At 39.3% G+C, this 140,571-nt stretch overlaps 2 protein-coding genes, 1 long non-coding RNA gene and 1 other non-coding gene across 6 annotated transcripts; 1 reads left to right on the top strand and 3 right to left on the bottom strand.

Annotated features, from left to right (window-relative positions):
* Positions 1 to 10,830: 10,830 nt before the first annotated feature.
* On the bottom strand, positions 10,831 to 10,937 carry LOC116268806. The gene has a single exon (XR_004175956.1). It is a non-coding gene; the product is annotated as a U6 spliceosomal RNA (small nuclear RNA).
* Positions 10,938 to 12,692: 1,755 nt separating this feature from the next.
* CTHRC1 (collagen triple helix repeat containing 1) lies at positions 12,693 to 25,249 on the bottom strand. Its single transcript, XM_003903050.3, has 4 exons — positions 24,949 to 25,249; positions 20,602 to 20,823; positions 18,293 to 18,509; positions 12,693 to 13,203 (listed from the first exon to the last, which is right to left on the bottom strand). The coding sequence occupies exons 1-4, from the start codon at positions 25,096 to 25,098 to the stop codon at positions 13,061 to 13,063; spliced, it is 732 nt and encodes a 243-aa protein (XP_003903099.1). The 5' UTR covers positions 25,099 to 25,249; the 3' UTR covers positions 12,693 to 13,060.
* Positions 25,250 to 69,515: 44,266 nt separating this feature from the next.
* Positions 69,516 to 103,324, bottom strand: FZD6 (frizzled class receptor 6). Of its 2 annotated transcripts, none has more exons than XM_003918824.2 (7): positions 103,167 to 103,324; positions 101,892 to 102,213; positions 83,635 to 83,831; positions 76,929 to 77,946; positions 74,016 to 74,164; positions 72,401 to 72,811; positions 69,516 to 71,057 (listed from the first exon to the last, which is right to left on the bottom strand). In XM_003918824.2, exons 2-7 carry the CDS (start codon positions 102,066 to 102,068, stop codon positions 70,889 to 70,891), a joined length of 2,121 nt encoding a protein of 706 aa, XP_003918873.1. In that variant the 5' UTR covers positions 102,069 to 102,213; positions 103,167 to 103,324; the 3' UTR covers positions 69,516 to 70,888. The 2 variants fall into 2 exon arrangements, with proteins under 2 accessions (XP_003918873.1, XP_017810110.1); XM_017954621.2 differs by having other exon boundaries at positions 69,565 to 71,057; positions 103,233 to 103,320.
* Position 103,325: 1 nt separating this feature from the next.
* LOC103881229 lies at positions 103,326 to 136,107 on the top strand. 2 transcript variants are annotated; one of them, XR_001898948.3, is made up of 3 exons: positions 103,326 to 103,808; positions 123,043 to 123,104; positions 134,413 to 136,107. It is a non-coding gene; the product is annotated as an uncharacterized LOC103881229 (long non-coding RNA). The 2 variants fall into 2 exon arrangements; XR_001898947.3 differs by having other exon boundaries at positions 134,410 to 136,107.
* The last annotated feature ends 4,464 nt before the right edge of the window (positions 136,108 to 140,571 follow it).

Genomic DNA, 140,571 nt, shown 5'->3' with positions numbered 1-140,571 from the left:
ACTCTTAAAGTCATTTTCACCCTGATTATAGTGACATAAATTCTCTCTTTGCTGTTTCATGAATCCTCATTAGGGGTGACAGAGGAACCTCCTCATTCATGAAACAGCAAAGAGAGAATTTATGTCACTATACTCAAGGTGAAAGAACTTAGAGCTAATTTTTAGAGCTTCTCAAAGCCAATTTAGAATCATAGCTTAAACAGAGTGAGTTTGTCCAAAATGGAGTCAGCACCAAGGAAGTAACAATAAGAAATTGAAAGAAATGAACTAGGTACTTTGTTGTGTTACATGGGATTCTGCATCAACCCTTACACCTAGCAGCATGTACTTCTGGAGTTTTCAGTGGGTGACCCAGTAGATTTCCTGGGTTTTTTCGTTTGTTTGTTTTTGAGATGGAGTATCGCTCTGTCACCCAGGTAGGAGTGCAGTGGTGTGATGTTGGCTCACCCCAACCTCAGCCTCCCAGGTTCAAGCGATTCTCCTGTCTCAGCCTCCCAAGTAGCTGGGACTATAGGCGTGTGCCAGCACACCTTGCTAGTTATTATATTTTTAATAAAAACAGGGTTTCACCATGTTGGCCAGGCTGGTCTCGAACTCCTGACCTCAAGTGATCCGCCCACCTCGGCCTCCCAAAGTGCTAGGATTACAGGTGTGGGTCACCGTGCCCGGCCGACTTCCTGTATTTTTAAAGCTAGTCTCGGTTTGGTTTTTCTATCACTTGCTGCAACTGAAAACTTCCCAGATGGCACAGAATCTGTGATACCCTGAATTCTGTATGTCACTTCCTCATCAGCTGTTTTGTTCTAGGTGGACTCTTGTTTTTGTGGAAATTGAAGTCAACTTTATGAAAATTGAGCACTTTGGGACCATTGTGTGATCACGTAGTTTCTTTAAAATGTGTTCAGTTTTACAGGAAAACATCGTTTGATATTTATATAAGTTAAAGATATTATTCAACTCATGAAAAGCACAAAGGTAGAAGATTGATAGACTTAGAAAAATAAAATATGCTTATGGTGGAAGATCCAACTGTACAAAAGTTGAATGATTTGTAAGTTCTCCCTGGTGGATTTTCTGAGATCTAATATTCCAGAATTGTGTTTAGTATTAAATTTCAATATTATGATATTAGACTTGTACCACTGTAAAGGCTAGGAAATTATAAAACCTGTTCACACTGAACATGTCAAAAGGAAAAGCAGCAAGCTGTTTTTGTTAAGTGATTCACATTAATCTCTTTCCCATCTAAGTTCCAAGCCAATCCAGACATAGACAGAGGTAGAGGGAGCATGGGATATTGCCTTTATTAATGATAAAGCTAAAATTAGAGAATGAGGCTTATATAGATATAAAAGTAGGTTTCCTTATACCAAGCCCCAGAATCATATAGCCATCTAAACCGCAGACAACATTGAACTAAGACTATTTTATGGCCTGCTCTTGTGAAAGTTACAGCAAGGAGAAGTGGGGCAGAATGCATTTTCTCTGTAAGCAGCTTATTTCCAAAGAGAGAGGAGGGAAAGAAAGTGCCACTCGTGCTCACTTCCCTATCCCAAACTTAACAATCAAATCAATTACATCTGTCAGTCTAGGTTCAACCAGGAGACAGAACACACCGTAATTTAAATATGCTAAGTTTAAAGAATTATTATGCTATGGTAGAACAATATAAATATGTTTAGAAAATCTAAACTATTCTAGGGCCGAGGCTGAGTAGCCAAAGAAGGACAAAGTTGGAAGAGAGTCCCCCTCTGGTGTTCAGACTTTATTGGAGAAGTTGTGGCTGCAGACCACTGGATGATGTGGAAGTTTGCTGGAGTGCCTCGGGCCAGAGGTGGTTTAGAATTGTCTTGATGAACAGGAAACGGTTCTCTGGGACACGGGCAAGCCAAGGCTAGTGAGCAGACTGCAGAAAGAGTTAGGACATTTCTGCAGGTGTGAAACTGGGGCAGAACTTATACACATTGGAAGGACCTCAGAAGCCAACCTTTAGGAGAAAGGAAAGCTGAGATTGATGGGTGGGCATACAGAGAGAGTCAGGGCACTGCTACAGGTACCTGGCCAGGAGCATGTGGGGTGCATCTCAAGAGGGCTGCAGCAAGGTGGTCACCAAGCTTCCTAGGCTGGGACTGCAAGGTAGACTGTATATTCTGTGTGCAACCGGAGCAAAACACCACCAGATGCATACACCACTGACCTTGCAGTGGGAGCAAAAAAGAAAAAAAAAATGAGCACGCTGACACTAGGATGAGAAATTCCTTTCCTCCTGCAGTGCCCCTCCAATGTCCTCTACTTATTCTCATTGTAAAGGAGAAATGCTTATTGTTCAATCTGTTGTCACAGAGTAAATACTGAAGGATGAATTTGGAGCTGAGAAGTGATAAATTGACAAGGGGGCCCTTTGGACTGCTCAGCTTCTATACGCACCTTTCTACACATATTTGAACTCCTGCACAACAACAGAGCAACTAACTATATTTTGGCCTAGCAAGATAGTTATCCTTCTGATAAGTGAGGCTCTTACTGTTCCCCAGAATAAGACGCAAAGTCTCAACAGTCATTGGATTCATTGCTGCATATATTAATTACTCCTCAATTCAGTCATCATCCTACCTAATTTTCTGTTAAGACTGAATTGTAAAGTTGACCTTCAGCAACCTGTATAATAAAAAATAGGGAGAATGGGAAAGTAGAAAATAAAAATAAACACATGCATACAAACAAAGAGAATATATGCAGAGCTACAGTTCTTGTTTCTGTGATTGGTCACAAAGTTATGGTTGATATCTATAGCTTCCACCTCCAACTACCTCTATATTTCCCTTTTCCACAGTCAGAATCAGCTGCTGTGGGTTCTTTGCCTAGTAGAGGGCTTCAAGCCTTCCTTTTTGAAAGGTCTGAATCCTCAATCATCCTGCCCTTTTCTGATTGTTGTGATTTTCCATTTAACCTTTACAGTTGGACCTGGAAGTATTAAGAGGCATCTTAGAACATCTCCTGGGTTCCAGAAAGTCCTCCTTGCTTCCATTTGCAGAAGCAAACCAATTTACCTTGGAAATTGAGATCAATCACTGCAGCCAATAAATTAACCCCCTCTTTTTCATCCGTTGGTTAAGTGTTATATGAAGTGCAAAAAAATGACCAGGTGGCAGTCTGATAAGCAGAATTCTAAAATGAATGCCATAACTTTTCCTCTCTTGTACACACCCTGTGTAATCTCCCCTTGAGGATGGTTGAGACCTATAAACATAATTGGATAGCACCTCCATGATTATGCTATATGGCAAAGGGTTCCTAATCAGTTGACTGTAATCCAAAGGGAGATTATCCTGTGTAGGTATGATCTAATCAGGCAACTTGTTTAAAAGCAGAAGAGTTATCCTGCTGGTCTAGAAGAAAAACAGCCTGTTGTGAAAGTAGGGACCATAGGGACCTGAGGGTGACCTCTAGGAGCTGAGAGCAGTCCTCAGCTAACAGTAAAAAAAACGAGAACTTTAATCACAACTGCAAGGAACTGGATTGTGCTAACAACCACATGAGCTAGGAATAGGATCCTAAGTCTCAGATGAGATCACAGCCCCAGCCAATGCTTTAATTTCAGCCTGGTAACACTGAGCAGAGGATTCGGCTAACCTGTATCCAGACCCTTGACCCACAGAAACCATGAGATAAATAAATTTGTGTTGTTTCAAGTTACTAAATTTGTAGTAATTTGTTATGCAGCCAATAGGAAACTGATAACCTGTCTCATCCTACAACTCAGTGGAACCACTATTTTGTTCCCCTGGTGGGTACTAAGCTTTCCAAACCAGCAAACTCAAGAGTTGCCAGGTGCAGGGGCCTTTGAAAACAGTATGCTGAGAATAGATAGGGCTCAAGGACAGTATCTCCAACTGAACTTTTAATGAACTCCCGTAGGCGCCAAGAAGGCGGGTAGATAAGTAAGAATATAGAAACAAGGTACTGAGTAGAAGGTTACATGTGGGAAAAGAAAGTTTGTTTTGCATTGCATTCTTTCTGCTGATGTGAGGTTTATGGAGTATAAATAAAGTGAGGCGGAGGCTCTGAGTGCGGCTGCCATGTTCTCTGTGTGTCTTTGTCTTTGTGTGTGTTCTTTCATTCTCCACCACCCCCGGTGCGGCCCCCAACAGCCGGGACAGGAAGCAAAAAGTCTGTAAGCTGGTTATTAGGTGTAATAATGAGATACGTCTGTGATAGTTTATTTTAGATGTCAACATGACTAAGCTAGGGGTTACTCAGCTAGCTGTTAAGGCGTTATTTCTAGCTATATCTATGAGTGTGTTTCCAGAAGAGATCGGCATTTAAATCAGTGGACTGAGGAAGGAAGATCTGCCCTTAGTGAGGGTGGGTGCAGTCCAATCAGCTGAGGGCCGCATTCAAACAAAAAGGCAGGGAGGAAAGGTGAATGTGATCTTTATTCTGGAGAAGGGATACCTTTCTTTGACTGCCCTTGGACATCAGAACTCCAGATTCTCCAGCTTTCGGAGTTGGACTTACACCAGCACACCTCCTGCCCCGAGCTCCCAGGGTTCGGCCTCAAACTGAAAATTACACCATGGGCCTCCCTGGTTCTCCAGTTTGCAAATGGCTTGTTGTGAGACTTCTCAGCCTCCGTAATTGGGTGAGCCAATTCCCCTAATAAATTTCCTCTCATTTATTAAGAGATTTATAAGTATATAGGCATACCTTTGAGATCTCTGAGATATTTTTATAGTTCAGTTCCAGACCACTGCAACCAAGTGAATATCACAATGAGTCATGTGAATTTTTTGATTTCCCAGTGTATATAAAAATTATGTTGATATTATACTGTAGCCTATTAAGTGTATAATAGCATTATGTCTAGAAATACCTTGTACATAGCTTAATTTTAAAATACTTTATTGCTAAAAAAATTCTGACAATCATCTCAGCCTTCAGTGAGTTGTAATCTTTTTGCTGGTGGAGGATCTTGCCTCATGATGGCTGCTGATTGATCAGGTTGGTGGTTGCTGAGGTTGGGGTGGCTGTGGCAATTTCTTAAAATAAGATAATGGAGTTTACCACATCGATTGACTCTTGCTTTAATAGAAGATTTCTCTGTAGCTTGTGGTGGTGTTTGATAGCGTTTTACTCACAGTAGAACTTTGTTTGAAATTGTAGTTGATTTTTTCCATTCCTGCTGCTGCTTTATCAAGTAAGTTTATGTAATATACCAAATCCTTTGTTGTCATTTCACAATATTGACAGCATCTTCACCAGGAGTAGATTCCATCTCAAGGAACCACTTTTCTGAAATGTTAATTTTTATGGGTACATAGTAGATATATATTTATGGGGTACATGAGACATTTTGATTCAGGCGGCATACGCCATGTAATAATCGCATTAGGGTAAATGGGGCATCCGTCACCTCAAGCATGTATCGTTTCTTTGCGTCACGAACATTCCAATTATACTCTTTTAGTTATTTTTAAATGTACTATAAATTATTCTTAATTGTAGTAACCCTGTTGTGCTATCAAATACTAGATTTTATTCATTCTTTCTATTTTTTGTGCCCATTAACTATCCCCACTCTCCCCCGACTCCCCACTACCCATCCCAGCCTCTGGTAGCTAACATTCTACTGCCTATCTCCATGAGTTCAATTGTTTAATTTTCAGCTGCTACAAATGAGTGACAACATGTGAAGTTTGTCTCTCTGTGCTTGGCTTATTTCACTTAACGTAATGTGCTCCAGTTCTATTGATGTGTTGCACATGACAGGATCCTTTGTGTATAAGTACCACATTTTCTTTATCTATTTGTCTGTTGTTGGACAGGTAGGTTGATTCCAAATCTTTGCTGTTATGAATTGTGCTGCAATAAATATGGGAGTGCAGATATCTCTTCAATATACCAATTTCCTTTCTTTTGGTTATATGTCTGGCAGTGGGATTGCTGGATCATATGATAGTTCTTAGTTTTTTTCAGAAACCGCCAAACCATTCTCCATAGTGACTCTAATAATTTACATTTCCACCAACAGTGTATGACGGTTCCCTTTTCTCTACATCCTCACCAGCATTCATTAATTGCCTGTCTTTTGGATAAAAGCCATTTTAACTGGGGTGAGGTGATATCACATTGTAGTTTTGATTTGCATTTCTCTGATGATTAGTAATATTGAGCACATTTTCATATGCCTGTTAACCATTTGTATGTCTTCTTTCAAGAAATGTCTATTCAAATCTTTTGCCCATTTTTAAATTGAATTATTAGATTTTTTATATAAAGTTGTTTGAGCTTCTTATATGTTCTGGTTGTTAATCCCTTGTCAGATGGATAATTTGCAAATATTTTCTCCCATTCTGTGGGTTGTCTCTTCAGTTTGTCGATTGTATCCTTTGCTGTGCAGAAGCTTTTTAACTTGATGTGATACCATTTGTCCATTTTTGCTGTGGTTGTCTGTGCTTTTAGGTTATTACACAAGAAATAACTTTGGGAGGCCAAGGCAGATGGATCACCTGAGGTCAGGAATTTGAGACAAGCCTGACCAACATGGTGAAACCAGGTCTCTACTAAAAATACAAAAATTAGCCAGGTTTGGTGGCTCACACTGGTAATCCCAGCTACTGGAAAGGCTGGAGTAGGAAAATCCCTTGAACCCAGGAGGCAGAGTTGTGTTCTTTAGAGTGGCAACTTTTGACATTTCTCAAATCTATTCTCTCTTTTATTCCTATGGTCATCACCAAAGCCCATACCATTCCAGTAAACTTTTTTTATTGTAGATAATATATCTAACATAAATTTGCCATTTTAGCCACTTTAAAGTGCACAATTCATTGGAATTTAGTATATTCACAGTGTTGTACAACCATCATCACTCTGTAGTTTCAGAATATTTATATTATTCCAAAAGGAAACCATATACCTATTAAGCAATCATTCTCCATTATTCCCTCCTCTAACCCCTAGCAATCACTAATCTGCTTTCTGTCTCTATGGATTTGCCTTTTCTGGGCATTTCATATAAATAGAATCATACCACATGTTGCCTTCTGTGTCTGTCTGTGTAATATTTTTGAGGTTCATCCATGTTATAAGAATGTATTGACACTTAATTCCTTTTTATGACTGAATAATATTACATTGTATTCATACACCACATTTTGGCTATCAATTTTTTTTCAGTTGATGGACATTTGGATTGTGTTGATGTTTTGGCTATCGTGAAGAGCGCTGCTATGACCATTCATGTTCAAGATTATGTTTGTACCACTGTTTTCAGTTCTTCTGGGTATAATGGCTGTACCATTTTGTATTCCCACTAGCAATGTATCAGAACTTCATTTTCTCCATATCGTTGCCAACACTTATTTTCCATTTTTTTATTATAACTATCCTGGTCGATGTAAAGTGGTATCTCAATATAGTTTTAACTTGCACTATCCTAATGACTAATGATGTTAAGCATGTTTTCATGTGTCTGTGGGCTCTTCATCTATCTTCTTTGGGGAAATGCCTATTCATTTCTTTTGCAAATCTTTTGACTGAGTACTTTTTCTTTTTGTTGTCTTAACAGCCTCTTAAGCTGGCCTTCCTCTACTCTTCGTACCTCTAACTTTTGTTTTTTAACTCAGCTGTTGGAATGAGTTTTTCTTATATAATGTTCTTCTACACCAAACTGTCAATAGCTCTCCACAGCTCTACAGATAACTCTGGCATTCATGGCCTCCACAGTATTTTCTCAGCCTCCTTTACCAGCTTTGACTCTTTTTTTTTTTTTGCCCTGATGTACATTTATTTTTCTTTTATATATATAAATATATATAATATATAAATATAAATAAATATATAAATGTATATTTATTTATACATTTATTTTTATGTACATTTATTTTTCTTTTCTATATAAAAATATATAAAATATATATTTATATCTTTATAGTATAAATATATATAATATATATTATAAATATATATAGAAGAAAAAATTATATATATAATTACACTTCAAGTTCTGGGGTACATGTGCAGAACATGCAGGTTTGTTACATAGTTATACACATGCCATGGTGGTTTGCTGCACCCATCAATCTGCCACCTATATTAGGTATTTCTCCTAATATTATTCCTCCCCTAGCTCCCCCACCTACCGACAGGCCCTGCTGTGTGATGTTTCCCTATGTCCATGTGTTTTCATTGTTCAACTCCCACTTATGAGTGAGAACATGCAGTGCTTGGTTTTCTGTTCTTGTGATAGTTTGCTTAGAATGATGGTTTCCAGCTTCATCCATCTCCCTGCAAAGGACATGGACTCATCCTTTTTTATGGCTCCATAGTATTCCATGGTGTATATGTGCCACATTTTCTTTATCCAATCTATCATTGATGGGCATTTGGGATGGTTCCAAGTATTTGCTATTGTGAATAGTGCTGCAATAAACATATGTGTTCATGTGTCTTTATAGCAGCATGATTTATAATCCTTTGGGTATATACCCAGTAATGGGATGGCTGAGTCAAATGGCATTTCTAGTTCTAGATCCTTGATGAATCACCACACTGTCTTCCACAATGGTTGAACTAATTTACACTCCCATTAACAGTGTAAAAGCGTTCCTATTTCTCCACATCCTTTCCAACATCTGTTGTTTCCTTTTTTTTTTTTTTTTTTTGAGACAGTGTCTCCCTCTGCCACCAGGATGCAGTGCAGTGGCGTAATCTCGGCTCACTGCAACCTCCTCCTCCCAGGTTCAAGTGATTCCCCTGCCTCAGCCTCCAAAGTGACTGGGACCACAGGCATGCACCAGAACACCTGGCTAATTTTTTGTATTTTAGTAGAGATGGGGTTTCACCATGTTGGCCAGGATGGTCTCGATCTCCTGACCTCATGATCCCCCTGCCTCGGCCTCCCAAAATGCTGAGATTACAGGCATGAGTCATTGTGCCCAGCCTGTTTCCTGACTTTTTAATGATCGCCATTCTAACCGGGGTGACTTGGTATCTCATTGTGATTTTGATTTGCGTTTCTCTAATGACCAGTGATGATGAGCATTTTTTCATATGTCTGTTGGCTGCATAAATATCTTTTTCTGAGAAGCGTCTGTTCATATCCTTTGCCCACTTTTTGATAGGGTTTTTTTTTCTTGTAAATTTGTTTAAGTTCTTTGTAGATTCTGGACATTCGCCCTTTGGTCAGAGGGATAGATTGCAAAAATTTTCTCCCATTCTGTTGGTTGCCTGTTCACTCTGATGATAGTTCCTTTTGCTGTGAAGAAGCTCTTTAGTTTAATTAGATCCCACTTGCCAATTTTGGTTTTTGTTGCCATTGCTTTTTGTGTTTTAGACATGAAGTCTTTGCCTATGCCTATGTCCTGAATGGTATTGCCCAGGTTTTCTTCTAGGATTTTTATGGTCCTAAGTCTCTGTTTAAGTCTTTGATCCATCTTGAGTTGATTTTTGTATAAGGTGTAAGGAAGGGGTCCAGTTTCAGTTTTCTGCGTATAGCTAGCCAGTTTTCCCAACACCAGTGATTAAATAGGTAATCCTTTCCCCATTTGCTTGTTTGTGTCAGGTTTGTCAAAAATAAGATGGTTGGAGATGTGTGGTGGTATTTCTGAGGCCTCTGTTCTGTTCCATTGGTCTGTATATCTGTTTTGGTACCAGTACCATGCTGTTTTGGTTACTATAGCCTTGTGTTATAGTTTGAAGTCAGGTAGCATGATGCCTCCAGCTTTGTTCTTCTTGCCTAGGATTGTCTTGGCTATGCAGGCTCTTTTTTGGTTCCATATGAAGTTTAAAGTAGTTTTTTCCAATTCTATGAAGAAAGTCAGTGGTAGCTTAATGTGGATCTCATTGAATCTATAAATTACTTTGGGCACTATGGCCATTTTCACGATGTTGATTCTTCCTATCCATAAGCATGGAATGATTTTCCACTGGTTTGTGTCCTCTCTTATTTCCTGGAGCAGTAATTTGTAGTTCTCCTTGAAGAGGTCCTTCACATCCCTTGTAAGTTGTATTCCTATATATTTTATTCTCTTAGTAGCAGTTGTGAATGGGAGTTCACTCCTGATTTGGCTTTCTGTTTGTTAGTTATTGGTGTATAGGAATGCTTGTGATTTTTCCACATTGATTTTGTATCCTGAGACTTTACTGAAGTTGCTTATCAGCCTAAGGGAACTTTTGGCTGAGACGATGGAGTTTTCTAAATATACAATCATGTCATGTGCAGAGACAATTTGACTTCCTCTCTTCCTGTTTGAATACCCTTTATTTCTTTCTCTTGCCTGATTGCCCTGACCAGAACTTCCAATACCATGTTGAATAGGAGTGGTGAGAGAGGGCATCCTTGTCTTGTGCCAGTTTTCAAAGGGAATGCTTCCCGTTTTTGCCCATTCAATATGATATTAGCTGTGGGTTTGTCAAAAATAGCTCTTATTTTGAGATACATTCCATCAATACCCAATTTACTGAGAGTTTTCAGCATGAAGGGGTGTTGAATTTTGTTGAAGGCCTTTTTGGCATCTATTGAGATAATCGTGGTTTTTATCATTGGTTTTGTTTATGTGATGGATTACATTTATTGATTTGTGTATAGGGATGAAGCCAACCTGATCATAGTGGATAAGCTTTTTAATGTGCTGCTGGATTTGGTTTGCCAGTATTTTATTGAGGATTTTTGCATTGATGTTCATCAGAGATACTGGCTTGAAATTTTCTTTTTTTGTTATGTTTCTGCCAGGTTTTGGTATCAGGATGATGCTGGCCTCATGCAATGAGTTAGGGAAGTTTCCCTCTTTGTCTATTGTTTGGAATAGTTTCAGAAAGAATGGTACCAGCAAAAATATGGAACGCTTCATGAATTAGCATGTCATCCTTGCACAGGGGCCATGCTAATCTTCTATGTATCATTCCAATTTTAGTATATGTGCTGCCGAAATGAGCACACCACCTTTGTCTCTTACTGTTTCTACACACATTACTTAAGCTCAACCCACCTAAAAACATAATTTCTGTTTTATTAATACCCCAGTGTTTTCACTAATGTTCTTGCCTCTACCAAAACTATTCTTAACAACTTTCCCCACTTGTCAAAATTTTTACCCATCTTGGTTAACATTTCCCTATCTGCAATATTATTTCATCTAGAAATAATATCTCCTTCTACTTCCCATTTCTAGATTATTCTGAAGCAAACTCAAGATGTCACATCACTTTACCTTAAATATTTCAGTATCTCTAAAAGATAAAAGTACTATTTAAAAAGAACCACAATACTATTACCAGGCATAAGTAATAATTATTTAATATCATCAACTATGTCATTCAAGTTTCCCACAGTCTGGATTTTGCTGATTATATCCCTGTGGTGTCAATGAACATGCTCTTCTATCCCCTGTATTTCCCACAAATTAATGGTTAGAACTAGAGGCTAAATCAGATCCTGGCTTGCTTGTGTCTTGGATAACTACTTCCTAAGTGCTGTTATATACTTTCATTAGAGGGACATAGCTGGTCTATCTCTTTTGAGAATGTTATCAGTCATTGATGTTCATTACTAGGTCCCTTCATGAGGGGTTTAAAAAAAGATAGTATTGGAATTTTATCATTCTTTCTTCATTTACAAACTATACCACCAACATGTGATGTTACTATAAGACATATAATATTGTGTGTATGTATGTATACTTTTAGAAAGAGAAATTTCCCTTCATCAACTATTTGGTTACTCAGAGATACAGTACATACAGAGAAAGCAGAAGAAATGTTTGGTTCTATTTACCAATTTTCAAAGTAACAAGTTGGTTTGCTGGCATACTGTAAGTTGACCAATAATTTTTATTTTAATATATTATGAACTCATGTATTTAAACATATTTGATGTTTTAAACCATTGCAGTTATTCTCTTTATTGATGCTTAAATTGTATCATCTTTAACAGTGAGAACCAATTGGAGTTGGCTCTTGGATCTTTTTGAGTTGTTTTTCATAGCTGCCTTGTTTTCCAGTATGACAAAATGTTCCACGGTCATATTGTACATTTCCTGCCCCATAGGTGAAATCTCCCATTTCTTCAATGATTTTTAGTTCCTTTTAATAGGAAATGGGAGTGTAGAGATCACATTCTGGGCATTACTGGATAGGTAATTGTTTCTGGGCCTTTTCAGTAAACAAAGCTAGATTTTGTTATTGTTTTGTAGCTTTTTTAAGATAAAGTACTTTATGAGTTCATACAGCTACTTCCAATTCAAGCCCAGAATTTACTTAACTTCACCAATCTTATATGTATACTGCCTTCATGGATTTTTTTCTGATCACCTCAGCCAGAAATGATCACTCTTCCTTTGAACCACATCACCCACTTCAACACTTTTATAGTAATCAACATATTAACCTTTAATTTATTGTCATTTCTATATATGTCTGATTTTCTCTACCAAATGGTAAGGAATTTGAGGATAGAATCCATCCTTTGTTACTCTTTGTTAAATAAAGATAAAATTCCTAAAGTGCTGATATATTTCCTGACACATAAATACCACTTTCTCTTTGTATTCCTTTAAAAATGGAACCGTATTATACATGTACTAAAAATTATATAAATGAGAGTTAAATGAATAAATACAAATTGGATTTATGTTAAGCTTTTCAGATATAGCGTACTAGAAACTCCAATTTTAGTGGCAATTAATTTAAAGATATTAAGGTTGTTGGAAATAATTTTTATTTAACTGATATAAAAACTTCTTAACATTTACAAATTGTACAAAGATTGGTAGCTTAGATATTTTTTAAAAAATGCTATACTAAGAGAAAAAACTAAAGACCACGACAATATTCCACATTATAGGTTGAGATAATGTGACTATGAAGTATTCTAATCAACTAAAAAAAATATTGAAACCACTTTTGATTGAAGTAAAATGAATAATGCTAGATTTAAAGACAGTGTGAAGTCACACTTTGGTCTGTAACCATGTTTATTACATAAACTTATTTAAAATGTCACTTAAATGAACCATTCCAAGGTATAATAAAAAAAAGAGGTAGCAAATGAAAATTAAAGCATTTATTTTGGTAGTTCTTCAATAATGATGCGAGAAACTGAATTCCATCCAGTAGAAGCATCTCCTTTTGGGTAATCTGAACAAGTGCCAACCCAGATAGCAACATCTACTAATCCAGCACCAATTCCTTCACAAAGTCCTTCCACTGCAAGACAAAGATGAAAGTTACATCTTTCTTTTGAACAAAGAGCAAAATCCTTTAGTTACATTTTATAACTTTAGAAAGCTAGTTTGTAATTCTGTTTAATGTAATGCTACTTAAACATTCTAATACTTGATAAGGTTTTCATAATAAAGTCCTCTTTTTCTAAATTGATACATAAATATTTTTAAAAGATGTATACATATCCATTCTATGATACAAGTTTAACAGTCAGTGTTCTTATAGGTTTCAATCTTAAAACCAGAATTTGTATAGTTACAGAGATAACTTAAAACAGCAATTTATTTGAGTAAACAAAGAAGGGCTATATATACTTTTAGAAGCCAAGACTTTCATTTGATATGCAAGTCTTTTTTAAAAAAGAAAACGCTTTCCAACACTTATCTGCTGATAAGTGATGCTAGACAAGTAGACGAAATAACTTTTTTTTTTTGAGATGGAGTCTCACTCTGTCGCCCAGGCTGGAGTGCACTGGCGCGATCTCAGCGAACTGCAACCTCCGCCTCCCAGGTTCGAGCAATTCTCCTGTCTCAGCCTCCTGAGTAGCTGGGACTACAGGCACGTGCCTCCACACCTGGCTAATTTTTTGTATTTTTAGTAGAGATGAGGTTTCACCGTGTTAGCTAGGATGGTCTTGATCTCCTGATCTCATGATCTGCCCACTTCGGCCTCCCAAAGTGCTGGGATTACAGGCGTGAGCCACTGTGCCCACCAGAAGAAATAACTTTTATAACATTAAAAGAAATTCTACATAATCATTACACCAGTCCTTCAATCTAGGAATCCCATTTTACACAGAATTTCCTCATAGTGAAAAAACATAAACCCAAAAAAAAAAAAAAAAAAAAACCTGCTTTTCCTCTGTGTTTTTATGCATTATAATTATGTACCTTTTCACATGTCCTCTGGACTTTCAACTACTAACAATACAAGTTGCATTCCATCTTACCAAAGTCTTCTCTTAAATTAAAAAAAAAAAATCCCTTAGTGACCATTTTAGCAGGCAAAAAGACATGGTACCTTTAATGTATGTGTAAAGCTGGAGAAGAAACTGTAGGTTGGCAGATTCTTTAAGAAAATGAATCCTGGTTTTCTGTCCTTGTGATAGTTTGCTCACTCGTAGGTGGGAATTGAACAATGAGAACACCTGGACACAGGGCAGGGAACATCACACCCCGGGCCTGTCGTGGGGTTGGGGGCAGGGGGAGGGATAGCATTAGGAGAAATACCTAATGTAAATGATGAGTTAATGGGTGCAGCAAACCAACATGGCACATGTAGACCTATGTAACAAACCTGCATGTTGTGTACATGTACCCTAGAACTCAAAGTATAATAATAATTTAAAAAAAGAAAGAAAATGAATCCTGATATATAAGTGCTGTAGTGGATGACTTCATGTGACTGGTTAGGCTTCCTATTTGATTGAGGTTAGTGCATTCCTGCTGAGACCCAGGGATGTAGGTCTGAAGCAATCTACTTACCTAAACTATCACAGGAGTAAATCCAAGGCAAGTCTCTCAGAATCCAGGGACCTGTCTCTGGTTCAGGCCTCTTCCCAAGTTGGGGGAACTAAATAGTAGGCCCACAATCCCATTTAATCTGGTACTCTTAGTACCATGACAAGTGGAAATGCCTAGAAATGCTCATGTTTTCCCAAGGTCTTGACAGCCATGGCCTAGAAACTTGTTCACTTCCCCCTATGGCCTAAGGACATCACACAAGCTTGGATCTTGCATCAGCCTCATCTAAGGAGAGTCAAATGGTCACTTCATGGTCTTTAGCAGATGAAATAATGTTGAATGAATATTTTTGCTGTGATAATGTAGTATGATAGCTTGTTAAGTGAAAACGATATGTTGGATTGGGAGTTCTCAACCTGTTTTCCTCTTAGACCCATGTAACAGATGACAACCATTTGTCAAACTCCCATGGGCATATCAAGGCTTTAAGCCATACTCTGATATGCTAACTGTAAGTGCACCCCTTTCCTTTCCCTTAAGAGAGACTATCAGTATGTCAGAGAAAGTGATTCTATTACAGAGATAACTTTTAACCCACAATAATACAAAACTGTTCATAACAAATTACTTGTGACACTCCACCCAACTGATCACACCAAATGAGTTTGCACACAATGGTTGGGAAATGCTATGTTAAATTATTTATAAAGTATATGCATGTATAGGTCACAGTTCCTGGGCCTAAGGGCTTACATTAGCAAAATATTAACACATACCTTAAAGATAACAGAATAGAATGTAAGTTGCTTATATCAACTACTGTCTAAACATATCACTTCCTAATCAAATTTTATTTTTAATATCTAGATTCTTATTTTAAAGACTGTTTCTTAGATGGGAAGCATGTATCTAAGGACTTAGTGAAGAAGGTTTTTAATCTGATTACAAAGAGAACTGGAAGCCAAGAGAACAGGGAGTCAGTTTCTGCTCTCCTGAACACTGATTCTACTTTCCTGTGTAAGATGCTGTATTTCCCTGGGTTTCTCAATATGCAAAGAGAGGGGGTTAAAATCTCTTCTTTATGTTTTAAGGATATTGTGAGGATCTGAGGGAAAATGTGGAGGGCATGCCCTTGATTGCTTAGGAATAAATTGGTTTTGGGGTTCAGTATCTGACTTGGAGCCCCAAATCATGCTGAAATGTTATTTCTGAGGGAAGGGAAGAGTGAGATTATCTCCTCCCTCCCCTCAACCATTTTTAAGTATAAGATTAGTGAAAAATCTCTCCAAGAAATTAAGGGAATGATGCTAACCATATGTACAGTTTCTTATTTTTCTTATGTGAAAAGGCATATGAATATAACAGTATGAATATAACTTGCTGATGCTACCAGGCTGTGCCATCATGGTGTGCCATCCACCACAACTCAAGAAACCAAAATGGCCGACAACCAAATATTGATAGTGGTGTCTCTAGAGGATGAGATTAATAGTTTTTGTTTTGTTTTGTTTTTTGTTTTTTTAACTCTTCTACTTCTGGTATTTTCTAAACTTTCTTTAATGAATCTTAAAATAGAACAAATAGGCTGGGCATGGTGGCTCATGCCTGTAATCACAGCACTTCGGGAAGCTGAGCAGCAGGATCACTTGAGGTCAAGTGTTCAAAGTTGCAGTGAGCTATGATCCTGCCACTGTACTCCAGGCTGAGCAACAGAGTAAGACCCTGTCTCTAAAATAAATAAATAAATAAACAAACAAATACATAAGTACATAAAACAACCCAATGATATTTTTCTGACAGTTTAAGTGACCACTGAATGTCTTTTTTCTCATACTAGGTAGAAACAGAGAATACAGAAACAGTATAAAAATTTTCTCTTTTACAGATTCAGCAGACAGTATCCACCCTTTTAAAGGATAAGGCAGAAAAATCAGTTAGTCTGAGCCAGTGGTTCTCAATTTTGGCTGAACATTAGAATAACCAGGAGATTTTTTTTTTTTTTTTTTTTTTTTTTTTTTTGAGACTGGGACTCACTGTCATCACTCAGGATGGAGTGCAGTGGGGCAGCCTCAGCTCACTGCAACCTCCACCTCCTGGGCTGAAGCCATCCTCCCACCTCAGCCTCCCTAGCAGTTGGGACTAATTGTTTTGTTTTGTTTTTTTGTTTGTTTGTTTGTTTGTTTGTTTGTAGAGATGGGGTTTCACTATGTTGCCCAGGTTTGTCTCAAACTGCTAGGCTCAAGTGATTGCCCGCATCAGCCTCTGAAAGTGCTAGGATTTCAGGTGTGAGCCACCATGCCCGGCCAACCAAGAAATATTTAGAAAGTCCCATTGCCAAGTCTGCACCCAGACCTATTAAATCTAACTCTCTGGAAGGGTGGGATGGGCATTTCTTTTTAAAGTTTCCACAGTTCCTAAAGTGAGCCCAACATGCAGCCAAAGTTGAAAGATCACTGCTCTATAGCATTACTGGCTATTTTTCCATGTCATTTAACTCATTGATTTTCAAGCCTGGGGCACATCAGAATCACCAGGGGATCTCAAAAGAAGATATTCATACAGCCAACAGACACATGAAAAAATGCTCGTCATCACTGGCCATCAGAGAAACGCAAATCAAAACCACAATGAGATACCATCTCACACCAGTCAGAATGGCAATCATTAATAAGTCAGGAAACAACAGGTGCTGGAGAGGATGTGGAGAAATAGGAACACTTTTACACTGTTGGTGGGATTGTAAACTAGTTCAACCATTGTGGAAAACAGTATGGCGATTCCTCAAGGATCTAGAACTAGAAATGCCATATGACCCAGCCATCGCATTACTGGGTATATACCCAAAGGATTATAAATCATGCTGCTATAAAGACACATGCACATGTATGTTTATTGTGGCACTATTCACAATAGCAAAGACTTGGAATCAAGCCATACATGTCCATCAGTCTTGATCGGAGCTATGATTAAGAAAATGTGGCACATATACACCATGGAATACTATGCAGCCATAAAAAGGATGAGTTCGTGTCCTTTGTAGGGACATGGATGCAGCTGGAAACCATCATTCTCAGCAAACTATCACAAGAACAGAAAACCAAACACCGCATGTTCTCACTTGTAGGTGGGAATTGAACAATGAGATCACTTGGACACAGGAAGGGGAACATCACACACCAGGGCCTATTGTGGGGAGTAGGGAGGGGGAGGGATAACATTAGGAGATATACCTAATGTAAATGACGAGTTAATGGGTGCAGCACACCAACATGGCACATGTATACATATGTAACAAACCTGCGCATTGTGCACATGTACCCTAGAACTTAAAGTATAATATTAAAAAACAAACAAACAAACAAAACACAGAAGCTATGGTCTTACGGCTAGAGATTCTGAGTCAGTTCATCAGAGATAAGGCCCAGACATCTATATATTTTTAAAAGATCGAGAGGTAATGCAGAAGTACAACCCAGGGTGAAGAACCATGCATTGAAAACTTGTAGAGGTACCTTTACAGTAGGCTAGTGAACCAACATGATAGTGGGACTCAAAACTAATCTTACTTAGATCTGAGGCACATCTTACAATGTCACAATTTTACATACCAGAAGAAGTGCGATGAATATTAATTGTTGAATTCATTTCAGGGCTTCCTTGGTCCAAATAAATGATAGCTTCAATGGGAAGAGGTCCTGAACATTCAGCTCCATTGAATGTGAAATACCAACGCTGACAGCATGCATTTCTGCATTTTAGCCGAAGTGAGCCACTGAACAAAACTCTTAGAGCACTGTTTGAACGCATCTTTGTAAATGTACACTCCTGTCACAAACATAGAAATAGGATTTAATGAACATTTTCTATTCTAATTAAAAAGAGCTTTTGAGATTGGTGAATTTTACTTAACTATCCTTTTCCCCAAAATGTATTTAAAAAGTTTAACTCGGCCGGGCACGGTGGCTCATGCCTGTAAACCCAGTACTTTGGGAGGCCGAGGGGGACAGATTACTTGAGGCCAGGGGTCCGAGACAAGCCTGGCCAACATGGCGAAACCCAACTCTACTAAAAATACAAAAAATTAGCTGGGTGTGGTGCAGCGCATGCCTGTAATCCCAGTTACTTGGGAGGCTGAGATGTGAGAATCACTTGAACCTGGGAAGTGGAGGTTGCAGTAAGTCGAAATTGTGCCACTGCACTTTAGCCTGGGCAAGAGAGTAAGACTGTCTCAAAAAAATTAAAAAAAAAAAAAAAAAAAGAAAGCTTAACTTTTATGGAGGGAGAGAGATTTTCTGCAAGCTAGATAAGAGATTTTGATATAGAAACTCTAAGAAAATCAAATTGCAGCTTTCTTAGAACTTTTCACCCCATTGAGGGTATCTTTCAGATTTACCAAAAAAGGCTAACCTTTAGTACTCTTGATAAACTCAATTTATATATTTCCTCTTTTTTTGTATTCAAAAAATACTTACTGAGCCCCAGCTATGTGCTAGATGGTACAGATAGAGCAGTTAACAAACCAGAATCCCTACCCTCATGGAACTTACATTCTAGACTAGTGCTGTCCATTTGTATTCACTCTTGATCTGTTTCTTTTCGAGCAACAGCATACAGTATAAGGGAGTAAAGGATAGGCAGAGTTTTTAGTCTTTATCTATATGACACAATGATAAGGCCCAGGTTTCTTGTTTGCTTATTTTCTCATTGGTCGTTGCAAATTTGACTGTCTATTGGCTCATGGACCTATTATCATTTACTTGTAGAAGGTTCCCATACCCATCCTGACCATTGCTAAAAGGAACTTGAAAATATATTAATAATTCAGAACCCACAAGGATAGCTTTTAGAAAGAACTCGGTAACTTTTGATGAACAACTATAAACAACCAGTCTATCAATGTCAGATGTTTAAATAACTAGGGAATATTTTAACAAAAATGCTTTCTAGAAACACACATGAACACAGAAAAGGTCAGAGTCATCATAACTATGGAAGCTACATAGAAATTCTATCACAAAACAGTTAAATCAAGACAGTCTCAAACTCTTATAGATAATACAGCAGAAAAAGCTGAGATAAGGAACAGGGATTATACAGAGTGCATCTTAAAATCTTAGAGTTTTATGAAATGAAAATTTCTTGTAATTGCTTGATGGTAGCAGCAAAATCATGAAGTAATATGCTGTGAATATGGAACCATGTACAGAGTTGATCAACAAGAGAAAAGAGGCTTATAAATAGCATCAACTTCTTCAACTTTCTTCCATGCCAGTGGACTTGCCAATTACTTTTGAAGCAAACACTAATCAAAGTGACTGAAACATTAGTCAAAATACATTACCAGACAGGCTATTTTGAGTAATTCCCCACCTCTCAGCCTTAATGTTGCAGAATAACTTAAAATAATTGCTGTAGTACCTCACATCTAACCCATTTCACTTCTCTTAGGCTTAGCAGTTTTAAGCTGGGCATGCTACCTGAATAAAGACAAACACCAATGGACTTCTGCTTCCAGATCAATGTGGTAATTTCTTGGAAATTGTTTCCCACCTTTATGTCTGAAGCCAGGGCAAAATTTCTTAGACTAAATTTAAATTTACTTTAGGATAAGACTGGAAAGTTGCTTACTGTCCAACATAGACACATATGCTCTCTTTTGTTTGCATTTTTAAAAAGTATTTTAGATACTATGGTTAAAATCATATGCATTTGTCTTAGAAATATCTGTATGAAATTAATTCTGAAATGTTATAAAGTTTTTCATTAGTTTTAGATTAAAAGTCACATGCTACATACTTCTCTTCTTTAAGTCTTTTTAGTTAAAAAATAATAATAATATGTCACCTAAAAATTAACACTAAAATATGAAAACCCTTAAATTTTGCTTCAATTTTAAAATAATTCAAACTTTACTTACCGCAATTTTCCCAAGATCTATGCCATAATTCAGTGAACTCCATGAACACTGCTTGTAGTTGGGTGTCCAGGACTCCTCAAAGCTTTCCCTCAAACATTCCCCCTTTTCTCCTTTGAATCCATCCCGACCTGGAATCCCAGGGGTACCCGGAATGCCATTGGCCCCAGGGCTCCCATCTCGACCAGGCACTCCTGCTGGCCCTTGTAAGCACATTCCATTATACTATAATGAAAAAGAAAAGGCAAAGAAAACTCTCACTACTTAAGAGTCAAAGACTCAGTATGATTAGAATTGCATTTATTTTGAGCACTTGGAGTCAAGAATCCCTTCATATCACATGCCCATGTTCTAGATGAGTTATTATAGAGAATTCATTTTCAAATTATTTCTAAAATATTGTGATTTCTTTCATATTTTTTAGTGCACAAACTTTACACACACACAGGTACACACACACACATCAGAGGAGGACAAAATTATTTCATTTACCTGCTCCCTTCTACTGCTTATTATAAGCATATACAATTTTAAATAGCTGTATTCCAAGGTGGAAATAATTTGATATTCTGCTTTTTTCTTCTAACTCTGTATCTTGCAAAGAGACCTGGACTTTTACAGTTTTATGCAAACATTGCACTATTTTTGGATACATAGTTTATTTCTACTTTTTTCTTATGAATATTATTTGTATCCATATAGCCTTTTTCTTCTTTTGAATTATTTCCCTAAGATAAATTCCTAGGGAACATAATTATAAAATAAAATCTTAAGAGTTAATAATTATCTTGTACTGGCAGTATCTCCAACTTGGATATGGAAATCCCTGCTTCTTCCGGTTTTTTTTTTTTTTTTTTTTTTTTTTTTTTAGTAGAGACGGGGTTTCACCGTGTTAGCCAGGATGGTCTCGATCTCCTGACCTCGTGATCCGCCCGCCTCGGCCTCCCGAAGTGCTGGGATTACAGGGGTGAGCCACCACGCCCGGCCGCTTCTCCCTGTTTTTAAGTGGGGGAAGCAGTGCTTAACATTTCTGGCCTCTCATCCCACCCCTCCTCCCCAAGGAGAAGCAGTAAGTGCCCTAGTTTCAGGTTAGTTCCCAACAGGGGACTATTCACAATCTGTCAGTCTGTCTGTAAGGACTAGGATTCTGTATGTTAGTTTTGGGGAAGGATATCTTGTAGCATCTAATGCATGAATTCTAGAGCCAGTTTCTTTGGATTTTATCCCGGCGCCACCTTACATTAGCTCTGTGAGACAGGGCAAGTTACTCAACATTTTGGTGCCTGTTTCCTTATCTGTAAAATGTGGATGATAATAAAGAGTCTTACTTTATAGGGTTTGTATGAGATTTAAGTGAATAATATATAAAATGTGCTTAGAACAATGCCTGGAACACAGTAAACACTGCGTGTGTCAGCCATTATTATTTCTATGATTCCCCCAAGACCACTGCAAGGCAGCGACTCTGGGTAAGTGTGTCCACTGCCCTGGGTGGACCTTTCAGGGTCTAGACCTGGGGAAGAGAGCATTAGCAAACCCACCAGCCTAGCACACATAAGCCATACATGCCAATGCTGTATGATCAGTGGTAAAGGTGATATCTTGTGCTCCACCTGTCTAATTCCTGTGTCTACACCTGAATTGGTTCAGCTAGGAACAAAGGTGCCATTATTAGACACTCCAAAACCCAAGGCAATCCATTTAAATTTTTACTCTAACATTTCCTCTAATTGTGTAAGTTGCCTAGTATTATCATTCTGTATAACTATACTTTCCAATGAAAACAAAAACCAAAGTTTCTTAGATATTAAAGTAACTTCAAAGCTTATCTTTTGACAACAGTATCTGGGATTGGATGATAAAATCCAATAGTTATCTGGGAAAAATCCGATATAATTAGACTGATGTTTGCTAATCAATTTGCTTCTCCATCGCCAGTTTGAGTTTTGGTTTGATAAATGATTTTTTTAGTCTTTGACATTGCCATTTTCCTGACTGTAAGAAGAAAAAGACACTACTACTCATTTACTGTCAGAGAAATAGTAAAAAAAAAAAAAAAAAAAAAAAAGAAAGAAAAGAAAAAGCATTTAACAATTACAAAAGTATTCAAAGATACACAAAATAAAGTATTTTAAAAGTGCAAAATATTTCAAAAGTTTGGTGTGTTTTAGACTTTATTTTTATTTTAGTAATTTAATTCACTTTCACAAGCAGATATATACAATGTTTAGACATACATTTCAAATGGGAATAAGACTGCTTCTGATATTCTTTGATTTTTTTCACCATTATTCCCCTCAGGGCAAGATGCTACACGACTAAATTTTATTTTCTTATATATCAGTGGATCTCAACTGGCGACAATTTTGTCCTCCAGGGGTCACTTGGCTATGTCTAGAGACATTTTTGGTTGTCACAACTTGGCAGGGGGGATTGCTACTGGCATCTAGTCTGTACAAACGAGGGATGCTGCCAAATATGCTACAATGCACAGGACACTCCCCACAAGAATTATCTGGCCCAACATGTCCATCGTGCCATATTGAGAATTTTTATTCACCTTTTCATCTAAAAGATACATTTCAGAGACTATATAACTTTACTTGACTCGATTCCACAGGTGTTACATCAGTCTTCTACTTTAAAATGCTAACCCAACACATGCTTAGTACTCTCAGTAAATGTCTGTGGAATGAAAAAAAAAAAATGTTGAAGGGAAGCGCACTTATATACGCCCCTGTTTCTTTCGTTGGCCACCAGGGGGCAGACCTTGGTGGAAGCTTGAAAGGAAAGCTTTGAAAGATCCTATACAAAGAAGTTGCTTTATAGAATCTGTTGAAACCTTAATGACTGTGGACTTTTTCTGTCAGCAAAACCAAATTCAACCTACAGGATGCACCTGAGCCTGACTGCAAAATGTTTTCCAAGTCTGGCTAGAGTTGTGGGAAACCACAGGTACTGTAAATCCTTGAAGGGGGAAAAATAGCAAGCTTCACAGGAAAAATGGGCATTTTGTGTATCATAACTATAAATTCATAAAATGCAAACTACACATGAACCACACTCATTTGGTACAGTTTTAATAATTTGGACACTTAAAATAGAACTGTTGCCTGAACACATAGTTCCCTTTTGTGGAGCAAAATTACACAGCCTGTCACCAAAAAGTGCTGTAGTGAAATGGGGGGATTTTTTTTTTCCAGCACTTTTGAATCCAATATAGAACTAGCTGCCAGGGAACTTGGTATATTAGCTCAGTTTAAAATGGCAGCTTAACAAATTCAAAACTTTCTTTTAATTAAGAAAAAAAAAATGCCCCAACTTACGTCTTGCAATGCCTGTAAGTCATGTTTGTCTTTAAGTGAGACTGAAGTTTATGATATGCCAAGGAGTATGGTAGCTGTGAAAGGCTCCCTCGTATCACAGGGCAGAGAACCTCTCCGCCCTCCACTGGGTTTGTTGATTTTCAGAGGGAAGGATTTTAAGCAAACATACCTTCCCACAGATGAGCCCCTGGAAAGCACCACGGCCGTTCATTTCCAGTTTCCTGGAAACTGTTTTTTCCCCAGCTTGACTGTGATGCTCCTACCGGGCGTCCACATCCGAAGACCCAGGGTGTGTGTAAGGACTGACTGCCCATTTGGTTTAAACAGAAGACGCAAAACAGGTCCTTAGGGGGTTAGCGCCGGGCCCCTTCATTTCCCCTTCCGGCCTTAAACCCTCTGAACCATTCCTAGTCCCAGCTGTGGTTGTCCAACAAAGTAAATTGCAGCCCATACTCCCTAGGAAGATGACCCAACGTGACTCATAGTCTTCAAGTTACAAAGAGTTGGACGGATGCTTTGTGGGGGTTGTTATTCTCTCTCGCAGGCAGACGTGGCCACCAGCCCCAACAAAGGACACGTTGCACCGCCCTGGCCCAGGTCCAAGTCCATGGGATCAGCGAGGCCAGGGTTTTTCCCAGGTCCACTTCGGACCTACCCAAGCTCCTCATCCTACCCTCACTGCCGCCCTATCCCTCCCACCCTTCCCAAAGGGTCCCCCTGGGGCCAGAAATTATTGGGAGACTCCCTGTACTTCAGGGAGTCCCACTGGGCCCATATCGCATGCCCGCTCCACGATGGCCTCCCATTTTGGTCTCGCCTCTGAGTTCCAAGACTCACTGCACGCATAACCAAGGTCCTTCTTTACCTGTAAATAAAAAGCAGGACACCCAGGCGCAGCAAGACACACGACACACAGCTGTACAGACAGACACCCCCAACACCCAGACTGACGCCCTGCCCGTGCGGCACGCGGCCAGGTCCCCTCCACCAGAGCGGCGGTCCGGCTCGGCTCCCCCGGACTCACCAGGTCCACCACCTCCCTCTGCCGGAGCTGCGCCTTTTGCTTCCCCTTGGGGATCTCAGAGGCGCTCGACGGCGCCGGCAGCTGCAGCAGCAGGAGCAGCAGGAGGCCTCGGAGCCGCTGCGGGGAGGCGGCGGGGCCCTGGGGTCGCATGGCTCCCGGCTGCCCGGCAGCGCGGAGCTGGAGGCGGAGGAGGAGACCGAGGAGCTGAACGTGGTCAGTTTCTGGCCCCGCCGCGCTCGGAGGCCGCCGCAGGCTGCATCAATGCGCCTTTCACCCGCGCGCCTCTCTCCCTCCCTCAATACCTCCCGCCCCCGCGACACCCGGAGCTTCCATCCCGTAATAGGCCCCGAGCCCCCACCCCGAGCCGGGCGTGGGGCGGACCGAGAGCCGGGCCCGCCCCCTCCCACTGCAGTCTCACTGCCTGCCAGGACCCCCGCGGGGCTGCGCAGACCCCAGTGGAGAGCCCGCCTGCAGGGTCGGGGCAGGATGGCCGTGGTCAGGAGCCGCAGGTTGGGGATTCCAGCAGGGAAGACAGCGCCGCCTAAATGAACATTGTAGAGACACGTGGCTTAATCTGGGTCCAGGAGCCACCTTCAAGGGTCGTCAATCTATGGCATGGGTCGGCAAGCCTTTTTATTTGTTTTTTTGGCGATGACATTTTTGGAGGCTGGAAGGTGGAGGCGGGGCGGGGGCTGGAAGGAACCATAGGTTTCATCAGGTTTTCCAAGAGTCCCACGATCCAAATGATGTGTAGACGCTGTTTTCAAAAGTGCTAACACACTAAGCTCTTGGCACAGTGCAAAACCTTGCACGCGTACTCTGTCCTCGCAGCAATCCTGGCGGGTTGGGAGGGTTAATGCCTCCTGGGCTACTCTCATAAACGAATGAGGAAACTGAGGCTCGGGGAAGTTAATCAACATCCAGTGGAAATGGTAGTTCACTTTTGAGTACTCTTTGCCTCTGATGGATATTATCTTTTTGTAACCCCCCTGTCCTCCTTTGGTCTGTCCATTCTAGAAGAAATCATTCTCAGGGCCCAGGATACCCATCAGGTAGGGCCCGGTTGGAGCAGGAGATCCTTTATATATAACTGGCTGGAATCAGGCATAACAGAAGTCTTGCCACACCCGTAATGACACAAGGCTGTGACGGATGGCAATACTGTGAAGTCAAATTCAGCTCAGCAGGGGTCTCCTTATAGACCCATACAGGTTTTCAGGCGTTGGGGAGTCCAGCTGATGGATATTAAAGAGAGGAGGCAGTCTAGCAGGGAAGCAGGTCAGGGCAGTTCTGAGAATGCCTACTCCTGGTTTGGTAGCTAATTACAGGTAAATCTCACTTGTTTTTCTAGAAGCAGCAAAAATCCAAATGAACTGTAAAGCCAGGGCTGGTTATATAATTTGCCCCGCCCAGTGCAAAATGAAAATGCAGGGGATTTTGTTAAAAAATTATTCAGAATTGCAAAATGGTGTCAACAGAGCAATAAATCGTGTGTGGAGTCCTTCTAAGTGCCTGGCCCTGTGTGACAGCACAGGTCAAATGCCCATGAAACTGGCCCTGTATGGGGTTGCAATCATAGTCTCTGATAAAACAGACTTTAAACCAACAAAGATCAAAAAAGACAAAGAAGGACGTTATATAATAGTAAAGGGATCAATGCAACAAGAAGAGCTAACTATCCTAAATATATACGCACCCAATACAGGAGCACCCAGGTTCATAAAGCAAGTTCTCAGAAACCTACGAAGAGACTTAGACTCCCACACAATAATATTGGGAGACGTTAACACTGCACTGTCAATATTAGACAGATCAACAAGACAGAAAGTTAACAAGGATATTCGGACTTGAACTCAGCTCTGGACTAAGCAGACCTAATAGACGTTGACAGAACTCTCCACCCCAAATCAACAGAATATACATTCTTCTCAGCACCACATCGCACTTATTCTAAAATTGACCACATAATTGGAAGTAAAACACTCCTCAGCAAATGCAAAAGAATGAAAATCATAACAAACAGTCTCTCAGACTACAGTGCAATCAAATTAGAACTCAGGATTAAGAAGCTTACTCAAAACCACACAACTACATGGAAACTGAACAACCTGCTCCTGAATGACTACTGGGTAAATAACGAAATTAAGGCATAAATAAATAAATTCTTTGAAACCAATGAGAACAAATACGCAACATACCAGAATCTCTGGGACACAGCTAAAGCAGTGTTTAGAGGGAAATTTATAGCCCACAGGAGAAAGTGGGAAAGATATAAAATTGACACCCTAACATCACAATAAAAAGAACTAGAGAAGCAAGAGCAAACACATTCAAAAGCTAGCAGAAGACAAGATATAACTAAGATTAGAGCAGAACTGAAGGAGATAGAGACATGAAAAACCCTTCAAAAAATCAATGAACCCAGGAGCTGGTTTTTTGAAAAGATTAATAAAAAGACCACTAGTCAGACTAATAAAGTAGAAAAAAGAAAAGAATCAAATAGATACAATAAAAAATGATAAAGGGGATATCACCGCTGATCCCACAGAAATATAAACTACCATCAGAGAATACTATAAACACCTCTACACAAATAAACTAGAAAATCTAGAAAAATAGATAAATTCTTGGACACATACACACTCCCAAGACTAAACTAGGAAGAAGTCTAGACCAATAAAAAGTTCTGAAATTGAAGCAGTAATTAATAGCCTATCAACCAAAAAAAGCCCAGGACTAGAGGGATTCACATCCAAATTCTACCAGAAGTACAAAGAGGAGCTGCTACCATTCCTTCTGAAACTATTCCAAACAATAGAAAAAGAGAGATTCCTCCCCAACTCATTTTATGAGGCCAGCATCATCCTGATACCAAAACCAAAACAAAAAAACGAAAAAGAAAATTTCAAGCCGATATCCCTAACGAACACCAGTGAGAAAATCCTCAATAAAATACTGGCAAACTGAATCCAGCAGCACATCAAAAAACTTATTCACCACGATCAAGTCGGCTTCATCCCTATGATGTAAGGCTGGTTCAACATATGCAAATCAATCAATGTAATCCATCACATAAACAGAACCAAAAACAAAAACCACATGATTATCTCAATAGATGCAGAAAAAGCCTTTGACAAAATTCAACAGCCCTTCATGATAAAAAATCTCAATAAACTAGGTATTGATGGACTTATCTCAAAATAATAAGAGCTATTTATGACAAACCCATAGCCAATATCATATTGAAGGGTCAAAAACAGGAAACATTCCCTTTGACAACCTGCACAAGACAAGGATGCCCCCTCTCACCACTCCTATCCAACATAGTATTGGAAGTTCTGGCCAGGGCAATCAGACAAGAGAAAGAAATAAGGGTATTCATATAGGAAGAGAGGAAGTCAAATTGTCTCTGTTTGCACATGACATGATTGTATATTTAGAAAACCCCATCTTCTCAGCCTAAAATCTCCTTAAGCTGATAAGCAACTTTAGCAAGTCTCAGGAAACAAAATCAATGTGCAAAAATCGCAAGCATTCCTATACACCAAAAACAGACCAACAGAGAGCCAAATCATGAGTCAACTCGCATCCACAATTGCTACAAAGAGAATAAAATACCTAGGAATCCAACTTACACGGGATATGAAGGACCTTTTCAAGGAGAACTACAAACCACTGCTCAAGGAAATAAGAGAGGACACAAACAAATGGAAAAACATTCCATGCTCATGGATAGGAATAATCAATATTGTGAAAATGGCCATACTGCTCAAACTAATTTATAGATTCAATGCTATTCCCATCAAGCTACCATTGACTTTCTTCACAGAATTAGAAAAAAACTACTTTAAACTTCATATGGAACCAAAAAGAAGCCCGTATATAGCCAAGACAATCCTGGCCAAAAAGAACAAAGCTGGAGGCATCACACTACCTGACTTCAAACTATGCTACAAGGCTACAGTAACCAAAACAGCATGGTACTGGTACCAAAACAGAGATATAGACCAATGGAACAGAACAGAGGCCTCAGAAGTAATACCACACATCTCCAACCATCTTATCTTTGACAAACCTCACACAAACAAGCAATGGGGAAAGGATTCCCTATTTAATAAATGGTATTGGGAAAACTGGCTAGCCATAAGCAGAAAACTAAAACTGGGCCCCTTCCTTACACCTTATACAAAAATTAACTCAAGTTGGATTAAAGAATTAAACATTAAACCTAAAACCATAAAAAAACCATAGAAGAAAACCTAGGCAATACCATTCAGGTCATAGGCATGGGCAAAAACTTCATGACTAAAATGCTAAAAGCAACGGGAACAAAAGTCAAAATTGACAAATGGGATATAATTAAACTAAAGCGCTTCTGCACAGCAAAAGAAACTATCATCAGAGTGAACAGGCAACCTACAGAATGGGAGAAAATTTTCAATCTATCCATCTGACAAAGGGCTAATATCCAGAATCTACAAGGCACTCAAACAAATTTACAAGAAAAAAACAAATGACTCATCATAAAATGGGCAAAGGATATGAACAGACCTTATCAAAAGAAGACATTTATGTGGCCAACAATCATATGGAAAAAATCTCATCATCACTAGTCATTAGAGAAATGCAAATCAAAACCACAATGAGATACCATTTCACACCACTTAGAATGACAGTCATTAAAAAGTCAGGAAACAACAGATGCTGGAGAGGATGTGGAGATTTAGGAACGCTTTTACACTGTTAGTGGGAGTGTAAATTACTTCAACCATTGTGGGAGACAGTGTGGTGATTCCTCAAGGATCTAGAACCAGAAATACCATTTGACCCAGCAATCCCATTACTGGGTATATACCCAAAGAATTATAAATCATTCTACTGTAAAGGCACATGAACATGTATGTTTATGTATGTTTATTGCAGCACTATTCACAGTACCAAAGACTTGGAACCAACCCAAATGCCCATCAATAATAGACTGGATAAAAAACTGTAGCATATATACATCATGGAATACTATGCAGCCATATAAAAGGATAAGTTTATGTCCTTTGCAGGGAGATGGATGAAGCTGGAAACCATCATTCTCAGTAAACTAACAGGAACAGAAAACCGTACACCACATATTCTCACTCATAAGTGGGAGTTGAACAATGAGAATACATGGACACAGGGAGGGGAACATCACACACCAGGGCCTGTTGGGAGGGGGAGTTAGGGGAGGGATAACATTAGGAAAAATACCTAATGTAGGTGACAGGTTGATGGGTGCAGCAGACCACCATGGCACGTGTATACCTATGTAACAAACCTGCACGTTCTGCACATGTACACTTTAAGCACGTTCTGTACATGATACTTTAAGTTCCCGGAACTAAAAAATAAAAAAAAAAAAAAAAAAAAAAGGAAAAGAAAAGAAAAAGAAAAAGAAAAGAAACTGGCCCTGTATAAAACTGAACAAAGTCCCAGCTGTTGCCTTTTAGCAGCCAAACCACTGTGATGGCAGCAGTCTCCGGGCTGGAAAGGAGAGCAGGGAACCACCAAAGAGTCTGTCTTTTAGCCAATTCCAGTTCCAGTGCCTGCTGTTGCTGTTGCTGCAACTATCACCCACTGACATCAGATGGTCGCTCTGTGTAAATGTAGGGTCCAGATTGGGTTTCAGCAAAACGCTAGCCCTGCATTAACATCCAGGCATTTTTAAACTATACATTCTCAGAATTGACCAAATTACAATGTAAAGTAAGCCAGATATCTTGAATTTAAAGATAATATATAATAACGTATAAATGCTTTACAGCATAAAGAGGATTTTCACATATCCTGTCTCCGAGGTCCTAAAATTAGCACAAAAGTATACCACTATGGTTTTATTAACTACACTGTCTCTATGCTTACTTTTTTTTTTTTTTTTTTAAATTTATTTATTATTATTATACTTTAAGTTGTAGGGTACATGTGCATAACATATTTGTTACATATGTATAATACTTGTGCTGATGTTAGTTCAAGCTGCACCTATCAACTCTGTCATTTATACTGTGTATAACTCCTTAATGCAATCCCTCTCCCTCCCCTCCCCATGCATGATAGGTCTCTGGTGTGATGTTCCCTTCCTGAGTCCAAGGATCTCGTTGTCTTCAGTTCCCACTCCATGAGGAGAGAACATGCGGTGTTTGGTTTTCTGTTCTTGTGATAGTTTGCTAAGAATGATGGTATGCTCTAGCTGCATCCATGTCCCTGCCAAAGGACAAACTCATCCTTTTTATGGCTGCATAGTATCTTACGTGTATATGTGCTACATTTTCTTTTAATCAAATCTCTGTCATTGATGGACATTTGGGTTGATCTCCAAGTCTTTGCTATTAGAATAGTGCTGCAATAAACATATCGCGGTGCATGTGTCTTTATAGCAGCATAATTTATAACTTTTGGGTGGCATCCTCAGTAATGGGATGGCTGGGTCATATGGCAGGCACACTTCAGTTCTAGATCCTGAGGAATCGCCATACTGTTTTCCATAATGGTTGAACTAGTTTACAATCCCACCAACAGTGTAAAAGTGTTCCTATTTCTCCACATCCTCTCCAGCACCTGTTGTTTCCGACCTTTAATGATCAGCCATTCTACCCCGGTGCAGATGGTATCTCATTGTGGTTTTGATTTGCATTTCTCTGATGGCCAGTGATGGCCATACTTTTCATGCTGCCCTGCTACGTATGAATGTCTTCTTTGAGAAATGTCTGTTCATATCCTTTGCCCACCTTTTTGATGAAGTTGCTTGTTTTTTTTCTTTGTAAATTTGTTTGAGTTCTTTGTAGGTTCTCCATACAAATTCCTTTAATGATGAGAGTAGATTTCAAAAAATTTTCTCCCATTCTGTAGGCTGCCTGTTCACTCTGATGGTAGTTTCTTTTGCTGTGCAGGCTCTTCTTAGCTAGTTTAATTAGATCCCATTTGTCAATTTTAGCTTTTGCTGCCGTTGTGCTTTTTGGTAAGCTTTAGTAGACATGAAGTCTTTGCCCATGCCTATGTCCTGATAATGGTACTCATCTAGGTTTTCTCCTCTAGGATTTTATGGTATTAGGTCTAACATTTAAGTCTCTAATCCATCTTGAATTAATTTTCGTATAAGGAGTAAAGAAAGGGGATCCAGTTTCAGCTTATCACTTATGGCTAGCCAATTTTCCCAGCACTATTATTAAATAGAAATCCTTTCCCCATTTCTTGTTTTTCCTTGTAGGTTTGTCAGTAAAAGATCAGATGGCTATAGGTGTGTGGTATTATTTCTGGAGGACTCCTGTTCTGTTCCATTGGTCTATATCTCTGTTTTGGTACCAGTACCATGCTGTTTTGGTTACTGCAGCCTTGCAGCATATAGTTTCTGAAGTCAGGTAGCTGATGCCTCCAGCTTTGTTCTTTGACTTTAGGACTGGTTCTGGTGATGCGGGCTCTTTTTGGCTCCATATGAATCTTTTAAAGCAGTTTTTTCCACCTCCTGTGAAGAAACCGTAGCTTGATGGGGATGGCATTGAATCTATAAATTACCTTGGGCAGTATGGCCATTTTCAATGATATTGATTCTTCCTGGTATCCATGAGCATGGTATGTTCTTCCATTTGTTTGTGTCTCTTTTATTTCACTGGAGCAGTGGTTTGTAGTTCTCCTTGAAGAGGTCCTTCCTACATCCCTTTGTAAGTTGACTCCTATATTTGATTCTCTTTGAAGCAATTGCCAGGAATGGAAGTTCATGATTTGCCTCTGTGTTTGTCTGTTATTGGTATATAAGAATGCTTGTGATTTTTGCACACATTAATTTTGTATCCTGAGACTTTGCTGAAGTTGCTTTATCAGCTTAAGGAGATTTTGGGCTGAGACAATGGGGGTTTTCTAAATATACAATCATGTCATCTGCAAACAGGGACAATTTGACTTTTTCCTAACTGAATACCCCTGATTTCTTTCTTTACCTAATTGCCCTTGGTAAAGGCCAGAACTTCCAACACTAGCAAGTGTTGAATAGAGTGAGAGGCATCCCCTGTCTTGTGCCAGTTTTCAAAGCGGGAATTTTTCCAGTTTTTTGCCCGGCCCGCATGATATTGGCTGTGGGCCTGTTACAAATAGCTCTTATTATTCTTGAGGTAATGTCTCCATCAATACCGAATTTATTGAGTTGCTTTTAGCGCTATGCTGAATTATTTTGCCTTTCACCTGGACAGATAATCATGTGGTTCTGTCTTTGGTTCTTCTGTTTATATGCTGGATTATGTTTATTGATTTGCAATGTTGAACTTCAGCCTTGCATCCCAGGATGAAGCCCACTCTTGATCATGGTGGATGCTTTCTTTTGATGTGTTGTTGAACTGGAGCCTGCCAGTACTATTGAGGATTTTGCATCGATGTTCATCAGGATATTGGTTCAAAATTCTCTTTTTGTTGTGTCTCTGCCAGGCTTTGGTATCAGGATGATGTTGGCCCTTTCATAAAATGAGTTAGGGAGGATTCCCCTTTTCTATTGATTGAATAAATAGTTTGTGAAGGAAATGGTACCAACTCTCCTTATATACCTCTGCTAGAATTCAGCTGTGAATCCATCTGGTCCTGGACTTTTTATTACAGGCTATTAATTATTGCCTCAATTTCAGAGCCTACTATTGGTCTATTCAGGGATTCAACTTCTCCTGGTTTAGTCTTGGAAGAGTGTAAGTGTCCAGGAAATCATCCATTCCTTCTAGGTTTTCCAGCTTTTCTATTTGCGTAGAGGTGTTTCATAGTATTCTCTTTCTTGGATGGTAGTTTGTATTTCTGTAGGTCGTGAGATATCCTTTATTATTTTTAATTGCGGCCGATTTGATTCTTTCTTTGATATTCTGCGTCTGTTAATGCATTTAAAACCAACTCTTTGATCGGCGATTTTGAGGGAGCGGTTCTATCTCTGTTCTTAATTGATCTGGCATTTTCTTTGCCGCGGCGGACGCCAGTTCGCCGCACCACCGCCGTCAAAGTGTCCCAGAGATTCTGTATGTTGTAGTCTTTTGTTCTCATTGAATTTCTCTAAAAAGAATGTCTTATTTCCTGTCACAAGGCTCTTCATTTCGCTAATACGCACTCCAGTAGCCACAGAGCAGGTTGTTCAGTTTCCAGTATGTGCTGAGCGGCTTTGATTGAGCTTTCTAGTCCTGAGTTCTAGTTTGATTGCACTTCGTGGTCTTCATATATATTTGTTATAATTTCTGTTCTTGTACATTTGCTGAGGAGCGCTTTACTCCAATTATATATGGTCAATTTTGGAGTAAGTACGATGTGGGTGCTGAGAAGAATGTATATTCTGTCGATTTGGGGTGGAGAGTTCTATAGATGTCTATTAGGGTCTGCTTGCTGCAGAGATGAGTTCAATTCCTGGACATCCTTGTTAACTTTCTGTCTCGACCTGGTTCCACAGTGTGGAGTGCTGGAAGCCCCCATTATTATTGTATGGGAGTCTAAGTCTCTTTGTAAGTCTCTCATGACGTGGTTTCTTTATGAATCTGGGTGCTCCTGTATTGGGTATATATATTTAGTAGATAGTTAGCTCTTCCCTGTTGAATTGATCCTTGACCATTATGTAATGGCCTTCTTTGCCCTCTTCTGGATCTTTGATGGTTTAAAGTCTGTTTTATTTGCACTGTATCGCAACCCCTGGCTTTTTGTTCTCCATTTGTTAAAATCTTCCTCCATCCCTTTATTTTGAGCCTATGTATGTCTCTTCAGTGTGTGAGATGGCTCGAATACAGCAGAGACTGGATGGACTCTGACTTTATCCAGTTTGCTGTCTGTGTCTTTTCATTGGAGATGAACCATTTACATTTGCTAAGTTAAGATTGTTATGTGGAAACTTGATCCTGCCACAAGGATATTAACTGCTATTTTGCTCGTTAGTTGATGCAGTTTCCTTCCTAGCCTCGATGGTCTTTACATTTTGGCATGTTTTTGCAATGGCTGGTATACTGGTTGTTCCTTTCCATGTTGAGTGCTTCCTTCAGGGTCCCTTTGCAGTAAGGCAGGCCTAGTGGTGATTAAAACCCTGCTATTGCCATCTGTAAAGGATTTTATTTCTCCTCACTTGTGAAACCAGCCTGGATGGGATGCATGAAACTGGCTGAAAATTCTTTTCTTTAAGAATGTTGAATATTGGCCCCACTCTCTTCTGGTTTAGAGTTTCTGCCGAGATCTGCTAGCCCGATGGGCCTTTGTAGTAACCTGATCTTTCTCTGGTTGCCCTAAGATTTTTTCCTTCATTTCCAACTTCTTTGGTGGACCCAGCAATTATGTGGTTCGAGCGTTTCCGGGAGGAGTACCTTTGTAGCGTTCTCTGTATTTCCTGGATTTAATCGTTATCTTCGCCCTATCAGGTTAGGTGCTCTCCCGGAGCGATATCCCCTGGAAGAGTGTTTTCCAACTTTGTTCCATTTTCCCTCTCTGTTCTCAGGCACCCCAATCAGACGTAGATTTGTCTTTTACATAATCCCATACTTTGCAGGCTTTGTTCATTTTTCTTTTGGTTTCTTTTCCTCGCTTCCCACTTCATTCCACTTTGATCCTCAACGCTGATACTTTTTCTTCCAGTTGATCGAAGTCGGTTACTGGCTTTTATGCATTTCGTTTATTTCGCTCGGTTTTCTATCTCTTTCATTCCTTGTTTATGACCTTCTCTTGCATTAATTATTCTATTGCCAATTCTTTCCACTTTTTTTTTCAAGATTTTTAGTTTCTTTTGTATACTAAGTACGCAATTCCTCCTTAGCTCTGAGAAATTTGATGGATCAGCCTTCTTCTCTCATCTCTGTCAGTGTTGGCTCCTCCTCATTCAGCTTATCCTGCTGCTGGCCATGAGAGCTATGCCTCCTTTGTTGGGGAGAGGTGCCTTGGCTCTTGAATTTCCAGCTTTTTCTGCCCTGCTTTTTCCCCATCTTTTGTGGCTCTATCTGCCTCAATCTTTGATGCATGTACTGATGTTTAGGGGAACCTCCTGCTGATAGCTCTTCTAACAGTCAGGACCCTCAGCTGTAGGTTCTGCTGGAGATTGCCGAGGTCCACTCCAGACCCTGCCACTGTATCAGGCAGCAGAGCTGCAGAAGATAGAATACTTGAACAGCGAGTGTACCTGTCTGATTCTTGCTTTGGGAAGCTTCCTCCTCGAAGGCCTGCCCCCAGAGGTGTGGGGTGTCAGACTGCCCCTGTGATGCCTCCCAGCAGTTACCGTGGGCCAGTGGACCTTGAGCAGGCAGCTCCGTCCGTTCTCAGATCTCAGCCCGTGCTGGAGACCCACCGCCTTCAGCCGCCGTGACAGAGCGCCGCTGCCGCAGCTTTCTGCTGCTTTCTGCCAGCAGCAGCTGCTGCTGCATGTGCCCGCCCCTGCAGAGGTGGGAGTCTACAGAGACAGGCAGGTTTCCTTGAGCTGCTGTGAGCTCCACTCCAGTTGAGCTTCCCAGCAGCTTGTTTACCTACTTCTGCCTGCTAGGCCATGGGCCTCCCCCAGCCTCAAGTGGTAGATCACAGGATCGTTGTAGCAATGAGGGGAGGGGCCTCGCGTAACTTCCCAGTGGGGACATGATCTCCTGGTGTGCCTGTTTCAAAGCTAACACAAAGTGGGAGCACTCCGGATTTTCCAGGTGTTGTGTGTCCTCCCAGTTCCCCTGGCTAGGGTGGTTCCCTCCCCTTTGCGCTTTCCCAGGTGAGGGCGATGCTCACCGCCTCAGCCTCTGGCTGCAGTAGCTGACCAGCACCGGACCCGGCACTTCTGCATGAACCCAGCACCAGCTGAAAATGCAGAAACGCCTGCCCTCGTGTTTTGCCGGGGAGCTGGAGACTGAGCTGTTCCTATCTCGCCATCTTGCTCTGCCCTCTATGTTTACTTTTATGTTTCTAGCTGGCTGCAAAGGCATTTATCTTTCCATCCCTGGAATATACTCTCTCAGTCCAGCTGAGTTTTCTTGGTCTAAAACTTGAGCTCATTCTACCATTATAGATTTTAGTTCTGTTTAGAGATTTTGGGTTATTTTTGTGTCATGAAGGCTATTTCCAGAGTGACCCTTTCTGAACCACAAATTAACAAACAGCCTTTTGTAGATTCTAATTTTGAAGCCTAATTTTAGGAATAAGTCTTTTAACAATTATGATGACATGTTTTAGTTAAACATTAACATTCTAATGTTATTGAAACATTTGAGACATTTAAGAACATGTAACACATTAGATTTCTGATATTAATTTGAAATGAATAACAAAATTTAATCAAGCTTGTAAAGGTTTTAAATGTTTGATAAAACTTTACTACTACATTTATAAGCTTGATTATTAGATTTAAAAGAAAAGCTTGGGTGTTTTAAATTATTCTTCGTACTAGATTTTTTAAAAATTATTTTTTAGTTTTTGAGGCAGGGTCTCACTATGTTGTCCAGGCTGGTCTAGAACTCCTGGTCAACAATCCTCCCACCTTACCCTCCAGAGTAGCTGGACTAACTACAGCACCATCGTGCCAGGCTTTCTCATTAGATTTTAAAGTTTGCCCTGATAGGCATTTGGCATTTGAGAAAATTAGATATATTAAATTTGTAAGTGCCATTTAAAATGTGTAAAATAATTTAACTCAGTTTTTAAATATAGCTACATTTTAGGTAAATTGAATCTTTTAAATAAGTGAGTCAGTTGAACCTGAATCTTCCATGTTGAGCTTAAAAACTTAAGAAAAACTTGATTTTTAAATTTAAATACTTAAGTAGTTAATAATTATAAGTAGCTTCAAGTAGTATTTTTCATGTACATATAATGCCCATTCCAAACCAAAAAACAAACAAACAACAACAAAAAAAACTCTCCATTGAAAGGAATTGAAAAGGGAAATGAATGGTTTAATTAATACTGTTGGGTGTAGTTTATCACGACTTAGTTCATGTGATGCAAGTTCTAATTCTTTGGTAGAGTAGAATCATAGGCTTTGAGAGTTCGCAAGAGTTTTAGAGATAATCTAATTCAATCCATTTATTTTACGATTGATGCACATAATTAAAGGCAACTCAGAGAGCTCAAAGAACTTTCTAAAGGTCAAAGCGTCAAAGCAGGGTTGTATTAAGGTTGGAGAATTCTTAGTTCATGTACAGTATTTAATAATATTCCTTTTGAATATTGTAGCCTTCCACAGTGTGACTACTGGAGATTGAGGAAAGAATTGTGTACACTTGAGCCAAAGGTTGAAAGGCTTAAAGGCGAAGCAAACCAGACATGGTGGCTTATGCCTGTAATCCCAGCACTTTGGGAGGCTGAGGTAGGAGGATCATTTGAGGTCAGGAGTTCAAGATCAACCTGGGCAGCATAGTGAACTCCTCAACTCTACAAAAAATAAAAAGATTAGCTGGACATGGTGTTGTGTGCCGATACTCCCAGCTACTTGGGAGGCTGAGGAAGGAGCATTGCTTGAACCTAGGAGTTGGAGGCTGCAGTGAGCTATGATCACACCACTGCGCTCCAGCCTGGGTGACAGAATGAGACCCTGTCTCTAAAAAACAAAAACAAGAAACAAAGGCAAAAAAGTGGCTTTGGACTCAGCTGTCATATGAACAAAAAGGGATTAAAGTGAAAGGACCCCAAGGGAATGGTAAAACTAGAGTTAGCAGCGAGCTGCACTCTGGAGAATGTGGGTTGGGATTAGCTGAAGAAAGTGTTCCCTTAAGAAGCTGCATGTAGTTTTGATCCATATGCCCTGGTTTTGCTTTCTAAAACTATGCATAGCAAGTCCATTCACTTGTGCCCTTAATAACCTTTCTTCTGTTTGAAAGCAGCACACCATCAAGGGGGGCAGTTGTGAAATTTGAAGTCAGTAGATCCAAGTTTTGAATCTTGAATCCATCACTACTGCTGGATTCATTCATTCATTCATTGAACAAATGTTTATCAAAGTCCTACTATGTTCTCAGCCCTGTTCAAGGCTACAGGAATTTATCAATAAATAATAACAATAAACGTCCCAGCCTTCAAAGGGCTTACAAGTTAGTTTGTCATGACAGGCAGTAAACAATAGATATAATAAATGCATTATATAAGTATTTTCGGTGATAAATTCTATGGAATATAATAGAAGATGGAAGAGGAACTAAAAGTGTTAGTGGCAGTATAGAGGAAGCCAATTGTAATTTTGCATAGAGTGGTCAGGCTTGGTCTCATAAGTAGGTGGCATTTGAGCGAAGGCTTGAAGGTAGGGAAGTAAGTAAGCTGTGCAGGTATCTTTGAGAAGACCATTCCAGGCAGTGGGTATCCCAACGCAAAGCCCCTGAGGCAAGAGAATGCCCACGTCTTTCCATCATTCTGTTCTGTCATCTTCAGTGGGTCAGTTTTACCCTCTGGCTTTCTCCACTCCTGATAATCAGATGGTCTTAGACACCACATTCAGGCACAGAATATCCAGAAAAGATGAGCTATAGTTTCCTCTCTCTGTCATTGTTAGGGACAAGGAATCTCCTCCAAAGTCATGTTACAGAACTTGGTCATGTCTTCAGCCAGGATCAGACCACACGTCAGTTTCCTAACCAATTATTATCCAGGGGAATGAGTGTAGTTTGACTTAGTTCAATCATTTGAAGTGGAATAGATGCTGGAAATTTTGCTATCATAGGCTATTTTCAACTTATAAAAAACACTGCATTGAATATCATTCTACAAAATCATTTAGCACACATGTCATTATATCCTATGGATAGAATACTAGAAGTGAAATTACTAAATCAAAGAGGATGAACTTTTTAAAGACTCTTGATATGCAATATAAAATTATATTTTATAAAAATTATACCACTTGATACACCCATTGCAGTGATGAGGGCACACATCTCTTACACCCTCAACTTTAAATATTATTGTATTTGAAATTTTTGCCACTTTAAAATTGACCATATTTATTGATAATTTCCAAGTTTATTGGCTATTTCCAAGTCTTCCAACATTTCTGTTCAAGTTCTTCACTTTTTTTTCTATTGGGCTATTAATGCATTTTTATTGGACATAAAAATTCTTTAAATACTGATGTATTTAAAACACTTAATCTTTCCTCATAGGGACATAATATGTCTCCCCATTTTTCTAAATTCCCTTTGATTGATCTGTGAAGTTTTATAATTTTTAAAATTTAGCTTATGCATTTCTCTTTTTTTTTTTTTTTGGCAGACTCTTACTCTGTTGCCCAGGCTGGAATGCAGTGGCATGATCATGGCTCACTGCAAACTTAGCCTCCCAAGCTCAAGCAGTCCTTTCACCTCAGCCTCCTGAATATCTGGTACTACAGGCAGACACTACCACACTTGGCTTGTATTTTTTTGTAGAGATGTGGTCTCATCGTGTTGCACAGGCTGGTCTTGAACCTGCCCACCTTGGCCTCCCAAAGTGCTGAGATTACAGGTATGAGCCACTGTGCCCTTTTCTTATTGTGACTATTATAAATTTTGCTGCTATTGCAAAAGGAATTCCCACCCCCCTATATATTATATTACATTTCTATTACTTGTAACAAGTTGCCTCAAATGTAGTGGCTTAACATAACATAAATTTACTATCTCACCATTTTTGTGAGTCAGGAGTTCAGCATGGCTACCTAGGTCCTCTGCTCAGTATTATCCTAGGCTGAAGTCAAGGTGTTCACCAGGTGCATCCTCATCTGGAAACTCAACCAGGGGAAAGAAAAAAAAAGTCCCCTCCAAGCTTCTTCAGAATGTTGGAAGGATTTATTTCCTTATGGCTGTATGACTGATGTTCCCATTCTTTTGCTCTCTGTGGGTTAGGGATCATTCTCAGGTACCAGAAATTGGTTTCAGATTCCTGCCATGTGGCCCCCTTTAAAGGAGCTCTAGCTCATGTCTTAAATGTCTGACTTCAGGAAGGATTTAGTCCCTTTTGAGGGCTCACACAATTAAGTCAGTCTCACCAAGGATAATCTCCCTTTTAAGTTAAAGACAACTGATTGGGGACCTTAATTATACCTGGAAAATCCTTCTGCTGTATAATATAATATAATATAATATAATATAATATAATATAATATAACATAATATAATATAATCATGACAGTGACATAGATCATAGTCACAGGTTCACTCACACCCAAGGGAGGGGATTATACAGGACTTGTCTACAAGAAGACAGGAATTTTGGGGGTCATCTTAGAACTCTTCCTACTGTATGAGGTGATTAGCTATGGTTAGAAGTTTTTCATTTTCATCACTTGTCTCCTTAAGGCACAAAATTGTATCGGGCTTGTTCAAGAAGATGAAGATGGTTAATAAAAATGTTCTAATTATGCTAGTGGCCATAGGTGGCCACTAAAGTTTTTATATTTCCTTTGCAGGAAAGCAAATACAAGCAGTTCTCAACTTTTAAAATGTTAAGTGGTCACATGATTCTCAGTCATCCTTGTACCAAGTGTATCTTTCATGTATCAGCCAATGATAAACATTTCAAAGTATCATGTGATTACTGCCTGCCAGTCAAAAGTTAGGTTCCAACAGCACGTCTATCCTTATATAGTGGTATTCGTGCAATTGTTCGACTATTTTGTACATTCCTATTTTATAAAAAGAAAATAATTAAAAAGTAGTGATATTAATTATAAGAGCTCAAACTTTGTATAGCTGAAATAGAGATATAAATGGGCTGCAAGTGCCAATTTTTTAGCATCAATGGGACAGTCACTGGAACGAAGATAAGAAGAACCTGTTTAGTCAGAGTAGCATAAATCATGCTAGATATTTCAACCAGAGTAGACACAATACAGGAAATTGATTACCTAGCTGTTGGAAAACCAGGATGCTGAGGTAAGCCAGATGGGTACTGATGGAAGTGGCCACCATCTGCAGGGCTGGAGAAACAAAAGGGAGGAAGTGTCTGTGAGGAGGTCCTAGAAGCTTGAACTTAAAAGAAGGTCCACCCCTACTCTGGCTCAGTTCTTAGACTTCTCCCTGGAGCAGCAAGTGCACAGGGATTGAACCATCAACGGGGGCAAAGCACAGCTGGCACTGGAAGCGGTGAGAGAAGCTGGACTAGGCTTTGCTGTCATTGTGGAGCTAGCAGAAATCTGTAACAGGAAGTGAGTTACTTTTTCTCTCCTTGTGCCTTGTTATGTCTTTCTAGTGCCTCCAATTGTCCAATCATTAGACTGTAACAGGAAGCCAGCTGGTAAGAACATCTGGGAGATGTAGTTTTTAGCCTCTAGACCTAGCATTTCAGAGCAGGGTATAGAGGGAGGGCTTTGAGTTGAAAACAATAGAAAATAACCCACCAAGAGTGGGAAATGTCTAGGGAATTCATCATATTTCTGAGGTTGGGAAGGAATGTGAACTCTCCTCTGTTCAACAGCCTTTGCCTTTGTGTTTTTAAAACCACTTCTTTGATTTCTTCTGGTGACAGAATTCTTCTTTAGAGTAAGGAACCCATTCTCATTCTCTGTAGGTCAAGTAGGGCTTTGCTTTGACCCACCACCACTGAGAGGGGGCGTGTTATCCAGGCCCCAACAACTTCAGGGCCCCATTCACTTAGCCACAGTAATTGGTTCAGAGATGAGCAGATGACCTTAACCAGACTAATCAGGGCTCTCCCTGGGATTTTTTATTTTTAAAGCCATTTGCAGCAAATGCTGGCTCTTTCTGCTGGCCTTCCTAAGCTGGCAGAGTATGGGTTTGGGCTGCCAGTTGCTGTTTTGTCTGCTACTGGAGAGAGCTCTTCCAAGAGACAGAGAGAAAGAAAGACATAAAGACCCAAAACATCGTTTGGGCCCTGTCTTGAAGTGAGCTGGTACTTTTCAGTTATATGATTCCATAAGTTCTTTTATTTTCTGTAATGTGAGTTTGTTTTAATTGTAAGATACTTGACTTTTATCCACTTTTTAAATTTTTTTGAGACAAGATCTTTCTCTGTTGCCCAAGCTAGAGTGCCGTGCGTGATCATAGCTTACTGCAGCCTCAAACTCCTGGGCTCTAGCAATCCTATCCCAGCCTCCCAAGTAGCTAGGATGACAGGTACGTACCACCATACCTGGCTAATTTTTTATTTTTTATTTTTGTAGAGACAAGGTCTGGCTATGTTGCCCAGGCTGGTCTCAAACTCCTGGCCTTAAGTGATTCTCCTGCCTTGACCTCCCAAAGTGCTGGGATTATAGGTGTGAGCCACCATACACAGCCTAGCTACATTTTTTATAAGTACAATATGTTCAAAGACAACATAATACAGTGATTAAAAGTGAGAACACTGGACCTTGGTTATAAAAACGATGATTACATTCTGACTCAGCCACTTAATGAGCATGATCTTGGACAAGTTACCTAAAATCTAACTGAATTTCAAGTTCCTCAAATGAGGTTAGTGTTAGTAGCTTCTTCATACAATTATTATGTGAAGACCAACTTGGAGGCCAGGCGTGGTGGCTCATGCCTATAATCCCAGCACTTTGGGAGGCCGAGATGGGTGGATCACGAGGTCAGGAGTTCGAAACTAGCCTGGCCAACATGGCAAAACCCTGTCTCTACTAAAAATACAAAAATTAGCCAGATGTAGTGGTGCGCACCTGTAATCCCAGTTACTCAGGAGGTTGAGGCAGGAGAATTGCTTGAACCCGGGAGGCGGAGGTTGCAGTGAGCCGAGATCACACTACCGCACTCCAGCCTGGACAACAGATCAAGACTCAGTTTCCAAAAAAAAAAAAAATGTGCTCGAGACATATTAGCTATTGTTACTTTAGTTAGTTAATTAGAGGATTCCATCTAGATTAAAGGAAGTCATGATTCAGTGGAAAACACCTAACCTATACATCAGTTTTATCATTCAGGGTCCATCTGGGAAACAGAAACAACTCTGATTATTTTTAAAGAGTAAATTTAATGTGAGAAATGGATCATCCACACAGACTACAAGCTAAACAGAGCATGGTTAGGCACCTCCACCCCAGATTGGCGGTAGCTTGTAAACTGCTACCACCCCTAAGATGGAGAGACTTAAGGTGTCCAATCAAAGTTGGAATAATGTTGGGCTTGTCCATTGGAAGCTGGAGCCATGAAAAAGAAGCCACTGCCAGAAGAGCCACCTGTAGCAGAGAAGTCAGATGAGGAATATTTTGGCTTCTCTCTTATTTCTATCCTCCAATCTTTGATTGGCTATGCCCAACTGAAGGCCTATGAAGCAGGAGCCTGGGAAACAGCCTGCAGAGGTTGGAGCAGAGCCAGGGAAGCTCAAAGAATAGATCTGAAGGCAAACAGCACCAATCAGTTCCAGAAGGAGGTTACTGAATTTCTTCCTCCACTGGTTCATGTTCACATGCACACGAATAGCCATAAAATCCAATGTGGGTGGCATCTTCACCCACATTCCTAAACACCTAGATTACCAGGCTGTTTGTATTGGTATTAAATGGTTAACCTACCCACACTCTGTACTGATAGACATTAAATATACGCCATCCTTACCAGTTTATGAGTGATTGGAATTTTTGTAGTTCTAAGAGAATACAAGTTGATGGAAAATCATACACCCTAAATTATTGGTGAAAGATGACCGAAAGTCCCTGGCCTGCATTTATGGATAAGTACATTTTACCTGCATCCTTTTTTATTTCTGCATATTTATACAACTGCAAGCTAACACCAGTGCTTGGGGGGAAGCTCTGGTTTCTTGGGCCTGGAAGAATTATATTTCATTTATTCTGAATCATAGCATACTATATGCTTTCAACGTGGGTAGTCTTTCATTTCCGGTCAAATTTTCTCCCTTTTTATTAAGTTACCTGAAGCCATGCACTTTCTTCCCCTCTTCATTATGCTGTGTGTACAGAGGTTTTTAAAATCAGCATCCTCCGAACAGACTCTGCTTTGTAAGAATTCCTCAGAAAACTGTTCACTGTGGAGATCGGTGTTTGAAAATGGTCAAGATTAAAGACATTTCTCGGCAGTTCAGATGACTCTTTGCAGCCTGTTTGTCTCTTTCAAAGTACAATGAACCACCTGTTTTTGATAAAAGGAAGCCAAAGTAAGCAGAAGTTTTAAAACTGCATCTCAAAACACTTATGTTTAAAAAATATGTCCACTTCTCCAGTCTCCTTCCACAAATCTCCAACTCCATCAGCTGCACTATGATTTCTTGTTATTCTTCTCCAGCTCCTCTGTTAGAGATGCAATTGCATTGTTGGTATAAAGTCATGTTATTGTAGTGGAAATTGAAATAAGCCAATAATTTTAATCTTCTCCCTCACTTCACAGGGCTTTTAGTAAATGACAAAGCAAGCTGAATACAGTTTCACCTCTCCCTAAACTATCCAATAAAGAATGCTAAAAAGTGAAAACATGCAACCGATGGGTGACAGGAGAGAGAAACATTAAGAGGTTTGGATACTGATATGGCTTGGCTTTGTGCCCCCTCCCAAACCTCATGTTGAACTGTTAACCGCCAATTCTGGAGGAGGGTCCTGGTGGGGGGTGATTGGATCATGGGGGCGGATTGTCCTGTTGCTGTTCTGGTGATAGTGAGTGAGTTCTCAAGAGATCTGGTTGTTTAATACAAGTGTGTAGCTTTTCCTCCTTTACTCTTTTCCTCCTGCTCTGGCCATGTAGGACACGCCTGCTTCCCCTTCCACCATGATTGTAAGTTTCCTGAGGCCAACCCAGCCATGCTTCCTGTATAGCCTGTGGAACCATGAGCCAATTAAGCCTTTTTTCTTTATAAATTACCCAGTTTCAGGTATTTCCAGCAGTGTGAGAATGGACTAATTCACATACAAAACAAGAAATTGGTAACTATTCTAAGTACAAAACAAGAGATAATGGAATAATTCATTGTCAATATGGCAAAGAGATTACTGGTTCTTAAGACTTGCTAACCACTGTGTAGAAAATTAAAATTAAGTCTAGGCCGGGCGGATCACGAGGTCAGGAGATCGAGACCATCCTGGCTAACCCAGTGAAACCCCGTCTCTACTAAAAAATACAAAAAACTAGCCGGGCGAGGTGGCGGGCGCCTGTAGTCCCAGCTACTCGGGAGGCTGAGGCAGGAGAATGGCGTAAACCCGGGAGGCGGAGCTTGCAGTGAGCTGAGATCCGGCCACTGCACTCCAGCCTGGGCGACAGAGCGAGACTCCGTCTCAAAAAAAAAAAAAAAAAAAAATTAAGTCTAGGCAAACTGCCTTCCCATGTTCTTTACTGTGATTTGAAAATAATCAGTTGGCAATATTATCAGATGCTATGGTAGTATTATCAGAGTTATCAGAAACATCCTCCTATCACCTTTCCTTCTAATTCTTGGCTAGTTAATGATTCCTACTTTTTTTTTTTTTTTTTTTTTTTTTGAGATAGGGTCTCACTCTGTTGCCCAGGCTGGACTGCAGAGGTGCAATCACAACTCACTGCAATCTTCTCCCCCTGGGCTCAAGCAATCCTCCCACCTCAGCCACCCAAGTACCTGGGACCACAGGCACATACCACCATGCTGGTTAAATTTTGTAATTATTTTTGGGTAGACATGGGGTTTCATAGTGTTACCCAGGCTGGTCTTGAACTCCTGGGCTCAAGTGATCTGCCTGCCTCAGTCTCCCAAAGTGCTGAGATTACAGATGAGAGCCATGGCACATGGCCAGTGATTCCTATTTTTGTGGACACTGCTGACCCCTTGATTTATGGACTGTATAGAAAAGCATGCTTCAAAATTTATAGATGACCCAAAGCTAGAAGAGATAGCTAATATAATGCTCTAGCTGCATGCTCCAAAGCAAGAAAAATATCAGCTGAATAGATGAGGGTATAATGGGGAGGGGGAAGCATGCAGATATTGAATTACTCACTAGCTAAGTGAAAACCAATGAATTCTCATACAGAAGAAAATCACCGGAAATTGAAAAATGAGAGATAACAAAAATTCTCGTGTATCTGTTAAGCAGATATACACTTCTACTAATCCCAGCTATATATGAATTTTCTTTTGGGGTTTAAATGCACCAGGTTAGATGCTACTGTCAGTTGTGTGTGACTCTCATGCTAGGGATAAGAAGGGATGACCTGGGGCTCTACCCCTTCATGGTTTCACTGTAAAATTTTTTCATCAGATAACTGGAGTGCTTGGCATGGGCCTTAATTGTTAAGGTGATTGCTCCCTTGGGTATCACAGGAAATTTGTACCCTTACCTTACTCCTTTCTACCTTTTCTTTTAGGTAGAATTCTTCTAAGAGCCAGGCTATATCCTCAGCATCTGCTCAATATGGAACCTCTGCATCTTGGTAACCCTGTATTAAGCATCTGACAAGATTTCAAGGTTATGGCTGGAATATAACATTCCTGGGCTACCTACCAGTCACCCTGCCTTGCCACCCCATATTCATGCACATAGACAAATACAAAATCGTGCATTTCCATTTCTATTCTAATTATCTTTTTTTTTTTTTTTTGAGATGGAGTCTCAGTCTGTTGCCCAGGCTGGAGTATAGTAGCATAATCTCAGCTCACTACAACCTCTGCCTCCTGGTTCAAGCGATTCTCGTGCCTCAGCCTCCTGAATAGCTGGGACTACAGGTGCACACCAACATGCCCAGCTAATTTTTGTATTTTTTAAGTAGAGACAGGGTTTCACCGTGTTAGCCAGGCTGGTCTCAAACTCCTGACCTCAGGTGATCTGCCGGCCTTGGGCTCCCAAAGTACTGGGATTACAGGTGTGTGCCACCGCGCCTGGCTTAATTATCATTATATTGCTCCATATTTTACAATTATCAAGGATGGGCTGATATGGCTACTGAAAACCAAGGCCATTTTAGTGGCATTATAACCACTATAAGAAATAAGTGCACTGACAGATGTCAACTGTTGTGCGTGCTTAAGAACACCTCTCCAGTACTGGGTTCTACTCCAGACAACACAGTTTAAGAGCAACATTTTGTGAATACAGCAGAGGAATGCTCCTAAGTAAAGTGAGCATGATTGTGAAGGGGTTTAGAAACCACCTCAAAAGAAGGAATTGTTGAAAAAATGGAGAAGCCTAGCTAAGGGAACAAAATGCAAAAACCTGAAGGCCTGTCACAGAAGGGAGAGGAAAGCCTTGGTCTATTGTGCTCAAGGGGATGGTGTAACCTTCCTGAGATGATCTGCTGCGTTCCAGGGAGTGCCAAGAGTGGAAACGAGCCTTTTGGGCTGATGTTTGCATTGTGATAATAGTCCAGTTGCCCTGGTGGTGAGTAGGCAGGAATACAGGTACTGTCTAAATGTGCAGTGGTACCCCTGTGAGGCCCCTATTTGAGGGTAGTTTGCATATGGCAATTGTGGTTGATCTTGGTAGACAAAGATTGTATTCTAGAAATAGGATATGAGACGGCAATGTTTAACTCCCGGAAATTGAGCTTGGTAGGTAGTACATGTCTCAGAGACTGAGATTGGATGCCTAGTCTCAAAACAGTCTTGAATCACAGACAGTTTAAGAGTGGCAAGGCTGTGGGGGACAGACCCCATACTTTAAAAAGCAGAGATTAGACACTCCACTTTTTTCTCAACTTTATCGCAGGACTTTGCATTGTGAGGACATCCCACACCCCTCCCCCCGCCCCCAGCCCTGCCTCACCTGACAACGGTGTAAATCACCTCTTGCACTTTGGACTGCCTCTAATATATGGTGCCCTGTTAACTCTGTCACATGAGGTTTCTCCGTTATTCCTGGAAGTCATTCATTCATTCACTCAGCTAACATTTATGGAGCACCTGCTATGAATTAGGTTCCTGCTAGACACTGAGGAAAGATGATAAGAAAAAGACATAATCTCTGTCCTCAAAGAACTCTGTGCTTAGAAAGAAAGATTTCTAACGTGGTGAGCGCAGAACAGGGTGATTGGTGCCCTGGTAAAAGTGAGTACAGGTTGCCAGAGGTGGGGAGATTGAAGAGAGGAAGAGGCCATGGAAGGCTTCCTAGAGGAGGTAATACCTGGCCATTATAAAGAGCAGTTTGGAGTTAGCCAGGCAAAGGGCAGATACTGGGATTTGGGGAAATCAACATGAAGAGTAATGAAAGGAAGAGCATCTGGTTAAGGTGGCAGTATGAGGACTGGCAGGGAACAGCTCCACATTTAAGAAGCTGTACAGCTGGGGTTGTCAGAGCTTATGGTGCAAGGCAGAGCGTGTCCAGAAATGAGGCTGGAGGGGGCTAGCGGGGGTCAGTGCATGGTGAGCTCTGTGTTCCCTGGGAAGGTGACTGGTTTTGTCCTGGAGTCTGTGGGAAACTTTGGGTGGTTGTTAACTAGGACTGGCCGGGTCATGTTTGTTTAGGCAGAAACTTTTGGCTGCATGGAGAGGCAGGACTTGAGGGAGCCACAGTGCTGTGTCTGATCAGTCTGAGGATGGTCTCTGGTTCCTACAGGGCCTGGAAGCTGTCCAGGATCTGAAGCCTGTTTCATCAGTGCTGCATGTTGATGGCCATAGAGCGTCCTGCACACGTCTGTTGTGATGATACATGAATATTTGTTTCTTGGGAGAAAAGAGATTGGGGCCCACTGGTAGAGGTTAGAGATGGCAAGGAACTGAGCTGGGTGGTGAGAAAAATCTAGGGAATGCAACCAGAGTGAGAAGACCACAGTGATTCTTCTCCCCTCTCTGGATTTCTAGCTTAGGGGACAATCCATGGATTGTGATCATAAACTGGGATATAAAGTATAGCAAAAGGAACAATTTTCAGGGCGTAAATAAACAAATGCAATCTTGGACCTTTGCGGTTGAATGTGCCTGAGTGACATCTGAGAGAGCTGTCCTACGGGCAGTTGGAAAGACAGTTCTGAAGCTTGGTGGAGGACTCATCAACATAGAGATGACCACCAAGCCAAGGTAGCTGAGGAAGACAGGGCCGGAAGGTACACTGAGGCTAAGTAGCCTGACTTATTTCTTATGTCTCATCCTAGAGGGCGGATACCCAAATATGGAAGTGTGGCATTTTAGTATGGATGCAAACCAATGTGCAAATTATGCTATAGTTCTGGGATGAGGGAAGTTTAGTAAATGTGTTTACAGATGCAATGGCAATGAGTAATGGATGTTGAAAACCTTTGGGCTTCGGCCAGGCACAGTGGCTCATGTCTGTAATCCCAGCACTTTGGGTGGCCCAGGCGGGCAGATCACGTGACGTCAGGAGTTCGAGACCAGCCTGACCAATATGGAGAAACCTCATCTCTCCTAAAAATACAAAATTAGCCAGGCATGGTGGTGCATGCCTGAAATCCCAGCTACTTTGGGGGCTGAGGCAGGAGAATCGCTTGAACCTGGGAACCTGAGTCGAGATCGTGCCATTGCACTCCAGTCTAAGCAACAAGAGCAAAACTCCATCTCAAACAACAACAACAACAACAACAACAAAAACCTTTGGGCTTCAAAGCCTAGTCTTGTCTGGAAATGCACATGTTGTGTAATGTTCAACTCTATGCTAGAACTGTGGTGCATGGAGACATGCAGGGCCTGGTTCAAGCATCTTTTGTGGAGAAAGGAGTTGGAGGTGCAAGAAAGGAACTCTAGTAGTCTGTCCATGGAGAAGGACTGCAATGAAGTGGCAGAGCAGATGGTGAAGATTTGGGCCTAATTATTGGGCTCCTGTCACCATCATTTCCAGCGGGTTTGGCCAGTTATCTGACATATTGAGGCTGGGTTTGCAGCAATGTTTGGGAGCAGCAGGTGCTTCAGGAGGCTGGCTTTTGTCCAAGCTGCATTCTATAAGCCTGCTTTACCATTAATAAACTGACATTTTCTTCCCATCAGTTTTAGAATCTGGGAGCAGGGTGATTACTTGACCCTGCCAATGATAGTAGGGGCCATCACTGCACATAACACTCACTTTCCCCTCAATCTCTCCTTCTGAAGGCCTATTGTAACCATTCATTATGTGCCTGTTCTCACTCTCCTTCCCCTTCCGCAGAAACAATAAAAAAATCCAAGCCAACTGCCCTTCACTGCTCCCCTTTCTCTTGCTGCACAATGATCTAAGCAATGAGCCCAAATAGACCCATAGAGGTTTTCCCACCTTCCCCCAGGGATCCCCTCCATAGCATCTGCGTCTCTCCACCCATCTCCAAATTGCTATCATGGATTACTGACTTCGTTGTACTTTACAGCTCATATCAGGCCTGAATTTCTAGTTCCTTAGACCTAATCTCAGTCAGAGAGAAGGCAACATGATTATATGGGGAAAGCAGTTGGTGTTTCAGTGAATGCTTCCTAGGAATATTTGAATTTTAACATGGCAAACAGTAAACCTAAGCACTCTGTGACTAGACAGGAGAGCAATTTCTGAGCAGGATGTTTCTGAAGCCTCAGTTTCTAGAGCCTACCAGCTTTCTTGGATGCTCCCCCACCAATAGCGTAAATGAAGTTATTGACAGTTAGATGCTGTTATGGGCTTAATTGTGTCTCCTCAAAAGTGGATATGTTAAAGCTCTAACCCCCAGAACCTCAGAGCATGATTGTATTTGGAGACGGGGCCTTTAAAGCGATGATTCAGTTAGAATGAGGTCATTAGGGTGGGCCTAGTCCAATATGACTGGTGTTCTAGTAAGAAGAGGAAATTTGGACACACAGAGAAACACCAGAGATGCACCCGCACAGAGATAAAACCACGTGATGCTCCAGGGAGAAGGCAGTCGCCTGCAAGCCAACGAGAGAGGCTTCAGGGAACACCAAACCTGCTGACACCTTCATCTCAGAGTCTGAGCATCCAGAACTGTAAGAAAAGAAATTTCTGTTGTTTAAGCCACCCAGTCTGAGGTATTTTGTTATGACAGCCCTAGTATCCTAACACAGGTGCATAACCCATGTGGGAGCCACGGCCTCTTGGGCACTTGTGTTCAGAAGACTCAGGAATGTGTTTCTGCTCACCTTGGAGAAATGTCGGGGGACTGGTGTATGACAGCAGAGTTTCTTAAACTTCCATGTGCATGAGCGTCCCCCAGAGGGCTTGTGAAACAGGAGTGCTGGGCCCCACCTCCAGGGCTTCTGAGTTAATAGCTCTGGGAAGGGGCCCAAGAATCTGCATTTCCTTATTTTTTTTATTTTAAGAAACAAGGTCTATTTATGTTGCCCAGGCTGGAGTGCGATGGCTATTCACAGTTGCAATCATAGCAGACTACAGCCACAAACTCTGGGGCTTCAGTGATGCTCTTGCCTCAGCTTCCCCAATTGCTGGGACTGCAGGTGCATGTCACTGCACCTGGCTCAAGATGCTGCATTTCTAATAAGCTCTGATGGTGCTAGTCAAGGAACCATACATTAGAATTTGAAACAGAGAAATTTAAAAATTCTTTTTTTAGTTCATTTTAAGACAGCAGTAATTAACCCATTATATTTTAGAATAAATAACAAGTTTTAATTTAAAAAGCTATATTCTCAAAACAGAAAAAAGTCCCATCATATCTCTTGGAAATTCCACTATTGGATATGTAAGAGGAGGAGAGTGAAAATAGAAAATAACACCTTGGTATTATTATGAAAATAGTTTTAATTGTCACATTCTCCCTGAAAGTGCCCAAGGGACCCCCAAGGGTTCCTGGACCATATTTTGAGAACAGATGACTATGAGATGGGCAGAAGAAGGAAAGAGCTCCATTGAAGAGGCCAGAGAAGTAGGACAAAAACCGGGAGAAGGCCCTGTGATAGGAGCAGAACCTTAGTCTGTGCTGTGACCAAGATCCACCCACGTGGGAGTAACTCAGATTCTCTTTTACCTCACACACACGGCTGAGCCCACACACACCTGTGCAAAGGAGTTAAACTGCACAACAGAGAACAAATATCCTTGGTATGAGATCAGAAGTAAGTGTCACCCTGTGAAGCACCCGTTTGTCTTCCCAGATTCTAGGACTATTGATTCTGTTCCTCAGCCTGAGACTTTGGCACTGCATCGTCTCCTGAATCTTTGGTGATCTCTTGGGCTTTGGAGCTCGTTGATTTTCTTGGCACCCTGGTGCTGTTCTTCTCGCGCTCGTCTCCTTGCCGTTAGCCTTTGTCCACAGCATGCATCTCCTCCTTCCTGACCTTCCCACACATGAAAAGATCCTTTGTGTGTTCCCTTTCAAAAGCGGGAAAATTCTTCCCAGAGTCCTTCCTGCAGGCTTCCCTCCTGTCTCATTGGCCAGGATTGTCTCACATGCCTGTTTCCTAAAACAAGTCACTTGGCAAGGGATATTAACCCCATGAGGCTAGAAAGAGACAGTGTATCCCCTGAAGGACACGGCCACCTGGGAGATAATGAACAACATTTGGGTTCTATAGCAAAAAAGAAGAGTGAGTGGTGGTGTGGTGATTAACTGCTGAGCACACAACATAAGAATGTCTGCCACAGAACACAGTCTTACTTAGCAGTGACCCTCTTACCATTTTCCCCTTCCTGTCAACCACAGCAAAGTCTTTGGCTTGTTTACCCAACCTCCTACCAGTTATTTCAGTTCTAGTTATCTTTTGGAAATGAGAGATCTCCAGGAGTTGGGCTTAGGATAAAGTACCAGGGGAAATAAGTACCCAAGTTCGAAGGATGTATCATCAAGAGCCATTCATAGATGTTAACCCATGATACCCACCCTCTTGTACCAGTAGTTTTTCTAGCACACAAAAGCTAATCACAGAACCCAGCTCTGTTTTTAGGTAAGTAGCCTCAGCTTATTTGTAGTTGCAATGGATGTTCCAGAGAAGATTTTTATAAATGTTTTATGCAAAATCCAAGAAACTTTGCAAACTTCCCCACTTACTCAGTGGATTGTCCATATTATGCTTGCTTCCTGTCTCCCAGGATTCCACAATAGTCTTGATGGAATGTGCTTTTTTTCCTCTTTGGAGGATCATGTGTGGGGCCCCTCTTACTAAAGAAGCCTTGTGTATGTCTGGAAAATGTCACTGACACACTGGATTTTCTGGTTAGTCATTTCCACAAGCAGTTTGTTATCTCTTGCTAATTCCTCAGATGAAACTTAGTCTCAGATTCTCACAACGCTCAGATTCTTTTCCTAGACTCAGTATGTCTTTAAGTTCCTGGAGTATTGGTTCTTTAGCAGAAACTCAATTATTAGGCATTTATTTCAAATTGCTCTTCATGATTGCTACCATACCTCTATAATAATCATCATTATTGCACTTTGGTTCACTACTTGTTTCCACACTAGTCTTTATTTCCAGTGGTGTGTTGTTTCTGCACCAAAAAAGAAAGTCTCAATTCTTGTGATAAATCTTCACTTACAGAGTCCTCCACCAGTTTATCTGTTTGAAAGAGGTGTAAGGTGATTGTTCCATTCCCTCTTCTATTCTGCCTGCTCTAGTGACATCAGTAAAAATGAAATGCATATGCAGTTTATAAGCTTATAAAGAAGACATAAAAACTACTTGGTCCCATACTATAATGGTGGATATATGTCATTATACATTTGTCAAATACATGAAGAGTAAACCCTCATGTAAACTATGGGTTTTGGATGATAATGATGCATCAATATAGGCTCATCACTTGCTACACATGCCCCACTCTGGTGACGGATGTTGACAGTAGGGGGAAGGGAGGATTTGGGAATTCTCTGCATCTTCTGCTCAATTTTGCTGTGAACCTAAAATTGCTCTAAAAAAATAAAGTCCATTTTAAATCAATAGGGATGATTGGGTAGAATAGTACAGTGTTGATTAAGGTCCACATGAAACCATGGCTCTGGGTAATCTTTTGAACAAAGGCTTACTGGAATTGCCATCACCTTCATTGTAAAAATTGCTTTGGCTGTGGCAATATGCAAAGCAGATCTGTATGGATCTATCTAAGTACCGAAGATTTATCTAAGTACCGAAGAGTAGAGGAACTCAGGGTGTAACAGAAAGCTTCCAACCTTTTGTTCTAGAGGCTCAGCATCTGTTTGATTAGTCTTAACCAGCCTTCAGATTTAGAAAAACTTGCAGCTTGTCACTTATTCTGCCTTGCCATCATTCACTCATGTTTATAGCAGAATTTTCAAGGATTTCATACTGAAGGTTGAAGTTCCTGTAGTTGTAAATCACATTTCCCCAGCCAGATGGTTACTGTTGCTTTCCCTGCTACATCCATCTATCCATCCATCTATCTATCTATCTATCTATCTATCTATCTATCTATCTATCTATCTATATCTATCTATCTATCTATCTATCTAATCTATCTGTCTATCTATCTGTCTATCTATCTATCTATCTATCCATCTATCTATCTATCTATCATCTATCTATCTATCTATCTATCTATCTATCTATCTATCTAGAGACAGAGTCTCTCTCTGTCGCCCAGGCTGGAGTGGAATGGCGTGATCATAGCTCAGTGCAGCCTCAAACTCCTGGGCTCACGCTATCTTCCTCCTTTTGCCTCCTGAGTAGCTGATACTACTGGCATGAGCCACTGTGCCTAGCTCTCTGATATGCTTGACCATCAGTGATTCCCAGATGGCCTCACTCCACATAAATCCTACATGTCCTCTTACTTTTCTACTCATTTTGCAGTATAAATAAGCTCAAATTCAGACTTATTTGGATGGAATGATGTGTCTGTAGTTATCAAAGTGTCTGATGTGTGCCTGTTTTTTTTGGTTTTTTTTGTTTTTGGTAGATTCTCACTCTGTCACCCAGGCTGGAGTGCACTTGAGCTATCTCAGCTCACTGCAACCTCTCTCTCCCAGGTTCAAGCAATTCTTCTGCCTCAGCCTCCCAAGTAGCTGGGATTACAGGTTTGCACTGCCATGCCTGGCTAATTTTTACATTTTTAGTGGAGAAGAGGTTGACTAGGCTGGTCTTGAGCACCTGACCTCAAGTGATCTGCCTGCCTCGGCCTCCCAAAGTGCTGGGATTACAAGCATGAGCCACCATGCCAAGCCGTATACATTTCTTATAATATTTCAGCAAACATTGACTGTCTTTTATGTGATAGACACTATATTGGGAAATATGCATCACCCCCCAAAAAGTTGATTGTTAAATCAGTTAAGGTGCTATCAGCAGCGTGTAATATCAACTCCAACTCAGTATGACTTAAACAAGAAGGAAATTTATTTTCTATTTTAATAAGAAGTTCAGAAGGAGGGCTGCTCCAGATTGAATTAATTCAGAGTTCAACCACATCATCAAAGATTCAAGTTTTTTTTCCATCTTTAGGTTCTGCATTTTAAGATTCTGGCTTTGTCCTCACACCATCATCCTCCCTGGGAGACAGCTGACTCAGGTGTCCCTGATAGATGCAACAATGCCTAGAGGAAGAAGAGGACCATCTCTTGCATTATTTCTTTCTTGAGGAAGAGAATCTTTCTCAGGAGCCCCCCTGCTCTATACACATCTCATTGGCCAGAAGGAGGCCACATACTCAACCCTAAAATAATCCTTAATCCCGCGAATGAGATAACCATAATAGACTTAGGCAAATCAAGAAGAAACTCCTGGGACTAATTTCCCCATGTAGAATAGAATTGCTACTTAAGTAAATTGGAGTTTTGCAATGAAAAAGAATGGGGGAAATGGATATTGAGTTGGCAATTGGCAGCTTTTGGTTGAGGACCCAGATATGTTAAAGATGACTGTTCCTTTTTCCTCAGAACTTTGGATGAAGCCCACATAGATGACATAGGCCCACACATTTTATGGAGAGATGATAGACATGCCTATACAACCGTATGACCCTTCCCAGGCTAACCTGTCTCTCGCCCACTTCTGGACGATGTGCTTTTTGTGTGCGCATTGTGTCTGGTTTCCTTTGCTCAGTGTAATGTTTTTGAGATTCATCCATTGTTGCGTGTATTAGTTGTTTTTTCTTTTTCTCACTCAGCAAAATTCTACAGTTTTTTTCCCATGTATCTGGGAAGATTTACACCCCAACAGCATTTACAGTTTGAGGTAAGCAAGCGCATCGCTCCTTTCCAGAGCGTAGTTTGTCCCTGGAGGCCCAGAGCTCTGGAGTGTTCCCTTTGCAGAGCTGTGACTCCCAAGGTCAGGAGCACGCAGAAAGAGAAGGTGACAGATTGCCAGCAGACACCCGTCTGCTGCTTCCCCTGCTGGAGGAGGCGCAGATACAAGTTGCATTGTCCTGAGCACTCCTGGGGATCCCCTAAGATGGCGAGGAAGTACAACTTTCTTTCTTCTTACAACTTATCACCTACAGCTTTCTTTCTCATTACAACTTGTCACCAGAACTACTTTTGTTCTGAGATTTTTGGACTTTGCATCTGAAGCAATAATCCAAGTCACACCACGGCCTGCTGCAAAGATATTTTCCCCCTCTTGCCTGACAGAGTCCTGGAAAACAGAAGGCAGAAGGAGGCAGGGAGGTTCCCCTCCTGTCTGAGTCCTACAGGGTACATTATTAGCAAACTCTTGGCCTTGAAGTTGGGAGTTGAGTCCAGTATCTAATCCAATCACTATTTTCTGTTGGAGTTATAGTAATCCCAGACCTCAGGACACCCAGAACTATGAGCTAAACACTTAATTCCTCAGTATATTTAACTCATGTGGTTATGAGTCATTGTTAATACATTCAACAGATATGCTGGTTTCCAAGCTGCCTATCCAAAGTAAGGGTTTTAATTATTTTTCTTAGTGATTTGCTCATGTCTGCATACCAGCAGTCAGGCTTGGCTGACCAAAGTCATCTTGAAATATTTAACTTAGAATTCTGTATAGGACTAAAACACATCAAATATTTCTAAAACGTCTATCCAGAGACACAGGACACTCATCAAAGTTAAGTTCTAAACCAAGTTACAGTAGAAGGTAAAAACCAACTTTGCATTTTATACATTAATATCATATATAGAATCAATGAAATTTTACAGGTTGTGTTCCAGAAACAAGCATATTTTATCTTTTACAAAATTGAAAAAAAAATGTTTATTTGGTAATAATTTGGAAACTTCTAGAATAGTGTTTAAGATAATTAAATTCATCAAGTTGCTTATTTTCACTTATATCTTGATATGTAGCTTGAACTGCAATATGCCTCAATTTACCTGAAGCGTCAAATTAGTTAAACAAGTAATAGAAGTTTGCAAAACAGGCTGTTCTTTCTTACCACTTTGAGCTACCACTCTCTTCCTCCACCCCTATTTTGGAGGTAGGTGGGGAATAGCATGTACTTATTTTGAAATCAAACAATGTAGAAGTGCACAGTGCAGACAGTAAAAGTTTTCCCCGCTATTGACCCCCACCATAATCTCACTCCTCTAAAATAACCATTGTCTGTAGTTTGGTACATATATTTCTAGTCATTATACATATACAACTGCATTAGAATATAAACCAAACAGGATTATCATACACATATTATGCTATAACCTGCTTTTTTCACCAACAGTGAATCCTGGGCATCTTTCCCTCTGAACACTTACCATTCTTCCTTGTCTTTTAATTAATTTAGTATTTTCACAGTATTCCATGGAATGGAATAAAGTATATAACCAGTTGCATATTTGTAGACACTTCAGCTTCTGTTATAAATGATGTTTTGGTTAACATCATTGAGTAATATTCCAGTATTTAATACCTTCCCTATATGAATTGACCTTGTTTGTTTATTCAATAACTTGCTTATTTTCTGATACCTCCTGGAATGTAAGTTTCATGAGAGCAAGGACCTTTAGTGTTTTCCATTAGATCCTTATCCGTGAGATGGTGCCTGACAGATACCATAATTTGTGGTTATTTCTGGGAGCACTTGGCTATTTCTAGAGTCCATCAATGAAGCAGGGAGTCAAGGGGCACTCTGGAGAGGTGGCTGCCTCTGGCCCTTTCCCTGCCTCATCCCACATTCAGCCCTTAGAGCTCCTTCCTGCCCAAGCAGTTCTCTTTTTGGATAGTCTGATGCCTTGGGATCTTTCCAGTCTGAAAGCCAGAATCCAGTTTAGGTCTCAGGAATCCCACACCCACCCTGGCACCTTTCCTCTTTGCAACCGATCTGGCTGTATGGGGCCAGGACACATTTAGTCACTCACATCCCCTGACCCCTGTGCTCTTGGCTGTATCTGATGTTCTCCTGAGGGGGTGAATGCCCTTCATTGATCCAATGTGTTGGGAGCTGCACAGCAAGAATTATTTGATATAAAAATACTTCAAGCTGGGTGTGGTGGCTCATGCCTGTAATCCCAGCATTTGGGAGGCTGAGGCAGGAGGATCACTTGAGACCAGGAGTTCGAGACCATCCTGGTCAACATGGCAAACCCTCATCTCTACTAAAAATACAAAAATTAGCCAGGCGTGGTGGCCTGTGCCTGTAATCTCAGCTTCTTGGGAGTCTGAGGCAGGATAGTCGCTTGAATCCCGGAGATGGAAGCTGCAGTGAGCCAAGATCGCACCACTGAACTGCAGCCTGGGCAACAGAGAGAGACTCAAAAACCAAAGTAAAACAAAAAAACTTTAAAATATTTATTTTTTCTTTTGGATAAAAGAAGTAACAAAATCCTTTAAATATCACCATGATTACTGTAGGGTAATACTTATGCTCCTGAAATAAAACTTAAATCAGCAACAAACCAATGCTTTCATCTAGGTAGTGTCAGAAAGGGGGGAAGTTCTGAGGCCTAAGCTCATATCCTATAGCTGCCTCTTCCCTCACCCACCCCATGTTTCCCTCTTCGTCCACCAGCCTTTCATTTGGTTGGAGGCTTTTTTCCAAGTGAAGACCCAAACTGTCATTTCTAAATGATTAGGGCCTTGGTGGCCCTGTATTTGCTGAGTTGCCACAGTTTTCCAAGGAGTGCAGTGGTGCGATCTCAGCTCACTGCAACCTCCGCCTCCCAGGTTCAAGTGATTCTCCTGCCTCAGCCTCCCGAGCAGCTGGGACTACAGGCATGCACCACCATGCCCGGCTGATTTTTGTATTTTTAGTAGAGATGGAGTTTTGCCATGCTGGCCAGGTATCAAACTCCTGGCCTCAAGTGATCCACCTGCCTGGGCCTCCCAAAGTGCAGGATTACAGGCACGAGCCACCATGCCTGGCCTCTTCTTAGATATTATATGTTCTGTTATTTTAGTTATCTTCTTTGGGGTCACTAGTTATAGAAATACTAATTTCCTTTGTCTTCTATAACTACCATGTTCTCTTTCAATGTCTTTAACTCTTAGTCATTTTTATTTATTTTACTATTTTCGGTCCTCTTCTCTATGTCCATTACCATGTTATAGGAAATGCTTGTTATCCTCTGTGCTGCTTCCAATTCTTTTCTATTTCTTTACTGAGTTTTGGCAGTAATTCATGTTTTGCCTCCTTGTATCTTTTCCCCATGTCATCTTCGAGCTCTTATGTTGTTTATTTCTTTTACAGTGTTGATTGTTTCACTGATTTCTAAAACTTGTAAAAATGATATGTTTTGTCAAACATTTTATCTGCCCTATAGCAATATTTTCTGGGAGGTGTTCTGTGTCTGCCATTTGTTTGTCTTGTTTCTTTTCTTTTTCTTGTAGCTTTATTGCATAGGTCCTCAGTCCCACTTTAAAATTGCTATTCATTTTTCGATGAGTTGAATTGTTTCTGGACCAACCATTGTGTAAGAGTTCATATAAGTGAGAAACCAGAGTATCGTTCCATGGTAACAGGAATTCTTATTTTGACACAGGATTGTGCATACGACCTCTTTCAATTTTTTCCCTAACTAATTAGCAACACAGGGTTGAGAAGAAAGCAGAGCCTCTTCTTTTTCACTTTATTTACAAATAGATTTACCAAATACCTCTGTAGTTTATCTGAGTGAGTGCTCATTTAGTTATACCTCCCCCTGATTTTTGAGAATGTATGTTGATGTTAAACCTGCCACTGGAGAATGTGGCTTATTGTGAGAATCAAATGGGCTTGCTTGTGTTCCTAGCCTCCCGATCCTCCCAAGATTAGATCTTAGAACACATCACTCAAGGCAAAATTTGGTCTTCAGAGCAGACCCATTTACCTGAGTGTGTGTGACGGAGGCTTGACGTGGGGTTTTCTTAGGAGTTCTTAAGTGGTGTTCCAAAAGCTTCACACACACACACACACACACACAGACATGCACTTGATATTTATAAATTTTAAAACCTAGGATGCCAATTACACCCTTTAGTTTGCCTTAGTAAACAGGGCTTTATAACCAATAAATGGTCCTGTTTCCAGATCCAGAGAGATATGGAAGAAGGGTCTTAGTAAAATATTTTAAAAACCATAAGGTTCTATTATTCCCATGGGTCTCTGTTCTATGTATGAGATATAATCTTAACTCCTTGGTATATCTCGAGTTCTGTGCCATGAGGACCTGGTCTAGAGCTTGAAGTACAGATGACAGTAGACTTTATCACCTCCTCCCACTTCCAGACAATGAGGAGGAGGAACTGTAACATGCATCCCAGTCTGAATACCAGCCTCTAGTTCTGCAAAAAACCATAAAATCAACCCAAACCCTGATGTGATCACTATATATGTATTGAAATGTTGTTGTGTATCCCACAAATATGTACAATTATTATGTGTCAATTAAAAAATTAAAAAAAACTTTTGGCTGGGCGCAGTGGCTCATGTCTGTAATCCCAGCACTTTGGGAGGCCGAGGCGGGCAGACCACAGGGTCAAGAGATCAAGACCATCCTGGCCAACCAACACGGTGAAACCCTGTCTCTACTAAAAATACAAAAATTAGCTGGGTGTAGTGGTGCATGCCTTTAGTCCCGGCTACTTGGGAGGCTGAGGCAGGAGAATCGCTTGAAACCAGGAGGCGGAGGTTGCAGTGAGATGAGATCACACCACTGCACTCCAGCCTGGGTGACAGAGCAAGACTCCATCTCAAAACAAAACAAAACAAAACAAAAATTTTAAAGACAGAAAAAAACTCTTGAGAGTCACTGAGTTCAGGGTCTATAGTGTGTATGTTATCTTGTCAAAATATAATATGCTCTTTCTTCTTGGCTATATTCTAGAGGTTGATTGGCAGATCCAGCAGTGATAGAAGAATATCTTTGGGAGGCTCTAGTGGTCTCCCAGGCCACAACCGGGGTTTATCTTTCACTGATGTATTAAGTATTCTTATTGGAACATTTTGTCCTCTTGCTTAAAAATAATGACTCTTTGGTTTAAGTGTCAGATGGTTAGGAAAGTTATTTTTGCTATTGGCAAACATGTTAAGAGGAAAAGTTGACTCATCTGACCTAGAGGGAAGGGACTAGGTTAAATTCTAAAATCAAAACCTAATCTCTTAGCAGCTTAGGCAGTAGGCAAGTACAGACAAGAAACTTAGGCCCTTCGCAGTTCAGCCTATGTAGGAACTATCCAGCAAGCTGGGAACTGCTGATCAAAATTCGGTGGTCCCCATGAACACCTAGCCATGGCTACTAGGACAAAGCGAGCCGTAAACAGCCAACTTTTTCAGCTCCATGGGTTCCTGTTCCTCTGTCCAGAACTCAAGGGCCTAGGTCAACTGCATGGCTCTAAGGGACATGGGTGAATATATTGCTGGAGTTTCCAGAGAAGAACAGGGGTTTATCTTCTGCAGAAAGCCACGAATGCCTTAGATTCTCCCTAACCTCAGATCGCACTTTTGAGCAGTTTCGCAACTTGAGGTTGAGGCACATAGAAGAAAAATTGTGGTGATGAGTTGCCTGCTGCTGGCAGCACTTGAGGTACTGGTGGTGTGTGCACTAGGGTGTGGACAGGAGGAATCGGTCCTAGTGGGTGTTCCACTGAACGCAGCCTACCTCAGCTTTGTCTCCTTTGCCTTGTCCCTGATGTCTCACCCTGGGGGGCTCCTCCATCTTCCCGGTGGGGGAACAAATTACCAGGTCTGTGCTTTATTTGTGGGGGTGGGAGTCATATCTGGGGAAGGCACTGAAGAGAAAGAAGCAGCACAGAGGTTCCCAATAAACATGTGGTGATTGCCAACTAAAGAGAATGTGGTTCCAGAGAAAGGAGAAGCACAGGATCGAGGAGCCAAGAGGAGTTTAAACTGGATGCACCGGTGGCTTTTCCTGACCTCAGCGGTGTGGGCTGCCCCTCCCTGGCCTGCAGGTGTGTGGCCCACATCCACAGAAACAATGGCTGCATCAGGCCCAGACTCAGGCAGTTGTGACTGAACCCACGAATTAGCTAGATCTGTGCTTAGTGGATTTTCTTTTTAAAAATGCAGATTCTTGGCTGCGTGCGGTGGCTCACGCCTGTAATCCCAGCACTTTGAGAGGCCAAGGCAGGCGGATCATTTGAGGTCAGGAATTCAAGACCAGCCTGGCCAACATGGTGAAACCTTGTCTCTATTAAAAATACAAAAATTAGCTGGACGTGGTGGCAGGCACCTGTAATCCCAGCTACTCGGTAGGCTGAGGCAGGAGAATCAGTTGAACCCAGGAGGCGGAGGTTGCAGTGAGCAAAGGTTGCACCACTGCACTCCAGCCTAGGTAACAAAGCAAGACTCTGTTTCAAAATAAATAAGTAAATAAATAAATAAGGAGATTCTTAATGATTACATATGATACGTTAATAGAGTCCCCTTACATTACAGATCAGGCTAAAGTCTGCTTTGATCATCACTTACAATACTGACCCTCTCCACAGAGATAACCCATGTTTCTATATTTTCCTCAACTTCCCATATGCATTTATTTACATGTAACCATAGAAAGCATATAGTATTGTTCTATGGGGTGAAGGTTGTTAACACACATGGTATCATTATGCATGTAGATACCTGTGTAAGTAATAATAGAAAATATTAGTGTGGTTTTGTGGGGTGGAGGTTGTTTACATACATGGTATTATTGTGTAAGTATAATTTTGCAAGTTTTTTTGTGCTTGAAAATATTTTGGGAATTCAAATCTCACCTTGAATTGTAATAATCCCTTCATGTCATGGGAGGGACACAGTGGGAGGTAACTGAATCATGGGGGCAGGTTTTTCTTGTTATGGTGAATAAGTCTCACGAGATCTGATGCTGAGAGTTACCCCGCACATGCGCCCTTGCCTGCTGCCGCGTAAGATATGTTTTGCTTCCCCCTCGCCTTCTGCCATGATTGTGAGGCCTCCCCAGCCACGTGGAACTGTGAGTCAATTAAACTTCTTTTCTTTATAAGTTTCCCAATCTTGGGTATGTCTTTATGAGCAGTGTGAGAACAGACTAATACAAGAATCTTCCATGTCCATGCAGGTAGATTTCATATGGATTACCTGCTAGTTCTTTAGATGTTCGTCCCCCTTGCAAGGGTGAATGCAGTCTCCCCTGTCACTCTGTACTCTTACTGAGTTGAGGCTGTGTTTTTATATTGTGTTTGGTCTCTTCAGAGTGTCCAGGTAGCCAGACTCTGCCTTGTCTACAGTGCCCCGAGGCACCCTCCCCCCACTTTGGGTTGTGTTGTATGCCACGTTCATGGTCTTTGCTTTCATAAAAGAACACCTCTGGACTGCTCAGTGTCCATGTGGTAAGCCTGCAAAGGCCTCCCCAGAGCCTGAGGATGCGTGACAAGGAGGCAGTGATGCCTGTCAGTCGAGGAAACACAGCCCTCCTGTTTTGTTTTACAGTACCTTTTATTTGCCCACAGCCTGCCAACAAGGTCAGCTCCAGAAACACAGCATGTCATTCTTTTTCACATGGAGCCTGCACTAATAGAGGTGGCGGTTAAGAGGCTGGAAATGCCAGTTAGGGTTTTGCCAGTGGTCAGCTTTGTTTACAAGTCTGAAGGTTTCTGTTTTATGAGAATTCTCATGAGGGGACACTGGGCTGACAGTTGGGAAGGACTAAAACCATGAGGGAAGCTCTTACCTTGCTGGTCAGTTTCTCTAGATAATGTGTAGTATGTATATTCAGACTTATGTATTTCCTGACAGTGAAACTAATTAGATCCTGGAATAGGTCCCTAAGGAAATAAACCCACAAACTAGACAGTTTTACTCTAGTTAGCACTTGGGAAAAAAGATATTCAGATATTTCATTTTCGTGCAACTTTAGAAAAATTTTTTTCTTAATCTCTATTGATTTTGTGCCTCTCTTTGCAACATATTCTACATGTATTATGATCATTATAATTATTATAATTAATAGTATATAAACATAGGTATTAAATGTAAGCTTTAATAGATTCTACACTAGGTATGTTTGTTAAAACCTAATCTAAGTGAAATAGTAGAAAATACTTAAAGTGTGTTCAGTATTAATGAAGATGAACTATGGCATGTGTTTAGAAAATAATTTATTTGAAAACTTTCTCTAAGATGTTTCTATCAAGACTTAAGTAGGTTCATCCTCCTTCATGTCTTTTTTTCTTATTGTGGCGGAAAATTAGAAAACCTTTTTTCTTCAACGTTTTCTCTGGCTCTTTTTTTCTTCTAGGGATAGAAAATACAAACCTCAGAACTGGCTGCTAAATTGACTCACCTTAGCAATAATTTTCCATCTGTTTTTATTTCTAATTAGTATTTACTGCCACAAGTCTTTTCTCCTTTTCATTTCATTGTATTTCTTTCCATACTGCTTCCATTTGGCTACCATCCTGCAGTAATATTCATAATGAACTTTACTATGCTGCTCTCCACTACCGCCTGGCTCTGGATCCCAATGTCTTTGATCATTTTGGATTAAACTTTTAATTTTTTCTCGCTCTTTGTGGACACATTTTCACTGTGAGTTAATGAAAGTTTTGATTCTTCTGCACATGACAGATCACAGGGGCCATGGTTAAAACTTGGAATTTAAGTATCTGACTTGTGCAGTGCGCAGTGAGGTATTAAATATCATGCTTTCCATGCAGAAAAGCAACTGCAGGACTTCTTGTGGTTATTACAAATCATATCTTTCATTTCCTGAGAGTAACTGCCTGCTTGGCAAGGTTAAAACTTTCCAGCAGTAGGAACTGGAAACACCTACCTGTGGTACGTTTCTGAGAAGATGAAAGAGTAAGAAAGCACTAAAACTGTGATTTTGATGATGGCTGGCAATTATGATCTGTTTTCAGTCTAGTTTGATTAAGAGAGTGTAGGGAAGATTTCTTCAGAACCATGAACAGCATAGCAGTGGTGGATCCCAGTGTGTGTTCTGAGTCTTTTTGAAACATGGTATTTCATGAAATTTTGTTGAAGGTTTGTAGCAGACTTTCAAAGTGAGGGTTTCTAGCAGACTTTGCTGCTGTTGGGTTTAGCTGCACAGTGCTCGTGCCAATTTTGTTACTGTAAATGTAAATGCATTATGTAATTTAAGTTAACTTTCTTGGCTGAAAACTGCTATGTAATTCTTATAAAAATTAACTTCACCTTTTTTTCCGAGACAGCAGACTTTTTTTTTTTTTTTTTGAGATGGAGTCTCGCTCTGTCACCCAGGCTGGAGTGCAATGGCGCAATCTTGGCTCACTGCAATCTCCGCCTTCTGGGTTCAGGCAATTCTCCTGAAGAGGCCTCAGCCTCTTGAGTAGCTAGGACAGGCGCCCGCCACCATGCCCAGCTAATTTTTGTATTTTTAGTAGAGACAAGGTTTCACCATGTTTGTCAGGCTGGTCGACAGCAGGCTTTATTTTTTTTGGGGGGGGCCTCAAAGACTCTGGTGACATGAAAAAGAAAAACTGCTTTTTAAAAAAATTAAATAATGCTTTTGAATTTTGCTATTAAAAATAAATACTTTTAAAATTCAAGTTTACTTATTACAAATATTGTAACATTGCCTGGGGCTGGTAAATCATTTATAATACAGGTAGATATAGATGCACATTTAAAAACTCCTAAATAAATCACTAACAAATCAAATCCAGAAGTATTAAATGATAAGCCATGATCAAGCAGGGTTATTCAAGGAATGAAAGGATGGCATTATGTTAGGAAATTTATTTAACACATCACGTTAGACTGACATGCTGGCCAATGGCTCAGTAAATCTGTTTCTCCTCCCTGTCAGGAAGACATCTAGATTTATGCTGAGTTCTGGTAAATGAAATGCAGCTGGAAATGTTGCATGTCACTTTCAACTCTAGCTCATGAAACATTTTTCTGTGCAATCATTTACTCTCTCTCTTTCTCACTCAGTGAGAGAGATGGCAGAGCCATAAGATGGAAGTGGTGGTTGCTTGAATTTGGAAGGCTACCTCAAGAACATTCACACCTGTCACATGAATAAGTTTCTAAAGCTACTACGATTTTGAGGATTGTTACAGAAGTTAGCCTCATACTGACTAATCCTGGTAGCAAAAGGACATTTGATAAAATTCGGTACATATTGCTCATTAAAAAAAAATTGTAAGATGGAATAGGATTCTTTTAACTCGTTAAGAAATACCTATCTTATGTTGAATGCCAACATTGTTCTTCATGATGAAGTACTATAGGCATTTTCTTTAAAATAAAGAAACAAGGATGTCTACTGCTATTACTATTAATGTTAACTGGCTAGAAGTTCCAGCTTATATCTGAGAAATAAAATTACCATTATTTGAGAGGAAAATATCATCCACCTAGAAAATCCAGGAAAAATCAACTGCAAAATTATTAGAGGGACTGAGGGACTTTAATAAAGTCACCTGCTACAAAATAAATATTACAAATTAATGTTTCCCACATGACCTTTAAGAAGTAAATTGTGTATCTTGAAATACAGCATATATAAAATAATCATAAAACAGAAAGGTACTATGAAAAAGAACACAATTTTTAAAATGCTATGAAATTAAAAAATTATAGCCAAAAAAACTTAAAAATTTAAAAATACATTTAATAAAGTTTCAAAGAAAAAATCCAAAGAGATGGACAAAAGAAGAGGAAAGATGAGAAAATTAAAGGATTCATCAAGGAGTTCAATATCTGACTAAAAGGTGGAAAAAGCAAGCAGAAGGAAGAAAATTATCACACACAATTAAAGAACATTTAGCTGACTTGGATGACTAAGCTTTATTCAAATTTCCTTAGGTTTTATCTAATGTGCTTTTTTCTTTTCCAAGATACCACATTACATTTAGTTGTCATGTCTCCTTCAGCTCCTCTTGGCTGTGACAGTTTCCCAAACTTTCCTTGTTCTTGAGGATTTTAACTCCTTTTGAGGAGGACTGGTCAGCTATCTTGTAAAATGTCCATCTGCTGAGATTCATCTCATATTTCACAACTAGAATGAGATTATAGGTTTTGGGAAGATCAGAGGTAAACTGCAATTTTCATCACATCATATGAAAGGTAACACTCTCAACATGACTTACCACTCTTGACTTTGTTCGCCTTCTGAGTAGTGAGGTACCTCTCGCTGAGAGTTTGTCAGGTTTCTCCACTGCAAATGCTACTCTCCCTGTACCACCTGTACTTGGATTCTTTGGAAGGAAGTCACTATGTGCTGCCCATTCTTATATGTGTGTAGTATCTTATTGTTTTCCTTGCTTGTACTTTTAATTTACATAATGTATGTCTAGTAATACATCAGCAGTACCTGGGGATCTTCTTCTCTTGCTTGTGCCAATTCTTGTTCACGTTTTAATGAACAAAAAGAGTCTTTTTGGCATACCTGATTGTTTGATTGTATGATGAGCACTGTGGTACTTTTAGAGTATATAAAATAACATTTTCTTCCTCCAGAGAAGGTTTTTTTTTTTTTTTGAGACGGAGTCTCGCTCCGTAGCCCAGGCTGGAGTGCAGTGGCCGGATCTCAGCTCACTGCAAGCTCCGCCTCCCGGGTTTACGCCATTCTCCTGCCTCAGCTTTCCCGAGTAGCTGGGACTACAAGCGCCCGCCACCGCGCCCGGCTAGTTTTTTGTATTTTTAGTAGAGACGGGGTTTCACCGTGTTCGCCAGGATGGTCTCGATCTCCTGACCTCGTGATCCGCCCGTCTCGGCCTCCCAAAGTGCTGGGATTACAGGCTTGAGCCACCGCGCCCGGCCTCCCTGGTGCTTAAGGGTATTACTAATCCAGAGCTACCTTAATCTAATGTCAGGGTTTGAGCTTTTTCTATCTACCCAGACAACTTGAAGCAGGGCTGCTTTATGTACAACTCACATGTACTTTTAGGATCCAGCCCTTTGAGGTCAAAATTCTAAGTGTAGGGTGGTTGCAGACCCCTTGTCTTCCAGCCCTTTGAGGCTGTCAGTAGCACTGTTCCACTTCTCAGCCACCCTTTCCAAGTAATCAAATGCTCCCGGGCAAAAGCAGCTCCAAATGTTGGGCTTCATAGTGAGAATTTCTCTCTTCTCCCAGATCTTAACCCGGCAATTCCTCACTATCTTATTAGTTTTTTAATGTTTGGGGGTAATATTATTTTATTTCTTTTTTTCCCCCATCACAGAAATCTGCCTACTGTTTTATTTCATCCACATATTTTAGCCTTCTTTTTTGGGAGGTTTGTCTGTATCATCTAATCACTGTTAGGAGGTAAACAGGGTCCTGGGGTTCCTTTTGCTTCACCCCCCACACCCCAGATCTTTCCTACTGGCTTTAAAAAGTTACACTTAATATAGCTGTATTATTTATATTTTTGGAGAGAAATCGTGACAAAAAACAAGAGTCTTGACTGTATTCTCCTTCAAAGTTAAAAAGAAGCTTCTGACTTATCAGTCATGGAGTCACTAATCTAAAAAATTACACTACTTCCTTGGCCAGAACTACTATATCTAACCACAGAATACTCCATAATTCTTATACAAAGATAATTTTATTAATGAAAAGATCACACAAAACAAAGTTTTTGTATTCAAAGTTATCTGTTTAAAATGTGGAAAAGGTAATATTTACAACATTTTCCATACAGTACATAGTTTTTATGCCTTAACAGAATGCTAAATAGAGAAAAAAACTGAGAGCAAATGCTAAATGGAGAGAAAACCAAAAGCATCAGAAAACCTTGTTCAGAGAGTAATACGTAATAGGAAACAAAATCAAGAAAACTCCTTAATATTTTTAAGTATGTTGTATAAAAACATTGTGTCTTGTTTATTGGGACTACCTTTTTTCTATTTGATTGGCACTAATATCGCTATCACACTTTTTAATGTTCAGCAAAATCCTAGTGAGCTGCCGAAATGAATTCTACAAAATGTCTGAGAAGGATACAAATTTTACATTTGTGTGATACAAAATTTAATATTCTAAATGTTAAAAAACAAAAGTTAAAACAAAGAAAAAGTATAAGCAACTGTAAGTGGTTATAATACAATCAATAGGTGGTCATGAAACATTAAAAAAAGGAAATCAATTGCACTTGGCCTAATATACAAAAGACTAACATTTTATCTACTAACCCTTTAGGACATTTTATTTGAAATATGCAGAAGGATCAGTGAGCAGCATAACACAATCAATAGTGGACACTCTGAGTAAGCACCTTATTTCAGTTACATAATTTAGATCCGTGAAATTCCTCAAACAATGAGACTATAAAATTCACACATTTTAGATGGTAAGGTATCAATAAATGGGTTTTTAAAGTTAAATTCCTATTAAAAGACTTTTTGGTATATCTTTTTTTATAGTATAAAATAGTACTATTTTACAATTTTCTTAGAAATTCAGTGTAAAAGCTACCAAAGTGCTAAAATATCACAATAGCATGATAACAATACTTGAATAGGAGTTCAAAAAAGTTCAAATACATATAAGCTTATTTCTAAATATGTATAAAAAGATACAAGGATAAGTTTTAAATACCTCAGCAAAGAAATATCTTGATTTTATATCAAAAAAGTAAAATAGCATAGTATATCTTAAAATACTCTTAACAAGAGTAGAATCTTCATAAATAGAAAAGGAAGATTCCTCTAACTCTGTCCTCCCACACCATTAAAAAAATATTATTAACCTGCACATTTCTGTTTTCAGGTATACTGTTGTCATTAACCTTTGTGTGAAATGAGTCATATTATTCTTGAACTCTATTTTTTCCAGTATAACAGTAGGCAATGCAGCTTGAAGTGCAAAAGAAGAATGTAACAGTGGTTCTTACAAAACAGTGCATAGGTCACTTCCAGTGTAACACAAATTTGCTTCTGAGTAATGAGAGAAAATGTTCTTCAAGTATCTGAATGACAACCACCTCCCTGCTCTTTTCTCACTCCTGAAACCGGGTGAACAAGTAGAGATGTGGAACCTTTGAGGCTGCTTGGTTCTGAAGAACTGGGGACCTGCAAACTGTTGCTCTGTGCCAGGCCAGTGTCAGTAATATCACTCTTTGGACTAATCCTAGATAAAAGAAAAAACGTTGACACACACACATCCACAAGCACAAATATGATGCCATTTTTCATGAGTTTAATCCCTAACCAGTGTCCACCTTTATCAGAGAATAAGTAGTTAAAAGTCTTTAGGTGTACTTTAACACTTCAAAATACAAATAATTTTTGTTTTTATTTATTTTTTTTTTGAGACGGAGTCTCACTCTGTTGCCCAGGCTGGACTGCAGTAGTGCGATCTTGGCTCACTGCAACCTCCGCCTCCTGGTTTCAAGAGATTCTCCTGCCTCAGCCTCCCAAGTAGCTGGGACTATAGGTGGGTGCCACCATACCCGGCTAAATTTTTTGTATTTTTAGTAGAGATGGGGTTTCACCGTGTTAGCCAGAGTGGTCTCAATCTCCTGACCTTGTGATCTGCCCACCTTGGCCCCCCAAAGTGCTGGGATTACAGGTGTGAGCCACCATGCCTGGCCAAATAATTTTTTAAAATATAATATTCACTGACTTCAGAAGCTTCATCAAGCACTACCCATATATAGGCTGAACATGGAGTCTCGTGGGGAATAGAATTAATAAGGCAGGATTCCTGTCCTCAGTTTAACAAATGTTTTATTGATTTTCCACCATGGATCAGTACTGTATAAGAAATTGGGAACATAAAGATGAGTAAGACTTCAGCTTTCCCTTTGAGAAAGGGAAAGAGAAGTTTCAAATCTACTAGATTTGAAAGTAGATTTGAGAAGGTTACAAATCTACTAGAAGATAAAGCATGTATCTAATTCCAATCCAAATATATGAAAGCTGCCATAGGAACACAGAGAAGGTGCATTTAGCCTAGTCTGAGAGGGTTAGGTAAGATAACTTTGAGATCTTAATGCAATTAGCTGTTTGCATTCTGGCTTACCTGTGTTTTGGTCACCTACGGCCATTGAGAAAACTCATTAAAGATAATGTCAGTATCTTTTCGTGTTCAGAAAATAAAATAATTTTAGATAAAATGACACATTATAATTTTGTATAGGGTGACACCTTTTAGACAGAATTAAAATGCAGTATTAATTAAAACTTAGCCTATATTTCAGGTAAATTGCATTTACTTAAGTGTACAAGGAACTCTTAACAATAACCACAGAAATGAACATTCCTACTTGAACAACATATATTAAAACTGTTCTCACAGCTAAGAATTAAACTACTAAATAGCATTATTTATAGACTGAACCCAAACTTCCTTCGGGTAAAAGTACAGACATAATATATCACAAAATGCTTTCCAGATGTGTTATGCTTTAATAAAAAATGTGTAATGCAGTATTTAAAATAGTGATGATTTTACATAAAATCAGATCTCACCTTCCTTCGCTCCGTGCACCTTCAGATACACTGCCTGCCTGGCCCTTCTTGTTGACCTGTTCCCCAGAGAGTCTGGAGCTGGATGCTGCTGGCGAGGCAGGTTCACCACAGTCCTGTTCTCTTAACCTGGGGGTGCTAGCTCCGTCCGCTCTCACCTCTCTCATTGATGTTTCTGGTGAGGTTTGGATTTCTGTCAAAGTTTCTTGTCCTAGGTAATCATGGCTAGTAATTGCTACTGCAGAAGTGCCATGATTTGCTGTAGCTCCTGTGCTGGTTCCCATGGATTTGGAAATGACCTTCAGCTTGTGTGAACTTGGTTTATAGTGCTTCTTTTTGTGTTTAACTTTAGAATTGTGCTTTAAGAAAAACTCACATGATTCCTGTAGTACTCTTCGACTTTCACTGATTGGACTGTAAGAAAATTGAAGGAGAGGATTTACTCAAATTACAAGTGTTACAGTAGAGGCTATAAAGGATATCACGTATCTTTTGCCAAAAATCCTTAGCCACTAAGGTTGAAAATTCTATGGTTTATATTATTATAAAATCTGAGATTATAAATACTAGGACATAAATTGATTTTATAAAATCTTTTGGGTATACACTCTAAGTTGCTTTTGTCAGTATAAATAGTAAACTGGCAAGAAATTAAAAAGGCAAGAATCAAAGGATGAGGGCAAGGAGACTCAAAACAGCATAAATGTACTATACATACTGTATTTGTACTGTACATAAATATGTAATATAAAAGTAAACCAGAAGAAAAGGATAGAGAATACAATTAATGGTCTTCATTTAAATATAACTCTTTCCTTTCTAACATTAAAAATTAGCAAGTTACACTGAAATTAGTGTGAGTACATAAATATGAGATAGACATATAATAATAGTGCAAAAAAATTCCAGTTAAATATTCAGACTTCAAAAACTTATTTGTGAAATGATCTACAGTTCTGAAATAAGTTAATCAAACCAGTGGGGAACAATTTTTAAAAAGCTATAGTACATTGTATATAGTGTGTGTGTACACATGTGTATATATATTATATATAACTAAGATGAATTACTCATAAACATAAATCAATATTGTTACAGAATATTCCACAAGTTTGAATTTTTAACATCTTAAGCAAGACAAATAAGTGAAAATAGGTCATAGCTGTGTGTAATAAGATTTAAAAGTAGTAAATAATGGCCATAACACATCACTTATATTTGAATCATACTTTATAGGTTTCTTGATATATACTTAGTCTTATTTAATCTTTTATCATTGATAAAAAGGATAAAATTATTTAAAATGCTGTACCCAAAATAATGAATCCAATGGCAGTAGTAATAATATTGGATATACTATAAATCATGAAAAGAAAATATGCCTTTCATAAATCTTTCATTCATATTTCAAATAGAATAGTATATATCAAAGACTAGTATAACAAATGCAAAAATAAAGCATGTCTCTTTCATGAAAAAAATTTCCAAACTTCACTTGGCTAATCAAATTGAAATAACAGTTGATATAATGAAACTCTAGTACATTGATTTGAACAGTTCCCTGGTATTTTGATCTGCTTATTTAAAAATAGTGTCAGACAATTCAATAGTTTCTTACTCTCTCTTGCGATTTCGTTTAAAAAACCCAGCCCATTCTGTGCATGTCTTTTTGCTTCCAACCCAGAAGACAGCAGAGATGCCAACAATTAATGTCATCAGGTATTTTATCATAAATAAAGCCAATTCTGGTCGAGCTTTTGCTTTTGCCTACAAAAAATAGTGAATAATAATATTTTCAGTGATGCACTTAAAGTGGAAAGAAGTCTATATTATCAATATAAAACAAACAAAAATTATAAATCTTCAACTGTTTTACTAAAAAGGTTTGAAATGATATAATGAAGCATGCTCTAAGTGCAATACATTTTTTATCTAAATGCTGAACAAAGAAGTTTATGAACGAAATCTCTAGAAAGGGGAAAATACTGAAATATATTTAAGAATAATCTCCTAAATCTTGGCATGATTTCCTCACATTTTTTTTCTTGATAGATACAGTAGCCTCTTATAATTGCCAGAATATTTGCCTCTAAATATTTACCTATTTTCCCCCACCAGATCTCCCACAAAAATTCATTTAAACTCATCATAACAACAAATATTTTACAGCTTTTATAAATTATTAATATTTATATTATAAAAACTTGGTTAAAGTAAATTAAGTAAAATGTGAAAATTTCCTAAGAATTGAAATTATACTTTTCTTTTAGGCATAAACTTTGAAATTCTAACCTTAAACATTGCACAAGGGTCAAGATATTACATACTCTGCATTTCTTGCCTTTTTCACTTACTAATATTTCTTGGAGACCATTCAGTATCAGTACAAATAGAGCTCTTTATTTTATTTTATATTTTTATTTTTATTTTTTGAGACGGGAGTCTCACTCTGTCACCCAGGCTGGAGTGCAGTGGCGTGATCTCGGCTCACTGCAACCTCCGCCTCCCGGTTCAAGCAATTCTCCCACCTCAGCCTCCTGAGTAGCTGGGACTACAAGTGCACACAGCCACGCCCAGCTAATTTGTTATATTTTAGTAGAGACGGGGTTTTAACCGTGTTGCCCAGGCTAGTTTTGAACTCTTGAGCTCAGGCAATCCGCCCTCCTCAGCCTCCCCAAATGCTAGGATTACAGGCGTGAGCCACCGCACCCGGCCAGAGCTCTTTATTCTTTGTAAAGGCTGTTCCATTGTGTGAGTGAACCATAACTTATTCTACTATCCCTATTAATAGGTATTTACTTCCAATCTATTGTCATTTGCAAATAATGTTGTAGTGACTATCTTGGTATTATTTAATTTCTCATATTTGTAAGCAAATCTGTCTATAAATTCCCAGAAGGGCAGGATCAGTGTGCACACATTAAAAATCTATACATACTGTGAAATTGCTTCAACAGAAGGTTGAACTAACTCTTAATAGCAAAGTCTGAAAATATGTATTTTGCTACTGTCTCACCACACAGTGGTTAGGACACGTTTAGATGTTTGCCATATCATACATGGAAATATAATTTAATTTAAGTTTACATTTATTTTACTATAACTTTTTTCACGTGTTTAAGAATAGTTTTTTCATTTTTATTTTCTGTGAATCTTTTTCCTACTCTATTCTCATTTTTATATCAGATGGATGGTTTTTTTCTTATTGATCTGTAGCAACTCTTTATAAATTAGAGAAATTAGCTCTTCAACTATGATGTCATATGCAAATAAACTTTCCCAGTTGGTCTTTTGACATTGATTATGGATTGGTGGTTGTTTTTGTTTTGTCACACAGAATTTTTAAAAAAATTTTTTTACTTAGTCAAATTTAGCAATCTTGTAATTTCTGTAACTACCAGAATATTATATCCTTCTCCACTTGAAGATTATAATTTTCAAATTATATCCTATATTTTATAATTTCTTACATAAAACATAATATAAGAAACATAGATCTTAAACTTAAAAACCATAGATCTTAAACTTTTTAGCAGTATGTAATAGTTTTCTCTCCCCGACCTTGCCAAAAAGACTGAGCAATCTAGGAGTCATTATTAATATAGCAGGATCACATTAAGACACAGCCCTCTTACTAAGTATATAGTAAAAACAAACTATGGGTAACAGATTGTGGACAAGGTATAAGGCAAGTAAAACTAGTATCCCCACATACCAACATAAAAAATAGGTTCCACAATGTTATAAAGGAGTAACTTTCTGAAATATAAGCTATTATATGAAATAGTTTGACCTTTCCATTGCATAATTTGATACACTGTGATGGCAGTGCTCTTGTTCAGTGCACTTAATATCACACAGAGGCAGGAATAATGTCTAAAATCTATTAAAACAAAACCAAATTTATATTTACAAAACTTCAACTAAAAAGCTTTAAGAAATTTTATATTTTCAGAAATTTAGTTTTATTAATTTTAAAAACACCGCCCTTATACTAATCATAAGAATCAGAAATAGATAAAACATTTTGTTACAACTGTTTTTTTCAATTGAGAAATGACAGATGAGTCAGGCAAAAAGCAAATTCTGTTTTTGTAAGTATATACTATGTAGAAAGCTATAAGATAATATGATCAAATTAAATATATCCAAATAAGATATTTTACTACTAACTAAAAAATTAAAAACAATTGCCAACGTGGCAAAAAGTAACTTCTGTTTTCCTCCCAATGTCAAGGTCTGTTCTTTTGACTCTGCTCTTTATTGCCATTAATCTGCCTTTGCAGCTTAATTTAATTTTTCAGAAAATAAAGGAAGTACTTTACTACACAACTGAAGCTAAAGCTTGAGGAAGGAAGTCATGAAACATTCACCCCAGTTTCAGTTGATGTGTAGGAAATCCTTACCTATGGCTCTTGTATTTTCTCACCTGAAATCAACTTTTACATCCATGACTAATACAAGAATATTTTCATGAAACATTTTCTACATTAAATATAAACATAGACATAATCCAAGTGATAGCTTTTACCTGATAAGGACATGGGATATGGTACTGACGACAATGATCAGAGACCCAAGTTATCTCCCAGGTAATCCTGTTCACTTGCTCATAGACGTAACATCCGAGAAGTGTCACTAATGGCACAAGATACAAGCCGCTGAAGACTCCAATTCGAATCATAAATTTCTTTAGTTTTTCTTGGTTCCGGCCATCATGTTGTATGACTTGTCGAACATGATTTAAGGAAATAATGCCAGCTAAAAGAAGAGAGAGCCCAACAAACACACAAAGGCACAGTGGCAAGAGTACAAAGTAGCGAGAAGCATCCAGGTCATAAAGGCCAACAAAGCAAACTCCACTAATGTTGTCTCCTTCAACTTTGTTCATAGCAAGAAGCATAACAGTCAGGAAACCTGGTGTTCCCCATGCAACAGCATGAAACCACACTGCTTTTTGTTCGATGGCTTCACAACTCCATTTTCTTCCTGCAGCTAAGAACCAAGTAATGGTAAGAATCACCCACCACACAGTGCCAGCCATTGTGAAAAAATACAAAAGCATGAACAAAATGGTGCAAGCCTTATTTTGAGACCCTAGGACAACAGTGTCACCAAGTTCTAGCTTCTCATCTGCCTTATTGCAGGCTGTGCTATCGCCTAGCAAAAATCCAATGAAGTACATAAGAGATACAATGCTGTAACAGACAGAGTAATATATAATTGGTCTCTCTGGGTATCTGAATCTTCTAACATCAATTAAAAAAGTAAGGAATGTGAACAGAGTTGCACAAAGACAAAATATTGAAACTATTCCAATAAAACTTTTTGCAAACTCTAGCTCATCGCTTTGAAAATACATGTTGGGGCATGGAGGCGCACATTGGTCAATTCCCAGAAACTTATATCCTTGTCCCCCAGAAGTCTTAAGATGCCTTGGACACCAAAATCCAATGTCTCTTTGGACTTGTTCTGTTTTCTTCTGAGGACCAAGAAATTCTGTGTGTGGATCAAAAGTTACAGGAACAGTCTCATCACAGTATTGTAATCTGTAAAGATTATAAAAATTAAATATATGAAATCAACATTTTTATTGATTCACTATTTTAAGCTATGCTTTCCAACTACAAAATATTACCTTATGTATTCATGATTGATGGGAAGAGATACAAACCTAAATGGATTACAGATAAGAGTTGAGTAGAAATTTTTGAAGTTGACTAAAAACTTGTGGCTGTTAATGGGGCCTCAACACAATAATTTATATTAAATACAAAGCAGGTGAACATGAAAAGGCACTTCCTTGGAAAAAATTAGCCAGTTAACAGTTTTAAAATAATTTCGGTTTTTAAGGCTAAATATTTAAGAATTTATCTTAATTGGTAGCTTCCAGAGAAGTACTGGCTTGTCTCTTTATAGCATATGAAGTATGTCTTTATATCATATGAACTGTCTTGTCTATTCACTTTTATTTTCTCATGCCCATAAGAAAAGTGAAGCAACCATATAACTAAGGCGATGATAACTAAAATGACTGAAACGAGATCCTTCTCTGGATTGACAGGATAGAGTTCAAGTTTTTAAAGAAAGGCAAGTATACCAGCAAGAGGTAGGCTGAGGACCAGCTTAATGAAGATCACCATTTTGTTCAGGTCGGGCTCTTTGCCTCCCTTGTTTATGGACAGTCCTGAGTGATAGATGGAGATATTTCCATCTCGTACAGAACTTTATCACTAAGTTGGGTTTGTATACACCAGTATTATTTTGGGGGATCTATAATGGTTTAAAAAGTATTGGAGGTTTTGGCCAGGCGCGGTGGCTCACGCCTGTAAACCCAGCACTTTGCGAGGCTGAGGCAGGTGGATCACTTGAGGTCAGGAGTTCAAGACCAGCCTGGCCAACATGGTGAAACCCTGTCTCTACTAAAAATACGAAAATTAGCCGGGCGTGGTGACAGGTGCCAGTAATCCCAGCGACTTGGGAAGCTGAGGCAGGAGAATCACTTGAACCTGGGAGGCGGAGGTTGCAGTGAGCCAAGACCGAGCCACTGCACTCCAGCCTGGGAGACAGAGGGAGACTCTGTCTCGAGGAAAAAAAAAAAGTATTGGAGGTTTTAAATGAGAAAGCATTTTAAATATACCTTAGAAAGAATAGACTAAAACATATGCCCATAAAATGAAATACAAAAAAACCATCTACCAGCTTTATTAAAACTTAATGTCAATTTTGCTTTATACATTTTAAAATAAAGTAATATAACATTATAGATACAGTGGGGACCCCTTTCTGGTCTTATTTCCTTCTCTCTCTCCTCAGAAGTATTCATTACCACAAATTCAGTTTTTACTCTCAAGCATTTAAAAAAATATTTTTATTACATTATTTACTAACCATAACCTTATAAAGTATTGTTTTTCAAGTTTTGAACTTTATATAAATGACATCATGCTGTATATAGCATGCTATAACTTACGTTTTAAAATTTAACACTATATTTTCTAGATTTATCCATGTTGACAGATGTGGGTCAACTTTATTCATTTTATCAACTGTATGGTAGTATTCCAGTGTCTAAGTATATCACAATTTACTAATCATTCTTCTATGATGGACTTTTAGATTTTTTCCCATTAAAATAATTAGGAAGAATCTACAATCAATATTCTTGTGCACAACTCTCTGTGTAAGAGTTTCTATGGGAGAGGATTTCCTAGGATGCAGGGTTAAGCATCTGCCATTTTACTATATATTACTAAGTTGTTCCTGAAAATGATTATGTATCTACCAGAAGTGTGTAAGTTCCACATAGGTTCTACAGTTTCTTCAGTCTAAAAATAAAACAAAAAGCTAACAAGTTTCTTTCCCCAGTTTATTATATGAGGTCTCACTGTATCAGTAGAATAAATTACCAGCCTCCACTGTCTAGAGAACAGGAAAAAAAATAATTAATCAAGACTAGTGTGGAAAAGGTCAGTGAATGGATACATTCATTCATAAGTTAATTGTGCTTAAAATCTTATTTTCTCCACATGAACTCTAATTGCAAACGATCAAGTCCGTCAGTATTCATCATGTTTATTCACTATCACAGAAAAGTCCAGATAGAATATTTGTCTTAAATATATGCCTGTATATGCCTGAGATTTTTTTTTTTTTTTTTTTAATGGAGACTGGGTCTCGCTGTGTTACCCAGGCTGGTCTTGATTTCCTGGACTCAAGCAATCCTCTTAAATAGCTGAGAATACAGCTGTGCAACACCATTCCTGGCTTATGCTAAGAGTTTTATATCCAAAAAAGACGATTCACCTTGCCAAAATATTACATTAACACTGGTCTGAAGGTATATGGAACAAGTACAGTCAGCATTTTGATCTTAACGCAGTAGAATATTTCATGTTATAAAAACATCTGTTAAGCATGTTTGTAACGTTTTCACTTTGAAATGCACTTATTAATTATTAAATCTGTCATAGCATAGTGGCTGAGGTATGGAAAGGCCTCTGATAAATCATATTAGGAAAGTGTGTTTTCATGAAAGCAAGTCAGCTATACCTTTGAGGAGAAAAAGTTTGACTATCATAATAAAGACAGGAAAATGAGTGTAAGGAAACAAGTATAACAGAAAATAAGATTCCACAGACTCTCAGGTGGTATGGTGGACATGCACTGCTGTGAGGAAAGAGGGAGAAATGAAGAGAAGGAGCACTATGGGTCAAATGAGTGGAATTCATCTATTGGCAAGCTACCCGAGGATGGCTGGAGCTGGAAGTGAAAACAAAGTTCAGTTTACAAAACTCTTCACATAGAAAAGAATGTGCCTGTGCTCTGATGAGCTGAGGAAACTACAGACCTCAAAGAACGAATGCACCTTTTTCTTCCAAGGCAAAGGCATTCTCCTGGGGAACCAAGAGCCTAATGCATGTCATAACCACACAGTTCTGCTGTTTCTCAAATAATAGATGTGGCCTTCATGTTTTTACCACAGTTATGTTAAATCTTTCATTATGCTAGAAATCTTTCAATGAGCTAGATTTTATGTTTTAATCAGAGGTTCCCCTCTTTCTTTGTGTGTGTTTTCAAAGTAAATAAGATGCCACAAAAGCCTGAAGGTCTTATTTATAGAAATGAAAAAATATTCTCCAGTATAGGCCATACTAGAATTATTTTTATGTGCAACTGACCCAAGTAACATTGTATAAAAGGATGTTTATGGGTTTGCTTTATATTAATGGGATATGGTTTAATGTAGGGCTTAAACAATTTTTAAAAATGAATTCTACTTCCCAATTCAATGTATCAAGCATTCTCAAACATGAATAAATTTGATTTAGTTTAATTATTTAAAAACTATCTGTTTCTCAAAAAATCAAGTTACAAAGACCAAAACTCCAACAGAGTTAGAAACTAAGCATAGATGCCAGCGTAAATTTTTTCAAGTTATAACCTCCCTTGCTTTGAAACTGAGTAGGCAATCTCATCATGAAAGAGCAAGTATCTTCTCCATAGGCCTCGCCATCTTCTCATATAAATATAACTTACTTACTGAATCTTCTCCTTCCCTCCACTAAAATGTAAGGTTCATGATGGCAGAAATTTTTGCCTGTTATAACTCTAGTGCCTAGAACAGTCCTGGCACACAGTAAGAGTGCAAGAAATATGAGTTAAATGAATCATCAGTTTTCTCTCCTTTGCTTTTGCTGTCATCATTCTTGGTGACTTGACCAAGAACAAGCCATCCACACTCTGGCTTCTCAGCTATTTAGCCTTCTCATCTCCAATGACTATCCCTAACCCACAGTGGCCACCCGTAATCAAAGTCACACAGGGAACCCTGCCACAACCTGCAAGTACATACTATCTCCAAAAATCAACTCAAGCATCCTGCCCTTCATCTGCAAGTTCCTATCCTTGCAATTCATTTTTTAAAAAAATTCTCATTATGCCTTAAAAAAAAAAAAACAAACCTCATTGGGATAGATCTCCTCCAGCTTGTCTCCATACATTAGTTCTTTTCTCTCTTCATTTCGCTCCCCATCCATTTAGACTTTCATAGGCTATTGTTTCAGTAACACCCTTCTCATTATCCTTCATTTTTTAGTGCACCTTTATCTTTGCACTGAATCCATCTGACAAAACCCTAACCACAACTATTTGCCTTCTCTGTGCTTAGTCCCAAGCATCCCACCACAGCTGGAGAAGTTCTCAATAGGCCAGATGAGTTCCACAAATTCAGGATCGCCTGATTTACCTGAAATGTTACAAAGCCTCTCTAGTTGACTCATTCTCCTATGCTCCATAATGACCACTTCTCTTGAATACATATCCTTCTTTTCCAGACTCACAACAGAGGACCTCCTTGACTCTTATTATGTCACAATGGAAATAGAAACCATCAGAAAGAAATTCTTGCAACAACTCTTACAAAACATACAAACCTACCTATATCCACAGCCGTCCTATCCTTTCCTACTGTTAAAACAGATGTTCCTCCACGGTCAAAATGTCATCTATGCTTGGGATCCTACCTCCTTCTTAGAAAACTACTATTGAAGACCTCTTCTACCCCATATATGCTTGCCTCTTCCTTTTTCCTAGTAATTCTTAAAATAGTTCTTTCCCATTAAACTCATAAACTTTCCTCTTTTATAGCCAACTTCCCTAAGAACTCTGTTTCTGGCTTCACTTTCTCCTCACTCCTTCACCTACTGTGATCTGTCCTTTGCCCCAATCACTCTAGTGAAATAGCATAGTGTAATATTCTTTTTGACTGGCAGCACCTGACATGTCCTCTGCCTTGAATACTTTTTTCCTTCGGGACACACATTTACTATTTGTTTCAGTTATAACCACATGACTGACATCTTGCCAACAGGAATGCATGTGGAAAAGGTGTAACACTTCCCATCTGAGGCACTCAAGAAAAGGTGTGGGTTCTCTACCTTCTCTCTCCCATCCACCTGGCTGACAGAGTTGTAGGATAGAAGTGTCCTGGATTCCTAACAGAAACTGCCACAGAGTGCTGCCCAACCCTCAGGAGACTGACACAGGTGCCATGCTCTATACAGAAGCTCACAGGATCGTGCTACCCATTCCTATCTTAAAATATTGAAGACCTCATTGCTTTCAGCATAAAAATATGCAAGATGGGCCCTGGATGGTCTGACTGCTGCTTCTCTCTCCTTCCTTATCTTGCATCATATTCTTACTCTCATCACTCCAGCTATACTAGTTTTTTAATTCCCTGTATATGCCATGCTCCCTCACTCCCTGTTCAGGCTCTGCAGGGTCTCTGAGTAAGCTATTCCCACTGCCCAAAATGCTCTTCCCTCCTCTCATTGCCTGGTTACCTCTGTCTTACCCTTACCCTTCATACTTTAGCTCAACAGTCATTTCCTTCGCTTTTCCCCAGTTTAGGTCAAAGCTATCATTATATATTCTCATAGAACTGTCTACCTTTCCTTTGTTGTATCTATCACAGTCATAATTTTGCACTTATTTGCATAAGTGATTACTGCCTGTCCCTCTCACCTCACTGTAAGTTCCCTGAGAACAAGAACCAAGTCTGTTTTTTGCTCACCTTTGTGTCCACAACACTTAGCACTATAGTGCCTGGCATATATTAAGTGTGTAATAAACATTTATGGAATTAAATAAGGAAAGCCTGTCACTAACATCCCAGAGAGCTAGTACCAGTAGTAAAATACCATTAGTAGCTTTCCATGAAAAACATAATTTACCTGTCACATTCAAGCTCCTCAGGCCATCGGATCCCAAAAGTGTCAATTAATTTTTTGCAATCAGAATATACTTTCTCACAAAGTTTACGACAAGGTGGAACCACATGAATTTGCTCTGTGCAGGTTGGTACAAATGCCTTGCAGAGGAAAGTTTCAATGTTTGGTGAACATTCCAGATTTGCAAGAGGAAGAAAATGCTATTAAAGACATCAAGATACAGTTAGAAAACATTGTAATAATAGATGAATAAAATTAATATATTTACTGTTTAAAGTATATACTTTTTCACTTATACTCCAAAAGAATCTTTAAATCTCCCTCTACCAGACTTATGAACTCTTCAGACACAATAGAATACTACTATTTTATTCAATCATATATTTTTCAAGAAGACATGGATTATTCCAGGGAAATCACTTGTCAGAGTCACCAAGAAACTCCACGTTGTCAAATCTGATGGTAAATTCTGAATGTTCGTTCTACTCAACTCTTAACAGCAATCAACACAGTAGCTCCTAGCTTCCTCTTGAGGCCCCTTTTGCACTTGTCTTCTAGGACACAAATTCTCTTGGACTTCTAGCTGTCTCATTGGCTGTTCCTTTTCTGGTCCTCTTCCATTTCCCAATTATGATCACTGAAATGCTCCAGAGCTCAGTCCCCAAGACCTCTTCTCTATCTCTACTGACTCTCAGGGGAAACTCATCCAGCCTCCATCTCTACCGTGAACCATAGACTTGAATGAGCATCTGCTCTGGGACAACCCCATTTGGCTGTTAATGGGCATCTTGAACCCAAAGTATGCAAAATACAACTCAATCTCACCATATCTCTGCCTCCCAAACACTCCCTTAGTATTCTCCATCTCAGTAAATAATGCCACCATTCACCAAGTTGCTCAGGCCAAGAATCTTACAACTCACTCTTTTTTCTTTTCTTTTCTTTCTTTCTTTTTTTTTTTTTTTGAGATGGAGTATTGCTCTGTTGCCCAGGCTGGAGTGCAGTGGCATAATCTCGGCTCACCACAACCTCTGCCTCCCAGGTTCAAGCAATTCTCCTGCCTCAGCCTCCCAAGCAGCTAGGACTATAGGCGCATACCACCACGCCCAGCTAATTTTTGTATTTTTAGTACAGACGAGGTTTCACCATGTTGGCCAGGCTGGTCTTACAACTCGTTCTTTACTCCTCTCTTCTTTCATCCCATCTCCAACCCATCAGCAAATCCTGTTGACTCTCCCTTTAAAGTATATTCCAAATCTGACCATTTCTCACTATTACCACCCAATCTAAGCCACTATTGTCTTTCACCTCAACTACTAAACTGGCCTCCTAACAGGTCTCACTACTTCCCACACTTGCTAATCTTACAGTCAATTTCCCAACCAATGTGATTCTTTAAAATGTAAGTGTATCCTTGTTCAAAGACTCCAATAAAATAAATTCCAAAGTCTTTTCCAATTCCCAGGAGCCCTTAAATTTCCGGGTTTCCCGCTATGTCTCCAGTTTCATTTCTGGCCACTTTGTCTCTTATTTACTCCACTGCCACTAAACTAGACTTTTGCTTTTCATAGTTTCACGTGTGTTTCTGTCTCAGAGTCTTTGCACTGGCTGTTCCCCTCACCTCTTCACCCAGATAGTGAGTCTTGTGCCCTCATTTGAGCATTTGAGTCTCTGCTCAATTCACCTCAAAGAGGCATTCCTGCCCATCCTATCTAAAATTATCCTGTTCTTATCTTTCTCATTACCCTGGTTTCCATTTCTTTTAAGCCCTTATCACTATCTGACATTTCATTAGGCACTAGTTTATTTAATTTTTGCCTTCACCACTAGAATGTAAATTCTAAGAGGGAAAGGATTTTTTCTATTTTGCTCACTGCTCTAGCTCTAGTGCCTAAAACAGTGTCTGCTACATGGCCATTTCTCTATATTTACAGAATAAATACATGATTCTCCAAAACAATAAATGAACACTGAAAAAGCATATCAATAAAACATTTCAGAACATCAAGACAGAGAAGATCATAAATGTTTCCAGAGGGGGGAAAAAAACAGAATACATGTAACTAAATTAAACTGTGAATATTTGATAATATCAGAAGCTAGGAAAAATGAAAAAATAACTATAAAATTATAAAGAAAAATGCATTTCAACCTAGAATTCTAGATCCACTCAAACATTTAGGGGGTAGACTACTGACATTTTTGGCGCTGTAAGGAATACAAAATTTAAACTTTCAAGCATCCCTGTTTAGGAAGCAACTAGAAGATGTAATATTCCTGAAATAAATTGAAGGAAGATATGAATAAACCAGGAAGGAAAATAATATGGGACCCAGGAATTAGCTGATTCAACAGTGAAGAATGACAAGAGAAATTCTCTGTGTGACAACTACAAATCTAGTCCAGAAGCAATCAGAGCACATTTGACAGAAGGGCAGATGGCTGAGGAAGAAAGGTCTCCAAGGGAAAGGAGTGGGGATTGAGATTGACAGATTATATGTTATTTTGAGCACTAGGAAAATTGCTGCCAGGTGTATGACAAGTCTGTTAGGATATCTAAAAACAGTCAGACATTGTTACATAAAAAACAAAGCAAAATACAGCTACTGTGTTAATTGTCAGGAGGGTATTAAAAACATAAATGTACTCAGAGTATACTACCTGACTCAGCAGTATGCAATATTTAATATTTCTAGTAAGGTTATCAGTGACTATTCATTTAATCAAAAACTGTATTAGGAGAAGTAAAAGTGGCAGGGTAAGAGAAATGAATTATCAACTACCCTAATAGGAAAGAATAAACAGAAACAGCCTGAAGTTCTAAACTGATTAATCCATAACCAACAGAGTAAACCTGTTAGTTAGAATGTGGCCTGCATACCAGAGGAACACCTAAAAGAGTTCAAAGAGGCTGCCACTCAAGGGCAGGACTGGGATGTGGGTAGAAAAGGTGGGTAAGGACTGTTATTTTTCTGTTCAAAGCCTTTTAGTATTGAGGGTTTTCTTTTCCAGCTTTATTCAGGTACAGCTGATGTATGATAAACTGAACATGTATAAAGTATACAGTTTGATAGGTTTTGAAATGATTATCACAATCAAGGTAATAAATATATCCCTCACCATCAGAAGTTTCCTCTGGCTCCCTTGTCATCCCTCCCGCCCTTCCATTCTCCTCAGCCCCTCAGTAACTCTCACGCCTGACAACAACTGATCTGCCTGCTGTCACTGCAGAGTGGTATTTTCTATAATTTTACATAAGTGGAATCATATAGTATGTTTTCTTTTTTGTCTGGCTTCTTTCACTCAGCATCATTGTTTTGTGATTCAGTCATGTTGTTTGATGCATCAGTAGTTCATTCCTTTTAATTGCTGAGTAATATTCCACTGTATGGCTGTACCATACTTTTCTTAACAATTTACCAGTTGATGGACAGTCTGAAGTGCCCATGGGACATTTGAGTGTGGAATATCTACTAGCAGGTGGTTAAATAAAGCTATGTAGAGGTGAGACTTTAAGGATATGGATTTAAAAGTCATCAGTATAAAAGTGGTAATTGAAATAATTGGCTGAAACTACCTAAGGAGAACAAGTAGAGTGAGAGAAGATGAAAATTCTGATTCAAGGGAAATGCACTGACTACATATTAGCATCTCCTTCCACTAGAAATGCCATTGAAATGAAAGAAAAGGTTTAAAGGTAAAAAACAAAATCTATAACTGCATTAAAAAAATAAGGAAAGGGCTCCCTATAAGCTTTGGGAAATTTTTGAAATACAAAAAGAAGGAATGACAACTTCTTTCATCAGTATGGCCAATTAAATATCTCCTGCCACAAAACATTCAGGTTCTGGATAAAGTGCAACAAATATACTTTAAAATGCATTACTGAGCACTGTACACACCTTAAAACTAGACTTAAAACATATAAACAAAAAGCAATAAAACTATAGGGAGAAATGGACAATTCCACGGTCATGAGAAATTTCAATATATCTTCTTTAGTAAATGAACGGTCAAGCAGACAAAAATTAATAGGTAAATATAAGCTTTGATTATAGACTACAATTAACAATTAAGTCTGACTTAAAGGGCATATACAGAACCCACACCCAACAATTAGAGGACAATAGCTATGGAGGATGTCAGACCAGTGGGAAGTTCCCCTGTCCTGATAGGGCAAAGTGACTAAGCAGAGACAGGGTTGCCACCGTTGACATATGTTATTGCTTTTATTTGAATGATGCTCTGAGATTGGATCCTTTGTCACCTCACAGGAACTTGGAGTGCAAACAGCACGGTACTTTTCTCAGTTTCCTCCATCGTGAGGGGGAGAGAGTGCCCAGACGGTGTGCAAATCCTTCTCTGAACCTGAGGTAGGAGAAGGGGAGCTGCGGGCAACTAGTAAACTCTAGTAAACTCTTTGTTTACTGACCCAAAAAAGCCTAGTTCCTAAATTTTTTGACTATCTGGTAATCAGATCCTTTGGTGGAAAGAATTAAAACACACTGTGTTTATTTAGTTCTTCTAACTCAGAAGCCATGATTAACTGGTGGTCAGCACTTAAGAAGTAATTACCTAGTTCAAGGGCAGGCAAAATGAATGCAATACATGTACTTTTGCTATACTAAAACAATTTTCTTACATGGAAAACACAAGTCACTTCCCTAATTTAATTCTTCTACAGTGCCAAAGTTGGCTAATCCAATAATGTTGATATTCCTGCACTGTGTGGAGGATAAACTGAATGCTGAAAACTCAGATACCTTCAGAGGCCAGCCAGGTAAACTCAAATGCTTGTAAGACAATAGGGAGTATTTGGGAAGCAGCTGCTACTCAACCCCAGCAGACTATTATTTGGAAATGGGGGCATAGAATTGTCAGGTATATCCATTTTTCCCAAGAAAACAGAACTTAGATTGTTATGTGTAATTTCTCAAATTTTAGATTTTGGCACTTTAATCTACACATTTGAAACAGGACCCCCTCCCCCCTCCCCACCACACACACACACAGAAAAATCAAGTCTCAGTTCAGATCCAGTGTGGGCCACCAACTTCCAAGTTCAGTTGCAGATAAACAGCCTTAAAGAATTTTAGACTTGGAAGGGACTTGAGAGAAAACCTTTAAGTTAATTATTTTTGAAGTGTATGTGTGTCTGTGCATGCACACATACACATTTTGCCAAGAAACATTTTCCTTAAATAAGAAGTTAAAAGGAGGCCGATATACTAAACAAATAAAAGCACAGTTTCTTGGGCTGAAAAGGAAGCTCTCCCTGCTGAGATACCTCTCACCATTCCCCTTTGCTACCAGTGACCTCAAAGTACCTCCAGAGATCACAGATGGAAAACCACTGACCTAATCTAAGCCCTTGGATCAAGTGAGAAAACTGAAGCCAATTTCTTATTAAAATTGTTACTCACATTCCAAAATGTACTCTGAATTAGAAGCTAGGTATCTTTATTCCTGATTGAGTGCTACTTTTACCAATTCTATGGCTACTAATAATAAATCAGAGCTTTGGCTCATTTGGTACTTACCAAAAACCAGGCACTGTGCTTTTTCATATACCATTTTCCTTTATTACAACTTGTTCTCTCCACCTTGCAGCTGAGGCAACTGAGACTCTGAGAGGTTAAGGAACTTGTATAGTCACAATAGTAGTAAGAAGCAGAACTAGGACTAATGTCCCTATGACTCCAGAGTATGTCCTCTTTAACCTTCACTCTGCTGCTGTCCGTTTCTCCCTGAAAATTACCCTTTCCCAAAGCACAGCGACAGGCAAAAATGCCAATGAGGATGAAGGGAAGAAAATATATCAAGAGGATTGGGACTCTTCCACATGAAAGAAACTCTTCAGTTTAAAAAAATTAATGTTCACAGGATACATATCAAACACTATAAAACCTCAAGCTATGTTGATTACATTCCAGATGATGATGTATCTCCTGAAGCAAAAGCAAGTATTCCATCATATAGAATACTTTCAGAACAAATCACAGCACTTTAAATAATGGGTAGTCAGCCTAGTATTGAACTCGTTATACCAATCTGTTGAAACATAACTAGGAGGAACATATTTGCAGTCTTTTGAAGTAAAAATCATGATCGAAATATTTTATGTTCTTCCTCAAAATGTCCTGGGTACCATTCTCAGAAACCAAATCTAACATGACACATTGAGATATTTCTTATGTCCTTAATTTTATGCTATGAATTTCATCATGTTATTAAACTAGCATTTAGCATGGTAAGTGCCAAACCTGTGAATTAAACTCATGAATTAAAGTGCAAATCCATGAATTGAGTAGATATCAAACCTGGTCACATCAGTCTGTTCCTTTTACTCCCCTTTAGTGATACCACCTTCTTCAACTCTCTTAGTAACCCAGTGCCTTCATGATCTCACTTATAAACTCCTCCTTTCAAATTTCATTCTCAAAAAAACTCATCTAATAACTATCAATGTTGGTTCTGAGATTCTACCATTCAATAACCAAAACAGTGCTATTTACTACAGTTTCAAAACTCAAGAAATAAAAGGTCAGCTCCTTTAAGGAAATGGTCAGTCCCTGGCAGAAATCCCTGGAAACAGCAGTTACTATTAGTACTGGCAGAGATGAGAAAGAAGAGGACATCTGAGAAGGCAATTCACATCTCTATCGTGAAAAACAGCCTGAGCCAACAGTAAGAAAAATGAAAAACGAGAATCAAAATCAAAATACATGGAGTATTTTATATAATCCTTCGTTGGAAATAATGCCAGCATTTTAACCCTAACTAGGTTCTAACTCTTCTTTAATTCTAATACTTTAATTCTAACTATTTAATTTAACTACCTGTGCTTCCTTTGGCAGGTAGTTTTCTGTTTCTGAGTCTCAGAGTATCCATCAGTAAAGTGAGAGTGATGAACTAGATGACCACTAAGGAGATTTATGGCTCAAAAGTTTAGGAAGAGGGTAACAAAGAATTGAGTAGAAGAACTGGAGATCAATTTCACAACAACTGTAGGTGCTACAGTGAAATTTTCTCCTTGGTAAGGAACTTTTTTTTTTTTTTTTTTTTTTTTTTTTAAGAGATAGGTTCTCACTCTGTGGCCTAGGCTGGAGTGCAGTGGCACAATCATAGTTCACTGCAGCCTCCCGTTCCTGGGCTCAGGCGAGCCTCAGGCCTCAGCCTCCCAAGTAGAGAGAGGCTGTGTTGCCCAGACTGGTCTTGAACTCCTGAGCTCAAGTGATTCTCCTGCCTCAGCCTCCCAAAATGCTGGGATTACAAGTATGAATCACTGTTCCCAGAGAGTAACACTGTTTTGCACTGTGCTCTAGAGTGAATATTTACTATTTGGGGGAATCCAAAAGTAGGTAAGACACCATGGAAGCTAAGAGGGATTCAGGGATACAACCTGGCAATGAAAACATAGGCTCCTGACCTAAGCTTGGCCATTTGTATACTCTGGGTATTGTGATTCCTGGGGAGAGGGTTATGCAAAAGAACAGATATAGTCAGATTATTTGAGGAAGCTGCAATGCGATCAGTAATTCTTGCAGTGGCCAAATAAGTGTCCAGTGACAATGGCTCAGGGAGTATCCAATGGTATTGGCACTGGTGACAAACTAATCCTGTGGTATGACCTTAGCTATGCCCCAGTTCCCTTTGCTCCTCCTTACATTTTGAACCTGGTTCTCCTGCCTTCCCATTAATCTTACAAGCTGTCCAATATCTATCTATTTTCTCCTTAGTCAGAATTGGTTTCTGTTGTTTGTAATCAAGAAGACCAACCAGTACAGAAAAAAAAAACATACAGAATGGGTTGCAGGTGATCTCAGCAAAACAGGAGGAACTCTAGAACTGGGTTTCTGGTCTGAGGCCAAAGGCAGTGAGCATCCTGTTAGTATTTAAAGATGGAAATCTGGCAATGCATGGCAAAGTGAATTAAGTTATCCTTGTAAGCACTTAGCTTGGTTTTCGCTTAGCTTCTCTGTACATATTAGAGTGATGTGCCCCGTGAACATGAGGCTATGGGAGATCAAATGAGTGGCTGCTGCCAGAGAACCAGAAAATAATATAAAAAGCATGACTTATTCAGATTGTAGGGTAGGGTGTTGACTTCTAACGGTACTGCTTGGTTTAGGAAGAGAATAACAAACTGGCATCTCTGAATTTTTGACTCAAGGTGGGGAGCAAAACACTAGGCTGGGCACGGAGGCTCACACCTGTAATCTCAGCACTTTGGGAGACCAAGGTGGAAGGACTGCTTTATGCCAGAAGTTCAAGACCAGCCGGGGCAACACAGCAAGACCCTGTCTCTTAAAAAAAAAAAAATTAGCAGGTTCTGGATGCACACAGCCCTATAGTCCCAGCTGCCTCTGGGGCTGAGGCCTGAGGCTCACTTGAGCCCAGGAGTTCCAGGTTGCACTGAGCTATGATTGTGCCACTGCACTCCAGCCCAGGCAACAGAGTGAGACCCTGTCTTTAAAAAAAAAAAATGAAACACACACACACACACAAGGACTAAAAGGACTTAAGGCTTAAGGAGTTGAAAACCAAGCAGTTTGATCTGCAGGTGGCTAAATTATATCAGTTTAATGTGCTTCCCATTCATGTAAGAGACCTGGTGATATTGTAACTAGGAAACAGTGAGACCTAGAGTTCTGTAGTGGGGACACATGACAAGGCTCAGGATATCACAGAGTGCTCGGAACCTGCAGTTCTCAAGGTGGACCCTTTCTGTAAGAAGAAAATAAACAGCCCCCTGCCCCATCCCACCAGTCTTCAATGTCTCAACCTATAACGAGAGTTTCACCCCAGCATGCCTTAGGAGCATCAAGTCAAAATCGAATCTGAAAAAAAGACCTACAAACTAGTTGTAAGACTGTAATTTATATTGGTTTCTGAGGGTTACAAATTGAGGAGGAAATAATACAATTTTAGATGGGGCTAAGACATACTGATACGGGGTTATTTCTCGGAGATTCTAGATTCATTGTGCTAGCTTCAGAGACTGGGCTTTTGGAGGTAAGATGATAAATGGGCTTTTGACAAGGGTTCAGTGAGACCTAAATCCAACCCACTGCAATTTTCCAAGTTCATGTATGTACACTTAAAACAGCTGTATTTAGCAAAAGCACAATCGTCATATTTGTTTCCTGGGTAAATGTTATTATGGTAGGGACCAAACAAAAACCATTAGGGTCTCCCTCCCTACCATGATAGAAAATCAAAAACCATACTGCAGATTAAGGGGACTTTCAGAGATTGGCAACACCACTAGAAACACACTCAGGGGTAACAGTTCCCACCACCTGCTCATTTCAACTTTCCAGTGGATTGTCTTAAGCAACCTCAACTCAATTGGCTAAGGTGATTCTCCAGATGTGGTCTCTTTCCTGTAGCAAATAGTAAAGCTCAGGCACCTTGTATGCCTCTCTAAGCTAGCCAGTTTTTTCTTCTACAAAAGCAATTTGTTCTTACCCAGCAGGGACAGCAGCATATCTTTGCCAACTTGCCTTAGAGCAGTGGTTCCCAACGAGTGGCCCCTGAGTGAGCAGCATCAGCATCCCCTAGGAACTTGTTAGATGTGGAATTTTTCCACCCCATCCCAGACCTATTGATTCAGGGACTCAGGGGTGGAGCCAGTGATCTGTGTTTTAACAAGTCCTTCAGATGATTCTGATGCACACCAAAGTTTAAGAGCTTCAGCCTTAGGGGAACATCAGCTCTTCAACTCTGTGCCTCAAATTCAGTCAGTGAAACATATCACCGACTTCACAGGACATCACACTAATCTATCTTATCGAAGACATAAAGATGATGAGGCCATAGACATGTACTCTAGATGCCATAGTAAGACACAAGTGCAGATGAGGAGATTAACCCTACATAATTAAAAGGGACTTGGCTTTTGCTACTAGTTCCTCATAGAAACTAAACAGGAGAGAACATCTAGAGATCATCAAGTCAAGTTACCTCTCATGAATTGAGTGTTACTGAACTCACCAACTCATGATGTCAGGGACCAGTTGCATTCATCTTCAAGTGGCCGGGTAGATCTCAAAGATATGGGAAAGTAGCACATTCTCAGAATGCCTGCTTCTGCCATATTACAATCCTTTCCTTAAAACACACCTACGGCTTCAAGGAGAGTTCCCTCTGACCAAATGACTCATGAAGAAACAATTACAGCCTGGCTTACAATAGCTAGCCCCAGCCAAGAGTGAGCTACTGCAGGATTATAACTCCATTCAGAGGTGACCCTAGCAGGCAGAACTTCAATCACTGTCTATGTTATCAGTAGAAAGATGGTCTCAGGTAAGAAGTTACATTGATTCATGGGCTATAGCTAATGGTATAACAAGATAGGGACCTGCAAGCAACAAGAGCTTGGAAGAGTTCTAGAGAACTGGTATTAGGAGTCCAGAAAAGCAGTATGTGACTGGACTTCTCCAAAATGGGCCTATAATCTCAAAAATAAAAATTTTTTTTGTATGTTAATGCAAACCCAAAGGTCCCAAGACAGAGGAGGCTCTTAAATGTGTAGACTAAATAATCTACTCTGTGGATGTCAATCAGCCTTTTCTCTAGTTACACCAGTATAGGGTTAATAGGCTCAGGAACAAAAGGGTCATGGTGGCAGAAGAGTGCCCAGATCCAATAGCATAGACTTCTCCTTCTTGGGGTCATCTGGCTATTGCTGAGTAGTTCATTTGCCAGAAGCAGAGCAGTAACCAATCTTAAGCCCTCAATATGGTATCATGTCCCAGCAGGCTCAACCAACTATCTAGTGTCAGGTTAAGTATCCTGGATCCTTTCTATCCAAGACTCGTCCTCACTGAAATCCCCTGCTTATAAGTTCCCAAGTAGACTATACCTGTGCCAGCATCTTAGCTGTAGCATGTTTCCTTACAGCCTGAGCTTGAATTCTAGCCCACCTGTTGATTCTATGAGCTACCTGCTACTCTTATAATCAATTCCTTTTCTGCTTAACCAGTCTGGGTACCCTATCTAAGGTGGAAAGGACATAAAAACAAAAACAAACAAACAAACAAACAAAAAACACCAAAAACCTTAGAACACAAGGAAAGGAGGCTCCTTTTTCAGAGTTAAAAGAATTAAGAGCTATATAAAACCAGTGAAGAAATGACCAGGGCAAAACAATATTAAAATAAGTCTAAAAGTATTTTTTGGAAATGAGTAAACAAGGGCAAAAAAGTAATCTAAGAAAATAAGCCTTTGTCAAAAAGTAGAACTGAAAGTACAATGACAAAAACAGATAGGTTGTTTTACATTCCCTCCACCAGAATATAAATTCTGTGAGGTCTGTTTGTGCATTACTGTATGTCAAGTACCTGAACAGTGCCTCAAATATTTATTTATTTAGGCATTCAAATATTTGTTGAATGAATAAATACCAGCTGGTCTCAGTGAAATATACAGGGAAAGGACCAGCTAGCTCCTGATGCTATAATAATATGATAATGGGAGGAACCATAATATGGGCCCTGGGGTAGGTGGCACTGTAAGATCCTGAATGGAAAGTCTGGGCTAGAATTTTAATTGAGAGGGATCAAAAGAAGGAACTGTTTGGTTTCTTAAAAATATATAAAGCATAACCTAAGCAGAGTGGTCCTGTGGCAGTATCTTGGCAGTTCCTTGCTTCCCTGAGTACTGAAAATATGGGATATATAAATGTTTGTCACTTTTCTGAAGCATGAATCAGAATCCCACTGGTACATGGAAGCAAGCCGCATCAACAGTGAACAAGACCAAGTGACTCCAAAGCATCTGATCCTAAGCTCAAGATTTGTGCTTTCTACTCATGGTGACATACACAATAACTCCCATGCAGTAAGAAAAGTTATATTTCTTGCTCTAAATTGGCACCAAAAACAAAGTCGATTTACAATGATGGTGATGAAAACTGAGTGAAAGAAATTTAAAATGTGGTTGAAAAAAAGTGATGAACCTTAGCAAAACAACAGGCTCACTAAAGTCTAAAGGGGCCCTTAAATGTTTTCAGTTACACTTCACTGGGCAAATACTGTTAAAGTGGTTATAAAAGTCTCGAGTAAATTCTTTGAGAATGCCAATGGACTACTGTATAGGAAAGTGGTGCAAATTTTGTTACTTATTTTCATGAATGTGATCAATCTCAGGCAAATCACCTTCTTTAAAAAATGTAAAGTGGAGCCTGGAATACAAGAGAATAAAAAGCAGGAATTTACATTATTTCCGTAATGGAAAACTTGTTATTTTAAAACTATTTCTTGTGAGGGACCATTAGAAAATTTAAATCATTTCTCCAAAAGAGATTTCCTTTGGAAATTAGACAAATGTACATATTAACTGATTGATACTACAAAGGAATTGATCTAGAATCAATTATTTTTTTAATGTAAACCTTAGAACTTGAAAAACTACAATTCTGGGAAAGCTATATATTCAGGTACATATTCAATAAATATGAATGAACGAACACATGACAAATATATAACCTAGAGTAATAAAGTTTCATTTTACATGCCACGTTCTTGGGGAAAGGAAATAATCACAACAGTCTTCCCGTGGAATACTAAGGAATGGGCTAGGAACCTTGTGCTTCTCAGCAGAGCCTCCCAGGAGAAATATCCTTTCTCTTCACATACAGGCCTGCCCTTATTCTGCAGATTCAAAAGAAGGAGTCAAGGGACTTTTCCTGCTACTGCAATGCAACATCATGAAGGAAGGTTTCTACCTTTAAAACACAACAGTAGTCATTATACACGCAACTGGCTTGGAACACTTCTCAGTATTTATTTCATTTTATATGATTAATATCTTACTTTCAGAATAGCTACAGTTATTTTCAGATAGTCTTTCCTGAAAAACAAACAGGTTAATCTCACTAAACATTTTCTTTCTTTGTGTATGGACATACAAGGGTAGAGAATATGGAAGAAAGGTGAAAGCAGGAAGGGACTGGACTCTTCGAAAAGCAGGAAAATAAAAATGCTTAAAAGCTACTATGCAACAGAAATAGATATTTTCCTTAAAAGTCTGTCTATCCAGTTTTTCTCCATTTATTTTTAACTGAATAGAGACATTCTAACAGCACATATTAACAGGTGGAAAGGAAAGTGTTTTTTTTTGTTTTTTTTTTTTTTTGGCTCACTTCCCTTTAGACTGTTTAAAAGGGGAATGACCACTTGCTGTTCCAAACACAATATGTGACCTGGCAAAAGCCTAGACCTCAATGAAGGCAATTGAAATAGAAAAATACAACATTCTTGTTTCCATTTTCCCTACATCAGTCTTAGCTCTTTCGGGATGAAATCAGTCTCTCAAGGGACCTCAATCTCACAATATGTGAAACAATGCTCTAGATATGAAACAAAAGGAACACAATGGAAAAGCAGCAGCCATTTGTTTTTCCACTTGGGAGAGTTAGACTGTACATCCTTTTCATTACAAAGCCCAGTTACTATGCAGAATTGTAAATTAACTCTTTGTAATACAAATGATTTCAGGTTCACATAATAAAATAAGGAAAAAACTGAAGTCCCTAATTTTAAGCAATCTCCGAAACAAAATTAAAGAACCAACATATCCCAGTGAGATCCTTTTTGTTTGTGATAAATTTTACTTAAAAAAATTTATGCGGAAAGTAACATAAAACTCAGGTAATGTATTAACATAAGAATGCACATAATGTCCACTTATTACATTCTACAGTATCCTTAAAACATTTTCAAATACTTTAAACCAAGGTTCAGCAAACTGTAGCTCCTGGTTCAAATATAGCCCACTGCCTGTTTTTGTAAATAAAGTTTTATTGAACACTGCCTGTTTTTGTAAATAAAGTTTTATTGAAACACAGCTACACTCATTTGTTGGCATATTTCTGTGACTGCTTCTGTGCTACAATTTCAAAGTTGAATAGCTGTGACAGAGACTGTATGGTCTGGAAAACCAAAATAATTTTGTCTTTTACAGTAAAAATCTGCAATCCAAACTTCTAAACCAGTGGGTCTTGAACTTTAACACTCATAAGAAACACCTGGGCAGCTTGTGAAACCACAGCTGGGCTCCATCTTCAGCGATCATGATTCAGTAGGTTGGGGTAGCAGTCTGTGAACTTGCATTTCGAACAAGCTCACAAGCTGCTGGTCTATGAACTAAAGTTTAAGAACCATTGCTCTAAACCATCTCATATAATCACAGATTAAAAATGACCATAAATGCTTACATTCTATAGAACAGGTTAGCTGTTACAAAATGAAAACTAGGAACAAAAAAGGAATGAGATAGATCTCTTGACTTATATGGGATTCTTGGTGGCTAACAGAGTACAATTCATTGCCATAGCCATCAGGCAATTCTTCAGCCCCTCATCCTAACACTAATACACAGTGAATCCTGGAAATTCAATAGGAACCAGCAGAAACTAAAGGCAATTGGGTTGGAGGTGTAAAACCTAAACTGATCTTTAGAGAAGCTATAAAACACATTTTTAGTAAAAGCCAAGTTACAAGCAGCTATACTTTAGTACTCAATTGGAATATACACTTAAGGACTAAAGTACAATGTTTGGAAAAAAAAAAAAAAAAAAAGACGCATATAGCTTATAATCCAACGGTCCAATCAAAAGTTGAATTCCTTTACTTCATATAAATAACTAGAAATGGTTAAAAATCAAATTCTTTAAACAAATTCTAATGAGTATGTGTAGAGCTAATGTGGGAAGCAAAACAGAGGATGTCAACTGATAAATTTCATTAAAGCTAGGCTCAGACAGGATGAAAAAGAATGGTATGTAAACCACCTAAAAATATTAGTATGTCTTTGATTTGGACACTATAGATGATAGAAGTGGAAGGTAAAGATTTGGAGGGAAAATTCCCTTTGCTGACTTACTGGGACATAAAATCCTACCTTTTTCTTTATTTAGCTTCTATGGAGCCTCTACCATGCTCAGAGGCATTGTACTTAGTATTAGGGATAGAAATGGAAAAAAAACAAAACAAACCCACCATCCCTACCTTCAACTAACTCTCAATCTAGAGACATGTAGATCACTGTAAAACAGCATGATAAGTATAAGAACAAATGTACATTATAAGTACTGTAAGGGTGTAGAGTGGGCTGATTAAATATGCTCAGGAGAAAGGTGAAAGAAGGGTTCACTAAAAACAGTTATTGCTTTAACTGAGACCTGAAGGAACTGAGCAGGTGAAGAAAGCTAGGTAGACAGACAGCTCACCAGAGGATACAGTGTGTGTAAAGATACAGAGGTGATGGAGAGTAATATGGATTTGAATTCTCCAAACAGGTCAGTTGGCTAAAGCAGTGTGTGCAATGTGGGATGGTACAAGATGGGAGACTAGACAAGAAGCCAGAGTCTCACATGAAGGGCCTGGGGTGCTCAAGAATCAGGTCTTTATTTCCCCAGCTTTAGGGAAAATGATGAAGGATTTTAACCCTAAAGTGGACTGCACAAATTTGAATTATAGTAAAATCACTGTGGCACCACTAGAGAGACTGAAGATTAGGGAGTTAACTTTTGCTTTGTTTTTGTTGTTATTGTTTTCATTTTGTTTTGGTGAGTTAAAGTCTCACTCTGTTGCCCAGACTGGAGTGCAATGGAACGATCATAGCTCACTGCAGCCTCCAACTCTTGGGCTTAAGTGATCCTCCCACCTCAGCCTCCAGAGTAGATGGGACTACAGGTGTGTGACACAGATTTTATTTTTGCTCTAATAAGACTTTGTATTCAAGGCACTTGTAAGAAGGAAAAAGACAGAGCTAAACAGAGGTAAAACAATCACCCAGTTTAATTTTTATATAAATGAAGTTTGCAAAGAAGTAGCAAAGTGTGAAATTTACACATTGCATTCTAAAGCATAAGAAATATTATCTTGTTTATCCAATAAGGACAAGAGCCTTAAAAAAAAAACAGTTAAAGATGACATTATGGTCCATGTAGACAGAGAAGACTATCAGATTGGAGTGCCTGAACCTTGGACAAATCATAACTTTTCTGGGTTTCAGTTTTTTCATCTGTATAATGAAGGGTTCAGGGGTTCTTTACCTGAGCTATAAGTATATTTCAATATAATTTGTTTTCTTTGTAATCCTACCCATTTTATTTATTTAAATATTAAAACTTATTCTGAGAAGGGGTTAATGGCACAAAAAAGGCTAAGAAGCTCTGTATGATCTTTAGGGTCACTTACAACTCTCAAATTATAGGATTTTGGACATTCAAATACAGGAACTAAAAGAGAATACTATTGTATAAGGAAAAATAGGAATGGGGTGGTAGGAAAAACACAACAGTATAGACTAAAAAATTACATATAGGGATTAAAAGCCTGACCCAGGTTGACAATATTTTTGCCTTTTCATTTCTCTTTCCTTTCTTCTGTAGACTTAGGTTAACGCTGGTATTGTGACTGCTTGAGGGCTTTCTTCTTGTGTATCCTTAAACTTACTGAAGTATGATTTATAGCAAAAAAAAAAAAAAAAAAAAAAAAACTTCATTAGCAAAGGCTATGAGAAAAGTTACTTACATGTGGAAAATTATATAATGAAGAGATTGGTAGTGTTAGCAATCACATAAAAGAGGTAAGAACCAAAAGCCTTCTTGATAATATCCAGGCACAAAAACCACTTGGGAAAGAAGCTAGGTAAATTAAAAAGTACCTTTTTTTTTTTTGAAAGTAAAAAAAATTGGTTCTACATGTGTAGAACAAAGCTAGTTGCTACTATCTTATCATTATAGGCATTTAATAGCAGGGATGTATCTCTCGAGTCTAGATGATATCAATTTATAAGGTCACTGCTAGCATTCAAACTTAAAATGGTCGGCCAGGTGCAGTGGCTCACGCCTGTAATCTTAGCACTTTGGGATGCTGAGGCAGGACGGATCACTTGAGCCTAGGAGTACAAGACCAGCCTGGGCAACATAGTGAGACCCCATCTCTAAAAGAAAAAACAAAAACCTTAAAATGTATGTAGTTATCACATACAAAGGAAATCAGATTAAAAAAATTTAGGAACACTATCAAAACATGAACACTACAAAACATCAGAGAAAAAGTGAATGAATGAAGTAATTATTGCTTCACAGTATTCTCACTATATACTTTATACACTTTATATTGAATCAGACTGAACCATCAAAATGGTTCTGATTAATGAAAGTCTCAGTGCATCATTTGTTCAGTGTTCAAAAGGACATCTTGCATCGGTTTGGAAAAAAAACACTGAAAGATAACAATAATACAATCTGTATTATCCTTTTAAATAACATCTACTTAGTATTTATAAGCTTTCCTATTCCAGACATGAGTCCACAATGAGGCAGTCAGACGACTATTCAATTGAACAACAATAGAAAACTTTCAAAGCTGCAAAATCAAATCTAATCAATTTTAAAAATAGTATATATATTAAATTTGTAGGGATTTCCTCTCTTAGCAACAATCTGAGGGAAAAAAGCCTTTACTATTCTCAGTTTTTCTGGAGAAAAACTACAAAAACAATACATGTGTCCAGTTCCCTTCAGGAGACTTAACAACCTAACAAATCTGCATGGGAAGGCAGGTTCCTGTCTGTACAGGTAGCTTTCTTCCCACACTCCCTAGTAATTTGCATATCTCTAAACTAGAGACAGGTAACTAAGGCACCTAAGGCAATCTTTAGTGTCACTGTACTCCTCCCAAGTGATTTCTTTTAACAAGTATCTTATAAAGAACATATATGTTCTATGCTTAGAAAACTAAGTCACTTTTCAGAGACTTTGTGATAACCTTAAAATACAGTCTACAGCAACAAAATATTCTGATAATTTATTTATTTCAGAAAAACTGTACCAAGTGAATATTACAACTACTTACAAAAACATGTAGATTTCTTCACTTTTAGTCCAGGCAATAAATATTACATGTTCACTGAATTAGAAAAATATTCAGAATTCACATTTAGAGGAACTATCATACTTGATTCAGGAAAGCAAAATATTTTCCAGGTACAGGTATTTGGAAATCATTTGTCACCATACTTCATTATATAAAATGAACCCTATTTAAATGAGTCTACTAAACCGGGCCGCAAATGTACATAAAACATAAGTCAGTAGAGGGATTTAATTTTCAAAAGGACTTTTCAAAACACGACTTGTACACAACTTGAAGAAATCGGCTGTGTTTAAAAATAAGTCACATTACTAGTTTCTAGAACAGAGCATAAACTACTTTTCAATAAAGGTAGGAAGCACTACTCACCTCCATTTCCACGGCGGCAATACTCTGGTCATAATGACCCATCAGATTAGGGAAAAATGTCATGTTGTAGGCCATTTTCATACATCTGGGAACAGTAATTGGTTCACAGGTGAAGAGACTGTGCCCTCTTATGAGGGGCAGAAAAATACACGTCAACAAAAATGTAAACATTTCCATTTTCTTCAAATTCCTGATTTTACCACATGGCTTGGATGAATCACTCTTTGCATCCTCAGAAGATCCCCATCCAAAGATAAAATATTCAAATTCCTCATTTCACGATTTGACTCATTTTCAGGAAAACCTGAAAATGGGTCAACTACTGTAAAAACAAACAAGAGGGTGTATCAGCAATATTTGTCATAAACTCAAATGTGGAGTCAAAGTGCAGAGTTAAGATTTTCATCCCAGGTAACAAACACTGGAAAAACAACGGAAAATTCTGTCCTAGCGAGATACTCTTCCACCTGCCTTAGCATGGAATGCATCATTTGCTAAGGAAGCTGCACCTCTAGGAAACCGATGCTAGGAGGTTGCTGCTGTATGGAACACAGGGTTAAAAGGGGGAATGGCAAGAGTAAGATGGAGGAAAAAAGGAACGCTGGTGATTCGGAGTAAATCATAAAAGATTAATATAAGCATACAATCTAAGGGCCCCTGTTGGAAAGCTTATTAAGTACAAGAAAACTAAGGCCCTGGGAAATTCCTTAAGACCCAAAGAGTTCTTAAACTTGTAAAAGACTCTAAAGAGTCAATTTTTGTAGCAGTCTTAGTTTTCTCGTTTTTCAAAAGGCCAACTAGAGGGAGACTTTTAGGATTCCTCCAGCGGAGGAGCAACATTGCAGTTTTCACTGGCTAGGAGGGTGCAGCGCTGCCGTCGAAAGGAAAGTGCGCAAATCCGTCCCGCGGGAAGGGCGAAGGCAGTCCCCTGGGGGAGGAAGGCTGTGGGCCCCGGATTACGAATTACCCGCGCCCCAACACACACTGATGGCCGGTCTGCCAGCGCCCCACACCCGGGCACCTGCCCCAGGCCTAGAGCCAGACAGCGCGTTCCTGGCCTGCGCGGTGCCGCCGGGCCCCGGCACAGCCAGCCTTTCAGAGCCGGCTCCCGTTTCCGAGGAAACTCGGGTGCGGGCCGTCCCGCCACCGCCTCCCCAGCACCTGCGGCTCCCGGCGCGCCTCACCCAGCCGCGGCCCCTCGCGCCCCTCGAGGCCCGCCCCGCTTTCCCCGGCACCCGCCCGGCCCCTGCCCAGTCCCGGCCGTGGGAGCCCCACCTCGGGCAGCGGTCGAAGGCCGCTCTCCCTTCCCGTCCCCGTCTAGCCCACCGTCCCCCCAGCGACCTGAGACGGCTCCGGGGAGCGTCCGGGACTGGAGCTGCCTCGAGAGCCGCACAGGGAGCGAGAGCTGAGCGATCCCGCGAGACTGCGCCGCCAGGTCGGGCGGGCAGGTCCGGGCTCGCGGCGGCGGCGGCGGCGGCGGTGGCGGTGGGACTGGCCCTGCGCCCGGGCACCGCCTGAGCTGCGCCGCCCGGCCTGACTCCGCGGCCCGCCAGGACCCGGCCCCGGTGAACGCGCTCGGGGTGCCGAGGTCCGGCTGTGGGCCCGGGAAGCCCCCTCCACCTTGCCGTCTGTTACTGCCCCCGAGGCACAAGGCTGAGCCCCATCTCGCTATCCGGGTCCGGAGGGGTTCACTTTATAAGGCTTTTTTTGAAGCTCTTGGCGCTCCCTCTAAAAGAACCCACTTCCTTGCGGATTTCAGGAGCCAAGAATCCTTAAACGGGGCCAATTTGCTCTGTAAAGTCAGTTGCCCAGTGACCTGAGTTCGAAAGGAGATACTTCCTGGACAACTGCTATAAAAACAACAACAACAAATCCTTTTATTAATTCGGGGAGTCTGGTCACCAACTGTATGCTCAGGTAGCAGTGGGATTCCAGCCCTGGCGGGTCCTACAGTTTTATTGATACAAACCCTAATAGGAAGTTGAACTGCCGTAGAAATCAACCTAGTTTGGGGTACCAACACTGTCATAGATGTTAGATAAATTACCCTAATCTTTCAGGGACATAGTTTCCTCACAATATGGGAATGACAATAGTTGTAGTGATGGTTAACGTTAATTGAGCCCTGGCTGTAAGTCAAATAGTGCCAAGTTCGTTACAAGTGTTTACACCTATCCTGTAAGACCCTCCTATGAAACAGAATTGTATGAGAAGCAAATGAACTTGTAGAAGTACTTTGAAAAATGCAAAGTAACTTGTAAATGGAGGCTATTCTTGTCAGATAAATCATCCTGTTGCAGAAAAGGAATGTCATATTGCCATACTTAGAAGGACAACACTGAACAACCAGAGTAAGAGTTTTGAAATCTGTGGGTGAAAGGCTTGAACTTGGAAAGGGGAATTCCTCCCCAGTTTTATCAAAAGCTTAAGACTGATGTTGGGAGACAGGTAGTGATGAAGAAATATTAACATCATTGAAAGCTGGATAGATGATGTATTGCAGAGTAAATTTCTATGTAGGAAGAGTATTTCCACCTAAATTTCTAAGTTTCTACATCGGAAGACTCTTTCTCTCCAATTTCTACGAACTTAATGAATCTTTGTGATCAGGCTCTAGTGACTACTAGGCAGTGAAGTATCGCTAAAAGTAGTAATTACCAGGCAGTGAGGTATCACTAAAAGTATCATTTAAAAACAATACTTTTAAAAGTATTTTAAAACGATACTTTTTAAAGTATCATTTACAAACGACACTTTTAAAGTATCATTTGAAAACGATACTTTTGTAATTCAAGTGAATACTTGTTCCATGATTTGGAAGGAAAAATTGTAGTAAGTTGATTTATACAGAAATAAAGCCTGTTTTATTTTTAATTGTATTTAATTATATAGTGAGCAATGATTAACTGGAATTATTAATTTTTTTTGTCAGGATGGATTTGGAATACTTAGGCAATCATCTATATCGTTGCTTGTCTTTCACTGTACAAATTTCATCCCAATGGTACGAGATTAAGAACACAAACTTTGGAGTTCAAAACCCCTGGGTTCAAAACCTAGCTCCAGCACTTACTTGCTGTGTGAACTTGAGCAAATTATTCAGATCCTCTTTAGTTTCTTCATCTGTAAATAACTATCTGACAGTTTTCCTCATTTTCCTTCTCTTTCTCTTTGCATTGTTCCTCTGGGCTGATGCTAGGGGACAGTGGTGACCAAAAGTAGAAGAAACAGACTTTTACTTTTGAAGGCTAATTTTGCAAGGTACAGAATTATAGGTTAGTAGTTTTTTTCTCTCAACAGTTTTACTCCACCTCTCTTCTTGTCTACATGGTTTCTGAGAAGTTGGATGTCATTCTTTATTTTTATTCCTCTATAGGTAAGTTCCACATCATTAAGTATGATGTTACCTTAGGGTTTTTGTAGATGTTCTTTAGCAAGTGAGGAAGTTCCCCACTCTGTCCCTAGTTTGCTGAAAGTTTTTATCATGAAAATGTGTTGGATTTTGTCAAATGCATTTTCTGCATCTATTGATGTGATCATGTGATTTTTCTTCTTTAGTCTATTCATATGGTAGATTACATGAATGAATTTTCAAATATTGGACCAGCCTTTCATACCTGGGATAAATCTTGGTTATGCTGTACAATTCTTTTTATGCATTGCTGGATTCTACTAGCTAATATTTTGTTGAGGATTTTTACATCTTTGTTCTAGAGATGTATTGGTTTATAGTTTTCTTTGCTAGTAATGTTTTTGTCTGGTTTTGGTATTAGGGCAATGCTGCTAGGAAGTATTCCCTCTGTTTCTATCTTCTGGAAGAGATTTTAGAGAGGTGGTCTAACATTGTTGGTGACTGACATTAATTTGGGGTAATTTTCAGTCACTATTGCTTCAAATATTTCTTCTGTTCCTTTCTCTATTTCTTCTCCTTCTGGTATTCCTGTTACACATATGTTATATTTTTGTAGTTGTTTCACAGTTCTTGGATATTGTTTCTTTAAGTCTTTTTTTCCCTTTATTTTTCAATTTTGGAAGTTTCCATTGACGTATCCTCAAGCTCAGAGATTCTTTTCTCAACCATGTCCAATCTATTAATGAATCCATCAAAGGCATTCTTCATTTCTGTTATAGAACTTTATATCTCTAGCAATTCTTATTTATTCTTCCTTAAAAATTTCATTTCTGCTTACATTAACCATCTGTTCTTTCAAGTTGTCTACATTTACCTTTACAGCCCTTAATATATTAATCAGTTATTTGAAGTTCCTGGTCTGATAATTCCAATATCTCTGCCATATGTGAGTCTAGTTCTGATAATTGCTTTGTCTCTTCAAACTGTGTTTTTTGCTCTATAGCGTGCCGTGTAATTTTTAGTTGAAAGCTGGACATGATGTACTGGGTGAAAGGCACTGGAATAAATGGGCTTTAGTGATGTGGTGTTAAGATGTGGGAGGAGGGAAAGCATTCCATAGACCTATGATTAGATCTCAGTCTTAGTGAGCCTGTGTCCCTAGGCTGGGAACTTCACAAGTGCTTCTTAGTTTTTATCCCCCTTCTTGGGTGGGACAGGATGTCTAGAGGGGGCTGGGTATTTGCCATCTACCAGCTTGGTTAGACTCTGCTAAAACTAATAGGTTAGGCTCTGGTAAAGTAGTTTCTCTTGAGGACAGGCCTTGTTGAAAAGAGCAGAATATTTTGACATATTTCAAAATGGTTACTTTAAACCTTTCCCTGTTGGATGTAGGAGGTGATTTTTCTTTGATTTTCACTGACAGAACCTGGAAGAACTCCTGGAGGTAAAACTTATGAAAGTGTGGGTGTGCCCTCCAAAGACTAGCCCCCCACCCCTTTTGTGTATATGTGTGTGTGTGTGTGTGTGTGTATATGTGTGTGTGTGAGTCTCACTCTGTTGCCAGGCTGGAGTGCAGTAGTGCGATCTTTACTCACTGCAACCTCCGCCTCCCAGGTTCAAATGATTCTCCTTCCTCAGCTTCCCAAGTAGCTGGGATTATAGGTGCACACCACCATGCCCAGCTAATATTTGTATTTTTAGTAGAGACAGAGTTTCCTCATACTGGTCAGGATAGTCTCAATCTCCTAACCTTGCGATCTGCCTGCCTAGGCCTCTCAGAGTGCTGGGATTACAGGTGTGAGCCACCGTGCCTGGCTAACCCCCTGAAGTTTTAAACTCTTAGTCTTGACCACACTGAGCCTCTAGCAATTCATCAGTTACAGTTCTGGTCTTCTTACCCTGTACTCGTGGCCCTGGAGGTTTCTGCTGGTGGGTTGCTGCTCTAATAAATTATGATTCTCTGTATCTGCCTGTTTGTCTCTCCAGCTTTGGAGGCAGCGGCTTGCTCTGTGTCCCCACTTCTCTGCTAGATCTAGGAAGAGTTGTTGATTTTCAGTTTGTTCAACTTTCTACTTTTTGTTAGGACGGATTAACAGCTAAGCTCCTTACATGCCACACTACAAACCTTAATATCTCATTTAAAAAAATAGGTATAACTTTAAGAATTTTATTGATAATTCCAGTTGCTACTGCCTTAGCAGAGCAAAGTATCTCCAAGTTAAAATCAAGTTGAAAATCCCAAGAGCTGCAATAATTCAGGAAAATTATGTAATTTGGCATTAGTATTCATAGAATACTGACTATGAAAATTTTGATTATGACAATATAATTAAGGGATTTTGCTAAAATGAAGAGAAGAAAGTAAATATCACAGGGGTAAATATGTAATTTGTAAACTGTGTAAATTTTTATTTACTTACCCAAACATCTCCAGCCTATCACCAGACTATGCAAACACGTGCAATAATAATTGAATTGATCTATTTTTGATATTTTGCCTACTCATTAAAACATAGCTTTACACATTAAAAACATTTCTGTCTTTATAAAGGTACGTTTTTTCAAAGTAGGAGGATAGAACATATTTCAAGTAGCAGTTTGTTAGTTTGATATATGAGTTTTAGCTATGTAGACATAAAGCATGGTATCCTCCTTTGTACTCCTGCCTGGTCCCTATACACATACTAGGGGATAGGCCTGCTTGTGGCCACTGACCTGATGCTGAGACATTAGTAGTTTGAGGAACAAATAGCAGTAGAGGGACCCCAGCTGGAGGAGGCTGGGTTGAGCAGAGGCATTGAAGAGTACAGAAGCATAAAGGGACTTGGGAGGAAGCAGTTAGAACTTCCAGTGGTATGAACCCCTTCCCTCATGAAGTTCTCTCCCAAATACTTCTTTCCCTAACCCTTAAAAGCTCTACCATGGCTTCACTCCCTCCAAGTAGCATTGTGAATTTGATCATGCACTGACTTAATTTATTAAGGAAGTCTATGCACACGACGTAGAGGATAGTTTCTATTTAAAAACTAACTTTCACTTGAAATACATTCCCTGTCACTCCCTACTCTAAAAGCTAATTGCTGCAGTGTTTGTAGCATAGCAATTAACCTTTGGGTTGTGTCCGTTATGGTTGTGTCTATTATGGTTGGCCAGAAATAATAGACCTTCTAATTACTACCTCCGGTATTACTGGAAAAATAAAATTTTCAGTGCAGTAGTAACATGACACTGCAGGAAAGAGCCACATATTTTAATGACAGTTTGATGTATAAGACTGCCTCTTTAGAGCTCTGGTATAGTCATTGCAAATAAAGAGATTCATAATGCTAAAGAAAAACAGCCTCAGCTCTACTAATGCTTTGAGTTACATTTTGTGCCTGTGAGTTTGCCCTGCTGAGTTTGTTTTTAGTGGATTCAAACCTACCATCTGGTCATTTTAAATATTTAATATGTTATCCTTTTTTTTTTAAAACCAAAGCAGCCAGGTTAAGTCGAATATTAGAAATAGTATTTTCCCTTTATAAAGCTTGTAGCATCTAGAAAAGGGCTTCTTGCCCCAATTTAGTAATTTAGACAATAACTAAATTAATTTTCTTTGATGTACAGAACCAACTTTATACCAATTATGGATCATGGGCTGCTAATAACTCTGATTTTAAAAATTACATTAAAAACAAATGGATTAGAATAATTAATATTGTTAAAATGTCCATAGTACCCAAAGCAATCTGTAGATTTGATGCAATTTATATCAAAATTTCAATGGCATTTTTCAAAGAAAAAGAAAAAATAATCCTAGAAGTCATACGGAACCACAAAAGACCCTGGATAGTGAAAGCAATCTTGAGAAAGAGGAACAAAACTAGAGGCATCACACTGTCTGATTTCAAACTGTATTACAAAGCTACAGTAATCAAACCAGTATGATGCTGGTATAAAAACAGACCAATGGAACAGTAGAGAGAGCCCAGAAATAAGCCTATATATATATACAATCAGCTAATCTTTGACAAGGGCACCAAGAATGTACAATGGGGAAAAGATAGTTTCTTCAATAAATGATGTTGAAAAAACTAGATATCCACATGCCAAAAAATGAAAGTGGGCCCTTTTCTTATACAATGTAAAAAAAAAATTAACTTGAAATGGATTAAAGACTTAAATATAAGAGCCAACACTGTAAAACTCCTAGAAGAAAACATAAGGGAACGGCTCCTTGACATTGGTCTTGGCAATAATTTTTTTTGATATGACATCAAAAGCACAGGCAACAAAAGCAAAATTTCCTAAGTAGAACTACATCAAACTAAAAAGCTTCTGCACAGCAAAGAAAATAATCAATAGAATGGAAAGGCAATCCTATGGATTGGGAAAAAGTATTTGCAAACTACATATCTGATAAGGATTTAACATCTAAAATATCTAAGGAATCCATACAACTTAATAGCAAAAAATACAAAACAAACAAACAAACAAAAAACAAAATCAAACCAACCAAAGAACAAATAACTAAAAAATAGGCAAAAGACCTGAATAGATGTTTTACCAAGTAAAACATTCAAATAGCTAGTAAGTGTATGAGAAGATGCTCAACATCACTAATCATCAGGGAAATGCAAATCAAAACCACAATGAGATACATCTTATACCTCTTAGGATGGCTATTATCAACATGATGAGATAAATATTGGCAAGAGTATGGACAAGAGGGAAACTTGGCACACTACTGGTGGGAATGTAAATTAGTGGAGGAACACCTCATTTGATTGCACTTTGCTTTATTGCGCTTCGTAGACACTGTGCTTTTTGCAAACAGAAGATTTCTGGAAACCCTGCTTGGAGCAAGTCATTGGTGCCATTTTCCCAGTGATCTGTGCTCAGTTCACGTCTCTGTGTCACATTTTTTAATTCTTACAATATTTCAAACTTTTTTATTTTTATCATATCTGTTATGATGATCTGTGATCAGTGATCTTTGATATTACTATTTAATTGTTTGGGAGCACTGTGAACCATGCCCGTAGAAGATGGCGAACTTATTTGAAAAATGTTGAGTATGTTCTGACTGCTCCACCAACCGACTGTTTTCCCCATCTCTCTCCCTCTCCTTGGACCTCCCTGCTCCCAGAGGCACAATAATATTGAAATTAGGCCAATTAATAATCCTACAGTGGCCTCTAAATGTTCAAGTGACAGGAAGAGTCACATATCTCTCACTTTGAGTCAAAAGCTGGAAATGATTAAGCTTAGTGAAGAAGGCACACTGAAAGCTGAGACAGGCTGAGAGGTAGGCCTCCTGTGCCAAACAGTTAGCAAAGTTGTGATACAAAGGAAAAGTTATTGAAGGAAATTAAAAGTGCTACTCTAGTGAACACACAAATGATAGTAAAGCAAAACAGCCCTATTGCTCATATGGACAAAGTTTGAATGGTCTGGATAGAAGATCAAACCAGTCATAACCTTCCCTTAAGCAAAAGCCTAGTCCAGAACAAGGTTCTAACTCACTTCAATTCTATGAAGGCGGAAAGAGGTGAGGAAGCTGCAGAGCTAGAAGAGGTTGGTTCATGAGGTTTAAGGAAAGAAGCCGTCTCCATAACATAAAAGTGAAAGGTGAAGCAGCAAGTTCTAATGGAGAAACTGCAGTAAATTATCCAGAATATCTAAGATCATTGATGAAGGTGGCTACGCTAAATAACAGATTTTCAATGTAGACTAAATAGCCTTATGCTGGAAGAAGATGCCATCTAAGACTTTCATAGCTAGGGAGAAGATGTCAATACCTGCTTCAAAGCTTTTAAGGATAGAATGACTCTCTTGTTAAAGGCTAATGCAGCTGGTGGCTTTAAGATGAAGCCAATTCTTATTTACCATTCCAAAAACCCCAAGGCCCTTAAGAATTATGCTAAATCGGCCGGGCACGGTGGCTCACGCCTGTAATCCCAGCACTCTGGGAGTCTGAGGCAGTCAGATTACAAGGTCAGGAGTTCGAGACCAGCCTGACCAATATAATGAAACCCCATCTCTACTAAAAATACAAAAACTAGCCCGGCATGGTGGTGCACGCCTGTAGTCCCAGCTTCTCGGGAGGCTGAGGCAGGAGAATCACTTGAACCTGGAGGTGGAGGTTGTTGTGAGCTGAGATTGTGCAACTGCACTCCAACCTGGACAACAACAAGACGCCGTCTCAAAAAAAAAAAAAAAAAAAAAAGCTAAATCCACTCTGCCTGTGCTCAATAAATGAAACAACAAGGTTTGGATGACAGCACTTCTGTTTACAGCATGGCTTACTGAGTATTTTAAGCCGACTCTTGAGACCTATTGTTCAAAAAAAAAAGATTTATTTTAAAATATTACTGCTCATTGAGAATACATCTGGTCACCCAAGAGCTCTGATGGAAATATACAAGGAGATTAATGTTTTCATGCCTGCTAGCACAACATCTATTCTGCAGCCCATGGATCAAGGAGTAATTCTGACTTTCAAATCTTATTATTTAAGAAACAAATTTCATAAGGCTATAGCTGCCAGAGAGAGTGATTCATCTGATAGAGCTGGGCAAAGTAAATTGAAACCTTCTGGAAAGGATTCACCATTCTAGATGCTATGAAGAACATTCATAATTCATGGGAGGTCAAAATATCAACATAGAGGCTGGGCACAGTGGCTCACGTCTGTAATCCTGCACTTTGGGAGGCTGAGGTGGTCAGATTGCTTGGGCCCAGGAGTTCAAGACCAGCCTGGGCAACATGGCAAAACCCCATCTCTGCAAAAAGTACAAAAAATTAGCCAAACATGGTGGCGCATGCTTGTAGTCCCAGCTACTTGGGTGGCTGAGGCAGGAGGATGGCTTGGGCCTGGGAAGTTGAGGCTGCAGTGAACCGAGATTGTGCCACTGCACTCCAGCTTGGGCAACAGAGCAAAACCCTGTCAAAAAAAAAAAAAAAAAAAACATGAATGAGAGTTTGGAAAAAGTTGATTGCAACCCTCATGGATGACCTTTGAGGTGTTCAAAATTCAAGTGGAAGAAACTGCAGATGTGGCAGAAATTGCAAGAGAACTAGAATTAAAAGTGGAGCCTGAAGATGTGACTGAATTGCTGCCATCCCATGATCAAACTTTAATGAATAAAGAGTTGCTTTTTATAGATGAGCAAAGAAAGTGGTTTCTTGAAGTGGAATCTACTCCTGGTGAAGATGTGAATATTGTTGAAATGATAGCAAAGGATTTAGAATATTATGTAACTTAGTTGATAAACCAGCAGCACAGTTGAAGAGGATTGACTCCAATTTTGAAGGAAGTTCTGTGGGTAAAATGATATCAAACAGCATCATCTGCTTCAGAGAAATCTTTTGTGCAAGGAAGAGTCAATCAATAAGGTACAGTTCATTGTTGTCTTATTTTAAGAAATTGCTACAGCTGCTGCAACCTTCACCAACCATCACCCTGATCAGTCAGCAGCCATCAACACCAAGGCAAGACCGTCCACCAGCGAAAAGATTATGACTCACTAAAGGCTCAGATGATTGTTAGCATTTTTTAGCAATAAGATATTTTACATTGTTTTTTAGACATAATGCTGTCACACACTTAATAGGCTACAGTATAGTGTGAACTGGGAAACTAAATATGCACTGGGAAACCAAATAATTATGTGACTGACTTTGTTGCAAAATTTATAGTGGTGATCTGGAACCAAACCTGAAATATCTCCTAGGTATGCCTGTATGCCAGATGGAAAACAGTATGGAGGTTCCTCAAAAAATTAAAAATAGAACTACCGTATAATCCAGCAATCATGCTTATGGTTATATATCCAACAGAACTGAAGTCAGTATGTTGAAAAGATATATGCATGTCCATGTTCATTGTAGCATTATTCACAATAGCCAAGATATAGAAACTACTTAAGCATTTGTTGGTGGATGAATGGATGAAGAAAATATGATGTAAGTATACAATGAAATATAATTCAGCCATAAAAGAAGGAAATCCTGCCATTTGCAACAACACAGATGAACCTGGAGGACATAATGAAATAAGCCAGACACAGAAAGACAAATACTGTAAGAACTCACTTATATGTGGAATCTAAAAAAGTCAAAATCACAGAAGCAGCAAGTAGAAAGGTGGTGGCTGGGGGGGGGGAGATAGGGGAAATGGGAAGATGTTCGTCAAAGGAGAAAAAAAATCATCTTATGATGAATAAGTTCTGGGTCAGGTGCGGTGACTCACACCTGTAATCCCAGCACTTTGGGAGGCCGAGGCGGGTGGATCACGAGGTCAGGAGATTGAGGCCATCCTGGCTAACATGGTGAAACCCTGTCTCTACTAAAAATACAAAAAATTAGCCAGGCATTGTGGCAGGCACCTGTAGTCCCAGCTACTCGGGAGGCTGAGGCAGGAGAATCGCTTGAACCTGGGAGGCAGAGGTTGCAGTTAGCCGAGATGCTAAGATCTACTTTGCTAAGAAAGTAGATCTTAAGTGTCTCACCACACACACACACACATACACATACCACAAAATGGTAACTATGTAAGGTGATGAATGTGTTAATTAACTTGATTGTGGTCATCATTTCACAATGTTTATGTATATCAAATTATCACATTGTATGTCTTGAATATACACAATTTTTATTTGCCAATTCTACCTTAATAAAGCTAGGGAAGAAGAAATACAAAAAATAAGCACAATGGGATAAGTATGTATCATAGGTTGATAAGTGAAGGAAAACATGGAGTTAAATTTTTAGAGAAAGTGGAATTAAAGAAATATGACTATATTTCAGTTCAATAGAACAGATTTTATAGAGGAGGTGGGCTTTGGGGAGCTACTTGAATATAAAATTATTGAGAGATTTGGTGTTTCCAACATGGTATGTGGACGGGGAGATGGTTTAGAGGCAGAAATGGGATAATTTAATACAAAGGATCTTGTATGTTTTCACCTGAAGGCAGATGTACTATTAATAATGAAGCTTAAGCATCAGGGACCTTTCCAAGGCTCTATCTAATTTGATATTATGGAGTCTTACATTCTTTTTCTTTAAAAAGTCTCAAAATTGTATAAGCTTTAAGAACCTCACAATTAAAATTCACTCTTCTTGAATGGGGGAAAATAATATAGTGGAGACCAGGGAAGTTGGGTAATTCAGATGAGTTTTGAGGCAGTTAAAACATCTAGAAGAGTTTCATTGATTTCTCCTTTGAAAGGGAGAATGGTGGAAGAGGAAGTTGCTGGCATATATATTTTTTGAATAATAAACCTTGTATTACTAGTTAACTTTTGTATGCATAAATTTGACAAAACTTAAAACTTTTTATTTGTTTATTTATTTGTGGGGAGATGGAACCCTGAGCAGCCCATGTACATGCAAGATCTTTATTGCAGAGATCTTCAAACCAGGTAAACCCTGCCAGCTTTTGTCCCTCCACTCCTTCCTCCAATCCGGAGATCCTTGCTGCCAAAGGAAGAATTTGTGGGAAGAGGAAACTCTTCTCTCTCGTTGCCTGGCCTGGCCCTCCACCTTCTCCATTAATGATGAGGAATTTCTTTTCATCAAACGGTCCTCTTCATTATCCTCTTTCCCTGGGTTGGATTTTCCCCCACACTGCCATGTCTGAAAGTAGAATTGAGTTATCCTCAAGGCGGATTCAGCCTCCAAGTAACTCCACCAATGAACAACTTAATTCACAAGAAAAACATGGGTTAGTCTTGACTCTTTTTAAATGTAATTTTGGATGACCACTTTTATTTTTAATTTTAAAGCATGGCCCTAACTAAAATGATTATACTTTTGCTCAAATTGAATGGATTATAATCTTAAAGATATTATTCAAAAGAAAGAGATGATTTAAACAAGAATCTTATTAATAAAACATTTCTATCTTAGTAAGAACTCTGGATAGAATAAATGTTGTCTTTAATTTGATTAACAAATTCATCGTAACATAAATGACAATAAGAGAATTACATGGGACGTTTAACAACTAGAGACATCTGAGATTGTAAAAGCCATTCTGTGGTCTTACTACAGTTATAAGACAAACTGAAAGTTTGTCTTCCTACATAAAATTTTCTTTAGTTAAAAAAACACACACACAATTGACAGGTCTAGGCTTGAGTTGGGTGAGACTGGGATATAATGAGAGGGACAGAGATAGAGAGGGGAGATAAAATATATATTTCCAAGCAAGTATAAGAAACTATTAACTTTGGGTCCCTTATGGCTGCATGGAATAAGTGGGAGTCTGATGTGGAAAGGAGACTGTTGCCTCTCTTTCACATCAATCATGCATGACTTTTATAAAAACACTTTGGAGGAAAATAGGAAAATTTCACAGTATAGTATACACACAAGAGCAAAAGGCAAAAATGAAATAAATACACAAAGGTAAAAACAACAATGATATACCATACAGAGTTATTAAAATGGTCAAAATCCAAAGCAGTGACAACACCAAATGCTGACAAGAATGTACAGCAACAGGAACTCTCAATCTTTGCTGGTGGGGATGCAAAATCATGTAGTCACTCTGGAAGACAGTTTGGTCATTTCGTATAAAACTAGACATACTCTCAACATGTGATCCAGCAATTACACACCTTGGTATTTACCCAAAGGTGTAGAAAATTTATGTTGACGCTAAAACCTGTACATGGATGTTTATAGCAGCTGTGTTTGTAATTGTCAAAACTTGGAGGTAACCAAGATGTCCTTCAGTAGGTGGATGGATAAACTGTGGTACATCCAGAAAATGGAATCCTATTCAGCACTAGAAAGATGGGCTATCAAGCCATGAAAAGACATGAAGGAACCTTAAATGTATATTCCTAAGAGATATAAGCTAATCGGAAAAGTCAAAATACTACAGCATGATTGCAACTACGTAGCATTCTGAAAATATGGAAAACTATGCACAGGTGAAACTACGCAGACAGTAAAAAGATTGGGCCGGGTGTGGAGGCTCACGCCTGTAATCCCAGCACTTTGGGAGGCCAAGGCGGGTGGATCACCTGAGACTGAGGCTGGGAGTTCCAGACCAGCCTGACAAACATTGAGAAACCCCGTCTCTACTAAAAATACAAAATTAGCCGGCCGTGGTGGTGCATACCTGTGATCCCAGCTACTCAGGAGGCTGAGGCAGGAGAATAGCTTGAACCCGGGAGGCAGAGATTGCGGCGAGCCGATTGCGCCATTGCGCTCCAGCCTGGGCAACAGAGCAAAACTCTGTCTCAAAAAAAAAAAAAAAAAAAAAAGTTTGGTGGTTGCCAGGGGTTAGGAGGGAAAGAAGAATAAATAAGCAGAGCATAAAGGATTTGGGGGCAGTGAAACTACTCTGTAAGATACCTAATGGCAGATGCATGTCATTGTGCATGTGTCAAAACCCACAGAATATAAAACATCAAGAGTGAACACAAACTACAGACTTCGGGTGATAATGATGTATCAATGTAGGTGCATGGATTATAACAAATGTACCATCTGGTGGGGGATGTTCATAGTCGGGGAGGCTGTGCATGTTTGAGGGCAGGGGGCGATATGGGAAATCTCTGTATTTTCTGCTGTTTTGCTGTGAACCTAAAGCTTCTCAAAAAAATACAGTTGAAAAGGAGAGAAGAGGAGAGAGGAGGGGAGGAGGGGACAGGAAGGATTCCATGAAAACTTCCCAGAACAAGACTGACATCTTGCTTTTGAGAGTCTGGTGGTTAAAGGGTGGAAGGAGTTGGGGGCTCCTATCTGGACCTTAAAAAGGCATGGGCAAGAGGAAGTTGAAATTACCAGAGTTTCCTAAAACATTAGTTACATAGTGGGTGAAATAAAAGCAAGGTCTGTGCAGACACACAGGCATTGACACTACTCTGCCTAAAGGCAGTGGTCAAATCCCTAGCAGTGGGCGGGGGGTGGGGATGGGGGTCCTAGGGGATTCCCACTGCCCCACATTAATTAACAATTACTAAGCTGTACTCTGTGTGTGTGTGTTAGGGGTGGGGAGAACTGCACCAGGGCCCCAAGAGGTATCTCAGAAAAAACCCACAATGGCAGGGAAATAAATGATACTGCCTCCTCTAATGGGGAAATTAGATAAGGCAGAAGAAATTTCTAGAAAAGTGTATATATCTTGGTCATGTTTCATCCAGTTTTGGAAATGGAATTTCCATTTAAGATATCTCAAAACAGAGAGCTATATACTACCAGACTTTGCAGAAAATGTTGGAATAGACACATTCCTTGGCTTTTTTCCTGTTGGGCTGGTTTAACTGTAGTTGAAATGTTGGCAGTCCATTGTATTCAATAAGAAAAACAGGGGTTTAAGACATTTTGTAATTATCTTGAGCTTCAGGGAGACTATATCTAGGAGAAAAAAAAAAAAAAACCTGACCCATCTTGGATGTCAGGCATGATTATTAAACCTGCTTTTTTAACATTTTATTTAGCATTTGATTCCCTGCTTAAGACTTTTGCATAAGCTTGTCTCGTATGTTTCTTAAACCTGATTTACACACATTTCCAATTGTGAATAGAATGGAAACTCTCATACTGGAGAACTAATTCTCTTTTGGAAAAGGAGTGTTTCTTCTACTTGCTCCCATGTTTTTGGTAATGAGTCTTTTTTTTTTTTTTTTGAGACAGAATCTTGCTCTGTCGCCCAAGCTGGAGGGCAATGGCGCGATCTTGGCTCACTGCAAGCTCCACTTCTGGGTTCACGCCATTCTCCTGCCTCAGCCTCCCAAGTAGCTGGGACTGCAAGCCCGCCACACGCCCGGCTAATTTTTCTTTTCTTTTTTTTTTTTTTTTTTTGAGGCCCAGGTCTTGCTCTGTCGCCCGGGGCTGGAGGAGTGCAGTGGCCGAATCTCAGCTCACCTGCAAGCTCCGCCTCCCAGGTTTTACATGCATTCTCCTGCCTCAGCCCCTCCCAAGTAGCTGGGACTACAGGCGCCCGCCACCTCGCCCGGCTAGTTTTTGTATTTTTTAGTAGAGGCCGAGGTTTCACCGTGTTCGCCAGGATGGTCTCGATCTCCTGACCTCATGATCCGCCCGTCTCGGCCTCCCAAAGTGCTGGGATTACAGGCTTGAGCCACCGCGCCCGGCCCGGCTAATTTTTCATGTTTTTAGTAGAGACGGGGTTTCACCGTGTTAGCCAGGATGGTCTCAATCTCCTGACCTTGTGATCCGCCCGCCTCGGCTTCCCAAAGTACTGGGATTACAGGCGTGAGCCACCGCGCCCGGCCGGTAATGAGTCTTTTAAAACATTTCTCCTGATCATAGATTCTAGGTTTCAAGCTTAACAGTGAGATTATGCAGAAATAGGCAGTAAGAAAATGACTTTCAGGTGGGAGAAACGTGGAAAATGAACAAGATATTTGGTGACATCCCAGACTCTGTAAAGAAAGCCTGGTGAAAATAATAAGGAAATGCAACTACTAGGTTTTGTGAGTGCAAGTATAGTCCCTGCACACAATCTTCCCATTAGGACGGCTAGCAGGAGGCAGTGTGGTGTGGCTAATAGCAAGAGCTGTGGCTTTAGACTTTTTGGGTTCCATTACTGGGCTGGGCATTTACTAACTCTGTACCTTAGGTAAGTTCCTTAAGTTCTCTGCCATGGTTTCTATATCTGTGAAATCAGTTTCATAACAATAATCAATTTTTCGCTGCTTGTTGTGAGGCTTAAGAATTAATTTGTGCAAAACACTAAGACTATTGCCTGGCAAGTAGTAAGATGCCCAATTAATGTTGGATGTTACTATGTCCATTGAGGAAAGCCCCTGGAGGCCTTCTGACATACAGGCAGATGATAGTGGCATGAACTATTCTGACAGGGACATCAGGCCTTCCTTTTATCTTCCCTTCATGTCAGGAGGTGCCTATGAGAATCATGCAGCAACCATTTCTTATTGCCCTTGAGTTTATGGGTCAACTGGTTGGTTCTTCTGGTCTCCACTGAGCTTGCCCATGAATATGTGGTGAGCTACAAGGCAGCTAGGTTGTTCTGCTTCTAGAGGTTGGCTAGCTATTCACTGGGACATTTCTATTCTCTTCCATGTAGCCTCTCATCCTCCAGCAGGCTAGTCTAGCTACAGTTTGTTCACTTGGTAGCCTCAGGGTTTCAAAAAGGAGATTGAAACTATGCAAGACCTTTTGAAGCCTAGACTTAGAACTGGCATGAAATGTCTTTTGCTGCATTCTTTTGGGCAAAGCCAGTCAAAAGCCAGCACAGATTCAAGGGGTGGGGAAATACCACCTCTCAATGGGAGGAGCTTAAGAGTCATCTTACAAAAGAGAACGCGTAAAGGGAAGGGAATAACTGCAGCCATCTTCCAAACAATCGTCTACACTACACAATTTAATAATTTCTTGTTCAACATTTCTGGCATGTGGTCATGTACCTGGAACATCTTCAAAAATGGGTAGGTCACTGTTTTACTAGGCAGCTCTCACCGTGGGAATGTTTTCCCTTATTATCCCTTTGTAGAGACACAGACTCACAGAATCTGAATCACAGAATTGAAGGTCATTCAGGCAGTGGACTCTTTGAAGCCAGGTTCCTGTACAGGAAGCCACAGGAAGTCTGCAATTTCCACTGATTTGTCCCAGTTATACCTTTTGGAGCAAAACAAAACATGTATTTGTTACTCGTTTGTTTTTAAGAGCTTCTAATCAAGGCCAACATGGGCATTACATAACAGATACATGCTCCATTCCAGCCACTGTTTATTCATGGTCCTTTATTTATTCATGTGCTCAATATATATTAAGCAGTTTCCATGGGTCAGGAATGCATCTTAAGGTAAGTAAGGTGTGGGGCTTCAAGTCACTTAGATGTGGATTTAAGCCTCATTTTACTATCTGCCAACTGTGTGAGACTGGGGAAAGTTATTTAATTTCTCTAATTCTCAGTGTCCTCACCTAAAAAATGAGTATGATTATCCCTACCTCACAGGGAGATTGCGATAGTTAAATAAAATAACAAATATAAAGTGTCTGGCCTATACTGGAGACTCAGTTAATGGTAGCTATTAATCATTATTATTAAGGGATAATAATATTCTGGATATGTTTTCTGTGATCTCACCATCTTCTGTTGTGGTCTCAAAATATTCTTCATGTCTTGACAATGCTTCCTTTTTTGTTTTTCAGACAGAGTCTCTCTCTGTTGCCTAGGGCTGGAGTGCAGTGGTGCCATCTTGGCTCACTACAACCTCCACTTCTCAGGTTTAATCGATTCTTTTGCCTCAGCCTCCTGAGTATCTGGGACTACAGGTGCCCGCCACAATGCCTGGCTAATTTTTAAATTTTTAGTAGAGATAGAGTTTTGCCATGTTGGCCAGGCTGGTCTCAAACTCCTGACCTCAGGAGATCCACCCCCTTCGGCCTTCCAAAGTGCTGGGATTTCAGTGAGCCACTGTGCCTGGCCAATTTTCATATTTTCAGTAGAGACGTGGTTTTGCCATGTTGACCAGGCTGGTCTTAAACTCCTGACCTCGGCTGATCCACCTATCTCAGCCTGCCAGAGTACTGGAATTAAAGGCTTGAGCCACTGTGCCCAACGAACAACACTTTCTTCTTTAGAATGAGTATTGTTCTGCATATACACTAGAGTATAGCATAGTGGTTTGAGGAAATGGCCTTTGCAGTCAGACTTATCTGTATTTGAATCCTGGCTCAGTCATTTACTAACTCTGTTATTTAAACCCTCAAACCTCAGTGTATAAGTCTGTAAAACAAGACGAAGAATTCAAAGCTTTGGTATGAGAATTATAAGAAAGAAGGTATATATAACCCTTAGCTTGGTGCCTGACACCTAGTGCGTCCCTGCACTGCCCACTCTCCACTAAGTGGAAGCTGTGCATTTTATTCAATGCGTTTTTGTTATGAGCAGCACGGTGCCCTGGAAAGAATCAGAAGAAAATGGGTCAATTCACTCCAGCTCTTGGAGTCTTCAGCTCAATGTGTAAGGAAGGGGACCAGTTCTGTGGTCCCCAGGTATCTGATAGCCCAGCAATTGCTTCTTCCAGATTGTTCCTTTACTTCCTTTATCAGAAATAGAATTATGTAGGAGTGTTGTAGTGTAGAAAGTGCATGAAAATGGAAATTCACAGCCCTTCCAGATGAAATAATCCCATAATTGTGAGCATCTTGGCTACCTAGGAATGTGCCAGGCCACCCTGGCTTTGATGATCAAGTATGACTGTCTGGAAGGTCAAAGTTGGAAAGAAATTGCCCTCTTTGTCTAGGCATTATGCCAGGAGTTAAACAGAATGGTGTTAAACAGAATACAGGGCATCACAGCAGCTGTAACTGAAAGGGCAGGCAACTAGATAGTCTGTTTTGAAAAGCACTAATGACCACGGGCTAATTTCCTTTCGCTGGCTACATATTGTTCGGAGGTAGAAAGGAAGATTGGAGCAAATTATTCACTTCCATATTCTAGTGCCTTACAATATTTTTTAAAAATCTGAGTCTTGGCAAATGATTTCCTTAAAGATAACTCCCCCAGACATGATGAGTAGATTTAATATGAGAAGAGGATTGCAGAACAATTGTGGGACTTGTGACTTTTTTAATGTAAAGAGCTCCCACTAGTGTTAATAGAGGATCCACAGGAAAAATTCAGTGCAGTACACAACATTGCCTGACTTTGGTGAAAAGCCTGATGTGCCATCACATATTATGAATAGCAGCCCACTGCAGCTGCATGCAGCTCATCTTGTTATTGTTGGGTTTGGTTCCATTTAGGACTCAGCATTGTTTTATGTTTATTCTTCTTTTTCCAAAGGCTCCCTGTAAGTTATCTAAGAAAAATACTATGTCCAAGATGTAGTTGAGCAATGAAATTTTTTTTGTTGTTTTTTGCCCCATGAGAAAATAATTTCACTCCCAGATGTGTCTCATTAGAACCGTTTCTGACTTAAACAAAGGTGCTTCTTTAACACAGTTGCAAGAGTGGTTCTGTCTTGTGCAATTCCTGTCATTTCAATTAGAATATTGTTCTTTAAGAAGCTGACAATATATAGGCTGTATCAACATTATTTGTCTAAGAGAGAGATCTCTAGATGCTCATCTATTCTCTTAAACCACTGAAAGAACAAAAGAGATTGTGGGAGAGATGTCTAGGTTTGGCACAAAATATGACATTTCTTAATAAATTAAGCCTCTGAAATGTATTAGAACTATTATAAAATACTTGTAAATATATATAACTCTTTTTTATCTTTAAGCATATGACAAGGAAAAGTCAACATAAACATACAGTGCTATGTGTTCTGATTAAAGTCTTAGCATGTCAGAATGGTGTCAGAAAAATCACCCCGGGAACAAAAGAGCAAAGAGCAAGAAAACTTATATCATGGTGTCAGATCCAACAAACATTATTTTGACATAATCATGAGCTTCCATAACATATGATAATTAAGTCAGTCTTCCATAATAGTATGAAACTTCCATAATGTATGACAATTAAGTCAAGGAAAAATGATTCGTACTATAAGAAGAATAAGAAGACATTGAAATTACCAGCTAGACAAAAAGATAATAACACAGAAAAGAGGGAGAAAGAAAATATTTAGCAAGTACATTCACAAAATTATAGCTAAAAGGAACATTAGAAGACAAACTCTTACTCTGTTCACCATGATCAAAGTTTTGAAAGTATTTCTTTTAAGTGATAATTATAATGAACATTTATTGGGCACTTACCATGAGTCAGGTCTTTGCAGAATAGTTGCATCATCTTGTTTAGTTGTTCCAATAACTCTTTCATCCTAAGAGGTATTATTATTATTGTCACTTTTCCAGATGGCCGCCAGAAATTGAGGAACTTGCCCAAGGCTACGCAGCTTGTGAGTGACAGAGCCAGGGTGAGAGCCATGTCTGTCTGAGCATTATGATCTTCTGCCAATCATTTGCCTGCCTACTCCTAGCTCCAATCTCATACTTCCATTATCTGCTTTGCATCATAGATGCTAACTCTATGCTGTCCAGTATGGAAACCGCTAGCCACATGTGGCTCTTTAAATTAAACAAATTTAAAATTTAGTTCCTAGTCATCTCAGACACATTTCAAGGGCTCAATAGTCCCCATGTAACTAGGGGCTATTGTATCAGACAACACATTATAGAACATTTCCATCACAGCAGAAAATTCTGCTTCATGTCAGGAGGTGCTTATGAGAATCCTGAATTCTAGACCCTGTAAACAACATTTTCTTTCAATAAACTCTCAGTGCCAATGGAAAGCACTGATGGGAGGTGGGAGAAACCACTGTTCTTCCTCTAACAACCTCTGATGGCTACAGACTGTGGTGTCCTTTGGCAATTTTGAGCAGCACTAGCTGTGGGCTACAGTTGCTGGTAAGCAGTATGTAGCAGTGGTGGCAGCTGCAGGCCCTGGTCATGTGTTAGTGGCTCTGGCAGCAATAGCAAGCCTCAGCAGTAATAGAGATGAATGCCTGACGGGACTGGTAACAGCAATTTCTTCCTTTCTTTTGCTCCAGCCTTAGGGTGGTAGCAGATTCCTGCAGTTGCTAATTTCTCAGTTATCTCATAGTCTCATTTTTACTCCTTCAGCGCTTCCAGCACTTTCTTCTATTAACTCCCCCATTTGAAATACCTAGAGTGTTTCTTACTAGACTCCAACTCTGAGTCTAAATTCTTAACCAGTAAGTTATGATTGAAAGAAAATGAAAAGAGTTAAGATTTAACAAATGTAGAGTGACTATTATCTAGACCAAAGCTGGAGTGAGTATTAGCTAGAATGAAAGCCTAAACAATCAAAATACTTTGAGAAGCAGAGCTAAAACTATTTTTTCTATGGTAAACATTTATTACTTACATAAAATTTTTTTTTAATTTAGAAGTTATAGATCTTCCCTTGATCTTTAATCTTACCCTAAATTTTTATTGACAAACCTAAAATCAGATTTATTAGGAATACTGAAATAATCAATTAGATTAATTCCATGATTAATCAGCTGATTTTAGTCTCAAAAAAATTACAGCTTACACCTACTGTACTTAACATATTCAAACTTAATACTACTCATTAATGGTTCAAGAGGTTGAAGATACAGAGGATGGGAAGATCCTAGAATGTAAATTCTCCTATTATTTCTAATAATCCATAATATATAATATAGAAATCTATAGTATCTATGAGTTTCTATAGAATCTATAGTTTCTATGAATCTAACTGCTTAAGAGAACTTTCCACAAAGGAGATATTTGATTGTTGACTTCCTGCTTATTCATGCTCCTCCCACCAACTGTTGATCAGGGAGAGAAATAGCAAAAGAGGATGAGATGGGACTTCCAAAATGATGGCTCAGGAGTTACATGGATCTTCTCACCAGCAAAACAGTGATATAACTGATGAAAACTATTTTTAAAAAATCAAAGTATCTGGAAATTGTCTGAAGGGAATATGACAATGAAGAAACATTCATTCAAGAAAGTCTACTAAATTTTGTTAAGAACAGTGGCAGTTTGTGGCATTTGAGCTGCAACCAGCTACATTACTCTTTCCTCTGCCTCCAACTCTGTGTTACAAATGTTCTACTCCAAGTGTTTGCAGCCAAGAAGACAGCGGCTCTTTCTCTCTCAGTCTGGGGTCATGGTTCACCATGAAAGGGCAGGCCACTAGAAATTCTCACCCCTAACCCTCAGTACCATGTTGCAGAATCTCTGTAATTCTGCAGACAAATTATTTTAGTGTATGTAATATATGTAATTAAAAAGAGTTGTATTTAATGTATGTAATTCTGCAGAAGAAAGGTAATTTTGGACAGCCATGGCTGAGAGAACTGGGTCTCTATTCTGCCTTCCAGTCACTATTGATAAGTGAAAGCTCTATCTCAGGCATTGCAGACAAAGAATACTCGGACCACAACTCATCCCTATCCCAACTCATAAAATAAAGGGTCCATACCAGAAGGAACAAGTCCAAAAGATCACAGGCTGCTAACCCTGCCCACATGTCCACTTATAGGGTGGGGGTGCCACATTAGATAAAGCATGTCTCTATCTTCAGCTTCATTGCAGTTGTATAGGATTTTTACCCAGAAGGAAAGGCAGATCGTAAGGACAAAGAGCTCTGCCAGAGGAACTGATTTTATTTGGAAAAGAGAATAGAGAAAAGCCTTGTTGAAAACAGTGAAGATCTTTGCGGAGAACAGTTAAGAGGAAGCTGATAGCTCTGCCACAAATAAAGTGGCAGAAAAACCAAGAGACAGCAAAGAGATAACTAAGAAGAGCTCTTCTGGGATAACACAGGAAAGTTGTGTACCTGTGCTAGGTTGCACCCACTCAGGGCAATCAGAGCAAGGCATGCACAGACTTGAAAACATTCCCCAACCTGCACACAGACTCATCAACACAAGTGACTTAAATATAACCCCATGAGCAAGTACTGACTACACAATATTCTACTTTACCACCAGGATGACTCCTAGGAAGTCAGGCTTAAAAATAATCATAGTCATCCCTGGCTCTCTGGAATACTGTGTGCATGCCCAAAGCTTTGTCCTCCTAGGAATGATCAGAGAGGGAATCTTCAAGCTAGTTGTCACTGGATAAATGTAGGACAGAAACAAATAAAAACAAACTCCATGAATTGTGACAATAGTTTACAAATCACACATACATCCAGTATTAAAGTACAAATCTAACTAGCTAAGAGAACTGAAGCACAACCTTTGACCAGTAAGTTGCTTATGCCAATCCAAGGACAATCTGTAGGTATCCAGGTTAAAAGATAAAATCAAGGGGGAAAAAATCTGAGCAGAGACATTAGAGGCTGCACACTGCAGGGGAAAGAGATGTCATGCATTAGTTCAGCTTAATCACCTAACAAATAAGCAAATGACAAGGAAAACAACACTCTCCTGGGGTGGGGTGAGAGGGAATCAGTATCCAGAGTTATTACATTATTTAAAATGTTCAGTTTTCAAAAAAATTACGAGACATGCTAAGAACCAGGAAAATGTTACCCATACATAGGAAAAGAATTAGTAGAAATAGAAACTAACTTCAAAAGGACCCAGATGATAAACTAAGCAGACAGAGACTTTAAGAAAGCAATTACAAATATGTTAAAAGAGCTAAAGAAAACCATACTTAAAGAATTAAAAGAAGGTGTGATGACAATGTCTTATAAAATAGAGAATATCAATAAAAGTACAGATATTATTTAAAATAACCAAGTGGAAATTTGGAGTTGAAAATTGTGATAACTGAAATCAAAAATTCACTAGAACGGTTCAACAGTAGATTTGAGCTTGTAGAAGAAACATCGAACTTGAAGACAGATCTTCTGAGATAATTCAGTTTGAAAAACAGACAGAATAAAGAATAAAGAACAAGGAACAAAGTCTCAGAAAAATGTGAGACACTATTAAGGACGCCCACATATACATTAGTGTGAGTCACCAAATTAGAGGAGAAAAAGGACAGAAAACATTTTTGAAGAAACAATGCCTGAAAATGTCCCAAATTTGATAGAAAACATATACCTCTAAGAAGGTCAATGAATTCCAAGTAAGATAAACACACTCACTTTTCACTTTTAAAATGTGGAAAGACCAAAAGAAAATCTTGCAAATAGCATGACAAAAATAACTCATCACATACAAGGAAATCCTAAGATTAACAGCCAGCTTTTCACCACAACAGTGAAGGCCAGAAGGCAATGGGATGACATATTAAAATGCTGAAAATAAAAAAAGTCTGTCAACTAATAATCTTATATCAAGGAAAACTATTATTCAAAAATGAGGATAAAATAAAGACATTCCCAGATAAACAAAAACTGAGATAATTTGTTGTTAGTGTATACACTTTACAAGAAATAATTATTCAGCTGTAAGCAGGTGAAACAAGGTGGTAACTCAAAGCCATATTAAAAAAAGAAAAGGTGACCAGTAAAGGTAATTATGCCTGCAATTACAAAAGATAGTATAATTTCACATTTCTCCTCCTCTTTTTCCTTGACTCACATAAAAAGAAATTACATAAAACAGTATGTATGTAACTGTAGTTTAAGGACTATAATATAATATAATCTATTTGGCAATTACAGCACATAGAAGGCAGATGTAAACAAAGCTGCATTGAAGTAAGGAAATGGTACCAGAGTAACTCAAATCCACAGGAAAAAATAAAGAGAACCAGACAGGGCAATAGGAAACTTAAGGTGACAAACTCTATAAAGAGATGCCTGCTTTCCATTCTTCTCTTACCTTCTTTAAAAGATACAAAGTTAAATTAGTAATAATTATGTCCAGTTATCATTGAGTTTGTAATATATATAGACATAATATTTATAACAGTAATTGCCCAAAAAAGGTGGAAAAGGATTAGAATTATATCTGAGTAAAGTTTCGTATTTAATTAGAATCAAGTCAGTACAAGTTTAAAGTAGGTTCTGATAAGATGTATATTGTAGGCCCTGAAGCAACTGAGAACACAACTTTCAAAAGTAACTTTAAAATATCATTCAGAGGCCGAGGGGGGCAGATCACAAGGTCAGGAGTTCAAGACCAGCCTGACCAAGATGGTGAAACCCCATCTCTACTAAAAATACAAAAATTAGCCAGGCGTGATGGTGAGTACGTGTAATCCCAGCTACTCACGAGGCTGAGGCGGGAGAATCACGTGAACCCAGGAGGCAGAGGTTGCAGTGAGCCAAGATCATGTCACTGCACTCCAGCCTGGGTGACAGAGTGAGACTCCGTCTCAAAAAAAAAAGAAATTAATGAAATTAAAATGCAAATGTATTCAACAATCCAACCCAAAGGCAAAAAGCAGAACTTGGTCTAGTGAATACAAAACAAAATTCAGCTGTATTCTATCTACAGGAGACATATTAGATTCAAAGATACAAATAGCTGAAAGTATAAGGATAAAAAAAATACATAAAAACAACAACCATAAAAAACCTGGAATGGCTATACTAATAGATAAAACTGACTTCAAAACAAAAAGCATTACTAGAGACAAAGGGAGACATTATGTAATGATAAAAGGGTCAATCTATTAAGAAGATACAACAATTACTAACATATATACACCTAACAACAGAATGCCAAAATACATGAAGCAAAAACTGGCAAAATTGAAGTATGAAATAGAATTTTGGGAGGCCAAAGTGGGTGGATCACTTGAGGTCAGGAGTTCTAAACCAGCCTGGCCAACATGGCAAAAGCCCATCTCTACTAAAAATGCAAAAAATTAACCAGCCATGGTGGCAGGCACCTGTAATCCCAGCTACTCTGGAGGCTGAGGATGGAGAATCACTTGAACTTGGGAGGCAGAGGTTTCAGTGAGCTGAGATTACTCCACTGCACTCCAGCCTTGGCAACAGAGCAAGACTCTGTCTCAAAAAAACAAACAAACAAAAAAAAAGCATGAAATAGACAATTCAACAATAATAGTTGAGGCCAGATGCTGTAGCTAATACCTGTAAGCCTACCACTCTGGGAGGCTGAAGTGGAAGGATCATTCGAAGCCAGGGTTTCAGGACTAGCCTGGACAACATAGCAAGACTCTGTCTCTACATAAAGCAATAAAACTGGGCATGGTGGTGTGCATTTATACTTCCAGCTACTTGGGAGGCTGAGGCAGGAGGATCGCTTGGGCCGAGGAGTTCAAGACTACAGTGAACTATAATGGTCACTGCACTACAGCCTGGGCAACACAGTGAGATCCTGTCTCAAAACAACAATAACGACAATAAAACCTCCCCCTGATTTCCTAATAATAGTTGGAGATTTCAATACTCCGGTTTCAATAATGGATAGAAAAATGAGGCAGAAGATCAATAAGGAGATGAAAGAGTTGAATAGGGCCATAAACCAACCTGACCTAACAGAGATCTATAGGACACACGCCATCAACATTTTGCTCAAGAATACACATTTGCAGCAGAATACACATTTTGCTCAAGTGAACATGGAACATTTTATAGAATAGACTATATTGTAGGCCACAAAACAAACCTCAATAAATTTAAGGAGAATGAAATAATACCAAGTATCTTTTCCAATCGTAGTGGAATTAGATTAGAAATCAATAACAGATATGTGGGAAACTCACAAATATGTAAAAATTAAACATGTTATTAACCATGGTTTGAAGAAAAAAATCACATGGAAAAATCAGAAAATATTCAAGATGAATGAAAACAAAATATAACATATGAAAACTTATGGTATACACCTCATGGAAAACCTGATCCTAAAATTCATATGTAAATAAAAGATATCTAGAATAGCCAAAACAATAATGACAAGAAAAGGACAAATTTGGAGTACTCACACTCCCGATTCCAAAACTTACCACAAACTTCAAGTAATCAAGATTGTGTGTTATAGGCTTAAGGATAGACATATAGGTCAATGGAACAGAATGGAGAGTCCAGAAATAAACTCATACATCCCTGGTTAGTTTAGTTTTGACATCAATAGGGGAAAGAATAGTCTTTTCTGCAAAGGATATCCACATGCAGAAGAATGGATTTAGACCTTTATTCACACCATATGCAAAAATTAACTCAAAATGCATCAAAGACCTAAATGTAAGAGCTAAAGCTATAAAACTCTTAGAAGAAAGCATAGGAGTAAATCTTTATGAACTTGGGTTAGGCAGTGGTTTCTTAGATATAGCACCTAATGCACAAAAAGCCAAAGAAAAATAAATAAATTGGACTACAGAAAAATTAAAGCCTTTTGTGCTTCAAAGAAACTATGAAGACAATGAAAAACAACTGACAGAATGGGAGAAATCTGGAAATCGTGTCTAATAAGGGTATTGTATCAAGAACATATGGAAAACTTTTACAACTCAACAATAAAATAAATAACCTGGTAAAAAATGAGGAAAGTACTTGAATAGTAATTTCTCCCAAGAAGATATATAAATGGCCAATAAACACATAAAAAGATACTCAACATCATTGGGAAAATGGAAATAAAAACTACAACGAGATTCCACTTCACACATGCTAGTATAGTTACGAGAAAAAAAAAGAAAGACAGTAACAAATGTTGGTGAGGAAGTGGAGAAAATGTGTATATTAGCCTGCTCTCATATTGCTATAAAGAACTACCTGAGACAAGGTAATTTATAAAGAAAAGAGGTTTAGTTGGCTCATGGTTTCACAGATTGTACAGGACGTGTAGCTGGAGAGGCCTCAGGAAACTTACAATCACGGCAGAAGGTGAAGGGAAAACAGACATGTCCTACATGGCTGGAGCAGGAGGAAGAGAGTGAAGGAGGAGGAGCTAGATAGTTTTAAACAACCAGATCTCATGAGATCTCACTCACTATCATGAGAACAGCAAAGAGGAACTCTGCCCCAATGATCCAATCATCTCCCACCAGGCCCCTCCTCCAACACTGGAGATTACAATTTGACTTGCGATTTGGAGAGCTAAATCATATCTTTCTGCCCCCAGCCCCTCCCAAATCTCATGTTTTTCTCACATTTCAGAACACAATCATGACTTCTCAACAGTCCCCCAGAGTCTTAACTCATTCCAGCATTAACTCAAAAGCCCAAGTCCAGAGTCTCATCTGAGACAAGGCAAGTCCCTTCTGCCTATGAGCCTGTAAAATCAAAACAAGTCAGCTACTTCCAAGATACAATGGGGGTACAGACATTGGGAAAATGCTCCCATTCCAAAAGGCAGAAAAATAGTCTAAAACAAAGGGGCTACCAGGCCCATGCAAGTTGAAATCCAGTAGGGCAGCCGTTAAATCTCAAAGCTCCAAAATCATCTCCTTTGACTTCATGTCTCACATCCAGGCCACACCGATGCAAGGGGTAGGCTCCCAAGGCCTCAGGCACCACCCCTGTGCTACTGTGGGGTACAGTCCCCAGGGCTGCTTTCATGACTGGTGTTGAGTGTCTGTGGCTTTTCCAGACACACAATGCAGGTTGTCAGTGGATCTACCATTCTGGGCTTTGGAGGATTGTGGCCTTCTCCTCACAGCTCCATTAGGCAGTGCCCCAGTGGGGACTCTGTGTGGGAACTCCAACCCCACATTTCCCCTCCACACTTCCCTAGAAGAGGTTATCCATGAGGGCTCTACCCCCACAGCAGACTTCTGCCTGGACATCTAGGTGTTTCCATATATCTTCTGAAATCCAGGTGAAGGCTCCCAAGCCTCAACTCGTGCCCTCTGCACACCTGCAGGCTTAATACCACATGGAAGCCCTTGATACCACAAGGTTTATGTCTTACATCCTCTGGAGCAGTGGCCTGAGATGTATCTGGAGCCCTTTAAGCCAAGGCTGGAGCTGAAGTGTCTGGGACACAGGGAGAAATGTCCTGAGGTTGCACAGGGAAGCAGGGCCCCAGGCGTGTCTTCTGAAACTACTCTTCCCTCCCAGGCCTCTGGGCCTGTATGGGAGGGAGGCTGCTGTGAAAGTCTGAAATGCCTTCTAGTTCTTTTCCCCATTACCTTGGCTGTTAACATTTGGCTCCTCTTTACTTATACAGATTTCTGCAGCTGGATTGAATTCCTCCCCAGAAAACGAATTTTTCTTTTCCATCACATGGTCAGGCTGCAAATTTTGTAAATTTTATGCTTGGCTTCCCTTTAAAATACAAGTAGATCATGTCTTTGCTCATGCATACGACCACATTAAAAGCAGCCAGGTCACTTTTTGAATGGTTTGTTGCTTAAAAATTTCTTCTGCCATATACCCTAACTCATCACTCTCAAGTTCAAAGTTCCAAAGATCCTTAGAGCACAGGAACAATGCCACCAGTCTCTTTGCTAAAGCATAGCAAAGGTGACCTTTGCTCCACTTCCCAGTAAGTTCCTCATCTCCATCTGATACGACTTCAGCCTGGACTTCATTGTCCATTTCACTGTCAGCATTTTGGTCACAACAATTTAACAAGTCTCTATGAAGTTCCAAACTTTCCTTCATCTTCCTTTCTTCTTCTGACCCCTCCAAACTGTTTCAACCTCTGCCTGTTACCGAGATCCAAAATTGCTTTTGCATCTTCAGGTATCCGCATAGCAATGACTCACTTCTCTGTTGCCAATTTTCTACATTAGTCCGTTCTTACATTGCTAAAAAGTCGTTCTTGAAATGGGATAATTTATAGAGGTTTAATAGGCTCACGGTTCCACAGGTTGTACAGGTAGCATGGCTGGGGAGGCCTCAGGAAACTTAGAATCACGGCAGAAGGTGAAGGGGAAGCAGACATGTCCCACATGCTTAGAGGAAGGGGAAGAGAGCAAAGCAGGGAGGTGCTACACACTTTTAAACAACAAGATTCTGTGAGAACTCACTATCATGAGAACAGCACAGGGGAAATCCCCCCACCATGATTCAATCACCTCCCACCAGGCCCCTCCTCCAACACTGGAGCACAATTCAACATGAGATTTGGGTGGGAACACAGAGCCAAACTATATCATTGGAACGCTGATTTTTGCTGGTAGGAATGTGAAATGTAGCCATTGCTTTCTATAACAATTTGGCAATTCTTTAAAAAATTAAACTTAAGGTTATCAAATGACCCAGAAATTTTACTCTAAGGTATATATCCAAGAGAAATAAAAACCTATGTCTACACAAAAAGTTGTACTCAAATGTTCAGAGTAGCATTATTCAGAACAGCCAAAAAAAAAGTAGGAACAACCCAAATTTTCATCAACTGATGAATGGATGAATAACATGTAGAATACTCACACAATGGAATACTATTTGGCCATAAAAAGGCATGAAGTTCTAATACATGCTGCAACATAGATGGGCCTTGAAAACATTAGGCTAGGTGAAAGGAGCCAAAAGACCACATTTTATATGTGGCCATTTATATAAAATGTTCAGAATAAGAAAATGTATAATGACAGAAAATATATTAGCATTTGTGTGGGGCTAGAGAGGGCCTAACGGGGGAATGGAGATTACTGCTGATGGACGCTGGGTTTCCTTCAGGGGAGATAAAAATGTTCTAAAATTAGATTGTGATGATGGTTTTGTTTCTACTAAAACAATTAAATGGGTGAATTGTATGGTACGTGAATTATATTTTAGTAAAGCTGTTTTAACAAAAGTAAGAGATTGTGAGAAAGTTGGATATAGGACACCGTATCACAGGTTCAAGGAATGTTTATTAGATCTCTAGTAGTTAGAGAGTAAAAATCCCTTATCCACACTAAGTGAACACATATATCTCTTTGTCCCTGGAGTTTCTGAGTATTGTGTTCTTTGTCACAATTACTGGAATAGAACCAGTGCTGCTGTCAATTGGGAAGTGATGAATGTTACGGCATGAAACCAACACAGATGGTGTTGGGCAATGTAGCTCCATGGGGATTTGAGAGTTCTCCTAATATGGGCATATTTTTCTTGAATTTCTGCTGACATCTGACCTCTAAATAGCAGAGGTGTTGGGAAAGGCTCAGGAAATGGTCCTGACTCAGTTGATAGTTTCTATAGACTCCTTGCAAATAGGGCTATGTTGAAGTTAGAAGTCAAACCTAATGAAAGTAATCTTAACCACAGTACTGAAAAGACCTCCTTTCCTAGAAAATAATAGCATTTTAAGAAGCCTAGGGACAATTCTAGGCCAATAAAAATAACAACAACAATAATTACCACCACCACTGCTATGTACTAAGTCCATGTATTGGACATTGTGTTACATGCTTTAATATGATTAAGTATCTAGTAGGTATTGAGTTCTTATCATGTGCCCAGCTCTGTGCTAAATGCTCTTTGTTGATTCTTAAGACAACCTTCTGAAATAAACAATTATTATGTTCATTTTATTTATTAGGAAACTGAGGCTAAAGAGTTTAGTATTCTGCCAAGGCCAGCTAATAGTTACAGAGCATGGTTCCAAACTCAGAGCTGTCGGAAGCTTAAGCCCATGTGATGAACCATGAATGTGATTTTACCTAATTTAAGCCTTGCAGCAACTCTGCCAAATAAGTAGGATTATCCTTATTGGAAAGGATGATTGCTTATTCCTATTACTCCACCTGTCTCCAGGCAGAGAAGCTTTCATTAGTACAATACACCCAGTAACTTTCTATTCCCTGCAGGAAGAGTTTGGAAGAAAGATCTTTATAAGCACGGTTGATCCATTTATCTCCTATTTCTCTCCCATTTCTGTCTTTGTCTCTGTCAAATCTGCCCACCAGCAGCTACTGTGCCTTTACTCCTGCCTCTCCATGTCTCAAGGAAGGAATGAAGAGGTCTCTGCTGTCCATTTGAGCCAGTGACTGGGTGAATATGCCTGCCCAATTCTAGCATGCAGTATTAGGAAGCCCACTCTTGCTGTGCACCTAAGCCCAGGTTTTCCAGTATCAGCTCTTTTATTAATAAAGTTGGCGTTGTAGTTTCCAGCTACCTGACCTCTTTGGCTATCTCATGATTGGTTTTGAACTTGAATGGGAAATATGGATGCCATTTACAGGGCCTAGTATAGTCCCAAAATCCATTTTATGTATGAGGTAGCCTTGGCTTCAGAGGGTTTATGTGACTTGTTTATTTTTCATAGAAGAGTACTGCTGAGCCTTATATAAGAGACACAGTTATTATTGAGGATCTCATAGTGGTTTGAACTCAAACAAGTATAACCCTTTCTATCCTCAATGCCTGAGTGGTCTATTACTGCTCTTCTACCAATCTCTAGTGCTCCTTTAAAGGTAGCTAGGGCTGGTCCAGTATCACTTCCTTGAGCAAGGGAACGCATCTCTTGCTTTTGGAGATTCATTTACCATCCATTGTTAGTTCATGTACCTATGATGTTCAGTACACATATAAGAAACTATCATCTTCCTCAAAACCACACTGTCATCCTCTAAAGTTATCAGTGGGTGGGAAATTGACACTGAAAGGCAGCTGATGTTAGAGCCCTATCTCCTGTCCTCTGAGATCTTCCTTTTCCTTAGGAATCTCACATTCATCACAGCTGTCACCACCACAATGCCCCCAGGGAACTCTGACTCTCTTTTCTCACATGCATGGATTCTCCTTTTAACTTCCCATAGCTCAGCTAAGACTTTCTTGACACTCAGGGACTCCAAAAGGGAATTGCTGTAGAATAATTGGCCCCTAGATATAACTATTCCCAAGAGCTCTCTTACAGGCTGTCTCTACCAGGCCAGAATTTGGGGCAGGTAAGATTTTCAGCATCCCTAAAATCACACTAAGAAGATAAACATGGAAACAGCTTGGAACTGGCCTACCCATAGTGAGGTGGTACTGACCACCTGAGGTGGAAGCTGAGGTGGAAGACAGCTTAAATGATTTGGAGAAAAATGGAATACATTAATCTCAGAAAACTCTACCACTGTAGAAAGAGAGCTAATATGGAGACAACCACAGGCAGTCTAAGATACGCTGAACTACTACAGACAATAATTCAGCATGAAGGAGTGCTGGCAAGTATGGTGTCAGAGCAAGCTGATGGAGGGTCCTTCATTTCCAAGCTGTGAGTACAGCAGGCTATCAGGCTTAGTTCATAAGAACATCTCCAGAAAGACAATCTCTATAAAAACTGCTTCAATAGAAAGAATGCAAGATGTAACTGCTTCATAATAGGACTGATATTTTAAAAAACAAATGAACGTAATAGAAGACTAGATGGATGTGCTTCTCAAAGTCATCTCTGTGGGAGGCTTCATCCTCACTCTAGATTTGTTGCCTGTAGTAGCTATTATTGATTACCCGCTCATAGCCTATCCATACTTATTCATCGTTCCTTTATATACCAGTGGCATCCTATTGGAACCACCTGTGACTTTCTTAGGGCTTTCTCTTGGCCAAGCATTGGAAGGCCAGCAGTATTGAAAAGTTAATAGTGTTGGAAGCACTGGCCCTCAACTGATGACAAAGAAAAAATATAAGATAAATTCCCCAGCTTCTTTGCCCCTTGAATGGGTCAAGTCTGTGGTGTGTTCTACCCGTTTTCCAGAGGTCCCATGATTTTAAACCCTAGCTGCTCAAGACAATTTCCTGATCATTGATGTACTCTCTGTTGGCTAATTTTTAGATAGTATGGAATATGCTCAAAATATGATACCCAAAGAAAAAATCAAATGCCAAAATTGTATACACCAAATGAGTTCAATTATGTATAAGTGTGGATGTACACACATCAAAAGAAATATGGAACGAAAGATATTAAATGTTTATAGTGGTTATTTCTGGGTGTTGAAATTTTAAGTGATTTTCCTTTTCTTCTTCATAATTGTCTCTATTTTTCAGTTTTTTCAATATACCCTGTATTTCTTTTAAAATCAGAACAAACCATCATAAGTTATTTTAAAATGCTTATAAAGCTGATGAATATTTTGTCTTTGTTTCATCTTACCATAGTCTGAGGCAGTGTTCTCAAATGCGGTCTCTAGACCAGCAACATCAACATTACCTGGGAACTTGTTAGAAATGCGAATTCTCAGATGGTGCCTAGGACCTTCTGAATGAGAAACTCTCGGGGTTGGGGGTGAAGGGGACAGCACTCGGCATTTTAAGAAGCTCTCCAGGTGATTTTCATGCACACTAAAGTTTGTGAACCACTGGTCTAAAGATAACTTTTATTACACATACCTGTAAGTCCCCACTAAAGCTCCCTAGGTGGGGTCCCAAAAATTTCAGTCATGTAAAATGCAGGATTGCATTTGTGTGGGGTTGGCAAACTGATTGGGATGAGCCTGCTGAGTAAGATGAAAGCTCATCACAGTAGTCTTATGTCTGAATTCATTGTAGGGCAAATTATGTTGGGGTTTCATCATAAATATATTGGTCTGCAGAGTTTATATATTCTACATTGAAATCTATGGTGCATTTAATAGGCAGAAGGCTAGACTAATTTAAATCTAATCTGATGATCATGGTGACTGCTTGACACCTGTGACGTTTCACAGGCTTGGAGAAAGTTTTGTTTTCTTTATACCTTTATTTTCTACTTGCCTGGTGGTTTCGTTTCCTTAGTTTGATTTTTCTTCAGTAATAGTTCCCTCTTTCCCCCAATTATGCAAAGATAGTGAATTTCAGTATTTTGTGGAAAAAACTACTATCCCCTGGATTTGAGAGGCCCCTCCTCAGTTTCCCCCATGGAGCTTTTGTTTTCCAGTGTGTTACATTAGTTGTTTGTGAATCCATCTTCTCCCCCACCAAATGGAGGCCCTAGGTGCCATGTGAGCAGGGACAGTGACTTATACCTCCTGGCATGCTTGGTTCTTAGCACAGGGCCTGGCAGAGACAGCAACAGCTCAAAACATATTGGTGAATGAGTGAATTTTGATGCTGTAATTCAAGACACACATTCATTTATTCAGCATTAAAATGTTTTACATAGCAAATATTAATACAAGAAATGCATGCCAAGAACTTTACCTACATTAATTTTAATATGTGAAGAATAGGATTATGTGTACTTAAAATACAATGTGCTGTGCTATTTATCATTTTGTTCATCTTCACCTCATCAATTTTTCAGAAACTTCCAGCAGATGGCACCAATAAATACTGTCATGGGACTGCATTAGAAATTGGTTAATATTTTTCCACATGAGCTTAAAAATTAAAATGAATAAAAGTTTCATAGTTCAATTCATAATAATAACTGGCATTTATTTGACATCTTCCCATTAACAAAGTGCTTTTAAATTGTCTTGATTCTGTTTCAAATTCTGTCAACATATTAAGAATGTTTGATTATGTACTTTAGACTTTTGTTGATATGTCATTCAGTCATAGTTGCTGAACAATTTATAATCATTAATGACAGTGCTATTATTTCATATTTGTAACACACCAATCTTTTAAAGACCAATTTTTTCTATGGAAAATGTGGGCAAGATCCTACACGTGAGAACTGAACAGTAACTCAGACCACTAATAATGTAGTGAACTGCTTCTCTAGCTCATTAAACAGGAATGATTCCTCTCATTTGTGTGGCGTACTGTGGATGCAAAGCACTTACACAGACACAACATCCTTTGATCCTTGCAGTAGCCCTATGATGTGGGCCAAACAAGTGTTATTTTGTGGACAAAGAGAAAGTGGTTGTTCTTCTGTCTTTCTTTTCCATTCCTCATCCCTCCCTGCTGGGCCCCATTACTGCCCTTCCCAACTTGGTTAACTCAGGCTTAATATCTCATAAATTTTAGCGAAAATCCAGTGACGCATGAATGGCAATTAATATTAGTTTCACTTAGCAAATTACAAGGAAATGCTTGGAAAGGTTAAAACTCATTTCTAAGGACACAGAGTTATCTGATAATTGGAGATAGGAATGTTTCTTTCTGCTCCCCTCCGGGCTAAACAGAGTCATGAGCCTGAAAAAACTGGTGTTTCATTCTTTGCCCATTCTCTGGGGACTAAAAATCCACTCACATGAGGGAGTTAGAGACTTCATATGGCAATTACCCTTAAGGCAATTGATATATGTTTTAAAAGAGAACTCTGGGACAGCAACATCTAATATAAAGGAATGAATTGGTAATGGAGCAACCTCAGAAGTCTTGAATAATATATGGTATATTTCTAGATAAGTCACAAGTGAAAATAGCTGAAGGTGTGTTAAGACACAACTAACTCCCAATTTCATATAATTTTTATTGAGATTTAATTCACATACCATAAAATTTTACCCTTTTAAAGCTTACAGTTTAGTTGCGTTTAGTATATTCAGACTGTTGTGTAAACATCACCACTATCAAATTCCAGAACATTTTTATCACCCTCAAAAGAAATCTTATGGCTGGGTGTGGTGGCTCAGGCCTGTAATCCCAGCACTTTGGGAGGCTGAGGCAGGCAGATCACGAGGTCAGGATATGGAGACCATCCTGGCCAACATGATGAAACCCCATCTCTACTAAAAATACAAAAATTAGCTGGGCATGGTGGCACATGCCTGTAATCCCAGTTACTCAGGAGGCTGAGGCAGAAGAATCACTTGAACCAGGGAGTCGAGGATGCAGTGAGCTGAGATCATGCCACTGCACACTCCAGCCTGGAGACAGAGTGAGAGTCCATCTAAAAAAATTAAAAAAAAAAAAAAAATCTTATTGTTAGTCACTTCCCTTTTTCTCCTCCCCACAACTCCCAGAAATCACTAATCTATTCTCTCTACTCTATGTTCTAAACAATCTGTATAAATGGAATCACACAATAAGTGATTTTTTTGTGTGAAAAAGTGTAGCGTAGTGTTTTCAAGGTTCATCCATGTCTGTTAGGTCTGGTTGGTTTATAATGTTGTTCAAGTGTTCAGTTTTCTTGTTGATTTTTTGTCTGTTCTGTTATTAAAAGTGAGATATTGAAGTCTCCAACTATTATTGTTGAATTATTTTCATTTCCTTTCCAGTCTGTCAGTTTTGCCTCATGTTGTTAGGTGCATATGTATGTATACTGTTATATCTTTTTGCTGGATTGAGTCTCTTACCATCATATTTTACAGTCTATTTTGTCTAATATTAGTATAGCCACTTCATCTCTCTTTTGGTTACTGTTTACATGGTATATTTTCCCCATATTTTAACTTTCAGCCTATTTGTGTCTTTTAATCTAAAGGAGTCTCTTGTACCTAGCATAAAGTTGGATCATGTTTTGTTTTTGTTTTTGATTTTTTTTTTTACAAAATGTAGTTCTGTCTTTTAATTAAAATGTTCAATTTATTTACATTCAATGTAATTACTGTTAAGGTAAGATTTATGTCAGTCATTTTTCTATTTGTTTTCTATTCATCTTTTATGTTTTATTCCTTCATTCATCCATTATTGCCTTTTTTGTGATAAATATTTTCTGGTGTATAATCTTAATTCCCATGTTATTTCTTTTACTATACATATTTTTAGTTATATTCATAGTAGTTGTCCTGGGAATTATAATTAATATTTTTTTAAGTCAATTAAATATAAAAAATTTTAAAAACAGTGTCTTGCTATGTTGCTCAGGCTGGTCTCAAACTCCTGTCCTCAAGCAATCCTCTCACCTCAGCCTCCTGAGCAGCTGGTTTACAGCTACTTGGGAGGTTAACACTTCCAGCCACAATTAATATCTTGATTTATAACAATCTAGTTAGGATTAGTACCAACTTAATTTCAGTAGTATACACACATCTTATCCTATATAGTTCTGTCCCACCACTTCTTGTCCTATTGTTGTCATACAGATTACATCTCTGCCCAACAACACAGATTTACATTAGTACTTTATATAGTTGCATTTTAAATCAGATAGGAAGAAAAAAAGAGTTACAAACAAAAGATTTATATTACCTTTGTATCAGCCAATGTAGTTACTTTTGCCAGCACCCTTTTATTTTTTTTTTCCAGAGACAGGGTACTGCCCT

The sequence above is a fragment of the Papio anubis genome, chromosome 8 (assembly GCF_008728515.1).
Source record: "Papio anubis isolate 15944 chromosome 8, Panubis1.0, whole genome shotgun sequence".
Classification (NCBI taxonomy): Eukaryota; Metazoa; Chordata; class Mammalia; order Primates; family Cercopithecidae; genus Papio; species Papio anubis.
This window is presented reverse-complemented; position numbering and strand designations above follow the sequence as displayed.

Excerpts from the sequence above, each read along its gene's own strand:
- CTHRC1 (XM_003903050.3), bottom strand. The coding sequence starts at position 25,098 with ATGCGACCCCAGGGCCCCGCCGCCTCCCCGCAGCGGCTCCGAGGCCTC. Across the intron at positions 20,824-24,948 it reads AGAGGGAGGTGGTGGACCTG|TATAATGGAATGTGCTTACA; the intron begins GTGAGTCCGGGG and ends TTTTCATTATAG. Across the intron at positions 18,510-20,601 it reads TAGATCTTGGGAAAATTGCG|GAGTGTACATTTACAAAGAT; the intron begins GTAAGTAAAGTT and ends TGTTTGTGACAG.
- FZD6 (XM_003918824.2), bottom strand. The coding sequence starts at position 102,068 with ATGGAAATGTTTACATTTTTGTTGACGTGTATTTTTCTGCCCCTCATA. Across the intron at positions 83,832-101,891 it reads TTGCCGCCGTGGAAATGGAG|CATTTTCTTCCTCTTGCAAA; the intron begins GTGAGTAGTGCT and ends TGTCTTTAATAG. Across the intron at positions 74,165-76,928 it reads ATATCCCATGTCCTTATCAG|GCAAAAGCAAAAGCTCGACC; the intron begins GTAAAAGCTATC and ends TATTTTTTGTAG.